Source organism: Battus philenor, unplaced genomic scaffold (genome assembly GCF_028537555.1).
Source record: "Battus philenor isolate CCGP_79_NKW_IND1 unplaced genomic scaffold, ilBatPhil1.0.hap1 SCAF_13, whole genome shotgun sequence".
NCBI classification, from domain to species: Eukaryota; Metazoa; Arthropoda; class Insecta; order Lepidoptera; family Papilionidae; genus Battus; species Battus philenor.
The window spans coordinates 6214187-6330642 of record NW_027181675.1 but is presented as its reverse complement, the minus strand read 5'-3'; the positions used below and the strand labels follow the sequence as shown (position 1 = coordinate 6330642).

At 32.2% G+C, this 116456-nt stretch overlaps 11 protein-coding genes across 14 annotated transcripts; 5 read left to right on the top strand and 6 right to left on the bottom strand.

The window, feature by feature from the left end:
• Window positions 1-27385: 27385 nt before the first annotated feature.
• LOC137933457 (circadian locomoter output cycles protein kaput-like) lies at window positions 27386-36540 on the bottom strand. Its single transcript, XM_068777413.1, has one exon. The coding sequence runs from the start codon at window positions 36297-36299 to the stop codon at window positions 34752-34754; it is 1548 nt and encodes a 515-aa protein (XP_068633514.1). The 5' UTR covers window positions 36300-36540; the 3' UTR covers window positions 27386-34751.
• A 1017-nt stretch (window positions 36541-37557) lies between these two features.
• Window positions 37558-51385, top strand: LOC137933458 (serine protease persephone-like). Of its 2 annotated transcripts, XM_068777415.1 has the most exons (11): window positions 37558-37624; window positions 37842-37948; window positions 38022-38100; window positions 38219-38316; window positions 41931-41969; window positions 44908-44999; window positions 45603-45712; window positions 46245-46388; window positions 47877-47992; window positions 48808-48965; window positions 50038-51385. In XM_068777415.1, exons 2-11 carry the CDS (start codon window positions 37882-37884, stop codon window positions 50215-50217), a joined length of 1083 nt encoding a protein of 360 aa, XP_068633516.1. In that variant the 5' UTR covers window positions 37558-37624; window positions 37842-37881; the 3' UTR covers window positions 50218-51385. The 2 variants fall into 2 exon arrangements, with proteins under 2 accessions (XP_068633516.1, XP_068633515.1); XM_068777414.1 differs by lacking the exon at window positions 37558-37624 and having other exon boundaries at window positions 37632-37948.
• Window positions 51386-52641: 1256 nt separating this feature from the next.
• On the top strand, window positions 52642-64054 carry LOC137933287 (serine protease persephone-like). Of its 2 annotated transcripts, XM_068777173.1 has the most exons (10): window positions 52642-53056; window positions 54184-54256; window positions 56322-56422; window positions 56899-56931; window positions 58193-58284; window positions 59101-59210; window positions 60163-60306; window positions 62491-62606; window positions 63541-63698; window positions 63837-64054. In XM_068777173.1, the coding sequence occupies exons 1-10, from the start codon at window positions 52999-53001 to the stop codon at window positions 64002-64004; spliced, it is 1053 nt and encodes a 350-aa protein (XP_068633274.1). In that variant the 5' UTR covers window positions 52642-52998; the 3' UTR covers window positions 64005-64054. The 2 variants fall into 2 exon arrangements, with proteins under 2 accessions (XP_068633274.1, XP_068633276.1); XM_068777175.1 differs by lacking the exons at window positions 52642-53056; window positions 54184-54256 and adding an exon at window positions 55675-55973 and having other exon boundaries at window positions 56341-56422.
• A 2109-nt stretch (window positions 64055-66163) lies between these two features.
• dbe (KRR1 small subunit processome component homolog dbe) lies at window positions 66164-67327 on the top strand. The gene has a single exon (XM_068777176.1). The coding sequence runs from the start codon at window positions 66279-66281 to the stop codon at window positions 67296-67298; it is 1020 nt and encodes a 339-aa protein (XP_068633277.1). The 5' UTR covers window positions 66164-66278; the 3' UTR covers window positions 67299-67327.
• On the bottom strand, window positions 67308-69709 carry SerRS-m (Seryl-tRNA synthetase, mitochondrial). The gene is made up of 4 exons (XM_068777172.1): window positions 69046-69709; window positions 68325-68512; window positions 67775-67942; window positions 67308-67643 (listed from the first exon to the last, which is right to left on the bottom strand). The coding sequence occupies exons 1-4, from the start codon at window positions 69646-69648 to the stop codon at window positions 67337-67339; spliced, it is 1266 nt and encodes a 421-aa protein (XP_068633273.1). The 5' UTR covers window positions 69649-69709; the 3' UTR covers window positions 67308-67336.
• A 2500-nt stretch (window positions 69710-72209) lies between these two features.
• LOC137933617 (DNA (cytosine-5)-methyltransferase 1-like) lies at window positions 72210-82055 on the top strand. 2 transcript variants are annotated; one of them, XM_068777642.1, is made up of 8 exons: window positions 72210-72390; window positions 73916-74030; window positions 75118-75460; window positions 75621-75834; window positions 75908-78911; window positions 79857-80037; window positions 80522-80703; window positions 81878-82055. In XM_068777642.1, exons 1-8 carry the CDS (start codon window positions 72284-72286, stop codon window positions 81959-81961), a joined length of 4230 nt encoding a protein of 1409 aa, XP_068633743.1. In that variant the 5' UTR covers window positions 72210-72283; the 3' UTR covers window positions 81962-82055. The 2 variants fall into 2 exon arrangements, with proteins under 2 accessions (XP_068633743.1, XP_068633744.1); XM_068777643.1 differs by lacking the exon at window positions 72210-72390 and adding an exon at window positions 73674-73735.
• Window positions 82056-82641: 586 nt separating this feature from the next.
• LOC137933618 (ESF1 homolog) lies at window positions 82642-87312 on the bottom strand. Its single transcript, XM_068777644.1, has 8 exons — window positions 86797-87312; window positions 86167-86293; window positions 85941-86043; window positions 84963-85077; window positions 84146-84336; window positions 83861-84062; window positions 83424-83624; window positions 82642-83338 (listed from the first exon to the last, which is right to left on the bottom strand). Exons 1-8 carry the CDS (start codon window positions 87215-87217, stop codon window positions 82662-82664), a joined length of 2037 nt encoding a protein of 678 aa, XP_068633745.1. The 5' UTR covers window positions 87218-87312; the 3' UTR covers window positions 82642-82661.
• Window positions 87313-87757: 445 nt separating this feature from the next.
• Window positions 87758-90316, top strand: LOC137933312 (TP53-regulated inhibitor of apoptosis 1-like). The gene is made up of 2 exons (XM_068777219.1): window positions 87758-87971; window positions 88083-90316. The coding sequence occupies exons 1-2, from the start codon at window positions 87825-87827 to the stop codon at window positions 88179-88181; spliced, it is 246 nt and encodes an 81-aa protein (XP_068633320.1). The 5' UTR covers window positions 87758-87824; the 3' UTR covers window positions 88182-90316.
• Window positions 90317-91213: 897 nt separating this feature from the next.
• On the bottom strand, window positions 91214-92655 carry spt4 (Transcription elongation factor subunit spt4). Its single transcript, XM_068777477.1, has 4 exons — window positions 92513-92655; window positions 92336-92442; window positions 91899-91954; window positions 91214-91368 (listed from the first exon to the last, which is right to left on the bottom strand). The coding sequence occupies exons 1-4, from the start codon at window positions 92579-92581 to the stop codon at window positions 91250-91252; spliced, it is 351 nt and encodes a 116-aa protein (XP_068633578.1). The 5' UTR covers window positions 92582-92655; the 3' UTR covers window positions 91214-91249.
• A 2352-nt stretch (window positions 92656-95007) lies between these two features.
• Window positions 95008-99764, bottom strand: LOC137933398 (uncharacterized). The gene is made up of 7 exons (XM_068777346.1): window positions 99651-99764; window positions 99252-99342; window positions 99065-99169; window positions 98413-98529; window positions 97023-97171; window positions 96580-96757; window positions 95008-95886 (listed from the first exon to the last, which is right to left on the bottom strand). Exons 1-7 carry the CDS (start codon window positions 99732-99734, stop codon window positions 95714-95716), a joined length of 897 nt encoding a protein of 298 aa, XP_068633447.1. The 5' UTR covers window positions 99735-99764; the 3' UTR covers window positions 95008-95713.
• A 2204-nt stretch (window positions 99765-101968) lies between these two features.
• LOC137933345 (uncharacterized) lies at window positions 101969-107979 on the bottom strand. Its single transcript, XM_068777267.1, has 3 exons — window positions 107723-107979; window positions 104792-104934; window positions 101969-102985 (listed from the first exon to the last, which is right to left on the bottom strand). The coding sequence occupies exons 1-3, from the start codon at window positions 107789-107791 to the stop codon at window positions 102871-102873; spliced, it is 327 nt and encodes a 108-aa protein (XP_068633368.1). The 5' UTR covers window positions 107792-107979; the 3' UTR covers window positions 101969-102870.
• Between the last annotated feature and the right edge of the window lie 8477 nt (window positions 107980-116456).

Below are 116456 nucleotides of genomic sequence, written 5' to 3'. Positions count from 1 at the left end.
TACACAGAGAAAATAAAAGATTACTTGACTATTATTTTTCCATTTGAATTAATTACTACTAAATAAAAACATAATTATCACTTTAAAACAATTCATCAAATATCCTCGTCATCATAAATTGGAACTTGCGTCATTTGACCCAAAATCCATCCTGCTACAAAATAGATACGGTCTTATAGTTACATGGTTTTTTTAATTTTTAAGCAATATTTTTTAATAATTAAACAGTATTTGTCTTTATATACTTTAAAGCCAAAAAAATAATTTATTTGAATAGTTTCCTTACAGAAATAAACACCCACTCATTGCGATATCTAGAACAATAAGGCTTAATAAAATTGGTAGGATATTACTTTAGCCAAGTAGAAGTCAGCTAAAAACGGATTTTACGAAATTCCTCACACGAGGGAGGTAAAAAGGAGATTCATTAACTTCACGAAGAGAATGTGGGACAACTAGTATGTTAAATAGAGATATAGCTTAAAAAGCAAGCTGCATGCCATCAAACGCTAAACATAGGCGTTTCATTGAGTTTTCCAACAGGACCGCTTGAAAGCGTCCCGCATTGAACATGTTCCGGCGACTTTACCAAGGCAGTTCGTTCATCTTATTGGTGGACGTATTACGCTGCGCTTTCAGGAAAATTGTCTTCACACCAAAGCTTAAGGCACCGGCAGCCATCTGTTCTGCGCTATGTGGCCTATCCACTTCCACTTCCATTCAGCTACTCGTAAGTTACGATTAATATAAAAATATTATTAAAGTCACCGTTTCTTGTTGTTGTTGATATCGTTAAAATTATTATTTTTGTGACAAAAAAAAAGTTAGAATGATAAAATTTTATTTATAATGTCTTATTATTGCGACCTATGACCTAATTTTCCTTTAGTTCCAATATGCTCAATAATCCAGCGAGACACATTTTATGAGTAAACTTATATAGTAAACTGTAATTCTTTTTGTTTCGTATTAAATGAAAATAGATAATATCGTTATATATTAACGTTAACCTTATTAAATAGCTTTTGTATAACATACATAGATATTGTGAATATTAAATAAATATGCGATATAAGACATAAATGTAATAATTTTAACACAAGTGCTTCTGGTATACTTTATCTAAATAGATAAATGACAACTAGAAGATGACATATTCTGAAAGTTAATTTTTCCTGTTAAGATTACTACTTCTTAGTGAAATTTTTTTACCGATTTCTATTCAAGCTGTGATCGACGCTAGTGGATTTTTTTATGGACAGTAACATGGAATTCATGTGTGAAAATTGCATTATAGTGAATTTTTTTGGATTTTTTAATTTCTTCTTGTGTAGCTTTAAAAAAATATTCATACGTAAACGTATCGTTAGATTTATTCAAAATTGTCGTCGCCCATTACAGGGTCATTGGTTATAGTTGTAAAAAAGCTTTAAAGGGGTGAATGTATAGCTCAATTGTTGGCAATTAATGTGTGTTCCACACAAATAAATGTTATTAGAAATAATAAACTACGTAATGATGATATAATAAAAAAGATCGTTTTAAAAATTCTGATTACTACAAATTAAAATTAATTATTGTTTTTACTATCTATCCCTGCAGACCATGTATTGCCAGAATTTATGATTCTGTGGCATCCCAAGACAAAAAATAAATTAACGTAAAATATTTCAGAATCATCACTTTTACATGTTGATTGAAAATAGGTGTAAGCTAAAAGCTTTAAAGTATTTGTTATATACAATCTTTTACAACTACATAAAACCAATCTCCATGTATAACCATCTGTTACTTGTGCTTAAAAGAGTATGGATCGATATTTATAAAAGTTGTTCGTTGGCATCACTAAGTATGGTGTGTAAGTGAACACGTGCGTAAGCGCAACAATCGCTAACCGCAACGTTCGATTTTATAACTTTGACGTGGAACGTAAACGTATACATATATTTTTTTTGTAACTCATTAGTCCCTGCTCTTGAGATGTCCTTATAAAAAATCACAAAGCTTCAAATTCTGACTCCCTGGTAGACACTCAATGTCACCACTTCCCCTTTTTGATATGACTTTTCTAGGAAACTTTTACTGCAACCAACCAGCATCTGAAAGTATGACTGAGAAGTACTGTCACCAATTATCAATTAAGAACTATAAAGTATAAAGTATATAAGTATGCTAATAACTAATGTCTATAATTTCTTTATGTATACTTCACTACTACTATCAAAGAGCTCGACGACCCCTGTCATATAATATTCTCTTTTACAAGGGTTTAAAAATATTCATCGTCATTATCATTTTAACCGTAAGAAGTCCACTACTGGATAATAGCTTTCCCCGTAGGTTTTCATTAAAGGCTGTGTTGATCATAAGAAGGTCGTGTTGTATTCACATTGTGGATCGACGGAAAATAAACACTTCTTATTTTAAACTAATAAGGAAACAGACGCGCCCACCTAAATTGCAAACCTATTACCCGTAGTAGCTAGTACCCCAACAATATATTAAATAACTAACACTTTGATGACATTTAATTAATAATGATTTACTTTTCTGATATTAATGCAGCTCATGAATTACTTGAGTAAATAAGGGTTAATAAAAATAGAATACGAATCGGCAAGCGCAGCGTATGATGTCAACCCGCAAAGTGAACAGATGACCTTGTCAAGGTCGTTCTTTGGCTGAAATTATGATAACGATGAATGATGTCTATCAATACTATCTACATATATAATAATAATATAATATAGCTAAGACTAAAGATTACATCTTTTCAAGCAAAGATTTGAATTAAGATTGAATTTTTATATGCAAATAATTATTTAAATGACTTCATTGAATAACGACTACAAAAAAAATGTTTATATTATCAAAAGAGATCCGTGGTCATTTTTAATTTCATGCCTCAAATAGAAAATAAAATTTAAAACAATTAAAGTTTTATTTAACATTCAAAAATCATATCTAAATCTGGACTAACAACTTGGTTATATTCTAGTCAAACCAGTTTATATTTACATTCAGTTCCATAAATTTTACAAAGATAACACTGAAATGTATAATTATCGCAAATATTTTAATAGAAGAGAATATAAAAAAACTAATAATGTGAAGTCTTATACACGGGGCCTTATAAATGTTACACTTATTAAATTAATTTAGTGACCAAACTGAAGCACAGATATACAAATGTTTACCAATGAAAGTATTCTATCATCATCATCATCTCAGCCGATAGACTACCACTACAAGGCACAAGTTTTGCACTGCCTGATACAACGACGCCTCTTGTCCTTAACGATTTCGTCTGTTCCACCAGTGGCGGCCCTACCCACGCCTCATCAGTCGCCTCGAAGTCATCACTCAAGAACCTTTTAACCCATCGGCAGTCAGCTGCACGAGCGAAGTACCCAGCCCGCTGCCATTTCAGATAAGCAATTCTTCATGTAACATCAGTTACCTTGGTTCTTCTGCCAATCTTATTATTTCTGATTCGAACAGTATACTATCTTATATTGTATAATATAATCCTATCCTATACTGTAATTCATTGAATAATTTGAGGAAGATGCCAGTCGAGCTCGCAGAGTGCATTTTGGCCAACCTCTCGACTTTTCTTGGCTAGCCACAACCACAGTGAGCATATTTTGAGGGTGTCCAATACACACTCGACTTGACTATTAACTAGGGAACTCTCTGTGGCGATCAGCAAATTATATAATGTAGTTAACAAAAATCTTCAAAATCTGTGCTGGTCAGCCCTCAAAAATCAGAGATTTGTTGCTTATTGTGTCAATATGTGCACTATACTACAGTAAAGGTTTTATAGGAGTAAAATGTATTTCTTCTTAAATTTATTCATACAAAGAATTAAATATTATACATGTTCCACAACTAAGATGTAACCTGTAAACAAACTTATGTATATAGTGAAACAGTTTGATGACAACTAATATTCTTTTCAGTCTTCTTTTGTAAGCGTCCAAACATGATATTTGGACGTATATAACTGGTAAGTCATATGCCCGGATAAATTAATCCAACACTCAGTTATTAAATAACTAATTTACCGCAATCTTTGAAGAAACATATTTAGTACATTGTAGCGTCCAATACGGCATACAAACTCATCACCTGTCACGATATATAATTAAACATTTAAATGCCCTGCACCGTAAACATCGGCATGAGCTGGCAATAATCCATCCGGTTATATACATAGTTCTAGTTCTAATTTGACGTTGGCATTGTAACATTAGAATTAATATTCTTTGCATTAATTATTCGATTTAAGACGTTCGTATTTTCATGTTACTATCGGAAGATAAACTTTAATTACTAACAAAATTAGGTGGTTATGCCACAGATTTTGATGGAATTTTTAAACAAGATTAATTAATACAATATATGTAGGTGTAGGGAAATATTATAAAAATATGATAGTACTATAAAATAGTACATACACCAGATCAATTCATTTATAAAAGTTTTAACCTCAAAATGTCGACTGAGTACGTTCTTGATTATGTTGAAACCATTGCATTTACAAAATGCTCTTCATTAAATGAAAACTTTTAAAGAATGCCACATTTTTCATTCTTAAATGAAGAATAATGAGAAAAATGGAGAAAAACGAATGATAAATTAAATATTTTTTTTTTGAATACCAGTACGTTTTGACAATAAGTTTTTTTTTATAAAAAAATTTAATTTTAAATGTTTTTTTTTTAAATTGAATGCAGAGAAATAGATCAAATTATTGTTGTTTTATATGTTTGCAGTCATTTTTAATTTCTCTTTAAGTCGTAATATACAAGTTTTCCTATAGGTGTATATCATCCGTGAATTTTAATTTTATTTTATATGCCATTTATTGCAAAAAATGTCAATATGAAATAATTCCTTAAGATACAAACCCACAACGAGAGCGGTTTCTATTATTACTGTTTGTGCGGATGATTGCAGTGTATTGGATAGAAGCAGATCAATAATACTACGTTCCACGTTTATTGCCTACACCAACTGAATTTTAAATAAAAAAATTAAGAATTGATTACCGAAGCACGTGCGCAACGTTAAAAATATAGGATGGATATTGGATCTGGTAAAGTATAAATGAAAATGTATAATTTCGTATTCCAAATAATCGAAGTAAGATTGTTACTGCCAAACGTTCTACAAGGACGAATTAAAATGAATTTATAAAGTCAATCACTACCAATGTGTGAGAGTAACGCATGCAGCTGCGGTTGCATAATCTAATCTACACGTTTGTAACATCCATGACGTTTTCGTTGCGGTGTAATTGTTATTTCATACGCGCCTTCTTACGATAACGACTGGTCTGGCCAACCTTATCGTAAAACTTATAGTTTCGTCTAGATTACACACGCCCACTTTTCTTAACCAGATCCAGTTTCCTGAACTTAATAAATTTAGTATTATTATCAGCCATTATCATCATCATCTTGTAGGACACCCAGAGGCAGATCGTATATACGTCTTCCGCATATATTTTCAATAAGACCGGGCGTAATCGGCCTGCATCCATTATTTTCCACCGGTCTAAACAAGGTCAGCAGTCCATGTCATGGGTCAACGCTGCGCTTGCCAGTCCCTATCATCTCTAAATTCTTAAGGCCCCAAAAGCCTAAATCTGTTCAGCGCACTATGTGACCTGTCCAGTAAAATGGGGAATAAGTGGTTCTTGTCAGTTCGCTGAGCTATGTCTATTACTTGTGTTCGTTTACAGAATTTAAAAAAAAATATAAGTGCTTATTCGACTGATCAAGGAAATAGTCTATATTCGTAAATAATAAAGGATATCTGGAACTTTAACAACTTAAATCAATATTTACACATCACACTATAGTATAGTGTGACTTAAGTGATGAACACATGGTATATCTTGTGTTTTATCACTTACTATCAAGTGAACATGTGCTGGGTCCATCATTACGGGGTGAATAAAAATATTTTAGGCTTTATTAAGATTTTTGAATCAAAAGTTCACAGCTCCCATTTAGTTCGTCAGTTATAAAGATTATTGATTTATTCATTGTTTGAACTGAATTTCGAATGAAAAATCACTGATGAAATTACTGATCTCATTACACAGATGTCAATGAGAAGCTTTTTTCGACAAAATGTACCTTAAATCGATGTTGATTTCTGAACTATATTGCCAACGGCAAAATGGAGTCACTAAAAGAACCCAGGAAAACATATTATGATAGATCCGTTAGATTATACCGGAGATATTGAAAATTCAATAACTATTTTAGTATTTCTAATTTGTTATTTAGTAAAAAATGACCTACAAAATCACCCCTTTAAAACTTGTACACCTATTACTAATCACCTGTATTTAACACGTATTCTATAAAAAGAACGCTTTACCACGTTTAATATTTTATAAATATTTAATATTCGAATGAAATAACAAAAGGAAAACATCCGTTGCAAATATAGGTAATTGTTTAATAACTAACACTGTTTATAACAAACATAATGTATCCTTTTGCATTCTGATAAATTTAAGGCTCCATTACTTATAAACATCAGACAAATATTAAATAATATATCTGATAAACAATTATTGATGAAATATTACAATTGTTATTGTAAGCATACAGAGACGTCGTTTTGTGTTAAATGTATTATTATCTCATGCACACAAGCAAAACAATAAAGTAGTTTTGATTACCGTGCAACGTACGCATAATCGCAACTGCACGAGTTGGCGTCATCGATAACAGCAAAACATGGCTTATTATCCACAAGGCCTGTAGTACACACAAGCGGAAAAAAATGCAAGTTATTTGTTGCACTGTCCTCTGTTATTGCATTGCCTTTAGTAATATTATGTATAAGCTTTAATTAACCTAGAATTCCTTGGAAGTCGTAAAATAACTTACATAAAAAAAAACAATTTTATTTGTCTAATTACTAACAAGTCTCTGAGTGCAAGCGCTTCCAACCTATTCTATTTTAAATCTGGGGGATTTCTATGTCCACTATTGGACGTCTTGCAGCTGAAATTATGATGATTCATTATCATGAGTGTACAATTACAGGTACTTTTCCATTAGTCGGGTGCAAATGTCAAGAGTCTCCAAGCGATTTCGCTTACGTTTATAAGCATTCCTATGTAGAGAAACTGTTTTGTGTTAGAATTATTATTTAATTAAAACTAACCCAACCTTATGATTCTGATCGCCGGTTGTATGGTTTGCCATCATAAGGTATGTTTAAAAAAAAAGAGAATTCATTTCGGAACACTCAAAAAAAGAATCGTTCTCTAAATATATGAAATTTTGTGGAATTTCATACTATCGGCAATTCTTGGTTTTATAACAGATTATTATCATAAGCAATATTATTCAAAAATTTCGAGCTCATAATATAAATTAATACCAGAAACTATTTATAAAAGAAATTGAGTTGAAGTTAGTAAATTGCGTTATTTTTAAATATATATCTGTACTTATTCAAGCTCACCATAACGTCAATAAGAGAAAAGTATTCTATTTGTATACTGTACTATTTATTCAAGTAACCAAAAAACAGTATTTTATTAAATAATAACACATCTAAATCAATAATTAACATATTCAATCTGAAATATCAAGTTCATCAAAATTAAAAATCTCTCAAATTATATTATTCATTTGAAAAAAAAACATTTTAGATAACAGTTACTAGTCGCGATTAAAACACGGAAACAGAATGTCACGGTACTTGTCAGCTGAATCAAAATGATTGCCAACATCCAATAGATAAAATTGTAATAAACATAGATATCCATAAATCAAGTTCAATAAATAATTATTAGAGCAAGAAATAATTTTGATCATAGGACATGTGAAAAGCCTACGTTCTAAAGCTAAAATAATGATGATCATGATGTATGTATAGTGTGAATGGACAAAATAAGCAAATGAAGAAGATAAAAGGGTGCGGCCTTTGGTGGAAGGTCATTGTGATAACGGTAGAGGTAGCCTGACAATGATAACGAAAGATGAAAATGACACACCAGGCCGCAAGAACAGACGGCTTCTTATAAACATCTAAAACTTTTTCTAAGATATAAAACATTTGAAATTAATTAAATAAAAATACACAAATGATTACCAATAGATACATATCACTGCTCCCAGGAGCTATTACAGCTTTAATAAAACGATATAATCGTGCTGCGAAAATTAAATGTTTAATATAATTTTCGCTATTTTCGACAGCTTAATCCGATGTCTCCTCAAAATAGGTCATGAGCCTAGTCAATCTATTGAGCGTCCGCTCAAGCCAGCTATGAGCTCGGCGGTTTCCTAATTCTAACTCGGTTAAACTATAGTGTATAGTGGCCTGACCTGAGGATCCAAAAGGAACCCCTGTGCTTCGGTACCTTTAAAAAAAGTTTTTAAGCTAAGCGCTCTTTGCGCTCTGCTTCCTTGAAACCTTGAAAACTACAAGTTCCAGCTAAGCTGCTGCTTATAAGCGTATAAGCCTATACAAAAAAAAACACAACAAAAAAAAAACATTAATATTCTCGAAGTTTTATGAATTGTGCACCTAAGCTTGTCATTCCCTAATCTATATTCATGCCAAAAGAATAATACAGGAAGTCGTATTATTCTTTGACTACTTTAATTGTTATTTCAGTACTACGTTGCCTTCTTACTCTGTTTACTTAAATAGTTAGTTATATGTATATATTCCGCAGATGACAAGGACACCATGCTTGACTTAGTGTGAAAAGTGTATAAAAAATTATAATGATATCTTTAAAGATATTTAATTTTTTTTCAAGTCGTAATATTTTTAAATCAACTAACATTGTTGTAGAGATAGATATTTAAACTACTCTGGGAGATACCACGATAGTTCTTCGTGACTCGTTATTATACGGCTGTTTATTGGAAGGTTGATAGGAAATAAGTTTAAAAGCTTTAAAGGGATGAATGTATGGTTCATTTGTTATTAATGTACGGTACAACCTATCTAAAAATCAATGGATTTAGAAGAAATAAATAAAGTAATAATATTATAGTAAGAAAAAGCATTTTCACAATTCGGTGCGCAACATATTAATAATAATTATTTTATACCGTTTCCAATAACCTAACTATTTTCATTTTATTCCAAGTACTTCTTAAATATGTCAAATTAAACAACAAAAGAATCTAATTCCAAAGACGATGTTCCGTATATAAATCTTCATAAGAAAATTGTTTACTCTTTGAAACGGTAATCTCGTATCTACGGGCACGTGTATTTGATTGGAAGATGTCCCATAAGTATTCAATTTATTCAATAAATCCGACATCTTTTATTACAATCAACGGGGTCGCCTCGAGGAAAATTTATATAGATTAATTTTGATATTAAGATAGACGAAATATTCCAACTCACATAAATGATTTCAGTATTCTGCTACCGCATTAACACGTTACATGCGCCTAACATTAATATAGTTTAGCCTCAGACGACAGAAATAAAAAATTTGAAGCTAAATTTATTATCTTCTAATTTCTACCTTTTAATAGCGGTGCACAGTAGCTGTGATTACCAATGATGCAATTAAAATTCCAAATATCTTTATTCAAGTAGGCGTGTACGCACAGTTTTGAACTGTCAAATGTTTTAACACTAAAATTAGTAAGCCACAACAGGCTCGGAAATTTGATCAGCTGAGAAAAGCTGGCCAGAAACTCAACACCTATTGTTTAAAAATAAAATTTAACAACGTTTTATGTTTTCATTAAAATATCAACCATGTAATAGAGCCCATAAAGTAAATTCCACGCTTCGCGAACAACTAAAAAATCTTAAATGCTATAATAAGAAAAAATACCATTAAATTAAATATTTAAAACTAAGATGTAATGAAGGTCTAAGCTGGAACTTTATTATATCTGCATAGACTATAACCCAAAAAAATTGTAAACTCAGACCCAATCATAAGGATTCTGCATAACAGTGTGTGAGTGTGTGAGTCTGTGAACAGAATTCGAAGGTGAGCAGATGATCTTCGGCGCAGAAGTAAATAATTATGTCTCCGATTTCAAAATGAAGGCTAGGTCACTGAAAAAAACGAGTTGTCGATATTGTGATGCCCCACACTCCCCTCCACAAATAAAGGAGACCTCCCTCTCGCACTCTGGATACTACAGAGGAGAAGTTGGGACGTAACCATATTACCTAGATGATAGGTATCTTTTGTATAAAATCTTCAAGACACTAAAAATGTGGCGATTTGTGGTTATTGTCTGAAGATATTTATAAACTTTTTTTTCTATTCTAATTTAGTCGATTTAGTTAGATATATTTCTAGTTGTAAACCAATTATAAATGATCACATATAATCTAGACAGTGTATGAGGAAAAAACATTTTTTATGAACATATTACTAGCCTTTATTTAATAAACCTATTTTTATTATAAATTTATAAACTGTAGTCGTCCTTCACTGTCGCTTGGAAAGTATTCCAGAAGACCTGAAACCTAGATGATACAATTGAAAAAAAACAAATTACATTCATTTTTTGTTTGGTAAAACACACATTTGTCAAAGCACAATGGGTATTTGGCGTTTTTTTACCTAATTTTTAAGATTGAGCTGTGTTAATAGTATTATTATTTATTAACACAAAGTTTTAAATCAACCTACACATTATTTATTCACATAACCACAAAAAGAAAAAATGTCTTTGTGTAAGTCACAAACAGAAAATGTTGTCTTTGCAATTTTGTCTATAAACTAAAGAATCTATATGACAAGGCTTACATAACGGTTAATGAGCTTTAAAACTGTAAAACAGTAACTAAACACTTCTTGTGTAAATTTTCGGATTAAAGATAAACAAATAACTTGATTAATACACATATGGTGTTGTAAAAGATATTTTATATTTTACCAACAATTACAATGATAAAAAATAACATGTAAAAGAAATCACGTATGTATACTTAAAAAATGTTAGCTTAATTAAATACATATTGTACCGTGTTAAACTGCAGTGTAAAAAAATATTTGAGAAATAATAATACATTCTTTAAATCAATAAAAAAATACTTAGTGTAGTGTATTAAATATTAGGTTTTCTTCATAAATTCACTAATACAATTCCACGCAATAGATAATCTATAAACATCTTGCACATGAGTTATACAACGATCATTTATACAATAAATGTTTATGTATTACATAACAATATTTATTTAAAACTGATAAGAACAATTCTATATTATTAGCAATTTTACGTTCTAGATATATTCACATGGGGCTACCGAAAGGTGGCTTGAACTTTAAAAGGACGCAGTTTTTAATACAAGTGGTATTGGACGGTGGTCAGTTCCTACTTCCCACTATATTTCTGCATGCTAATGCGTTCACGGGCGCCCGTCGCCATTGATTATGCATTCAGTTGCAATCTACAGACGGTTTTATTGTAATGTAACAGGTATCGACGTTTTAGCTCCACTCTAATAACGAATAACGTAAAGCAAACAACGTGAGACGGGTCATTGACAAAAATATGCAAAATATATTCTGGCCGTACAAACTTCACTCGACAAAATTAAACATTTATTTCACATTTCGTGCAAATATTTTCTCTAAGTTTCCCTATTTTCACAAATATTATAAAATAAACGATTCAGTGTCCAATTTACAAAAAAAACTGTTGCACATTTTTTTCATTAATGACTATCGTGCTCTATAACATTGTCGCAGGTGCGCGTCAAATATCTTGTCACGTGTTTAAAATTTTCACAGAATTGTTCAATACTAAGGAAATAAGTAGTAAACAGTATAAGGAATAAACTTGGAAAAAAAACTTAACATGCTTTGCCTTTGAAAACAGTTTTTCTAGTACGATTTCAGCATTTTATGTTTCATTTGAATCTACGCGTTTGTTTTATACATATTTCAAATAATATAACGTGAACATTGGCGAATAAACAAAGCTTTTACTTCATTGAGCTATTGGGACTTTAGAGGACTGAAATTTGCAATTGTAGGTCGCAGGTGATATTCCTTATATAATTCACACTTGTAATTTAAATGTATGGGATAGCACTGTTCATAAAACAAGTTTCCAGAGTATGGACAACAGCGTCCTCTGCGTACATTAATACCACATTGCGATCGCCAACCCGCCTGCCAAGTGTGGCGATTATCATGTATCTCCCTATGCATATCAATGGACTGAAATAATGATTGGGACATAGTTGTGAGAATATTTTAATAATCTTGTGGCAGTGGGCAGACTAAATAGCGCGCAGCACAAATCGCCGCTGGAGCCTTGAGGTTCTAGAGTGGACACCATGAACCGGCAGGCGCAGCGTAGTACGTCCGACCACAAGGTGGACAAAGGACCCTTTTTTGAAGACGCTGGACGGTTTAATCGTAAAAACAATTTAAATAAACGATCTAATTCTATACTGCTCACTGTTTCTATAAGTTTAAAGTTAGGTATTCTAATCTCATGTACCTAAAATACTTCCTCTAATAAAGCACAGCTCCACTACAGACTCACCTCCTCCAAGGGAGGAATAAATAAAAGATTTTGTATATCCCTTGTCATAACGTTAGTACTTTTTGTCGTTTATTCATTTGATGTGGCAAAACACTGATGGCACCTAATCTCTTTTAAATAAGATCGAACTCTCCCTCGGTAATCTCTTCTCGGACCGTTGAATACTATACTTCACCACACTGGTTATTGAGCCTAAATAAATATACTATATATAAAAGATAATAATGGTTTATAAATTAACTTTTGTGTACATCCACCGAAGTCCTTCATCTTTTCAGCTTTACAGCGGTAAGACGTACACTGCTGGACATAGGCCTCGCCTAAAGGTTTCCAATAAGACCGGTAGGAAGTGACGAGTATTCAGTGTTTTCTGCCTTGTGGATGGACGACCTACGGGCGGCCTGAATCAGAATTAATACTCCTTGAAGAATTCAAAAAAAATAAAAACTCTCTCTGAGAAAGAAAAATAAAAATTACAACTTTTCAGCGAGCAAGAGGATCATGCTCAGAATAAAAAAGTTATAAAATACAAAGCTGAAATATTAGATACAAAACTTCTTATGGTTTTAACAAAGGCTTAAATTGCAATAGGCAGGCATATGGCCTGGCCATTAGTCGACTGATAGACAAAATTGATATCAACCCCAACAAACTGGACCACAAATGCTGGCACAAACAAAGGATAGCGCTCCGCAAAGACAGATAAATCTGGTGGTATCTGGAGAAGACCTTTACCCGAGTCAGATCCACGATTAATTAAAATAAAATATGTCTAACGATACTTACCTAAAAATTATTAAATAACTGGCACTCATAATAATGAAAAGGATATCATTAAAATATTATTACAAATTCTTGTTTTATTATAGATGTCATATATAGTCCAAATACGTTAGAGGTAAAACGTGATCATATGCATTTTATTATTTCAAAACATCTTGCCTAAATATTGCTATAAAATGTCACCACTAATAACTGCAATTATACATTTTATAATTTTATTGTTATCTGTAATGAATTGTGTCAATAAAATTAGCCAAGACTCGTTTTCGAACATGTCCTTCTTAGTTTTCTTAGCAAATAATTGAATGCCACTTAAGAATAATGAAATTCAATGTAACGAAGATAGAAGTTATTAATAAAAAGATATTAATAAATAATCTATTATTTTTTCTGCTATTTATCAGAGCTTGCGTTATTGGGTTAATATTAATTACTTTTACCGCTAAACGTGGATTGAAATGACCATTAAAATATATTTTCCTCTTTTCTACGTTGCAAACACAATATTGCTAGAAATAAAGTTCTAAGACTTTGTAATAAAACCGTAACCTCATTTGATATGAAGTTTGTAAGCGTGTAACTATGTTGAGGTGGAGGATCGTGCAGGTCAGCGATGCAATACGAGCACCTCCCTCGTCCCCCTCGTCCGCCTCGAACCCCCACAAGCCCCCACGACGCTCGTAAAACAAATATCACACTGTGTTGCTATCATTTTAAATTTTCCTGACAATTATTTTTACGTGTATTTAATCCACACTCTTCAAAAAGTATACTTATTATTCTAAGCAGTGCGTGTATATTATAAATAGGTTTACATAACAAAAAACATGGCAAACCTCATCCTGGAAATGGGAGAAAAAACAATGCAAAACACCTGTTATTTAAAAAAATTCCATAAATAATTTTAACATGTACTTGTTAAAACCTTCTTACAATTCTAAAGAGTACCTGAATATAACAAATAGAAATAGTATATAAATATATATATAGAATATAGAATATTAAGTTATATAATTAATTTATATAATGTAATTGATAAAATTTCATACCAGTATAGAAAGCATGCAAGTATTCTGAACCCATGTAATGCCACAAACTTGGCCAATTACTCACATGTGGAAAAAATTACCCCAATATACAGTTAATTAAGACATGGTCTCTGCCATTTAAAGTAGAGAAATGAAAGCTTAATAATAATAGGGTTTCATTTATTTCCTTATTAACAAGATACTTCGGAATTATTTTTATAAACCGGATAAGTTTTTGAAATGTATTTTACACCATCAAGTCTGTTTTGTTATCGACACTAAACATTCTTTTCCTAGAAAAGAGACCATAATTAAATATAAAACCATAGTAACCATTATTATAATTATTAAATACTGGCACTTTTTCAGGTTAAACTAGAAATAAAAAAGACATTGTTCGTCAAACCAACAAGAGGCAAAGTACACAATAAGCGACGACTATCGATCCCGTGGCAACCCTCTGTTAAATATCTACACCTGTATAGACGGTATGTACAGTGAGATGGAAACAGCGGTGCATACGGCTCACGAAACATTCCGACTTACAATGTGTGGTATATATTTACTTCAGTGTAATATCCAATACTTTGTTAGTTATCATAACTAAACTGAACCTTACTACAAACATTCTAATTTTCCTTCCTGTAACGTTATTTGAATAATTCCTTATTCTAAGTAAATCATTATTTATTTGTTTTATATAAACAGAACAGAAAGGTGTTCAGTTAAATGTTAGTACACCAATAAAACAATGTTGTTATACGTAACTTACCCTTTGATATTAAGACTAAAATGAAATCAGCACATATGAATTAAAACTTTTTATTTAATTATCTTAGACTAATGTGGAGATCCGTAGATGAACATAAAAACCTCAGCGGATTGGAAAGTTGATGTGGCGATGAGTAGACGTCGTAGCATGTAGAACAGATGGCCGCTAAAGCCTTAAGGTTATGGAGTGAAGACCACGAATCTACAAAAGCTGCGTAATCGTCCTACGCCGCACTTGCCGGGTCTCCTACAAGATAGACAGATGACAATGATGTTGATTTTTATTTATATCTCTATATAACGTACTAGCTGTCCCACACTCTCTTTGCGAAGTATTGGAAATCTATGCGAGAAGGCTATGTGAGATGAATTGTCATAATCGTTTTAAATATAACATTAGTTTTTACAAGATTATTGTTGAACGTATATCTCTAAATGGCAGCTTTAGATATATTCGTAAGTTTTGTATCTCAAAAAATAAGAAGGCTGTATTTCTTTTCTTAAATACAGAAGTCTCGTTATAAGTGCTTACTTTAAGATAAAAAAAAACTGATTATTTTAGCATTGATCCAAATATTATCTGCGGCCAAAAAATCAGTAGATAAATATAAACTATAAATTTACACAGTAACATAGCGCAGTCCCAGTGAAGTAGATCAAATCAAAAACAAAAAAAATTCTGATTATTCATTGACTTTCGCTGCATTAGATAATCACGATCCAACATAACAAGCAATCTAGGTACAAATACTCTCTTGAACTTAAGGTCAAATCGATTTCCTAGGCAACCGGCACGTGCCATGAAAAGGGTGCAAAAGTCCCTACAACGGTAACTCATAAATTTTTCGCTCGACTAACAAGTTTCAGTAAACTATACAAAATCGTTTTTAAAAATTATATTCACCATTTCAGTCGTAAAAAGTCCACCGTTGGACATACGCCTTCCTCATAGATTTTATAAAAGGACGATAAGAAGCGATCTGCATGTATTTAAAAAACGTTAACAAGCTCATCTGTCCATGTTGTTCGTGCATGTCCTACCGCCTGTGGTCCCCACTTAAACTTCATTGTCAAATATGTGTAAAATTTTTAAGTACTATGGGCATTTTTGGTTTATACTCATAACAAATCGTCCATAGAAAGAACATGAGTTCTGACAAAGTTACACCGAAAGAAGTTTACATTATAATACTAAGCTATTGTTAGGTCCAAATTAAGTGGACCGATGACGTAGTCAAGGTTGCATGAAGTACCTGGATGCGATGGATGCAATGGATATAGAGGCAGATAATGATGATTGTTAAGTACTGTCATATTAATGACTCAAAGTAATGTAAGCATAATGAATTATTATTTGTAACCACTAGACAATACCAGAAATTACATATTATTATATTTATCAGATCAAGTAACTAACAAAATAAAATACAAACAAGTGAGTAACGCGTGAGTTTCCCTAGTAGCTCCCGCCCACCCCTTGACCGTTGCTAGGTAACCGTCTGAGGCAACACCTGCTGCTCTCATCGCCATGCTCAACTCATACCAATATTGTACTCCCCTCCTACGCGATGCAATTTACCTTATTTGTTTTATGAAATGATAAACTGCAGACAATATCCTGTGTAATATGAACTTGGGTTTTTTCTAAAAATAAATTAATTGTTATTAATGATTAAGGAAATTTTCCCATCTATATAACAAATCTTCATGGATTATATCTCCATAATGTGTGACGCTGCAAGCAGGTCGCTTCCAGTCGGTCCTGTTAAAAATCTATTGGGAGGCCTATGTCCAGCGGTGGGACCTCCTATGGCCGAAATAATGATAATGATTAATGTAATATATCACAATTATAGTTCATCAAAGACTTATGTAACATATATAAAAACATGTCAAGGGGTCCAGGCTTCAGGACTGCATGACATCAAAAAATTCTCGGGAGATTTTTGTCGGAATCTATAATAAAAATAATTTGCATGGATGGAGTACATAATTTTTGGCACATTTATCAGGCAATACTTTGATACTTTTTCTTTAAAAAGTCAATAAAACTCGCCATCTTCGTTAGCAATTTTGGCAGTAAACACTTATTTCCATAGTAACTTGCACGATAATTAAAAAAATATAATACTATATAAATATAAAACTGGCGTTGATATTATTGTTTTAATATATTTTTGTACAATTCTTTCGTATAATAGTTTTCAATATTTATTATTATATTACATAATTTTTTGTGTCAAAAGCCATTTTAATTTAAAAATAGAGTGCATGCATTCATTTTACAATAGGTCGTCTCTTCGGCCACACCTATTTTTACAGTAAAGAGGAGGAACGAGTACAACGCTGTGCTGAGATTAAAAGAAATAATTATAGATTGATTATAAATAAAAAAGTTTTAAAGGTGTGGATGGGCTTGTTTGTCGGGAAATGTCTGAATCAATGTCGCTCTGAATATATGTTTTCTACTTGTTTCATAAACATTTTGCAACATTGTTCTTATCCGGTGATAACCAGTACACATTTAATTTCTCTAACAAAATAGTGCAGTTAACAACTATCAAGTGTGTCTATTTTTATGCACGCATTAAATAAAGATTACCGTAATCTTTATTAGGAAAGTAGTCTATAAATTAGTATAGAGGCCAAAATAGTTATGTTCACTTCCACCACAAATCAATATGTGCTATTGATGGTGACCTTCTCGTCTGATTTTTAAAGGTATGGCTTATTTGTCAGGAAATGAACAATACATTTACCTCTTCAAGTCTTTTAAAAGTACCTACTTCCAGTCACTCTAGATAGAACATAAAACATACGTTTTAAAATTAAACTTATAACACACCATTACTTCACGGTATAAATAACCAAACCGGTGACTCAAACCATCACGATCTCCTAATAAAACTCACCCTTTTAATTCGAGGCGCTCAGCTCACGTTTGAGAAAAAATCCGCAGTTTTTTTTAATTTTAACAAAACAAGTCAAACATTATTTTTAGTTTTTTTAATCTGTAATCTGACTCTGCTTATAAAGACGGTACACGATAGTCGCTCTTACGTTTTAATTAAAAAATAATTAATTTTAATCTGCAATTCCTTATCTTTGACACAAATGTCTATTATTTTCCGTTAGCACGTAGTTATAAACAATTTGTTGGAGATAAACACATACAGCTGTCATATAATTACGTCATTGAAGTGCATAATCGCACCTCTTACGAGTTAAATACTTATACAAATAGTACAAGTTAAATATTGGCTGCGCTATCTATTGAAAGTTTTGAAACCCACTAATCATATTGGTGTTACACTAGTATAATCTTCAAAATATTTATTTTTTAAACGTTTTTCTGGCCTATCGCATTAGTTTCAACTCTTAAAGTAATAATGAATGCTATTATAACGTAAATATACTAAATCATTAATAAAAAGTAATTAACATAATATTTATGCGTAAAAATCCAAACCAGTTCTGAGTATCCATAATCATCCATTGCTATTTTAATACTAAATATATCTACATAAATAAAAATAAACCTTCAAATTTGTAACTATGCACAAAACTAGAAAAAAACTACCAATTCAGACATTTTGTACATATTTTCGAATAGGGAGAGTTCTTATAAAGAAAAATGAACAGTAAAACAAGTACAGCATTCTTTTTCAAACCTTTGACTCCGATAGAAACCAAAAAAGGTAATTTATATTTACCAAACAAAAAAATTGTATAATAGATTGGTTAAAAAGTTCCTTTTTCACGTTTCATATGAAAATTCATGACACATTTTTTGCCATCATCTAAGTAGCGACATGATGTCGGTGCTGCAAAAATTTTTGAGACTTCCGAAAAAAAAAACGCGATAAGTAATTTAGGCAGTTCTATCTTTTGATGCTAACTTAATACTTACTAAAGAATTCTGAAGAGACCAAAACAGATTTAAATCTGAAGGTGGATTGTCGTGGCAACATAGTAGATGTATTGTCATCTAGCCAAACTATATTAATTGTTGCTGGGTGGCTAAAGATATGTGTTGTTTAGCGATATCATAATGAAAGACCACACCCCCTTTATTTAATAACTCTAGCATCCTAATAAGTTATCAACCTATCAAAACCGATTCGATTTTATTACACCTCATTAAAGAATCACATATGAATACGGTTCATTAGGTTTTTTTTTTTAGCTAGCTCGTGTGGTAACCAAACCGATTGGTTACCCAGAGTAACTACAGGCATATAGATCCTGATCCATGTTTTTAAAAATGGCAGCCATTTTATCCGTAACAGGTGACTGGAGTGAACTACATCTTTAACATGAAAGTTCCCGGATTGAAAACGCTTAAACGAACTTGTTCTCCTATTACTGATACTTCATTAGATCTATAAATTTATTTTTTTCGCGGTATGCGTTCCAGTTTTTTCGTGTTTGAAGTAAAGTTTAATAATTATTGAATTTCTTAATTACATTTACTTATTATGACCAAAAGAAAAGAAATGTTATTAAGTCACAAAATAAAATTTTACTAATTTAAATATAAACTTAAAATGTAAACTTTTTAATGTCAACAAAATAAGCCAGACTCAAGTAGCACATCCAAAGAAAAAAAAATATTACAAATTTATACATACTATTTGTGAAAAGACTTTTCTTCTGACCTAATCTAAAGTATTATAATGAAAATATAAAATATCACACTATCACATTACTACAAATGACTTTCAGTGTCAGAAATCATTATTTATTCTAAAGACACTACAATTATAATAATAAAATCCGTAAAACATTTTTTCTGTTAGACTACATCAACCGCGTCATTTTTGAAAGTACATCGTGTCAAGTCTTTCGTGACAGCAAATATATTTATAAATAAAGTATTAAATGCAACTCGCAATACCGATAGCGTGGAATTAGAGGTGGGTCGTAAGCGCGGCGCAAGGCGGGGAGTAGCGCAGCGGACAGCCCATTAACCGACACAGTACAAGGCCGTTCACGAGTTCGATGACCGCCCAATGTCACCTCTGGCAGTGCAATTACAAGGACTCCGCGCCGACTTCCCTCACACTAACGCTCTCTTATCTCTTTAAGCTATAACGTAACGGAATAGGAGGCTTGCAACTTGTGTATCTCGAAATGCACGCAAGACACTGATAATGAAACAGGGCAACATAATATAACATACTACTTGACTGATAAACGCTTATTTAATCTATAAATATTCACCAGTTTTAGTATTCTTACTTCCACTTGTACAACAAGTGAAATTATTTAATTTATACTTAACAATTCCATTCGTATCGTAATAATGACTTTAGTGCCATTGATATGTTTATTTATTATAGACGGATCTTTTACAATCTTCTACCAAAAATAATATAAGTACACGAGGTCACGTGAAATGTCCGATTTAGCGTTGAGGGTTTGATTATTTTTTTTGCGCTTATTGTTCAATATTTTACAGTTGTGCCTTTATAGACATGATTTTTAATATAAGTACTTCCCTTTTTTCGTTAAATTTTATATATGTTTTTTTGGTCCTTTGTTATAACACAGATATACGTTATTTTAAAATTTTGACTTTGTGATCATATATTTATTCTTCATTGTACACAAACCGGACATAAAAAAATCACATGCAATAGGCAAAAAATGGAGTACAAAGGGTGGTCTTATCGCAAAACGAGATTGCTTCTACGCAAATATTAAAAAAGATGTTGCTTAATAAAGAAAAATAGTGGAGGCGGTCGTCAAGCGATAGAAGTTGAAACGGATGTCCACATATTACAGATTACTTATAACACAAAATACTTGTATAGGGTCTTTCCTTAAGCGCTTCTTATCTTTACTTTTAAATAAAACAAACTGTGTGTGAGATATCATTGAACTTTTTTATTTGTTTGAAAGACCTTTTGATGCCATTTTAAATCTAAAACCGCGTTCAAATATCCGCAACACAGTTTCTCTGAGCGTATCCAATATGTCTTTTTTCATGACTCTGGCGCATAAATAACGTTGAACTTAACCGATTGAATGCGTTAAGTTGGCTTTGAGAACCGCTGTGGCTTGTGGCTTAAAAAAACCTACAAGAAAAGTCTAACAGGGTGAAACCGCACAGTTTCGATGGTGGATTCATATCCCTTTCACGTCTGATAACCATGCTCTCCAATCTCTCGTAAACTATATTCAATATATCATGAGCTGTGTGGTACGTAGCGCCGTCCTATTGAAACCACTGTGGTTAGTGTTCAGATCGTCCGGTTCAAACCAAAAGAAGCAATCATCGACCTATAGAGCTGGTCAAAAGACCGAGATCTTGTGAGCGGCGCTAAATCGACTGCCTCGGATTGTCCTGCAGATCATCACGTATAGCGACGATGTTTTCGATAGATCTCGAGTTTCGGCAACGTATAGAAATTAATCCATCACATTGCAAGAGACTAAGACCAAGACTCTTGGTAGAACGATTTTGTCCGTGAAATAGACGGGCTATTTTGCCCGAACTGAACACAGATATTGAAAAAACAATTTGTACTTTGTGTTGAATGCTATATTCATTTATGGTAATTTGGCGTAACAAACTGAGAAAATAACGACTAATTTGTCCCTTATCAATTTTCTATATATATATATATATATATATGAGCACAACATGTACTGACTCATCGCGACATCTTTGGAACGACAAGGGTTAGAAACTTAAAACTTTGGTAAAAATATTTCTTTCTGTGTATAGAGTTCAGCTAAGAATGTATTTGACAAAATTTATCTGCAAAGGATAAGGGCGTTGATAAAAATGCACATTTTCAAATTATAACTCATAGGTTTTCACTCATTTTTTGCTAGAAGTTTTTGTAATGTCAAAAATTACCATAAAATACTTACAAAATTATATCCGCAATAGGCCCTAGGGCCATCTGAGCAGAACGGTGGGCAGCTAGACAAAATACGGTAATCAAAAAGGTGAATATGTAATAAAAATGCTAATTCTTCATTTATTTTTAAAAATTAATTTTGTTCGCTTCAAATGACAATTTCACCTTACTTTTGATTACAGTAGTAAATCATAAAAATAACGACGTACTATTATACTAAATTAGCAACACAGTCAAAATACTGTGTATATATATGTATACATACGTCCAAATAGTAATAAGCATGTCTTGTATGATTATATGATTATTATTATACACCTTTTTCGGTATTTATTACTTAAAGGTTTTTAATAAAAATCATAGAATCCCTTCCTTACAGTTTTTTTCTAGTTTTACTAATGGCCAACGTAACATTTTCATAGAGTTTCAAATAGCAATGTACTGAAAGCGCGTACCTATTTTTTTAAATAACTAAACTTGAGGATGACTGGAAAATCGCCAAGCCCTAGACTTCAGGCCAGCTAGGTTTCAAAGGACGCGCCATAGTATAGAAACACGGTGAAAGGACCCTCGACATGGAAACTCGGCTTAGTCTGTCACTCATATCATCTATTATCGAGAGGATTTCAGCTAACATTACTAACACTTCACAAAGCGTTAACGTTGTGAGAAGTGAAAGAAGGAACTCTAGCACAGTCTTTGTCATTACCATAATGTTATTAAAACGGTTTTTTTTAAACCTAACGTGATAATAGTATTAACAATGGCTCATAGATATGAACTATTGTGAAATCAAAGAAATGACATGTTACATTGTGTATACTATTTAACTTCAATAGCGCAAGAACCCATTAGTTCAAGACAATAAGATTAATAAAACAGTGCACCTACTACTGCCTAAATGGTGATGAAGGGTAGTCTCGACAGAGTGTACTACGAGATGGATGATGAATGATGATTGATGACGATGAATGATGATTTCTTTCTATTGGAATACGATAGGCCGTATTGGCCTATCGTATTCCAATAGAAAGAAAAACAATATAGACAGACATTAAGGAATAATCAATTTATTTATTAAATAAATGTTAAATGAGTATATTAATTTTGTTGTTGATAAATACTGAAAAATGCGACTAAAAAGGGTAATACAAATTTGCAGCGCCCTAACTTACATACGCCCACAGTCTAAAGGGAACCATGAAATGCGCGAAGTTCACAGAAAACTGTGAAATATTCCTTTGCTATTTTTTTAAAATTTTTCCATAAGAACTCCACAAAATATCTAAAGACTTAAAAAAAGGGTTAATGAAATCGATAAAGCGTTCTCAAGTTATAGCGTGACCAAAGGAAATACGTATTGATTTTTATGTAGACATAATTATTTTAAAAATCAGTTCTGTAGTCTTTCACCGGTTGATTTGCTATCGCTGATTTCGTGTCCATTAATTGCGCCTCATTTTATATTACGACTTATGTACTTACTACTGCATAAATGATACGCAATATGCATGGCGCGGATAGTTTTTGGACTGATTGTTCGTTTTGTTTTTTTTTTTTTAATTCTACGCCACCTGGTAGTTTTTTGACAAATACTAACTGCCATTTACAGTTCCACCCTTTAAAATTAAGCGCTTTGTGATCTGCCAACTGACAATCAAAGCTATCCTAAATTCTAATAAACCTTAAAACCTGCATAAATTACACATTTATATTTTAGTTTGCATTAATATCTATGTATCTAATAGTTGTGTAGCATAAACGTAAATACATAAAAATACATAGATATATACATAGTACATAGATTTATTTATTCACGTTGACATAGCTCAGCGCATTGGTAAGTTGGAGTGGTAATGGACAGACCTCATAACGCACAGAACAGATAGCTGTTGGGACCTTAACGTTTTTTTTCGGACCGACAAGCGCGGCGCAGGGCGTCCACTCACGAGGTGTATGGATTTTGTCATTGTCGTCGAAAGACGCTGGATGCAAGCCCATTCAAACCGGGGGACATGTCCAGCTATGGACGTCCCACAACTGAAATAATGATGATTAATATTATTAATCACACAGGATCAATTATAAGAACCACTCCTGTAAGTCATGATAACAATGCTAATAGATTTGACAAATTACTAGAATCAAATTGATCTTTCCTATCTCGGCATCCTTCTAATATACGTCATTACATACATAATACACGTCGCTAAGCTGTCTTAGCAGGCGCTTTGGAGATTTACTGGGAGCAAGGGCGTCCGAAAGAGGACCTCGGCTGTACCTTAAAACGCGTTAAGCATTCCAATTCAAGGGTTCCTAAGAGGGTATTATCGTCTGTGGATCACTACATTTTTTCCTTATTTCTTTATTAAACTCCATGTTTGTAACATAAATCTTGGCTGTACTTGAGATATTGTCAGAAAATATCTTTCCAAATACACAAATTACTTTATTATTGTCATAAGAAAGTATTTTTTCCTCAAATTAAAAAATTGCATACGATTTCAGATTTGCATGAGAATGAAAGATTTTAATACATTTTTTTTTTCATTTTCTTAACGTAGTTCTACCATATCTGAGTAAAACAAATGCTGAGGACACGTTGATTATTATGATAATGCAGATTTAATAAATGAAGTCCTTCTATTCTAAAACTTAAAAATACAGCCTTAAGGTTCATAATTTAAAAATCAATAATTTTATTTACATCATGTATATTTAAAAGCTACATATATATATATATAAATATATATATTCGAATTACGATTTTTAAATTTTAGCTGTTATCCATTAACATTTTTCAAATCAACTATTTTTTGGAATATGCTTAAATATAGATTCATTGTTCGAGTACATTATATTTTCTGATGTCGTCGATTTATTTAATAATTTACCATTTAGTAAATATTAATAAACATAGGTACTTCTAATTGGTTTTTGTATATTTAACAATAAATTACCATGCGTATTGACGGATAATAAATTATATAGGTTATAAATAATACATGGTTTTTATTCATTTAACAATAGATAAAAATGTTTTCTATAAATGCTTTTAAAACTCTTTAGTTTGGATATATTCTTACAGCTAAGGTGAGTTAAAATATATAAATTTCTCTTCCGAAATTAGCAACGTCGAACGGAACGAATTCTTTTAGCGGGCACCTTCAAACGACGCCATTGACCGTGGTCATGGCCGCGTCGTCCCTGACCCACGTGTCGCCGCACCGTTTCTGCGCGTCTCTGATGTAACACTCACCATGTTCTACAACACAGAACAATACCAATTCATTCTCATATACACCCAACTCTTTTTACATGGTAGATACGTTCCTTAGAAAAGCGTGAAAAAAATGCGTAAAATACGTTCGTCAACATTAAAGTATCGTGTAAGATGAAACAACTTTAAATAATTTCCCAAAAAAATATACAAAAGAAGTAATACTGAAATCCCTCTTACATAAGTATAAACGTAATTATTTTTTTTACAAAATTGTAAATAATCAATCCATTAAAACAAAACAAATAAAAATAGAAATCCAAATTAGAAATATAAATCAATTTTGTAACTATTCATCCCTACCTTATAAAAAGCGTACACATTTAATACGAATTGGACCTAAAATTCTCATCAGTTGACTGGTCAGATGTACAGATGTCTTCGTATTCCCCCAACTTTATTTGAAATTAAAAAAATTGGGATTCGTGCTAGGACAGAAAATTCGTGTAAAACGTGTATAATTATTATTGGGAATAGTTTTTTTTATATCGTGTTAAAAAAAAGGTTAAAAAGAGTTGGGTGACATGTAAGAACTATCTTACTGTATATAATTTATGTATATTATGTTCTGGTCACGATGTCAGTCGTCAGCGACATCTACGCAATAATACCAATACACAAATATACTGCGCGTGCATATGGATATAAATAATGACATATTCTGCATTTTAAAATATTCTTATTAATGTTTGCATTGACATCTAACAAAATGCTATAACATGCGTGGTATATATACGAAAATGAGTAATTATAGTAAATACTGTAGTTCTAGTACAAACGATACATTATCAGCCACTGGATTATAGTTAACACAATAAGACAATAGAGCCCTTGTTTTGTACACGCAACGTTGTTAGTTATAAAAAGAGAATACAATGTAAGCTAATTAACGATAATTGCTAAAAGAAATGTTTATTGTAACATAACTAACTAAAAATATTTTTAGTTATATATAGGATAAGCTGTATTATCATGTTTATCTATTTTTTAACGAAGTTTTTCTGGCTGATTAAATTTAGTATCAATAAATAGCAATAGCTTTATGAGTAAATCAATGTAACGAAAAATGTAAGGACCATATAAAATCTATTATTCTAACTGTTTACAGAAAGTCGACATAGTTTTATACTCTGAGACTTTGTTGCAAACCTGTTTAGATTGTTTAACTACGTATGGATATCAGATATTTACAAAATGGTATGTGTGAACAACGACATGCGCATTTCAGTTAACGCTATTTTAATGATATTTAGCTTCTAAAAAGTGACGTAACGAAAATGTACGATGAGAAATATCCTAAATTTTAGTTTTAGACAATTTTGACTTAACCCAGGACGGATTATGTCGAATTCGTCCACGTAAGGCCGAGTATGCAAAGGCATTTTCCGTCATAAAAAATTGAAATCATATCAAGACCGTTATTACGCACTTAATTACTCTTTCCTGTTGGTTAGAAATTGATAAATTTAATTTTGACCGTTGTTCATGTTTACTATTAGATTCAACATCTAAATTGACACAATATTTAATTGTTCTGCATACAATCCCGCTTCTTTATTAATTCAATAACATACTGGCTACACTACAATAGCTTTGTAATGAAAAAAAATTGTGAATTATTATTTTAGGGTAATGTTAATTTCTTTGATGATTATTCAAAATTTGTAATCCAATAGTAAACCAGTTAATTGCGATATTGGTAGGATTCCCAGATTATTTATCTATGAAGAATACATATTTATATAAATTTACGTTAAACATATTTCAAACATCGCTCTTGCAACTGACGACCGTTAGGGCCTTCATGAGTCGCGACCACGATTAGACGTGGAGTGTGTAGGCCCATATATATATATATATATATGGGCTAGGTGGACCGACAACATATTGTAGTAGAAGTCTCTGAATGCGTACACCGCAAGACCGGTCATCGCGGAAATCTTCGAGTAACACTCATGCCTTGCAGTGGACGTTTATCGGCTGATTAGATGATTATTTTGATGAACTTTAAACTTTCTGATACCATTACTATATTGACGTTATTCTCCAACATATTAAAACTTGAATGACGAAGTTCTCTTTTAATAAAACACAATTTATTTTTATCCGTTTATTACATACATCAAATAATATTATTACAATATATAATTGTATTACCACAAAACCACAAATGTAGCTATATCAATAGCATATTTGATTTAACTTTATAACCGTCAAACAAACTATCGATGTTCAAATATTGGACCATAACTTATGACGTTACGGTCAATTCTTACACTAAATATTCATTCCACACCGTAACACTTAACAGCAGTCCTCAACATTAAAAATTTCATTGACATTGAGATATATTTCCTCGTCACAACCTTACTTTACATTCAGACAATACATATGTTAACTCTTTTATTAAGAGCTGAATAACTGAGAGGATATATAACTGTAACATAGGTTATTACATATAAAATCATTTAAAGCAGACAATTTTATTCCCGCTAACTTGAAATTCGTCACGCAGTTGTTTAAACCAATGCATCAAAATGAATATTTTGCATAACTTAAATATTCTGAATTGTTTTTAAATTCATAGAATATATACCCAGACAAATTTATCTTTGAAGTTAACATAGTTTTTATTGGTCGTTAAAATATCAATCCTGATGTCAATTATTTTATTAGCCGCGTTCTGAAGTTTAAAATATTTAGTTTTCAAATTTACAATATTTTGATACGCTAATTAAAATCCACATTTATTAACAGTCTTCACCAATTAAACATAAATGTTAAACTTATATCTACTGATAGTCTATATCAGTTGGAAATTCCGCACTTACTTTTACATTTTTGCTACTATTCTTTATAACCAATAACAAAAAAAATATTCGTTGTCCTTACAAAATAACCTAACGTTCTACTACTAAAAGCAAAAATTAATAATATTTTTAACGTTAAAACTAAGTTTCTTTTTGAGAAATAATTATCAAAACAATAATTTTTTCCCGTCACGTATTATATCCAAAGTCCGTCTTTTTATAAATTTCAATTCTTTTGTAAATGCAGACAACGAACGCAAAACCACTAAAATAATTATAATTATAGAGTATATATAATACAACCGATCATTGTATGTTTTCACATATGTACTGATTTAAAATAAAAAATATATAATCATCATAAATGATTTACCAAAGAACTGCTTACCATCTTGATAATTTTATTTATTTTAACTCTTTACCGTAATTTTTTTTCTCTAAAATAGTTCTCATACTTTATCATTATAACCCTCATTTTACACTAATACCCTGCTAGCAGTTCATGTTTCTAATAACATTGATATAAAATATCAGCAGAGAGATCGGATATCAGAACACATATTCACACTAAGTTGATTGTGGACCACTTTTGCATAAATTTACCCGGGAGGCAAATTGGCGAGTCAGGCGACAAATTATACCAGCTATTGCTAATGCTTCATCATTATTTATTATCTACGAAATACTTTCAGGTTATCTCCAATTATGAGCATTTATATACTTTCCTCTTTAATTTTAATTTAATATTATTCCGGTAATTACAACGATAATAGTGTTATGTTATGATGTGTTAGGATTGAGAAACGACGGAAAAATTTGTTTGTCATAGTGCTTTCGAAAATTATAGAAATAAAACGTTTTAAAAACACAGTAAGTGCAGTACTGTCTATATGTACATTTGTTTTTTCATTATTATTATTTTTTCAATTAAAAGCATAGAATTATTTCATGTGAAGAAATGAAGAATTGACTTATAAATGAATCAATGTCACTTACAAAAAAAATGTCATATACCATATTAGTAATACATATTCACGCAAAACGTCAATAAATTATCAAAAAAAACAATCATTTGAAAAATATTTGTTTAGCATTAGAAATGAAAACTGTAGTTTTATGTTTAAATAACATGTAACCAAAAAATCATTAACTTTAAGATTTTGATACATTTAAGGCAGTAAGTTGCAAGTTATGTGACTGTTATACTTTTAGGTTGTGCCCACAACAGATTTTATTTGACTTTTCGTTACACGTACAAGAATTACTTTCTTTAGGGTGTTCAGCACAAAAACTTTCGATTTTTAGTATTTTAGTTTACACTAGTCAGACGATAAGAAGAAATTCTTTCAGTCATAAAATCCAAACCGTTCAACTAATTGTTTCCTATTTATAGTGTACTCGCAGTGGGGGCAGTGTTAATGAATGCGGAACTTAACTCATTAGTCAGTCATAAAGAGCTAAAGACGCGTTTACATGCATCTGTTATTAGCAACGTCCCAAGTGAAAACCAAATCTTTTTCTTGCATTGATTCATTATTATCTGCAGCTTGGATGTTTCTTTGACAACAATCACATTTTATCGAAAAACAGTCAGAATTATTGGGATGGTAGTTTTGGCAACCGGGGAGACCTCATTTATAAAAGTATTTATAATTTATCGACTACTTTTAAAAATCCGGTTGATCGAAATATACGAAATTAGGGTACGAAAATGATACGTATCTGTTTTCCAGTTTAAATTATGTTTACGTAAAAATTAAAACAATTCTCTAGATAAAATTAAAATCGTTTCTTTTATTATTTGTACCTGTGAATAAGTAATGAACCTATCGCAAACAGTTTAAGCAATCGTATGTGAATTAGGTAAGCATTAGGTTCCTGTAAATTTATTTTTTAACATTCAATAATTCTCTGCACGAAATCATACGACTTTGTAGACACATTTTGAATATTTAATCTATTTGTTTTTAATTTTCTGATCTACACTCTAATTTATAGATTTACAGGAAGAATTGAACAATAACATTTGCTTTAAGTAGTTTTATCCGTAAAAATGAGCATGGTGAAATTTATAAACGATTAAAAAGAAATCGATTTTTTTTATAATCAAAGTAGCGATATAAATGAATCGAATAACTAGTTAGGCATCAGACCAGCGCGCTGGAATTCCCAAAACATTCTGTGATTCACGTACAGTAACTGACCTACCTAAACAGCCTACAATGGCGGTCATTATCGAAGTTTACAACCCGCAAGTGGTGCGGCGCTCTGTGACGGAACATTAAGAGAAAACCAGACACTATTCTACCTCTTACATGAAATACACAACGTAACATATATTTAATAAAAATTACACATTAAAAAATTTCGTCACATACATGCTTGATATAATCTAATGAATATTTTGACAAAATTTAATATGTTTTACATTACAATAATAATGTCCTAGTTATAACATAGAAAGCTTTTAATGAGTTATTCGTTTAAAAACGATAACTTCGCAATCTTTAACTTTATAATTAACCGTAACTTTATAATTTGATATAATTGTATATGTTAATATTTACATGGACATGTAAAAAACACCGTAGTATTCAACCCTACTAACAAGTAATATAAGCGATGTATAATCATTTGGCACGTCGTCAATTTTACAACGTTCGATATATAAAACGTTGATCAAATTTTTTTGAATGTAACCACTACTGGTCTCTATGGCACGAGGTGGATTTGAACATAGACAATTAGACCCAAAACAACGACAACTTTTTAATATTCGATGACATTACCTTTAGACATTTACTACGAAAGCATAAAAAAATATTTATTTTACTTTAAATTAAAAATTGCAAATACAACCAATTGTAACTAAAAATAAAACCCTTAAATAAACATTTACTATATTCAGTACCTACATATAAATACAAATTATTATAATTTAGATACATATTGTTTTAAAAACGAAGTTTCGACATTCGATCAGATTTTTTTAATATCTCGTAATATAAGGTGTATTAAAAAATAAGTTTGATTGCTCAAAAACTTCATAATGGCCATTGACTGCGTAATACGATAATAAACCCACAAACCGTTTATTTGGGACTTTTCGAATGTAGGTAATCATGACAATAAACCACTATTTTTACTTACTCATTACTTTATAGTGCAAGTCTTTTGTAATGTCATTGAAATCTTTTATGAATTTTTATTAAGATATATCTATCGGATATAAATAAAACCGCTTATTGTATAAAGTTAATATTTGGTTTTCATCTACTTAGTACAAAACATTTAAGATTTAAAATATCCCAATAATCATCCAAATAGCTTACTTTTCACACTTATCAACATGAGACGTATTTTAAAATAAGTTCAATATCATCATTCCAGCTATGACATCCACTTTTGGACATAAGCCTCTACCATTATTACCAATAGGACCGATTCCAAGCGGCTTGCATCCAGCGTCTTCCAACGACTATAATATTCACCTAATAGGCAGACATCATACGCTGAATTTAATTTTTACGATGATGTGGCTGACTACTATTGAAAATTAGAGTAAACAACAAATATGCTTTGTTGTCACGAAAATAAAATCATGACACATTCTTACATTAATTGTACACTGTATATTTAAATATTTCCCATTTACCGAGTGCAATTAAAATGAAGACGACTTTGTAACACATAATTTGCAATTAAGTTATAAATACGACTAACACGGTGTCACATAACCATTCACTTACAGTTTGAAATATTCGTGGAGTAAACAGTTTAACCCTCGACAACAGCATGTAGAAAAATATTAAAAGTAAATTCACGTTTTATTACAGTTTAAAATAGATGTGTAACTAACTGGTTGGCGTAAATTAAGAAAATATTCAAAGATACATCGACAAGTCGCATTCATAATGTGAAAATTTTAATATGTATTATGAATTGTGCTGATTAATCCTAGTTTAATTTTTGAATTGACATCGTATAATTTTACGGAGGCCCAAATGATAGCGATTTGTTAAGTTTTCTGATCCAAAACTAAATCACATCTAAAAAAATACTTAACAAGTTATAAACTTGCAAGGAAAAAAACGTGTAACTTTAACCGGAATATTCTGAAATTACATTAAATAAAATACCATTACTCGTAGTTTATCTAAAATGTATATAAAAAAGTCGCCTCTGCTTGGTTTTCATTTACTATTTATTTCTTCGTCTATTTTACGATATACTTCTGCCTAAAATAAACATTTTCTTGTTTTATCAAATAACACGGCCATGCAGAGTTCTCTGTGTGCAGAATATCCATCCATTTTCTTCACCATCGAAAATGGCCTAAGACGACGACCTAACTTTATAGCGGATGTAAAGTTATGTACTAGTCATTTAGCTGATTTTACAGTGGTGCCAAATGACAGAGAGTCATGTTGTATCGGTTTGTGGCGATAGACTAGACTTAGACCCATTACTTTGACCCTGAAAAGAAATAATAATCGGATTTGGAGACTACTTTTCTTGCCTAAACCAAAAGCAGCATCGCAGAATAAAAGAAACTTAGGGCTTAATTTGGTATTGCGTGGAAATGTGTATTGTGAATTACTTAAAAAAATCATTTAATAGCTTATCTTTTAGTTGCGTGCATTTTTATAATTCGTACTTTATAAAAAAGATGTAGCAAGTTGTATTGATTAATTAGATTAAATTGAAACATATATTCCAACTTATGTATATTCATTCACTTCGAGTATCAATACTTTTGGATCCCATACTAAATAAAATAATGAAGAAAAATGAGACACTATGAACTTATACAATCAGCAATACTAAACATGTGAATCTAAGTTTACAATAATAATATAAATTAATAATTGCAACAATTATAACTTGAAACTATGTAATGTATTATGAAGATTTGTACAAAACTTATCATTTGTAGATTACTTATGCCCATCATAGTAAAAGAAAAAAGTATATTTATAAAAGTCAGAGTGAAAAGAAAAGACAAATAGACATGTTTCAATATTTAGTTATTTTAGTGATTGTGGAAAATCAATACCTACAGTGAATGGCAACATTTATTAACAACTAAATTATGTATAAACCCTAATTATACATTATTGTCCAAAAGTTTGGAAGCAACAAGGTATTTAAAAAGGAACAAGACAATCTAAAATTATTTCTACAAATAAAAAATAATAATTTGTAGAATCTAAAAGTTTAACCTATAACATAAAATAAATTTTGCTTCAATGAAGTGAAGATGGACACTTTTTATAATGTACTCACATAGTGTAAGTCTTAAAGTAATCTTTTCTTTACTCATTCCCTCCTTTATCACAGCAGTATTTATCTGCCTCTGAACAATTACTATTTGGTGCCCAGTTTCAGTTTCTAAGCAGTGTAGTGTGTAAAATTGATGACTATATGAAGTCACTTTTATGGATGAGCATTGTATCATTAATTCTCAACTCATCTTTTCACTTACTAGTATATGATAATATGGGCAGTAAGATGTTAGACGGTCTAATTTTTTGTCATTTTATGCTAGCCTTGAAAAACACATGATTTCTCAGCTTACAGGAGAAAGTATTGTAAGGATAAGGAATTTTTCACAGGATTTGTTGCTTTATTGCACAAACACTATTAATAAAATCATTAATATTATTTTTGAACTCCTTGACTAACTCAGAATTCTAGGTGAATAGATACTTTGCTTAAGTAATGATGATTTGTATAAAAACAGTTCCTAAGATAACTTTAATGATAAATTATAGATTTCTTTTCAATTTCAAATTAAATGTGCTTCCAAAATTTTCGACAATAACATATATGAGAGTAAAGTTTACTTAAAAAAATATCTTAACTAAAACAAGAAATTAGATGATGAAATTTGTAAGGAAAATATATTTGGTATAATAAAGTATTTATATTATTTAGGTAGCTATGTCGAAATAAAACTTATACAGCATTATAAACAAAACATAAAAACAATAAAATTTTGAAAACAAAAAATTTTGAAAGGAAAGAAAAAAAATTAAAAGGAAAAATACAAACATTCTGAATGCTAAGATGAATACACATTATAAAACAAGGTCTTTTTACTACATACCTGACCCGATTGATATATTAAAACATCCACTAATTAACATACAACTGGCCATTGATGTGACTTTGTTATACACATTCTACAGTAGAAAAATACTCTTTTAAGCCAGTTTAATTTAAATTACTATTTTAAAAAAAATACCACAGTTTTCAGACTTACAATGGATTTTCTGGCAAACACACACAATGTGCTCATATAAGATACAGATATAGTAATTGGGATGAATATGGTGGCCAATGGATCAGTGTCTTTCAACTACTTTATAGAACCTGTATATAAGAATAAATGGACCCTTGTGCTGGGGTATAAACACCACACATAAATGAGTGCTGACAAGTACTCATAAATATATTAAATTTTTTTTCAACAATATTACATTTATAAAATGTCCATCCATTGGATCATAGCATTTATCAAGTATAGAACATATATTTTAGTTACCCATGTACACAGTTTTAAGTAACAAATATCAGAACACAAAACAAGGACCTAAAATTATTTGCAGTTTCTTTAGATAAACATAGGTAAACCACAGGGTTGTAATGTTTAATAAGTATAAGAGTCAATTGTGTCGTTTGAGCTGTTCCAAGGTGTCTTCAGATTCTGATTTTTTTCGCTTGCGTGTGTCAAACCGAACTCCTGTTTCTTGGACAACTTTTTCACTATTTTTAATTGCTGTTATTATGTTTTCTTTTGATGGAGCTACTAATTTAAATTCATCAATGTTTTCACTAGCTGGTGGCTCCACCAGATGCATCACAATACGCTCCAGGCGTTTTGGATGTTCAACTGGTGCTTCATCAAGGCTAGATACTTTTTCTTTATGTTTTTCCATGTGTACTATTACAGAATATTTTCTTTTCATTTCATCCATCATTTTTTTACCATATTCTTCTCCAATTACACTATTAACACAGACAAAACTTTGGACTTTCTTTTCTTTGTCTATTTCAAGAAAACCTCGTGATCTCATGTAAATAAAGTGACCTGATCTTGACATCAGCCTGTAATATGACTCCCCAAATTCTCTACTTTGGTCATACATTTGTCGCAATACGCAAATAACCCAACGAACATCTTCTTTATGCATAAATACAAAAGCAGATGTTCCTGTTACTTCATCAGTCATATAGCCAATTGCTAGAGAAATGCTTTGGTCACATTGCACTATGCGACCATCAAGCAGATGTCTTGTCCAGTACTCAGAATATGCAGTAGGAGACATTAAGCGTGCTGGCAAAGCATTGGAAAGAACATTGACCATTCCAATGAAAACAAAATCATTTCCACTTGATGAAAATGTGCGATTATGCCTAACTCTTTGCCTACGTATTATTTGTTCATCTTGAACACCATTAGCTGTAGCCCTGTCCGCACGTCTATGCATTCCACTTATTCGGCAACGTTCATATCTTGGTGGATCAGATTTGGATCCTGCTCGCAAAAAGCGAATATGAAAATTGTGGTGCTGTTTAAATAATGACTCATCACATCCTGATTGAAGTTCAGGAGGATAAATATGAAATCTTAATATATCTTTGTCTTCATTGTGTACATACTTGTATATGTCCTGCCCAAGTAAATCTATGTGGCAATAACCCAGTTTTTCTTGTACATTAGGTGATACTATGAAAATTCGACCACGACAAGTTACTGCAAACATGAAGCCTCCTAGTAAATCAAAATACTTCATGAAAGCTGAAGACCAAGTTTCCAAATGACGACATTTTATAGAATCCCCAAAAACATGTTCATTCCGTAACTTATCTGCTGCCAGTCTTAAAACGCTCGTTTTATCGACCTTTCGCTGTGTAGGTATGATATCGGAAAGAAGAGACATTATAAGATCAATTTCTGCTTTATACTGACTTCTTCGATGTTTTTCAGCTATAATGCGTGATTCCCGGTCACTTGCCTTGGCTGATGGCATTTCTGGAGAACGTGAATCGGATGATGAATCTCCGCAGCTTGTTCCACCGTGCGTGTGCACAGCGAAATCTGGAGGAGGCACTACTGCTGCCATACCGATTTCGGGATTCATAAGACCTACCTGACCGGTTATCGCAGAGTGGCCATGCAGTCGATCATTCAATGAACCAGGAGAGGTCATTTTAAATTATATTACAATTTTATACAACACTTATGTCCTTGTTTATATCTTGTTTAATACAATCAGCACTACAAGTTATCAAATCGTTCAATGTAAGCACTTCTACATAGCTTGAAATGTTAATTTATGTACAAGAGAATATCGTATGCTCTTGTCTTAAAATATAGTATGTATTTTTATACTTCATAGTACAATGATAGTTATTGACGAGCGCAACTCCTACCCGCGACAACAACACGCACAACACAGACAGTTGTAGAAGGACTAACCACAGATAAAAATATACAGTTTATTATCTATGAATATAACCAATTCTAAAAAGATAAAATATTGCACCCAGATTAAAATAAACGGTTATTTCATAATCTTAAAATAAAAAAAACCGGAAACACTACTTTCTCTCTTCATGTACTACGAATTCGTACAATCTTTATTGTACAATGTTCACAGTCCAATTTCTCTTTCCATATGTACGAAAAGACCAAAATAAATAGTTAATATAGCGTATACATTTTGAGGTTTTGCTTGTTTTAGCTATTATTTTCTTTCTGTTATATTCTTTTACATAAATATTTTATTTACAGGTATTATTATTAATTTAGGACGTCTTTTACGTATTTTAGCGTTTATATATGTTATAATTATTTTTTGGAACTGATACTTATTTTATAATTATGACCCGCCTATTACTTTACTGTAAAAATAAAAACTAAATATAACAAATTACAAAATTAAAATATTTTAGTGATATTAAATATTAATTATTTATCTATTCATTTATATGATTATTTTTTTATGAAAACCAACAACTAATATATATCAATTGAATAACAAATAAAATAGGAACAATTGGTTTTGACAATTAATTCGCAAAATAATTAATATGCCGACACAAACTTAAATCAAGGTAATTTGTAAAGAAAAAGAGACTGTACAACGGTCAAAATATTGACAGTCAATGATTCCACGTTCAGTAAGTAGAAAAATATGAAACTTTTCACATAATTCAGAGTGACTACTAGAGCTGTAGGGTGTTTTAGATTAAAATATTTAAAGAACCGTTGTTTTATGCAAGTTCCAAATCTGCAACTGTACAATAAGATTTTTTATGTTCGATTTTAAGAGAAGAAATTAGAAAGTCGCATTATGAAAAATGATGATAAAACATGATGATGACAGCAAATTAAATCTTTGGGATATTAATAACTGTCTCAGATGTTTATGTTTCTTTATTACTGGTAACTGTATATTTGTAACTGTCAAGTGTCAATGTCAATTATGGGATATCGAGAGAAAAATACCTCATCAAATTTAACGGTACAATGGTATATAAAACTGTCCATTGAATCTATTTCATATTTATTCAAGAAAATTACCGCCCTGACGTTGTTGAATGAGATGTTGTAAATTCCTATTTTTGTAACTTATAAATATTTTTTATTACGTCCTAATGTTCCAAAAGTAATATCTAGTTTTTGAAGAAACATCTACATAATAAAAAACCGGTTTTACCTCTTTATACAAAAATCCTTGTCTGATTAGTTAAAGAAAAAATCATCGTGTAAACGTTAATGGAGAAAAAATGATGGAGCTGAAGCTATTCGTGTTATTTGGAACAATTGTTTATACTTGTTTGGGTGCTGGCGAAAGTAAGTTTTATTATTTTTCTGTAATCTGAGGGTAAAATTTTTGATTTAATAAAAAAAATATTACCAATTTCAGTTGGAGACAAATGTTTGTTAACTGACAATGAATCTGAAGGGATGTGCATCTTGATAACAGACTGCCAAGTGGCATTAAAGTGAGTCCAAGTTAAAATACGAATAAATTTATGACAATTTAATTACGTCTTCATTACTTATTTTAAATATAATATAACAAAAATAATGACTTAAAATAACTTTGTTCTTATTTTTCAGTGAAATTCGGACTAAAAATTATCATAAGTATAAAAGATGTGGTTTTAAGGATCTTACAGAAATTGTGTGTTGTCCACAGAAGCCAATAGATAAATTTGGTATGTGTAATTTTAATATTATTCCATAGCTATAAACAATATTACCATATACAGTGTGATTGGTTATGAGTATAAAAAGCTTAAAAATTTTACATCTATTTCTACCCTGTATGAAGGGATCAGTTTGTGATATGTAACATTATTTTATTTTTTTGTATTGGAATGTAACAGGACAATAACTTCTACCTAGTCTGCAGGGACTGTTGTGATTTAGTAAACAATAATTAATTTTAATTTGTGGTAATTCAAATTTTGATTTTGATTTTGAAAACACTCTTATAAAATTATCATTACATTATTTATTATTTCTGAAACCACTGAGTTTTAGATAGAGTTTACCATACAATAATTCACAAAAAATTGCCTATATGTCCACCCTCTGAAGCTTTTTACCTACTAACAATTGTCCTGTGTAAACAAACATTTAAGCTTTATAATAACTTAAGTTGATCTTTTTTAAGTACTTATAAAATGCATTTATAGATCTTAGCTTTGATAATGATTATATGTGCACAGATCACTTGAATGTTTTCTTAGAATTTTATGTTTTTTTTTAAATCTTTTAATGACATGCATAAAGTTGATAATGATGGTTTCTCCATGATGTATCATCTGTCAAAACAATCTAAGAGCTTGGAGGCTATCAGTCTGGTGAGCTAATAGTATGTAGCTGCCCCAAACAAGGATTCTTGGGACTGTTGAAAAGGTCTTAGGCTAGATGACCTCTGTGTTCTGTCTCTTCAAATGAGTGCCTCTGTAAATGCAACTTGGGCAATAGTCAAAAGTCCGGTACTGTATTCATTATGAAATAAATAAGGCACCCTATAACTTAGTGTTTACTTTATGACATGCTAATCATGGTTATTACATTAATATGTAGGTCAAATGATTCATTAGACATTTCTGCTTAACATGACAAGTTAAATAACTGATATTTAGTCATAGAATGCATCAATGTACCTAGACGTTTCTTTCCCAGACAATAATAATTATGAATAATTCTACTTTGTTTTAATGCAATGGTTGTGTTTTATCCATAATTTATGTAAAGTAGGATAATACTAAAATAAATCCTCAGTATTTAAGACCAAACTTGTTTATCTGGTATTTCGAAGTTCAAATACATTATTGATGCAATAAAAAATTTAGTTTAATGTAAACAAATCAAAATATTACATTGAAATAGATAAACCCTTAAATTTAAGTTATTTTATTTACTATTACTGCATTTTTTTTAGAATTATTTTTACATTTATATTAATCACTGCATTCTTAAAATTTGTCGTATTCACATTTTGATGTATGTATTCAATGTAATTTCAACCTTTTTTATTTTTGTAAATTAAATAAGTTAATATTCTTATCAGATTATTTACATACATAACAATATCTCTGTTATTAAAAATAACTCGTATACTTTACATCCAAAAGTAATAATTTTTAAGACTGCATCATAGTTTAGTTACTGAATCAACACACGGCTCTATCACGAAACCAAATAGACAATTGGAATTAGGTAGGATTTATTAACGGGCGAAGCAAACTCACACATCTATGTATATATATTATATATATTTTTCTCAACCTTTTATTGTGCCACTCTTAAAGTGGGAACCTTGAAAGTTAAAATCGCGTTCGCGAAAATTCGCGAATCCATTTTCGAATTGCTCACGTTAATAATCTAACTGACCCCGTGTGGGGAAATACTGGTGTACACAATAAACAATATATTTTTAACATAAACGGGTTATTGGCCATATGAAGTGGATATTTCCCTTGTGAGTATTTCGCCTTTACCAATGCGGGTATTTGTGATCGACGCAAGAGAGACATTTTCCGGTTTCGCATGAGTGTATATTTATATAAGTTATGATTTCATAGAGTGATGTAACACGTAAGTCGCTAATGCAGCGGCTACATCTCGCTTATTCGTGTCCAATAATTATTTTCTTATCATTATTTAATATGAGGCATGACCCTACGAGGATATAGTTTGATTATATTGCGCACTTTATTTACGTATAGTCTGTTTTTATTAATTATTATATTTATTAGTTATTTAACAAGTTGTATGTTTTTCGAACTACCGTTGAGCCTAGCGTACGACTCCATTCGGGCCAAGCGAAAATCAGGAAATCAATTATTTTTATTAATTGAGATTTACATTCAAAAGTATATAAAATGCGGTATATTATATATAAAATAAAAATTCGTGACTAACTATTCCGGTTTTGCGACATAGAAAAAGGCTCACTGATGAACCATGGCTTAAATAGTTTAGTGTCAGCTATTATTTATAAAAATAACAGAAATTGAAAATTATCCAATATTTAGCTACAACGTTATATGAAAACTTATGGAAATTGTGAAGGTGATCACAACAAAAGCCGTCTGACTTTGTTGTGGACTTCTGACAGAGCAGATCGCTTAAGGAACTCTTTCGCGGTTACGAAAATAATAGTAAATGGATAGTAACGTGAAAAAAAAATCAGTGTTATGTAATAAAATCAAATTTCATTTTAGCGCTTAGAATCTGTAAAGGGGGACCGAAAAGTAATGTTGTTTCTGTCGACATATTTTACGGAAAAACCGATTGATTTTTACCGCTCCGGCATTGAAAATTTATATTCTAGATGGCAAAAAGATAACGAAGGTGAACATATTGTTGATTAGAAATTAAAACGTAGTCGTGTGAATTTAACCCTCCCTGTCCCTTTGATGTAATATTGTGCACATCATTTATTTTACATTTTTCAACTGTTAATAGTGCAGTAATTTCATTAAGTACACGAAATGTAATAATAATTTAATTTTAACTAACGCTCAAGCTGTGGTGTGGCACGACGATATAAGAGATTTATGATAATAAAGTATTAATATCAGCTTGTACTCCTTGTATCATTGGTCTCTGCCCACGTCAAGCTACTACAATGTCTTAAGAGATCCAAGCGTTAGGGCGGTGTAAGCGACAACTGTCTCTGCCGTCGGCGCTTCGTTATTTATATCACCAACAAGATTACAAATATTCGTACATCGTCAATAATTACTTTCACAATTAGGTATTTACAAAATATGTATCGACGCAATCATTCAACACGGTCACTCCGACAATTTTTTTATCAACGTCTTCTCGTTTGTCGAAAAATGCCGCAATGTGTTTGTATTTGATTTTCCTAGCAATAACAACTTGTTAAACAGATATACGCCCAAAAACACGCCTTGTCCTTGCGTCAATTGAAACAATCAAAATAAAAACTACATTTTCAATCGATATTAACGATTCTGTAAAATCGTTATTGAATCTGAATTGAAACAAGTTTTAAAAATGCAAGAATCTAAATCTATTATTCAAAACGCGAACGCCTTTGAGAGAAAACCCATATCGATAGCCCCTTAGGCTCTTTGCCCTAGTCACAGTGTAGACGAAATTACAAGGCTATATGAACTTCGGCCAACATGCCGTCAACAAGTCAAAGCCTTTTTTTACCGTAATTATATATTAATAGTTATTTAAATTTTTCGAAACTAATGCAACTTATGAACTTCAATATTTGATAAAACAATAGTTAACTGTCTTAGTAAAACCAATCTAAAATGACTTTTTACAATTGCAGGTGACACCGAGAGGAGGCTCGGAAGGGTAGCTGACAAAGGTAAAAAACAAATACTATATGTAATTGAATATATAAAAACATTAATAGCTCTTGCTCCCGAGCAAATTTTTATTAACGCGATATAACAAAGCTTAGTTCGGAATCATTATTAACCCTTTCCTTACCGCAGTCCGTTCCGCCGAAGTCCGAAGTGACGCTACTGTACCCGGCATGTGCGCCACGAAGTGTGCACATTGCATGGCGGTAAGCTGATGTTCGAATTTTCTCATTTGTGTTACATATTTAAAGATTTCACAGAAATATTAATTAAAATACAAGGATTAGGATAATACTTAGTAATTTATTTGTATGCTTTGTATTATATATTACAATGCTGTAATGCTGTGATAAATCTTAAAACAGGGATCTACACATAAGCCCTTATTACAAAGTGGACGCCGGCTAACTCCGGCGCTGGTAACGAAAGGGTTAAATACATCACTGTTACAAATCCTTTTAACCACACTATATCCTCCGAGAATAAAAATATAGCGCGAAAAATGAATACAATACAAACTACTTGTTATACATGTTGATTAGTTATAGGTTTAAAAGTTTCTAGATGAAAGTATATAGCCCAATTTGTCAGCCAAAATTTTCAAACCTTTGGCGTGTATTTTTAATCTCTATGTATAAAGTAATCAGTTTGAAATACGTTACATACTTTTTTTCTTATGCAATTCGACAGACTGTTAACTTATGGCAATAAAATTAATTTTCAAAACGCTTTTTCTTACTATATTATAATTACATTGTTTATGGTTTCTAAAATCATTGACTGTTGAGTAAAGTATACCACATATTATTTGACAGCTTACGTACTATATTTTCACCCACATAAAACTTTTACACCTAGTCATTTACCCTATACACAGCTTTTTTTATGGGCCTCCCTTATAGTTTGTGGATTGATAAGGGACTTATATACACGAAGTATATACATGAAATACAAATCTCTTTTCTCATATATTCTGAAAATATTCCACCCGACTATGCTGTTTCATCTAATTTGATTTTCCGGTTTTTTAACCTTGTGTAATGATTGCTCCATCTGCATATAAATAGACAAATCGTGAGATGACCACTTATTAATTTCAAAGTTAAAATATACGTAGAATTAACATTTCATGTGCAGTTTGAATAAAGAATGCCGTCAATTGTCAACTGTCTATAGCAATAGTGGCGCATACTGTATTTAATGTTAATAAATCACGATGTACTTTTTTTGGCTCCCGCTATTGAGGACCTCTGGTACAACCCGTCTTGGGTTTACAATTTTTACTTAATCACTTATTTATATTCGTTCTTTATTATCTCACTCTTCTTATATCCTTCTTAGTAACTCTAACTCTTTTTTAACCATCAGAATATCCTCCATTCTTATCCATTCCTTTATCTTACATTTCTTCCCTCTTGTCTTACACCATTCTCCCTGGATTGCTACTTTACAATTTTCAATTTACGTACATTATAATTTTTTTTTATTGTTTTAACTTTTATCTATATCACAGAATTATCATTTTCTTTATAACATTTTGTTACGGAATTACGATGTTCGCACCTTTATTGGTTACAGATTTAAATTTTTAAAGGCGTTGCGTTTTAATTTTAAAAGGTATTGCATATTTGTCAGCAAAAAGCTTTATAGCTTTTATATCTGTTTTCAATGAATTTGCATAAAGTTATCAGTCTGAAATATGTTACATTAATTTATTTTTTCTTTTGGAATGCGACAGGATAATAATTTCTGCCAATGCAGTCTGCAGTGACATTTTAAATAATAATTAATTTTGGCGTATAATCCGAATTTTTAAAACTCCTTTTAATTGCTATATCGTCGTTACCTTTTTTTAACCCATTGACTTTTGGATAGAATATGCAATATATTGACAGCAATTGAGATATACATTCACCTCCGTTAAAACTTTTACACTAATCATCCTGTTTAGTCACTTATAATACATAAATTGTCTTTAAAATTTATGAAATCACCACTTTGCTTACTTGGGGGATTTACAGTAGAAATATCCATGAATCATGCGCTTCCGTTAATATTCAAATGAATCTTTAATTTGATGACGTCAGTGACAAGCCCACACGTAATCTTTATACAAACGTTAAAAGCTGTTTTGATATAATCTGAACATTTACATACTTTTTGCTTCATACTTTATTAAGACTTGTTTACGTTCGACATTTGAGAAACAGGTTTATTATTAGGATCCACGTTAAACCGAATTCGTTGCCACGTACTGATAACAAAAAAAAATTATTACTTTTATTTCCGGAATGTTCAAATTGATTGTACTCGTAGTGACTTCACAAATAGATTGTCATTTCATTTTGTGTAATTGAGGTTTGTCGTTGCAACATAGTCTGAAGGGTGAGAGAGAGGGTGAAAAAAGGAAGGTATATGTCCCTGTTCCAAATTAAGATGGAGGAAAGGGTATTAAGAAAACATCATTGTGGGTCTTTTTATCTCAAATTTTATTTACGCTACCTGAAACGTTATCTTATAAAGGAGAGAAGAGCCTTAACTTAAAAATAAAAACTCGGGTGTTTTTTAAACACCCCGTAAATCTTTGCGGCAATAATTTTAAAATTACATCATCATTTATATGATGATTCAATTGGTGGAACCAGAATATAGTCACTCTTGCGGGAAGATGCTGCATGCGGGTAGAGTAAGACCGATCACTGTCGCGATCTTTGCGGGAGGCCTGTCTTGCAGTAGGCGTGGCCTGCGTATCACAGTGGGCGTGGCCTGTGAATTTTGAGCATCCGTCGATTAACATGATGATGACACTGAAAGCGATGGCCATTTTCATGTGCGAAATTGAATTGCCTTTTGCATCGAATAACATTAGATGAAATTATTATTTATAATAAAAGTATATTCACTACAAAAATTTAAAAGTAAATTTATTTCTAATTACAGAATGCAAGAAAATAGTTGAAAACAGCATACCACCTCTAGTTTTGCATATAATTGGCGGTGAGACAGCGGGTATGGGAGAATTCCCTCATATGGTAAAATTTATAATCATAACAAATAATAAAAAATATCTATTAGTTTTTGCAAAGATTACTTTTACGCCACCTGAACAAGGTGCATATTTGACATAAAAATTCTCGGATTCTAAATGACACTGCATTAATTAAGTCCATAAACGTCATAATTTTTTTCACAGCTTGCGTGGTATTTTTTACTTTTTTGGAAGTAACATTTGGAAAAGTACCAAATTTCTTCAGAAGACTCTGAACAAAAATAAAAAAATTGCTGAAAAACAGTCACAAACAAAATTATGCTAACCTGTTTTCGTTTTTAAAATGTAACCTTTTTAATGACATTAAAACCAGTCAGATTCAAATAATATATATATGCAGCCAAAGAGATTTTAAATCTTTACATAGTATTTGCAAAAAGTATTTTTTACCTCCCATTAAGTATTTTCACTCTAATGACTTTGTCTATTTAGCCTTTAAGTTATACATAAGGTTGTACCTTTTTGTAGCGATTAAATTAAATATATATGTATATATTTTAATTGTATAACATTAAAATGGATGTTTAAATCATTATAAAAAAATTGGAAATGTGTCAAGAACATAATTGTAAAATATGATTAACAGGTCGCTTTAGGATATGAGGCACCCGAAGGTTACATCTTCCAATGTGGAGGGACTCTGTTATCTAATTTATTTGTTATATCAGCAGCGCATTGTGTGGATACACTTGATCAGTAAGTTCTTACCATGCTTTATTATAAAAAAAAAATTAAACATACATAGTTATTATGTGTCAATCGTAGTTTCAGCCCATAGACATGCCCAACAATGTGCCTCTTAAAAATAAGACTTCGTTCCATAGACAGATCAATGTTCATGAAGCAATCACTAAGTTCTTTTGTCGGTCTTAAACCTTCACTAGAATTTCCAAATTATATTTCACGTTTCCAGCGCTTGTTGAAGACTCTTCTTCAATTGGCTGTGAAGTTAACATTTCTTCCAAGTCGGTTTTAGTCCTTCCTGTACCTTCCAATTCCTGAATGTCACTAGATTCTATCTGTTGGAATCCATCTAGTCCATTCGCGATTTATGTTAGCGGTCAATTTAGGACATAAATTACGGGAGTGACATATCTACAGACGAATAAAAACATTTTTGTAGTCTCCTTTACATCGTAACTTGTGGCTGTCTGTGTGTAATCGGTTATCCATCGAATGAATCTACTAAATAATGTTACCGTCATGTAATTGAAAAATAATATTACAGAATCAAACCCACAATAGTACGTATGGGTGTCGTGGACTTGGGTCAGTCAACCAGAAATAATGAGACAGATGTGGATATAAAAGAGATCATCACACATCCACAGTACACCAGGCGGCATAAATACCATGATCTGGCTCTTCTCAGGTAAATAATTTAGCCATTTATTAACTGATGGTTGTTGGGGCCGATACATTCTCGATTGGTGATCATGAGCTGGCAGACGCGGTGTGGGTAGAGAAGTTGTGTACTCTAATGTCCATCCCCTGTGTATAGTTTAGGCTAGATCCCGTGGTGGGAATCAAGAAGTGAGTGTACCTACAAGTACGGTACCATATCCGGATAATATGAGAGCAGCTTATCTGGCTCCCCGAGTAAGGATTAAATCGTTAGTGCGATCTTAGGGACGCACGGAACATGAGAACCTAACTATTCTACCACCTGCTTAGAGAGTAAGGTAGTGCGTAATTTTTTTAATTATTAGACGATTATACCAGTGTTAAAATTAAAGATTAATTATGATAATTATGACAGTTATTGTATCTGATAGAAAAAAAAATAACTTTTGAATAAGGAAACCCTAAATTTTGTCACCTGCTTTTTTCTAAATTTTAATTTTTAGTGTTTGTGATCGTTGTATCAAGGACTTGTCTGTTATAGAATACGAAGTGTTAGCTTTTATATTTTCGTCGAGCTTATTTCTATTATGTTGTTTATATTAGTGTAAAGTTTTGTAGTTTTGTCACATTTTTGTTTTCATGATAAGCAAGTAGCGTTATGTTGCTAAAAATAATACGTACGGAAGTATACAGTATAGCCCAATGTTTTGAAGTTGATGTGGCTATGGGTAGGCTATTTAACGCGCAGAACAGCAGGCCGGGGTTTAAGATTCTGGAATGGTGACCACTGTCTAACAAGCACAGATTTGGACGTTCAACAAGGTTAGCGGAAGAACTAGTTAAGGTTATCGGAAGACGCTGGATGCAGGTCTCTTCTAACAGATCCTGTTGAAAATCTACCAGGAATTGTAACCGACTTTGAGAAAAGGTTGTCAGTCTATCTTGTAAGCGGGCGTTCGCAGCCCTGGCTTTTTCATTCACCATCAAGTTTTTCATTCGAGTTCTCTTTTAACTGATTCGATGTCGTAGAGAAACATCGAACATCAACATCTAAACGACTGTCAACTTGCCAATGAGGTCTGAAGTGTCAATTATACTATGATCTTATTATGTTGTCGTTAAACTTAACACTATTTTATTTATTTATCAATAACATATAATTGTAAGTGTTTAACAATAGATGTATGTTAAACTAAAATTAAGCTTTTGTGTTACTCAATTTATTAAGAGGACCGGAAAGTAACGTCGTTTGTGTCAACATATTTTACAGAAATACCGATTGATTTTTACCGCTCCGGCATTGAAAATTTTTACACTACATGGCAAATGATTTGATAACAATAAATAAAAAAGCGACATTACTTTCTGGTGCCCCTAATACATCGTCCTTCGTACCATCTGGTTTTCTCACATAACTTAATCTTAATAATGTGTTCATTGACAATTCAGTCTTAAAAATTATTAATATGAATAAAAACCCACCCAGAAATAACTTAAAAGTAAAACTTGTTTCAAGGTTAGACAAAGCGGTGCAATTTTCGAGCATTGTAAGTCCTGCCTGCCTGTTTACAAGTTTGAAGGATCCCGATATGCCGCTAACCATTACGGGATGGGGTAGAACCAGTAATATAAGTAAGTATAGTACATTGTAAAGATAATCTTTTATCAACCTCATTGTCACATTAGCTGATAGACGCTAACTGCAGGGCATAGCCCTCCTCCATAGAATGCCAAGATAACTTTGACAAGGTCCTCAGTTCATTAAACCTATCCTAACCACGCCACATTTACTGGCTCGTATTCGCCACTTTAGAACCGCCTTTACCTCGATATAAAAGCTAAATCTTAATCAACACAAAATTTTTAAGAGCTTTTTTCTAATAACATGCGAATTTTTTATTTGAGGTCAGATTTAAACTGTTCTAAACTTATTTATCGAATGGTTTATAGTAATGATAATTATTAATATAGTTTACATATATAAATGTGACCTTAGATTTTATAAACAATACTGGGTGATACAAAGCATAGCTCATTTGTCAGCAAAATGCCTTATAGCATTTATACCTATTTTCAAAGAACCTGTGTAAAAAAATACTCTGAAAAATTACATTTTTCATATTGTAATGCGGCAGGCCAATTACTTCTAGCAGTACAAAAACTGCAAGGACAAATACATTAATTGGCAGTTTATAAGCTATACATTGACCCCTTTTAAGGACAATACTTAGTCGCAATCTCACGCAAAATGATGGCTTCATCATACAACCATTATTTTGCAACCGAGCGCGCTTTTTAGTATAATCAAATAGCACGCACTATAACGATATCCTGTAAAAATCCCGTCCTCATAAAATAACCATCAAAAATATCCAGCAACCGTAAAGAAAAATGTCGCGTATTAAAGCTGAACTATCTATAAATCAACAAAATTCGTTTAATTACAGAGAACATTCGAAATAATATGCTACAGAAGGCAAAAGTGACAGTAGTAAGTCGTGAAAAATGCGGCGAATCTTACTCTTCGTGGCGCAAGCTGCCATTTGGGATATCTGAGGAACAATTGTGTGCCGGCGACCCCAACGGCTTGACGGACACGTGTCAGGTAACATCCATCCATTTCTCCCTTTGACTTATCTAGACGAGCGCAAAGCATAGACTTTACCCCAAAAATCACCAATATGACAAGTCTTACACTGCCCGCATCCAATTACTTCCCACGATCTTGACTATGACGCCAAGCAAGTTCACTTACAGTTAAACTGCTTTTTTTAAATATACAGGATGATTGGTTATCAATGTAAAAGCTTTAAAGGCGAGTATGTATAGCTTATTTGCTGTCAAATAATGTATGGTGCACCCTATGCAAAAATGAGTGGTTTAAGCAATAATAAATATATATAGCAATGGTCAGTCGCATTCCAATAGAAAAAATATTTTAATGTAACACATTTCAAATTGATCACTTTATACATGGTAATCGGAAATAGGTGTAAAAGCTTTAAAGCCTACATATAATCAATTATCCTTTTAGAACTCAATCATCAAAATATTAAGCCTTTCGCCGGATATAGTTAATATAGAAATGAATATACACAACCTATCTCATTGTTTAGTGATAACGAGACAAGCATGCGTTTACATGCAGCTGTCCTGATTTTGTGTTTGATTTTCGAGCTAAGAAAAATTATTAAAAAAATTTATACACTTTTACAATGTTATTCCCATCTTTTTTTATAATTGTGACAGCTACTACTATCATCCGTTCCTTTCACTCGCTTACAAAGTGCGGTTAAAAGAGCTCTTAAGTAACATATATTATTGAGATGTCCATGTGTCCTGGGGTAAACTAGGCAGTTCAGCCAAGGTAGTTTAAATGGGCCAATAAACTCCCAATTAATATAAATTACTCCATATAAGAACTCAAGCGACATAAGTTTGATTTAGATTAAATATACGCTAAATTTCATGATTTAATTTCTTCCATGTGATCAATAAAGAACTGACAATAAGGAAACTCGTGACTGAGTTAATTCTGAAAATTAAAAAAAAATACAGATGATGGTAGAAGGTATCGAGGAATGAAAAGAAAGGTTTATATTTTTTTGCGTCTTTCGGCTACGATGCCGATGATAAATGTCTACGTGTTTTAAATAATTTTATTGTTATTTGATCAGGGTGATTCGGGAGGTCCGCTGCAAGGGCTGACGGGAATGGACGGGCACTACCGGCTCGTGGGCATAACGTCTTTCGGCCGAGGGTGTGGTTCACCCATTCCAGGCGTCTACACCCGCATTGCCAGTTACCTCGATTGGATTGAAGGCGTCGTGTGGCCCGACAGCACATCTGAACGCTAGAATTTATGTTACCTATAGTGTACACTCATTTTCTGAAAAGTCAATTAAATCAATCACGTGATATTATGTTAAAAATGTGTTGAATTGTATTCATGGCAGCGCAGATTCTCACTCGGGATATCCGTGAGTTGTTTCAGATAAAAACCTTCAATTTCTAAATTTGACTCTTATCATGTCAGCCGATAGGCGCCCACTGCATGACATAGGACTTCCTCATATATCGCCACGATGAACAGCCTTTTAAAGCCCGTATTCAGCGACCTTGACTAAATCGTCATTTTTGACCCCAGCGGCCATCTGCTGTACTAGCAATGTACCCCTCCTATTGCCACCTGAACAATGATGATTAACATGATTTTAAATTAATTGGCTTTTTGGAAACTGAGCGTTATTATAGTGTATAATACATATATATATATATATTGACAAGTAATGTACTTAATGTAATTGTTTGTTACAACTTTATATGCAAGCTTGTGTAGCTTAGCGTTCAAAAGAAACACTGGGACCTAATATGTAAAAATTGTTTTTTGAATAAAATATACGTATATTTTATGACAATTTATTTGTACAGACTTAAAAGATAAAAGTTTTTATATAATTCTAGCCAAAAACTGGCAAGGCTAACACCAAAACAGTTTTGTGAAAAAAATTCGGTGAAATAGAATTAGCTAAATGAAGTCGATAAAGATTTAATTTGAACTTTGAAGTCGTTAATATTTTTGGAGGAAAATTTTCCAGAGATGAATCCATTTTTATATGAGTCATGATAATTTCATAGTGCTGATTAAAAAAAATCTAAATTGAAATATGGAATGAGCGTATCATAATTTTAATTAGTTGAATTATCAATATAAATGAATACTCCGCTAACGTTCCACATATAAAAACTTTTTGGGTGACATAGTACAAAGTAGTACATTGACAAATCAAGAATGTCATCTCAGATATAATTGCTGAATGTAATGTTACAACAATGTATCTGTTTTGTTTTTATACAACTTTTAAAACACAAAGCATAATTAGAACAACTAATTTGAACAAGTTTTAAAGGTAATTTGTTTTATATATTTGTTTGTATTTTTATATACATATGTATATATATAATTATGTGTATATATATAAGTCTCAAGAATACTCTTAATGTGATACATTACTTTTAAATTAAATAAATCATGATGTATGTAATTTTATAGGTTTAATAAAAATAAGTACAAAGTTATTTTTAACTTTTATTTTGTTGGATTTCACCATAATTTCAGCTGTAGGACGTTTGCTACTGAACATTGGCCATTTCTTTAGATTTCCAATAAGACCGACCGGAAGCAGCCTGAATCCAGCGTTTTCTGAAGAGTTTAACAAGGTCATCTGTCCTTGTAGGACCCCCACGATGTTCCTCCATGCATCATCGATATATGGCAGGGAACCAGGATTGTTTTCATACATCAGTCATCCACACGAAAGTAACGGTTGTTCAAGCAGCTCCGTACAGAAAAAAAAATATATAAATATCACCTACTACTAACTAAAGGCGCACCGGAATCTGATGCACACTACTTCTTGTTCTTTTCATCTAAGACCGCCCACTCCCCGGAATCCGTCAACAAGTACAAGACATTTTCGGCTCTCTGTGGCAGATCTGTTCTTTAGCTTTGCCTTTGATTGTAAGCCGTCTCCGCAATACTAAACCGCACATCGTAATACCGACACACATAGGAGTGTTTTCCGCGACTACACCTCCTTCTTTTGCTATTGTCACAGACATGATAAATACAAGATAAAAAATTAAACAGGTAACTAATAAATTTCGTCTTTCATAAGTGATCTCTTACACAGAGTGATTGAAAATAGGTGTAAAAGCTTTAAAGTATTTACACCTGTAATCGACCAATCTATATAGATATACATATACCATATCATATAATACAAACTTTTTGTTTACTATTTAAAAAAAATGTTTTATAACATAAAAGCGTTGTTTAAAATGTCATTGTGAGCAACGATAACAAGTAAAAAGAGCATTAAAATGAAATATCAATATAGTACAATGAACCGTATGACCACGACGTTAATTTCGCGTTGTATTTGTTATTTGGGTATTTTACGTAGTGACGTAATGATATGAATGAATATTTAATCAATGTTTTTAGATTCGTTGTAAATTTATTACGTACATTAAACAGTACAAAGCGCGACAATCCAATGTCATAAAACTAGCAAGATATTCATTTAAAGGTTCTAATTAATGGTGCATTTTTAAAGTTTGGTCATATGTCAGAGGTCACAATGATAACAGTGACCTAAAGCCAATCGTAACTACGTCGACGATTCAGTTACCGAAAACTGTCTACATATAGTTAGTGATATGTTTAATTATATACCCTTTATACAACTTGTGTGATGGCGGACAATTTACTGTCAATTATTGTAACATATGTATGGTAAATAATTTATCATCTTGCAAGACATGCATGTGACATGTCACATAAGGAAAAACATATGTAGAAATGTTGTAAACATATTAAACGCATTCGATCTGACGTTTTTCCCTGGACTTACAAGTGTGAGAGAGAGAGGGGATGAGAGTAGTGGTAGCCATTTCTGGCTTAACGATACTGTTCATTTACAGCCGAGACAGCAAATAATTATTTTGTATTCGTTTTGAAATATAAACATATGTTATTAATTTAAAAATTAATGTAGTGTTACAATCGTGTGAATGTGTTAATAAAATTAGTAATAATATATCTTAGTTATGTTAAATGACTTGATCGCAGCAATATGCGTTTAGAAAAGTTGATATTTTGCTTTCTTCTTATAAAATTTACTCGTGCTGAAGGTGAGTTTGGAAGTTTGTTTTTAAGAATTTCATTTTTCTGATAAAGACTGTGATATGACTACTTTAAAATGATTCTCAAAATATCCCATTGCACTCACACGTAACGTGTAACAAAAAAATATTTGGCAATTAATAAACGTCTTACTATGTCACGGTATGACACATAAATAATGTTTACCTATTATTTACTTAAAGCATTCTTAATGATAACTTTAACACTGACATATTATTACAAACAATCAATAATATTAACATAACTGCACCTAATCCGGGAAGTAACATGAACATTAAAACATTAAAAAATAAAACGTTGAAAATTAACTGCAATTTAACAATCATTAATTTAAATTAAAAAAAAATAAGCCCTACGGAAGGTCGTAAAACCTAATACGTATAAAGATATCTCAAAATAATCTGTCGTTTATTTATCTTTGTAATTAATATGTTAAACTTATTCAATCATACATATGTTGTAATTAAGTTATTAAAATATTCTTGTTTAAGTCATCTTCCCAATTTAAATAAGTAAATTATTTATAGCTTTCTTTTTAAAAATGCGCTCTAAAAACAGTTATTGGCCCGCTCATTATGCCACACTTTCGCTCAAGCATTAACCGCGTCGGGAAAGATGGCTCTTGGTTGGTGTCCAAAAATTTGTTAGTTGAGTATCTGCTCCATAATGCAGTGTAATATAATGTAGTGGAAAAGATGTCTTTGAATATTGATGCATTATAAATTAGTACGAATGTCTAGATTATAATTCTAGAAAGTGGAATTTCCCCACTGTTGTTTCGTTCCATTGGGCCCTCTGGCTCAATTTATGCGGTCGTCATCGAAGGAACGATGTCTCGATGGGAAATGTTGGCTAACCCTTGGTCCGGACCTCCTCCATATCAAGGGTATTCTTAAGGCAATATTATTATGGACTTAAAGCACCAGTAATTAAGTTAAAGAAGTTATTGAACTAATGATACGCACTTTATATCTCTATACAATGGGTGAAGTTGTTCGGAATTTTATTATTAGTTAAACATGCTCGTTATTTTGGTGCTATAAAAATATCAGAATCAATACGTGGAAAATGCACAAAGGAATTAATATACATATTTACGTTATTATTATTACAGTTGGCGACGTATGTACGTATAATAATAAAAATGGAACCTGCGTCTTAATCCTCAATTGTCCCTTTGCAATAAGGTCAGTAAATATTATGTTAATAAACGTAAACTATTTCGTATGTATTTATAAATAATTTGTATAAATATGGTGAGGAAAAACCATATATTCAAAATAATTACGGGCTAAGAAGGAAGAAAGAAAAACAATATTATCTAACATTTATGTATTTTCTATGCATATTATTTAACATTTATGTATTGTTCTATGCATTTAATAATATTATTATTACAGCGAGGTTATAGAATAAGCTAAATGTAACCTTCATAATAATGTAAGGGCCTCTCCAAAACCGGTGGCTGGATTTTGCTGGAACTTAAAGAGTCGGTTTGGTTAAACTAAAGTTTACACTAGCGCAAAATGAACGCAGTGGCGCTTGGTTGGGAAAACCAGCTTGTTGTTACAAAACAATGTATGATACGCAAGGATATGGAGAAAGAACCGTTTTTACGCTGTTATTAATCGATTCGGTGGGATAATGCTAGGCTAAGTACGTTGAGCAGTTTACGGAACTTGGAGAAGCAACCGGTAAACAGTATTTATCCATCACAAAAAACCTTCACTTTGAGACAAGGCCGTAAGTCTCAATACCTTGAAAATTTCCCCCGATACAGCTTATCAAGTATAACCTACTACTAGCATAACTTCCTCAATAATCTTTGGCAACAAAAACCATTCGCAACTTTAACGATGACGGCATTTAAACGCAGTAAACATGATAATTTTTTCGTAATACATTTTTATCGGGCACGGGAGAAATCAATAGCGATCGTTTTTGCAAAAGAAGTTACCAGTGAATATCTATTAAAATTAATTTAGAGAATTCGAGAGGTAAGCGAAACGGAGTGTTTTTTTTTCTTATTCTGCCTGATTTAATACAATAAAAAAAATTTAAACTTTTTTTCCTGTTGCTAATTTAAAAAAATCTTTTTTATTTCATTTAATGGCGCCAAAATACAACAAAATGTCGGCTGTTAGTATCTTTCAGACATTTTAATTTTTTTATGTAATTGCCTTCACATTGTTATTGTTGTTCAGCGGTCTCGAAAATGGAAAATACTGTGATAAAAGCTTGCAAAATTATTGCATTCCTCGCGCATGTACCGTTCAATAGTTCTAACGCTATCAAAAGAAGACCCAGTACGGGAAGATTGCGATGTTTGAGCCACGTAGTAATCGGTTTCTCAACTGTCAAGCGTGGAGAAACGGCAGCTCTTAGCCTGTAAACTTTAATAACAACGTAAAAGAAGAAACAAAAATGCAAATCGGCCTAAGTACAAGCTTCTTGCTGCCAATAAACGTAACTAACGTCGGAACGGTAGCGCTAAATAACTCCGTGTACATCGAGTTTCCAGACTTGTCAGACATAGCTTTGCGGGAAATTTTGTATCAGAGACAATGTACTTCGATAAAGCTAGGATGTCTCTGTTTGTTTCATTGTACTCCGATGAAGCTAGGATGTCTCTGTTTGGTGAAAAGCGACGTCGGTGAGCGCTGTGAGGACCAGAAGAACGCTTTGCAGAGGCAAGTTTTGTAGAAATCACATCTTAGGGCGGTGTCACTGAAGCACACTAGAAAGTGTACTACTAAAACGACAAGTCTGATCATTAAAGCCACCATACCACTATAAAAATAAGTATTTGGTTCACGCGAAATAGAAGCTTGTTCCACAGGTAGCCGGATATTTTTGCATAGCATGCTCAGATATGCAAGCTGCAAGCTGCGATTTACACTAGTTGTACGTAATTATGTAAAAGCATAATAAAATAATTTTATTTAATGAATACACTTACTACCGGTATAACATTATTCCTAGGCACTTATATCAAAATGTTATGATAAAATATACAAAAACCTTGTTTACCTTACAAAAGTCTGAGATTGTGGTTGCCTGATATCATCAAACAAGATAATAGTAAAAACAAAATTGGCTCTTCGTTGATGTGCCCGTTTTTTTTATGGAATTTATCATTGCCTTTTAATTTTGTGAGATAGTTGTTAATTTATATTTCTGCATATGTAATTGTTTTCCAGCGCAATTCTATTTCTTACCTGATAGTTCTGACAATGACTCGTATCATTTTAGATCAATTCTTAATTCAAAGTTTCATGTACTACCAAGATGTGGATTTGAAGGTGAATCAGAAATTGTTTGCTGCCCGGCCGAAGAGACGACGAAGATCTCTGGTATTACAAAAGTTTTTAATCCCTTTATATCCTTACCTATTATCATATGTGTATATGTTTATTGTTCATATGTTGAATAAGTTCAAAAGATAATTGAACGTCCACCGACTCGTATGGACAGTCAATTGATTCCCGACGCAGCGTAGAGTACCGATAGTCAAATGACATTCAGTGCACCGACTTATCACAATGTGATTAATTAATCAGTCTATTATTAATTAACCACATTGTATTTTTTATTAATTAATTAATATTAATTAATATTAATTAATTTAAATAGGTTATAGGGTAAGCGCTCTAAGAGCCCAGCTCTCTCACAACCGCGAAATCTGCAAATGCCACTTGGGCAGCGGTACAAATCGGGTAAAAAAACTATCATACGTATGCTACTAGATCATTATTATAAGGATGTTTATAAAATATAAGTATACTTATCAATACAAATCTATTTGATATTTTAATTTTCACATTTTCAGACCGAGGTAAACCTTTAAGACCCGCCGATCTAGGTATGTATTTTGTTTTAATTAGACAAAACTATAAAAAATACTGACAAGAATAATATATTATTCTCTAGATGTCCAAACATAAAGCGGTCATTATGGCTCTTTTACTTGAATGTCTTTGAGAAGCTACTATGCAATTATGCTAACAAAAAGCAATGAGGAGATCTATGTACAGAGCTTTGCTGCAAAACTGAATCATAAATGAGGAGATACGCGGAAGTATCAAAGTCATCGACAAATCTCGAAAAATGCCACGTCTAAAGTAGCAGTGGGCAGAACACAGTTCGTGCAACCTATGGCTGTTGGATACTATACGTTCTCGAGTGATATCCACAAACCGGTAGATGAGGGTCTGGTACGCCCCCCACTAGGTTGACCGTCGACATAGTTAAGGTCGCGTGAATTTGAGGGATGCGAACAGCGCAATACCGGATCTTTGGAGAAGGCCAATGCCTTGCACTAGGCGTCTATCGGCTGATATAATAGTGTTGTTGAACGTACCGGTTCTTGCCACAAATTGACAATAAGGCACATACATGCATTTTACATTCAAGTATATTGGCTGTAGAAATTAAGAGTCATGATTTTTTTGGACATTCTTTGCATTTTATCACACTTTGTGAAATTTCTTTATTTTGAAAAAAAAATACAGCTTATGTAGTAACATTCATTTAAAAATTACGAAAACCATTCGGTTTCGGTACCATCACTTTCAACCTCTTCTGTATGCCATATTCCGGTAAAGGTATTACCAACTGTTTCCATGTTTGTCTAACCCCTGCTGATCTAGTCCAGGTTCCGACCACCTTCTTTTCATCGTCAACCCACTTTTAGAAAGGCTTGCCACGCTTTCTCTTCATGTCCGTCGGGTACCTATACATGAAAATCTGACTCCACTTCTCTCTGCCATTCTTTTACCTCTTCCTTGCAGCAATAGAAAGCCCACTATAAAGCATAAGGCTTCCCTAAAGCTATCTGTGGAGGGATTTAGCATAATCGCCACGCTAGGCAGGCGGGTTAGCGATCGCAGTGTGATACTATGGTATACAGAGGCCGCTGCTGCCCATCCTCTGAATACTTGTTTGTGGGCAGTCCTGTTCAATTAATGCAGTGTGAATTATATAAGATTGCATCGCGTGAATCGAACCTACAACCTACGATCGCAAGTCTCGGTCCTCCACACCTGGGCTACTCACTGCTCAGAATACGCTCCCCTTGTATAAGTTAACAATTCATTAATATGGTTTATTTTTATTGATTGCAGCATGTAAAAACTTAGTTGAAAGTGTCAGGGCACCAGAGGTAGATTACATTTTGGGAGGAGTAGTTGCTGAAGAAGGTGAATTTCCTCATATGGTTAGTATGATCCATTTTTGATCGTGAAATGTAAATGATTACAGTTACGGTTTCCTCTCCTTTTTAAGAAGTCATTAACCTTTATGTGATTATATGTATGTGTACTCTTAACCACAACTTAGGTTGCAGTTTTCTAACGAATATTTTGAATGTTGACAACAACACAACAAGGTAAAGTTACACTCATTACACTACACACACATGTTTGGTCCACCTTCGTGCGAACTTTTTCGTTCAACTATCGAAATTGGGCTAGTATCATTTTTTTAAGTTCGCGGACCGTTCAGTTCCGCAATCTGTTCTGATGAAGCTACAAAAGACTCCGTGTCGACAGCATTATCTTCAAAGGATACAAAACGTTTTAATTTTTAGTATAATACTTTATTTTAAGTAAACTTTTACTTTTTCACGTATAAAGAATTTTTAAAAGTGTTATTGTAAAAAAGTACTCTTCACTATTTACCCAAAAACATTTCAATTAGTCAAGTTCTGGGACAAGATATATGCACAAACAGTAAATTTATTGCCTGTGCATATTGTACTACAACAGTAACGAACTGACTAAACGAACTGTTTGTTACTGTTGGCGATAGATGTAAAGTGTTGTATCGGTGACACTTGCCCACTTAAGTTGCCGCATAGTCACCTAACTATTAATAGCAGTGTTTGAATTTATATATACAATGATAATGTATACGAAAATAATATGAAATATAAACGATGAAAAGTGATTTTTAAAGTGTAATTCGAAAATTAATTTTCTTATTTCTATATATTGTATCTTTTATATTTATATTCTAAATTATATCATTTCAGGTTGCTCTCGGGTACCAAAGATCAAGTGCTTATGTATTTCTCTGCGGGGGCTCACTTATATCGCAGAAATTTGTTTTAACTGCTGTCCACTGTATTGAAACACTCGAACGGTAAGAAATTGTTTTATCATTTCATTTGACAATACATTTTACCGTAGAATTTCTTTTCTGTTATAAAATTGACAACATTTTACGCAAATAAAATTATACACGTATAATAATACTGGTATAATACCTATAAAGCATTCGTTTCTTCGTTGCACGATGTACATAAAATATTGTAAATAAACGAATAAGAACTATAGAAAGAAGCGTACAATTACAATAAATAAAAATAAATAGCCCTTTTTTCTGTTTATATTTGTTTATTGTTCTTTTGATATTTAGTGATATATGTGATAAGTACTACTTCGAGAAAGAGTATGCCAAATCCAACTAGATAGGCAGCGTTCGGGAAGCTCCGAAACATTCAAAATACCGCAATGCCTGAAGACAAAGTTCTTTACCAGTGTATTGCATGAACTTGTTTGTGTTTTGAAACTTGTTTTGTGAACAGTAACAATCATGTATAATTAAGGCATAAATTGTTAATTATTTAAGATTACTAGCTGATCCCGCAAACGTTGTTTTGCCATGTATTTTATTTCTAGGAAACATTAAAAAACAAATAAGAAATAAGGGTTGGTCGTAGAGAGGTGAAAACTAAGGGTTGTATGTATTTTTGTATGCTGTATCATAAAAAAATAAAAAAACATAAATTTTGTCTAAAAAAATAAAAAAATTAGGGGTGGACCGCCCTTAACATTTAGATGTATGAAAAAAAGAATAAAAATATAATGAAAAATAGATAAAATGCACGCTAAGATTGACGAAAATCGGTCAATCCGTTTCGGGTGAGTTCAATTAACGCACACCGTGACTCGAGAATTTTATATATTAAGATATTCCGAGAACTGAACCCTCAACTTACGATAGCAAGTCTCAATCCTCTACCGCTGTGCTATAACTAGTCAGAAAAAAATATTAATATAATGTAATAATATTTTCATATGTTTTCTTACAGTATAAAACCAAAGATGATACGTGTGGGTGTTCTAAATATAACAGGTTCCAAATGGAACGACGAAACAGATTATGAAATAGAAGGATTTCATTTATATCCAAACTATACGAGGGCAAGGAAGTATCACGATTTAGCAATAATCAGGTATAACTCGATTCGCTTCATCTTTTTTTCACCCCATAAACGCCCACTGCAAGGCATAGGCCTCTCCACCAAAGATATCTATGGAGTATCTTAATCGCCACGCTTGGCTAGCCGGTTGGCGATTGTAGTGTGGTATTATGGTATGCAGAGGTCGCTGCTGCCCATCCTCTGGAAACTTGTATGTACGTAGTGGCAATCTTTTATAAACAATACACAACGTTTGAATTATATAAGATTACGTCCGAGGAATCGAACACGCGACCTACGATCGCAACTCTTTCATCTACCGCTGGACTACCTCTACTCAGTGGCGTACCTAGAACTTTTGCCGCCCGGGGCGATCTTCAGTTTGCCGCCCTTTTTCTATTATAAGTCAATCAAATAGTGGTTTTTATAAATTAGTAAATAAATAAATAATTAACACATAAATAAATTATTAAGTAATTTAATCAATATTAATTAATACACAGAGTAAATTTTAATTTTAGACATATTTGTACGCACTCGTAAATATATTTATATAATATCTAATCTTCTAGCTTTCATACTAGAAAAATCGTGTATAATGCTCTCAAAATTTGTATTATTTGTAATTTCTTGTTCTATTGACAAAATTTTGCAAGATTTTGTAGTCTTAATTGACTCATTGTAGAACGAAGATAATTTTTTATCAACTTCAATTTTTGAGAAGCTTCTTTCGCAACTGGCGACACTGATTAAAATTGTTAAAAAAATTCTTAACAAAATTACAATGTTGGGAACAGAATTTTTCAACCCATACTGCTGAATAAATTTTAGCAGATCAAGAGGGCCCTTCGCCCCGTTTTTCTAATGTTTTGCCTCTTTTTTTAGTGTAGGTACAGCCATAAAAACCTGGATCCTTTTTCTTTCAATATGGAACTGTTTTTTATCAATGTCAATCAAGTCATTTATTTGACATTCAAATTCTTCATTTAGTAGGTTACACGGTATTATACACGAATATTTTCTTACAAGGCCATGCAACTGATCGAAGCGTTCTTTTATATCCTTTATAATTCTGTCCATAGATGAAAACATTTCTCTTCGTACTTCTTCTTGTAAGGATAGCCCCACGTCGAATTTTCCCCACTGATATTTTTTCTCCTTCTAACTCGACGCTCAGTCGATACCTCCAACTCTTCACAAATTATTTTGGCTGCTATAACAGCGTTTTGTACTAGCGTATCTCTTTGTTCCATGAAATGTGTTTGCAAAGAATTTAGTTTTATATGGCATTGGTGGACATTTAACCCTTTTACTTGCAGGTATTTTTGAGCGTCCTTAATTTTCAAAAGGACGGGTTCCCATAAATGAAGGTAACATAGAAAAGAAAAAGATTGCATAGAATTGAGTAATATTCCAGCATCTGATCTCGTTTTACTATTTTCTTCTTCTAATAATCATAATAATCATTTATTATTCAAGAAAGAAAATAAATTTGAAATTTGCTTTTTACAACTATAAGTAAATACAAAAAATGCCGCCCCAAGGTGAGTGCCGCCCGGTGCGGACCGCACCCTCCGCCCCCTCTAGGTACGCCACTGCCTCTACTCCACATAAAGGAGTCACTAAAACTATTGCAAAACGTTTGTCGCGTCATTAAGTAAATTGTGGGGGCAACATTACGTCATTATCAGCGGCGCATCGAATAGGAGAATAGCACAAAAATAATATTGGTCATTTACGTCGGCATAAATACGGGCGAAGCTTGAATGACCTCAAAACCTGCCGGTCCTAGGAAGAATTCCACAAAATAAATACAATTATATATCATTCATAAAGGTTAAGATAACATATACAATGTGCAGTTAGATTGGTTCAGAATAAGTGTGACTAAGTTATTTTATATTCATTTTCTATAATTTAATTATTAAAAAAACAAATCGAGATTATAGTTTACCATTTTGATAAGTTAATTTTTAAATTACCTATTAAAGCTTATAAACTCACATGTATTTTTATGGCTAACTGCATTAATGGTTTACGCATGTCATATGCATCACAGTAGCGTTATTGCTCTTCACAGGAACAATTGAGAATTCAACATTGTGTAGGCTTCATAGCTTCCTTCCAAAGAACGTCACAATGACAGGTCCTGTGCAGCTTGTCTTGTATTGTCTTTTTAATTTATTACTTACATTAATCTATTTAAATTTCTTTTAGATTAACTAAACCTGTACCCTACTCAAATAAGATATTCCCGGCGTGTCTGTACACCAAAGAGCGTGAACCAACTACACCGCTTTATGTAACCGGATGGGGAGTGACCGATATAACAAGTAAGTAGCATTTGTGTTCTGCTATAGCTCTGTCAAAATATAAAGCTCGTTTGTGAGCAAAAAGCTTTGAAATGTTTTTTTAATCAATGAACAAAAACATATTTTATTTATTAAGATGCCACAGGCAGTAACTCGAATTTTAAAAACACTTTGTTTTGCTTTATTGCAAATAACTTATTATTAATGGTACCATTGATTTTTGGATAAGGTTTACTGTACATTAATTGTCAGCAAATGGGCCACATGTTCACTCCTTCAAAGTTTCTAAATTTATTTCCAATCACCCCGTACGTCAGGAAAGCCAAAAGAAACAATTAAACTTGCTTGTTAAGAAAATTCTAATCGTTTGTTTAAAATTTAAAATAGGTGTATAAAAATTTTCAAACCGGAAGGAATAGGAATATATCGAGAATTTTTTTATAAAAATTTAGCTATAACTTAAAATTCAACGCTCGGCAACAAAATACTTCCAAGAGTTATGTTCCAAGAACTTTTTACACTACCTTTGCTTACCAACTGTCTTCGTTTAGTAAAAGCGAAAAAAAAATATTGTGAAAAAAAACACTAGCGATACAAATTAGAATTAATAAAAAAAATCTTATGTAATTCATACTTTGTGCATTAATTATATAGGATCGTCTCTGTTCACAAACTAGTTTCTAGAGGATGGGCAACAGTGTTGAACAGTGAATTAATTAAAGTACAAAATAAATTGGGATTAACTTAACTAACACTGCGATCGCCAACCCGTCTGCTAATGGTGGCGATTATAGTATATCCTCATAAATATCTTTAGGCCTATAACTTACAGTAGGTGTCTGTCGACTGAAAAGAAGCAAACCCATCTCACGAACCAAATACATTTTAATAATCCTTCGCATTATAGCTTTTCATCTATAACAAATCAACTTGTATATCACATGTGTCATTTCAGGAGCCAGTACAAGCAAAGTATTACTTAAGGCTTTATTAGATATAGTACAACGTGACCGCTGCAATATGCTGTACACTAAAACGCGGAGATTACCCGACGGTATCACTGATGGTCAAATTTGTGCAGGACACGCGACGGGCTTAAAAGACACTTGTCAGGTATACAAAAGATTTTATTGAAACATAATAATCTATATCATCATAATTAAAGTTCTCCAAGATATGTTATACTTTATTTTTCTTAGTTTTAAATCTAAAATTAAAAGTATTTTTTTAAATAAATTAATGTTTCAACAGGGTGACTCGGGCGGTCCACTGCAGGGCCAGACAGCCTTGGACGGCCACTATCGCATCGTTGGCATCACATCGTTTGGTAACGGATGCGGTTCATTGGTACCCGGAGTTTACACCCGCGTTTTCAAGTACCTCGATTGGATAGAAAGCATCGTGTGGCCATCTGAATGATACTCTTAACGTGTACAAAAACTAATTAAAATATTTTATTTATAATTGAATATTATTCTCTACGTAAATTAATACTTTATTGATCACATATAAACACAAGAGAAAAGAGCGTTACCTACATACACTTCTGACCTCTATTTTATTATTTCCCTTTATATAAGTGTATGATTCAAATTTAAAACTATTAAATAATAGAAATGTCAGGGTGCAATTTTTTGGACACACCAGTGACACAAAATACATAAAGGTTATTTAAATTTTTAATGTAAAGCTGCTTATGTCAAACCACTATTTGAAATTACTACACGTAACATACATCTGCAAAATTTGTCTGGGTCGAGATTACATAGATCCCTCTTCCACATTTGGGTCACTTTATGGAACAATAGCGTCTCTACCATTTTTATGCAGTATCTAAGAAGCCGATTATAGTAAAGTCAAAAAATGAGTAATTTTCACTTATACTTTCGACTGTGGAGTTCGAAATGTGAAAAAGAGATCCTGCGACTGGTGCTACCAGTTCTTAGCTACGAAAATGGTCAAATATAATTTCTACGATCGCCACATGTCGCCCAGTACATTATTTCATTAAAAATTTGTTTCCTTCAACTTTTTGTTTTTAAACAAAAAGTTTTTTTCTCGTGTGGCAATACATTTTATTTTCTTCATTATGTAGTACATCAAAGAGCCGAATTTTTCCTTTTACATTATTTATTCTTCAAATAACGGCAACAACGAAGTTATTGTTACAAAAAGTAAGTTTTTTGTATGGCAAAACCTGCCTTACGTATTTTTCTTGTATTTCTGTATCACTGTTCTAAATAAAGCAACTTTGTATGTACACAATTATTTCTCCGCTACCTTTATTTTCGGCTATAGGCATTCAAATGTGAAAAGTCAAAAATAACTCTTGCGCCCTGTTGCCAGCAGTAACCGACATACATGGTCAGATGTTATTGCTACAACTACATTACTCAGTAAATGTTGCTCCTTCTACTTTTCACATTTTTGAATAAGAAGTCCAAAATTTTGATTAAAGGGGGAAAATAAACTATTTACAGCGACTCAATGAACTTGAACTTTATAACCGCTCCGAAAATCCGAGCATAATTCTACATGATCCGGGTCCGCAGTCTCCTTCGAAATCGATAAATTTCGGGCGGCTATCCTGTTCTTCTATTTTAATTTTAATTGATCTTGCTGAAGATTCACTAATTAGCCGAAAATGACGCCGATATTGAGGAAAAAAGTCGACTTACACAGCGAAACCTACACCTTGAATTTGCCTAATGTCATATTTTAGTGGAATACACTGGAGTATGAGAAACATGAGACGCACACAGGGTAGCTCGCGATTTTAAAAAATCCCGTGGGAAGTGTTGTCTGCGATGAAAACGATCAAATAACAATACTACAATTGCGACACATCTCCTAGTATGATTTATAGACTGCACGTTACGAGCTTGATATTTACATATCTATGACACACTTTCAAACGATGCAAAATATTTTTTTTTTCTGTAGGACAAAACTAGTAAACAAAAAGACTTCTAAAGTTTTAAATACTCATGATATGTTTGTAATGTGCTTCAAACTTACGCGAAATAATCTTGAATGCTTTTAAAGAAAACAAAATGTTAATAACTAATTATTTACCGAGTATAAGGCTTAAAAAATTCTCATCTGTGAATAAAGTTCAATAAAAATATTAAAAAACTTCTTTTACCTGGTTAACAAGCTGCTTTTATTTGTTTGCAACTAATTAATACACACATCGAAGTCGACCCAGTTGAAGGAAAAAAAAATTCAAGAACAAGAAAAATCATATGCCACGATCACATACACCAAAAACCAGGGCGAGAAAACTATTAAAGTATTACAAATCTAAAAGAATAAGTACCATATACCATGCACAAGAATGTTTGTAAATTTAATTTCGATAACAATATTATGAACAATTACAAAAATATATATTTGAAAACTACATAGCGATCGGTATAAAAAAATCTGCTTCAAAATATACCTTGCGGAACACTACAAATAAAAAAACTTTATAAATTACTATTTTTTAAATTTAATATGCGTAAGTTTCATCAAATCGTATTCAGTGTAGCCACCTTACATATTGTTGTTATAATATCTTTTTCAATAGCTGTCAACTACATATTGTTTGAAGAGAGTGTAGGTTATGTTTTAATTTCACCACGAAAGAACCACATCAATATTACTCATACTTTTTAAGCAGTAATTAAATGAAAAACATTCGATTAAATAATGGAAGTTGAGGCACCATCAGACCCAGGACCGGTTGAAAATGCTTGGGCCATTAAAATTCCGAAATTTACGCAAGAAGATAATCCTCATGGCCTTCTCGAAGAAAGTAAATTTGCAACTTTATTTCCAAAATATCGTGAACAGTATTTAAAAGAATGCTGGCCTCTGGTACAGAAAATTTTAAAAGAACATCACATAATAGCAGAGCTAGATTTAATTGAAGGAAGTTTAACTGTTAAAACAACCAGAAAAACTTGGGACCCTTATATTATTATAAAAGCTAGAGATTTCATGAAGTTGCTGTCTAGAAGTGTTCCTTTTGAACAAGCTGCTAGAGTATTGGAAGATGAAATTGGATGTGATATTATAAAGATAAATTCTTTTGTTCGTAAAAAGGAAACATTTTTAAAAAGGCGTCAACGTCTCATTGGGCCAAATGGAGTGACACTTAAATCTATAGAATTATTAACTGAATGTTATGTACTAGTGCAAGGAAACACAGTCTCTGCAGTGGGCCCATACAAAGGTCTAGTGCAGGTGCGACGAATTGTTGAGGATACTATGAAAAACCTTCACCCAATGTACAACATTAAAAGTTTGATGATTAAGAGAGAATTAATGAAGGATCCTAGATTGAAAAATGAAAGTTGGGACAGATTCTTACCAAAATTCAAAAGTAAAAATGTACCCAGAAAACAACCAAAACAAAAAATTAAAAAGAAACCTTATACACCATTCCCACCTCCACAACCTGAAAGTAAGATTGATCAACAATTGGCTAATGGTGAATACTTCCTTAAAGATGAACAAAAGAAAGCTAAACGACGACATGAAAAAGAAGAAAAACAGTTGCAAGCCAAAAAAGCTAGGCAAGAGGAACGGAGCAAAGATTTCATTCCACCTAAAGAGAAAGTGAGTGAAACAACACCAGCTTCCACAGAATCTTCGATTGATATAAATAAATTTAAGCCTAAAATGAAGAAAATGTCTAAAGAGCAAAAACAATACAAAACTATGTAATTTAATTGATTTCCAAAAATAAACAAACATTATATGTATTATTTTTTTAATTTTAATTTTGGAACCTTATTATTCTTCACAATTTCAGTGCTACAATTCAAAAATGGTTGCAATACTTGTGGTATGTGCACCTTTCCTTTTGGATTTTGATGTGTTTCTAACAATGCAATTAACATCCTGGGTACAGCACATGCCGTGCCATTTAATGTGTGAACATAGAATTCTGCATTACTGTCTTTATATTTAATGTGAAGTCTTCTAGACTGGTAGTCCGTGCAGTTACTGCAGCTTGATATTTCTCCAAAAGATTTCCGACCGGGCATCCAAGCTTCTATGTCATATTTCCTAAATAATATCTCATCTTTATTATAATAAATAGACAAATATAACACATATTTTGAACTAATTATTCAGTAATACAAAGAACCCAGTAAAATGAACAAAACAACATGATTATTTAAGAGAAAATTTAATACCTGTAGGCAGGTGCTCCTAATTCATGTGGGGGCATGTCTAATATTCTCATGTGAAAGCCCAGCGGTGTGAACAATGATTCTTGAATATTTCTTAAGTATTCCAACATATCATCAGACTGATCTGGTGCACTAACTACAAACATCTCTACCTTAGTGAACTGATGAACCCTATTAACAGAAAAAAACATCCTAAAATATTTTTAACTGGTTTATATGTAATATTTGTCAATCAGCCCACAATGTTTTATTGCTCTACAGACTTTAATGAACTTATAGGTCCATGAAGCTAACCTTTTAAAAAATAATCTTAAAAATATGCATAGAACAAGACTTTATCAAACTACTTGTAATAATTTATTGAATTGTATTACAATTTTCATTGAAATTTATCAGTTATATAACATATTTTGATGAGTTGTATAATAACTAATTTATAACCCCCAGAGTTACTCAACTAAACTGAATAAAAAAATCCTCGCTTGCTTGCTTGCTTGCAATGTTATTACCACTCCCACTTTACGGTGCTCTCATTTTTTTTAATTTAAATTACCTATATATTCCTCTTTCTTCTATAACATTAGAGGTTTCAGCTCTAAAACATCTGCTCACAGCAGCTAACTTGAGAGGAAGTTCTTCAACAGGATGTGTAGTGTTTGACAACAATCCAGCCAAAGACATTTCAGCTGTTCCTGATAAATATTTATCATCCCCATGAAGAGTGGGATCCAAAGAGTAAATCTGTAAATAATTATTGTTATACAACAAAGAGCATGGTTACTTTTCAAATATATTGGACAATTTATTTATTTATACACTTAAATAAATTAAACTTAATGTTGAAGGCATTATCTACCAGTTACCCATTTGGCCAGTGCAGAGATCATAGTAAGTGATGTATCATAAAAGGGGAAAAAATGAAATGTATAAATAAGACATTAAAAAAGAGGACTGTTGGTATATGAACATAATATATATATTTAAATGAATATATTTATATAAGTATAAAATATGTCTATGTCTACATAATTTTTTATAAATATAATTAAATCCAACTACTGTAATGATACCATCAGCTTTTCAAGAAATAGCTTTTAAACATTTGCTTTAAATGCACCACAATTCCTAATTTTCTTAATAATGGTGAGGGCATTCCAAAGAAGAATTGACTGCATTGTGACATAGGAGTGTGTAAACTGTGAGGTGCAAATTTAAGTAAAAATTTGCAAGAGAATTTTTTTTGTTATGAGCTACAAACTGGTATTGAAATTTACCTGTGTCCGGTTAGAATTAACAGTCATGCCACAACTCTCTAATGTTTTACTTGGTAAGATGTCAGGTACAGACACTAATAAAAAATTTTGTGACAACAGGGAGGACACTGTATACTTTATTAATGCTTCTTCTAGCTCCGCTAAGGCTCCTAAATAGTAATAACTTTTATTACCACAGGTATTACCCAACTTGTCTGTTCTCATTATATTCAATCGCTCTGTGATATCACTGAATTCTAAAGCAGTGTGGTTGCCAAAATCCCTTTTTTTGTTTATTTCGTGTATTATTCGTGGCTCCCCTTTATATTTTAAAACAGTAGGATGTGTTTTATTAGGCAAAATGCTTAACTGTTTTAAAAGATCTAATTTTAGGTTTTCATGACATTGAGAACTTGAATTTAACGAGTTATACAAGTGTAGAACTTTGTCAATATCTCCAACACCTTTTCTAATTTCAATGTTATTTTTGATTTCATTTAAATTTTTTATATTACAGTAATAGTCCACATCGATATCGGGGACTGTACACGAGAACAGTCTGAGATACCTAAGAGATTCTATCTTACAACGATATAAATGTCTATAAATAGAAAAGGAAAACATTGCAAGGAAATTAATATCTATTTCAAATAAAAATATTATTGTCTTCCCTTAAGGAATAAATAATAACCCATCAGTTTCAAAATGTCATTTCACAAATTTTGTAGAAAATAAATCAACGTAAATGTCATCGGTCATTAAACGAGAATCGAGAGAAACATGAATTGATATTAGAATAAATAAATTTTTATTTCGATGAAATCAGTGAATAACGCCCAATTTGTGCTTAAAAACTATATGATTTTTATGACTGGTCAAATATTGTTATTTGTTGATTTTCTTCGATTTATTTAAAAAATAAAGTGAGCTTTTAATTTTTTCTAATCAAATTATTATTTTATTTATTTGTTGATATAATAATAAAATATTATCGATATTATTTTGATATCCTGTTTACAGCTCACCTAATAACAACCTGTGTGCAAATAGAACCACATTCAAGCCGAGACGCGCGATCGATCGTGATTTCTATGCATTAGTCAGACTTGCTCGAAACCGATCTCAATTAGGTAAGATAGTAATACGTATCGATCGGCCCGAGCAGAGGCTCTCCTGGAACCCTCGAGCTTTGCTATTTTAAAAGAGGTCTTAGGCTAGGCGTTCTCTGTGCCTCGCCACATCATACCTGCTGAATCTGCAAATGCCATTTGGGCAGCAGTCCGAGTCCTATCAAAAAAATATCAAAACCGCTACTCACATTTAGGTATCTGCCACAATTGAACCTACATATGTTATCGTCTAATTACTGACTCGCAAGTCCGAACTAACGACAAAATTTAAGCAAACAGAGAATAATCGCAGATGTATAAAAAGGTATATAACTTTGATGATAAAAGCATTCCACAATAAATAATTAGGGAACTAATGTCTATCCTGAAGGTTCTATATTCCTAAAATTTATATTAGGGTAAAGAACCTCACTCTCCTTCTAAGGTACCTTAAAAGGGTTATAGTTTAATATTGCGGAGAGAAAGTCTTTATCGTAAAGTGTAGCAGCAATATACAGAATGATTTATTATAGATGTAAAAGCTTTAAAGAGGTGAATTAATAGCTTATTTTCTTACAATTTATGTATGCTATAACCTTCCAAAACATTGGTTTCTGAAATAATAAATAACGAAATAATAATTAAATTTGATTTAAATTAAATATTGTTTACTATCTGTCCTTACAGAATTTATACTGCCAAAAGTAAGGCCTTAATGTAAATTATTTCAGTGTGATCACTGTACCCATAGTGATTAAAAATAGGTATAACAGCTATAGAGCTTTTTGCTGAGAAATGAGTTAAAGATCCACTCCTTTAAGACTTCTATAATTATAACCAATCACCATGTATATATGGTAAGATCATTTGTAGACTAAAAAATCATTCCAATAATATATTTATTGTTACTAATTTGCCTTTTATTTATTTTTGCTATTGTCTTAAAAAAACTGGTAGTTTTTGTTTTGTTTTTAAAAATTCAAAATAATTTAGGAGTACAATGTGTACCTGATTGAAATGATACTGGTGTGAAAAGTAATTCGGATGACTGCTCCAGACGGAATACTTATATTTTGTTATTTCCAAAAATGTTAACGGTGTTAGCCCGGGGATTCTCACAGCGACAGCGGAAATAAGCTTATGGAACTGAGGTCCACAAGCTACATTAAATCCAATAATGAACTAGATACACAGTGGTGTAGGCGAGTACCCACCAATTGTAACCTTTCGGTATGCTAGCAGTGTACAGTTAAGCATGTTTACGTGAATAGTGAGATCTACTCGGTAACCTAAAAAAGTATGGATCGGACAGAATATGGAGCTTGCCTCAAACAGTCGATTTATGTGCATGAGCGGCGCGGTGAATCCTTGAAAAAAAATAGGATGACCTCGCTTTTGTCAGGCTTCTCGTCAATTCTTCATTACTTATTGGGTATCTTCCTGATAATTTCTAAATAGGTTTTTATAGAAAACGAATATGTTATTGAATTTTAGCTAGGGCTGGCTAATTTAAATAATTCATCTATTCTATTCTCAATAGCAAAAATTAAAGTTGTATCATTGGGTGAAAGACTCATTTTAATGTCTTGTTTATAAATGGGCGCGTCATTTCTAAAGTACCTACATCCCTAGATTTTTCAAAATTATATTGCCTTATTTTAAGAGTACATGTTTAATCTACCTTCAAACATTAAAAGTTTATTGTTAGTCTCTAAAATTTTCGAAATTTGTAAAATAAATTAAAAAAATCAAATGTTTTCCCATAATTTAGTCTCCAGATAACTTTACACTACGATTATAGTATTTTCATTTGGGCTAATTAATGACTTACGAAAATACATTTTGTAATAAAAAAAATCTTTACAGAAAGCGTTTATGAGCCTCTACTAAATATATTATCACATTCGCGCCAAATTTGACATTGACAGTTCTTAATTTCAAAACAAATTGGGATTGGAGACTAAAGTTTATACAACTATCAATTCTATTAGAACTTATGGGTATAAGTACATACTTGGTAATCCCCTCTAAAATGTCTTATGTATACGATACCTTAATAATGTTCTACTTTATATTTTGACAAAGCGTTGTATTTGCTTTAACGTATAAGTGTATATTCAAAAAAGATCAGTTTATGAAGCACATTCAAAATGCCTGGATTTATTAACAGTAAGCCTAAAAATACTACAAATGAAAATAAGATTCAAATGAAACCTGAAGTTAACGTAGATAAAGGAAAATGTTCGCCGCCTAGTGTGTAAGTACAATTATTTGACAATAAAAATAATTATTTTATTAACCTAAGCCTATTGGTTAAGGGCTGTGATTACCGATTACAGATCGAGGGGAAGTTTGTGTCTCAATAGTACAAACATTAATGTTAAGTTATTGTGTTCTTAATGCTATTACCAATTCTTTGTATGATCTTGCCAGTCCTTTAATAGAAATTATCTTCTATACATCGCTCTACTGAAACTATGACTTGTTACAAAAAGTCTTTAATTCTTTATCTCCACTGTGGGAACTAGGCTTATAGTCATTGTCATAGTTTCAGCCCATAGACTCCCACTCTTAAGCACAGGCCTCCCTCAAAGGTTAATATGGCAGAGTGTGAAATAATAGTATGCAGAGAAAGCCGTAGCCTACCTTCTAGAAACTTTTTTGTGAGCAAATACAATTTTATATAATTAATGCACAAAGTATGAAAATATTATATTGTATAATAATAATATTATACAATATAATATTATATTGAATAATTTAAGATTGTATTCCAAATCTGAACTCATGACCTACAATTGCAAGTCGGAAAAAAGTTACATTTTCAAAGAGAAACTAGTTGGTAATTTTTTTAAGCTATTTTCCATTTCTATAGCATTATATATTATATATATATATATATATATATATATATATATTATGTTTATATGTTATATATATATATAATATAATATTTATATATAATATATTTTCCATTTCTATAGCATTATATATTATATATATATATATATATATATTATAAATATCATTATAGCATGAAGTTAGTTTAGGTGTTTTCAATTGATGTCAAAGATGCACCTTGATTAATTTACCGAGTAATGCAAAAAATGGATGCAAACTGTCTTCAAGAGATTGGTAACTGGTGATGATATGTGGATCATGTCAAGCTTGACAAGGTTGTGGCTAAGCCTAGGTTAACTTACAACAAAATGATACTATGTGTATGAAAGAATTGGAAAGACATTGTTCATTATGAGCTTTAATGCTGAGCAGAGTCATAAATTTAGGTCTGTTCTGGACACTACTGATGCGATTAAAGCAAGAAATTTGAGAAAAGGGGCCCAAATTTATTAATAGAAGTATGGTCTTTTCTCACAGGAATAATGCATCCTCTACTCTGATCTCACATCTTTAGATATCCACTGTTTTATTGTCGTCAGAATCCTTCAGATGGTTAACATTGAGATATGACTGTCAAAACTAATTGTTGAGTTTTACAGATCACAAGTCTCAAGTAAATTTCTTTAGCAATGGCACCTTATTGCTACTCATAAAATGGCAAAAGTCATTGATAAAATAGCACCTGTATACTACAGTAAAAAGTAAATAAACTTTGAAAAATTATGTCTTGAATTTTAATTTTAAATGCTAAGTTATTTTTTCCCGAAACTTTTATTTAGTTTCATGATTTCGATTTAATAGTAGAATTACAAGAACTTATTTAATTTTTAAGATAGTCTAATTGCCCATTTATAAAAATTATTTAATGCTGTTTTTGGCAGATTTCATGATCAAAATAATTCAAAATTGATTAAAAACGGGACTCAATTAAAAATCACAAGTATGTTTGGTGTTAAAAGGGCCAGAACTTCTTCAGATGAAGATGAAAACAATTTGGTAAGAGTAGAATGATGTTTGTATTTTTATTGTACTATTTATTAATGATCAATGATAATTTCATGATGAGAATATATTTTTGTGAAGGTAGTTCAGATGGGTTTCTCATAAGAAATCAATGCATAGACTAAATAAATAGTGACTTATTTTGTTTATGTAGTAAGCTTTATAAAGGATTTTATAAGATGTCTTATTTCAGAATAACTAGTTAACAACTTAATAAATATCAAATGAGGATTTAATTAGTACTTACTTAGGCTCTAGTGGAGTCACTGCTCAATAGACTTCTAAGTTAGACTCACAAATTGGGTTCCAAAGTCTATTCTTAGGGAATCACTTTCCAAAGTAAAAGAACACTCAAAGCAGCCCTTGGTGTATCAAATCTCTATTTATTTAATAAAGTTTTTTTTTTAAGTTTACCAATAGGGAAGTTTGACTTGGTTATTATTGTGTTAATGCTGTTATTATTATATATTAAATGCATAATATTGTCTATACAGTACAACAATCTCAGTGAGTTTTTCCATGCATCATAGCATTATCAGGAATTGTTCTTGTGTTAGACATACTCGTATATATAAATTTTCTAAGGTAGATTACAATTGGTATTAATTGATATTAAACATTTCTTGCTTACTTTCACATCTAATATATTCTATCTCGCACCAACACAAGGCGGAAGCTTAAATAATTAAAAAGTTAAGTTTAAATAATAAATCACAATTACTTAGGCATGAAACCTAGATTGCCATTGTGTTATACACAATACAAATTATTTGTAAAAATTAAAAAGAATTACCTAAAAAAAGTGTTAACTCAGCATTGACTATGCTAATTTGTATGAAAATGTAATATTTTATTTTGAGCAACAGGCTAAAAAATATCATAGATGAAAATTTATTAATACATTAATATAATTTATTTTCCATTGTTAAATTATAAAGTTGATATAACATGTATATAAATAGCCACAAGGAAAAGTCTAAGAAAGCTCTTAGTATCAAATTTAATGTAAGAAGGTAATGTCAGGCCAGCCTAAGGTGTCTGAATCTAATTAATGCTTTTCGTAAAACATTTCAATTTCCAGAAAAAAATTAAATGCACGACAAAAAACAATCCTGAACAAAATATTAGTTTGAATGATGAAAGCATAGAAAGTAAAGTTTCCATAGAAACTAGTGCAGAAATTGCAACTGAAAAGGAGATAATATCTGATAAAGACAGAGATCCATCTGAAACTGATCAAACATTGAAAATGGTTAATGAGGAGAAGCATAAAATTCTTGCAATACCAACTCCAGAGACAGAAAAATGTGACATCTGCGGACAATTTTTGAACAATTCTGATATTATTTACTTTCAAGGACATCCACAGGATTCCGTTGAAGAATTTATTGCACTTACTAATGAAAAATTATTATTAGCATCAGGTAATTTAAGCTATCTAATAATTAAATATTGATTATAACTTATATTTAATGAAATGAGGCATTACTTTGCGGCAGTCTATCCTAAGAAAGAAATGGACCAATATTTAGCCACTTACTTATAACTTATAAAACTGTCTGAAACAAGTTTCTGCTTTTACAGGAGAAGATGGAGATGTAATGGAAAGACCCCAAACAAATATCACTGGTTTTTCTATATTTGACCAAAATGGACATCTTTGTCCAATCGATGGTGGTTTAGTTGAAAGTGATGTCAGGATTTATATGTCAGGGTACTTAAAGTCGATTTGCTGCGATTCTCATGAAATTGATGAGGATTCTATTCCAGTCAAAGATGTTGGACCCATTATCGAATGGTAATGTTATATATGTTTGCTATGTATGTGTAATCTGTTACAATCTATTATTTTAAAGGTACTTTTCTTCTAGGTTTATTCACGGTTTTGATGGTGGTACTAGAAATTGTGTGACACTGTCTACAGAATTTGGCGAATACAATTTACTTAAACCTAGTGAAGCATATAAACCTCTCATGGACAATTTATATGAAAAAATTTGGCTTAGTAAAGTTGTAGTTGAATATTTAGAGGAATATCATTACCTACAACCTACATATGAAGATTTGCTTGGCATTGTCTCTCAATCCATTATTCCAGAACTTAATGACAAAAGAATGTCAGAAGAAATGTTGCACAAACATGCGCAATTCGTCTGTGATCAAGTAGTTAGTTTGGAAACTAATGATGACGATGAACCACTAATCACCTTGCCCTGCATGCGAGAGTTAATTAAGCTAATGGGCATCAAATTTGGTAAAAGGAAAATTCGAGCGAAAATTGACTACAAAAAGGTCGATAAAAAAGCCTGGACTAAAGCGACAACAACCCCGCTTGTGCAGAAAACTTTTGAAAGTTTCTTTACTAACCAGTTGGACAAAACAAACCATGAATTAGTCTTAAGAAGAAAAAGGTGTGGCGTTTGTGAAGCTTGTCAATTGCCAGATTGTGGCGAGTGCAATGCTTGTCGCGCTATGGCAAAGTTTGGCGGGCATGGACGAACTAAAAAAGCTTGCGTCCGTAGACTATGTCCTAACATGGCCGTAGAACAGGCCGAGGACTCGGAGCCCGAGGACGAAGAAGAATACCGTCAAATGGCTGAACGAAAGCAACGCGACAAAATTGACGAAGCGGTGCCCGTTAAACTTACGGGCTTAAATAATAAAAACATTAAATGGATTGGTGATCCAATTAAAGCCGACGCCACTAAAATTTACTACGAGAGGGTTGAAATAGATGGCTCTGAACTGCGAAAAGGTGATTTCGTTATGGTCGAGACGTCGCAGGCGAACGTCCCCGCTTTGGTTACTAGGGTTACATACATGTGGAAAGAGACTCTTAATCCGAAATCGGGTTATTTCCACGGTGAAGTATTTATCAGGGCTTCTGACACAGTTTTAGGTGAAGTCGGTGATCCGAGAGAAGTATTTCTAGGAGATCGTTGCTGCCACGGTGCACCCCTGTCTTCCCTTTTGAGAAAAGCCAATGTAGAGAAAAAAGAAACGCCTAACGATTGGTTTAAACTTGGCGGTAAGAGTGTTGATGAAGAATTTTTTGAGGATGATGGGAAAACATATTTTTACAACAAATACTACGATAGATTTACAGCACGCTTCGAAAACTTGCCAGAGGATCCAGACTGCCCCAACGAGTTAAGAAAACATAGATTTTGTCCATCTTGCGAAAGAAAAACCAAAAAGGATGCAAAGGACATCCCTAAAGTTTTTGGCAAACTTGCAGAAAAGTCAAGTGCCGTAACGGAAGCTAACAGAACAGAATGGACTTTAGTCAGATGGCAAGATTATGACTATAAAAAAGGCATGGGTGTATTTCTGAAGCCCGGCATCCTTAAATTTAAAAATAACATTGTTAATGTTAATGAGAATAAAATCAGATTGGACAAAGTGGACGAGGAAGTCTATCCCGAGTACTACCGCAAGAGCGACAATAACCTGCGCGGCTCTAACGCTGACACCGGGGAACCGTTTTGTGTTGCGCATATCGCTGCAGTAACAGCATCCAGCGAAGGGCCTCTCGTTGCCCCACAAGACATTTACATCAAGGTTAATGTCTTGTACCGACCTGAGAATACTTCTAATCGATTTCCTCAACAAGAAGATTTGAATGTTGTCTATTGGAGTGATGAAATTAAAGAATTGCCTTTCTCTTCCGTAGTCGGACCATGCGATTTGATATACGAAGGGAATATGTCAAACAGAGAAAAATTAAACGATTGGCTTCAGAGTGATCCAAACAGGTTTTACTTTAGAATGGCTTATAACAAAGTAACCAAAGAAGTCGAAGATGTACCAAAACACGCTACGGCTGTCGGTAGAACCGAGAAAAGTAAAGATAAAGGTAAAGGAAAAGGAAAGTCTACTAAACCCGCAAACGCAACGATCTCAGACGCCGGAATAGTTAAAATAAGACCACTAAGAACACTAGATATTTTCGCCGGATGCGGGGGCCTTTCGGAAGGGCTGCATCGCTCAGGGGTTGCCGAATGTAAGTGGGCAATCGAAAATTTGGAGGCGGCCGCGCACGCTTACTCATTGAACAATAGAAATTGCACCGTCTACAATGAAGACTGCAACGCACTACTGAAAGACGTCATGTCCGGTGCCACGCACAGCAAAGGTGGCTTAAGGCTACCGATGCAGGGGGAGGTCGAGTTGCTATGTGGCGGGCCACCGTGCCAGGGTTTCTCTGGGATGAACCGCTTCAATTCGCGGGAGTATTCCAATTTCAAAAACTCGCTAGTGGCTTCATATCTCTCCTATTGTGATTTCTATAGGCCCAAGTACTTTATATTAGAAAACGTAAGAAATTTTGTAGCTTTCAAAAAGGGAATGGTTTTAAAACTAACACTCAGAGCGTTATTGGATATGGGCTACCAGTGTACCTTTGGCATATTACAAGCGGGGAACTATGGCGTGCCTCAAACGAGAAGAAGGCTTATCATCCTGGCAGCCGCTCCGGGGTACAAGCTGCCTTTGTATCCGGAGCCCACGCACGTGTTCAGCAGACGAGCTTGTTCCTTGACGACGACCATTGACGGAAAAAGATTCGCCACTAATATTAAATGGGATGAATCCGCTCCCAGACGAACCTGTACAATACGGGACGCCATGAGTGACCTGCCTAGCATACCTAACGGCGCGAACCAAATAGAAATCGGCTACGGCTCAATGCCCGAGAGTCACTTTCAACGTATGGTGAGGAGTAAAGACGAGGGTGCGAAGCTACGGGACCACGTCTGCAAGAATATGGCACCGCTCATCCAGGCGCGCATTAGTAGGATACCGACGACCCCTGGTTCCGACTGGAGAGACTTACCCAACCTGTCGGTCATGTTGTCCGATGGCACCAAATGCAAGGTAAGGATTATCTCTGCCTTTTAAAAAATTCATTAACGTTGTGTTAATGAATTAATAGAGAAATATTGAGTTTTAATAAAGAAGTGTCTAGTGTCTCCGGGTAATACAAGTCCGGTCTAGCTGATCTCTATAGGCCTTCATAAATATACGTTCAAGAGAAACAAGTCTGTTTATATATTAAGTTCATCAAGGATTAGAATAATAGAGAGATAATAATACAAGACTAAATAGAATTTTGGATTTATAGAATATTTGAAGATGTCATATGTATCTGTTATTTCTTTAGGAAAAGCACACCAGAAACAAATGCATTAAAATGACACCATTAAATGTTATAATAATTAAAAAATCTGATGTGTATACAACATACACAATAATTATGATGTACAATAGCAAATAAGTAAGAAAAGTAGCTTAAGATTAAAAATATTATTATTTATATATGTTTATGTTTATTATGTATGTTATATACATATATATTTTTAAATACATATTATATATATATATATATACACATACACCATATGTTACAAAACAAACATAAAATCATTATTCAACTGTATTTAGCAAATGTGTCAATGCTTTTTGGAACTTGCATAGCGATATATCAAAGATGTCAAGACCAGGCGGACTTAACTTTGGCATGATTGTACTTAGTGCACATTCTGTGGGAGAAATTATACCTGTCATATTTTATTTAAATTATACATTGTAGCCGCAGCGTGTGTAAGCACCTAACTAGGTGGGCCAATGACATAGATTGTTTTTGTTTGCCTTTTTTCTATCTATATTTAATTCTTCTAAATTAGTTTTATTCTACGGCATAGAGGACTAGACAACGGGCATCTCCGCATTGTACGTTTGCAAATATTCTGCTAAATATTTATTCTTATTCTTTTTAAGAAAATAATTTTACTTATAATTAATATTTGTCGTTATTGACAGGTTCTGCAATACAGGTACGAAGATAAGAAGAACGGCCGGTCGTCGACTGGGGCGCTGCGCGGAGTGTGCGCGTGTGCGACCGGGGCCGCCTGCTCGCCGAACGATAAGCAAGAGAATACACTCATCCCCTGGTGCCTGCCGCATACCGCCAACCGGCACAACAACTGGGCCGGCCTATACGGTTAGATACACTATCCTTACCTACACTTCTCTATTTCTTATTAACGATGCGATACCGATCCTTGCTACATTTTATTCATATTATCTGTTCAAGAAAGCTTATAAAAACATCAAGGTCATTTAGAGAGCTATGCTCGAGGCATCCCTGCGATCATGTCAGATATGAGGGGATCTGCAGCATCAAAATAATTTAGCTCGAAGAACTGCTTGTTTGAAGTGCAAGTGGGTGGAGCACAACCGACGGCTGTAGGGGCCGAAAGGTTCTCAGGTTGCGACCCCAAGCCGGTAGACGCGGCATGGATAGGCCTCCTAATGACTTGTGAGAAAGGTTTCCGATGAACCTTATACATGGTTCACGGATGACCCCCATGACTTTTAAGGTTCAGTGGGAGAAGGCTGTGGCCTATATAGAAGTACTCAACCTTCATATAGCATTCAACATGTTAATAGATATATAAGTAACGAATTATCGCATTGTGTGTCAGGGCGTATATGCTGGGACGGGTACTTCAGTACTACGGTGACAGATCCGGAGCCCATGGGCAAGCAAGGCCGGGTGCTGCACCCTGAACAGAACCGAGTGGTTTCGGTACGAGAGTGTGCGCGTTCGCAGGGCTTCCCCGACGCCTATCTCTTCGCAGGCTCAATTCAAGACAAGCATCGACAGGTATACACAACAAATCCACTTGATATAGCTCAACATGTTGTTGCGTATAATCTATACGTAGATAGGCTGATGGAAAGCGATGCGATATCCTATATAGATAGAATACGATTTCAAAGCGCTCAAATTACTTATTTACTTCCTATTGTTTCGCAGGTATTCATAGAAGTCGCTTCCTCTTATTGCTTCTTCAAACTGTCATAAGTGCATATAATCCCTTTTAAATTTATGACATACCTCGCGTTTGTCGTAGCGCTTTTACACTGAAATAATCAAGATCCAAATTGTTCGTTTCCTTTTATGAATCAACGAATCAACAAACGACATACATCTAAACTTAGCAAAAAAAAAATTTAAACGAAGCAAATATTTATTCTTTTGAATAAGCTTCGCTAAACATTTTAAGAAAGCCCAAACATTGATACAACGTAAATTTCAATATATGTTTATGTATACAATACTGCCATGTTCGGAAAGTTGATTCTATGGAGATTTTAACGCTAATTTTACAATTTTTTCTGTTCCAAATTGTTTATTTGCCTGAACATCAGTACAATACTAATCCCAGACATATCTTCAATACAACGGTAGGCTTTATAAATCAATCTTGCCTTAATAAATTTATGCTTGCCAATGAGAGTTTAGCAAACCAAATATGGTTCGGACACTTTTAACTACGGACGCTAAGTAGATATGCCAGTGGTGGCCAAACTGCGGTTCACGAGCCACATGCGGATTATTGAACGATTATTTTGGCTCCGATTGCTTGTCGAATTATTTCAATTTATATTACCAATATCAGATCTTGGCAAATCGAAACAAATTACTAATGTGAATAATAATAATTATTATTCCACCATAAAATTAGCGAAATCCAAATGCCAATCACAATTAATTAATTGTCATCTTAATTATTATTAGGAGTGCTATCATATACGTGTGCAATTATACCTAATTTCAATACACATATTTTGTACTTTTGTTTAAATAATTTCGATAAGTATGATTTTTGTTAAAAAAAAAAAACATTCTTTTGCGTTTTTTAAATGCGTATTCAATTGTGGCACGCAAAAAATTTCAAATTTCAAAAAATCGCTCGCAATATCAAAGAGCTTGTATACCCCTGCTATATGCAAAACATAATCTACTATTATTTATACATATATGCTATTTTTAGGTTGGTAATGCAGTGCCACCACCATTAGGTGCTGCCCTGGGTCGAGAAATCAAGAAAGCTCTTAGTATGTCGCAAACAGGGTAAAAATATAAATATTATGTTGATTTTTTTCCTTACTTTTTAACATTGTTCACCATATATGTACTTTTTGTAATTATTAAATATAGATGTAATCATGGCACTTTGTTTTAATTCATGCAAGTAAAAAATACATTTGCGTTTATGGGATATCGTCTTCTGCTTTGGTGTTATTAAACTAGGATGGATATGTTGACTTGTAACATCTATGTGACGTTTTGTCAGTCGTGAGACAGATAACGCTCTACGAAGCCGAAATTAGCCCATTGTCTCTTTCCAAAGGTCGATGTGCAATATTTATCGCCGGGTACTGTATAAAATTAAGAAACGTTAATAGGTTTGTGTAGCGCATATGGTGTATGTGAACTTGTCGATGATAATATGGTATCTACCAGCACTGTATTTTTTGTTACCAAAATGAAGTCTCAATGAAAATAGTTACTGTCGTGTCACTAGGTGAAAACCTGCAACGTTTTGAGGAAAGACAGAGCATTTCATCATCGTATCAGCCGAGAGGCCCGTCGTAAGCGACGTGCTTTATTTATTTCATAGAGCAGGCCAGTTTAAATGTGATTTAAAAAAAATGATGTAAAAATAATAGCAAAGATTTTAAATTTAACTTCGTACCGGCATCTATTTTAATTCTACTATAAAGTGGTCGTTTTTAATAGGCTCAAACATCAAGATAAAATGGTAACAGATACAATCACGATTTATTTTTGAGTACATGTTTCGTTTTACGTTTAAGATTCTTAACTAAAACACTTAGTTCAGTATCTTCTCTGGATTTCTTAGCTTCGTTTTGAATTTCGACAGGAGTGTCAACAGGACGTCGCTTTAATTTCTCCTGTATAAGTTTTTCCATGTTCTTTGTCTTCTTAAAATTGGGGTCGCTCGGATCAATGTTGAATAAGTGTGAACTATATAAAGCATTAAAACGTTCGTCTTTCAAATTAATTTCGAAATCAGGCATACATTTTCTTTGTTCCTTAATCTTGGCTTTTAATTTCTTTTTCTTATTTGCCTTTTTATTGTCCTTTTCGGTTTCTTGTATTTTCTTTAAACTAAAATGTTGTTTACCATCATCGTCATCCAACAACAATTCTAACTCTGCTTTTCTCTTCTCATCTTCCTCGTCTACGTCAGATTCACTAGCATTGTTTTTAGCTTTTTTGTCTTTCTTCTTTTTGAATTCAGCTTTATTAAACTCTTCCGCAAAATAAGGATCGTTCATGTCGATGTCGGATGGTATATCATCAGATTCGTTTTCATCGGAATTTGTTACGATATTGTCCTCTTTATGTTTACTTTGTAGTTTACGTTGTTTCTTTTTTTCTTTTCTTTTTTGTAAAAATTGCTCGAAGGGAGTTAATGTTTTAGTGTCTGGAAGATTTTAACATTATTAAGCCAAAATAATATGGAAAAAATTCAATTAAAAGAAACATTACAAAAATTAAAATTAAATTACCTTCACCAAGTTTTTTCTGCACTAATTCTTCAGCTTTGTTTTTAATACCAAGACCCCAGGTAATTTCCATCTCCAAATCTTTATTTTGTTTTTTCTCCTCTTTCTTTTCAATGTCTTGCAACAACATTTTATACTTTTGGATTGGATCTTCATTATCAGATGCTTCTTGGGAATCATGTTCTTCATCAGATGCATTTTCATCTTTAACAAAGACATATTTGTATCAGAAATTAAAGCTATTAATATATAGACTTTTCATAAAATTACTTGTTGATATTAAATCATTGGCGGTTGAGCATTGTCAACCGCCATTGCAAGCACAAAATAATTATTGTTTTTCATGAAAAATCTGTCAGAAAATCCTTTAGCCTTGACAGGATTCCTAAACAGATTTTTAATGTGTTGTTTTAAAAAAGATTAAGATTAAGTTTCCTTACCTTCACTACTTGAAGCTAAATATTCCTTAAGATCTAAATCATCAACTTTTCCATCTAAAGCACTTTTGATTACTTCTGTGCGGTTTGGGTTAGTGGCATCCCACGTGAGTTGGACCTTGGCCTGCTGCAACGCGGTCGTTGTAAACAGGCGCGGTTTATACTTGCTAAGATCTGGTAAATTGGTACACTCTTCGCGAGCTTCCTGTAATTATGTTCTATCAAAATTGAGAAGTCAAAAAAAAACACTCAAGAATTGTTTTTTTTAATTTTTAAGTTGCAGCTTACCTGATCAAAAGTTACGTCATCTGGAATAAAACGCATATCGAGCCTTGTTGCACTACTCTCATACTCCATTCCATCACATTCACTGTACAACTTGTCGGCCGTCGCAACTGAATCACATTCAACAACAGCATAATAATATTTCAGCCTGTTCAATTGATATCTACGAAGTTTTTCCATGTGATAAGATGATCCTAAAATATATTTTGCGATATTATAAAATATATTATAGCTATCCTTAAATATTAAGATATATATATATATATATATATTGAAACAATTACTTACAATGATTGAAACATTTAAGACCTAATGATAATAATGGACATTAAAAGATTTTTTTAGTATAAAGTGATATGGTAAGTAGTCCATTCACAATGCAAGTATGTAAATACATTACCACAAGGCTTTCAGAGTATTGAATAGTTATAACAAGCTCTCCATTTCATTGCAAAGTTACTAACTATGCAAATACTTGCATCATCAAGGTGCCCTCTTAGAGAATTTCTTGCTAAAGTGATGTGTTGCTTGAAGCTATTATATATTTCATGGAAAATGAGAATCAAGTTTGAAGTTAAACAAATGGCAAAAATGACAGCTGACTTTCATAAAATTGTGTACCCCAGATAAACTGACGGGTATAATTTTTTTTGTTCCTCTTTTGTATTGTCTTGCAGTACTAGATTACAGCATCCAGCCCAGCTGTTATATCTACTACTCAAGAATCAATTCATGGGAATATTTTAATTTATAAATGCAACATATTCATATCATCTATATCTTTAACATAATATTACTATTTATGTAAAAAATAAAGTACCCTCTTCATTTTCTTCATTATTTGAGTGTTCATCAAATTTTTCCTCAGTCAACTCAATTGGACCACGGACCTCTTCTTCTTTAAGCCTTTTGAGACCATATTCTGATGGATATATCTGTAAAAGAAATATGTTATGTAAAAAAAAACAGTTCTCACAAATCTCATGTATATTGGATATTGTCTTGTAAGTTTATTCAATGATGACCATATATAGGGCTATCTCATTAAAAACTAAGTGGCTCATGGTGTAATAAAATTTAATTTTCATTCCCACATACATAATATTTTTAATGTTTATTCATAAATAATAATAACTAATCACTAGTTAAGTTTTCTTGGGCATCTTGGAATAAGAATATTAAACATGTTTCAAGTGTTAGCACATTCCAATACTCAATGTTAGTTCCTTGCGCCTTGACACTGCTCGGGGCTTCTCCTTAAGCAACCTAATCTTATCTACCCCATCTTTTAAAATCCAAAAATGTGGAGCTCAAGGTTAACTGCATTGGTTTAGTCCAAGCAATGTCTTTCATGCAAAGTCAATTATCTTTCATCATATACAGCTAGAAGAGCTTATTTGTCAACAAGGAACTTAAAGGCTTTTACACCTATTTCCAATCACTATAACTATGTATAAAGTGATCACTGGAACATGTATTAATTTATTTTTTCTATCCGAATGTAACAGGCCAATAACTTTTGGCAGTACAAAGTCTGCAGACAGTTAATAATTTATTATATATCCAAATTTTTAAAACATTTTATTAACATATAATCATGATGTTAATAATTATTTCTAGACAAGCTAGATTCCCTGACACAAGATGAATGCAGTGCAGCTTGATTGCGGATATGAGCCCACAAAGACAAAACAAGCTGTACATTTGTATCTTCTGATAATCCATAACTAATAAATATAAACAAAAATAAATTAATACATGGAAGCACCTATAGTTAATAAAAATATAACAAACTTACAGTTATTTTATGTATTACACCTCCTGGAGGAAGAAAAGAGCTAAGTAGAACCATAATATCCATTGCTTTTATGTTGTCCCAATCCATATTGCAAATTGCAATCCTGGGACAAAAATAATAAGTTTTTGAACTATTATATACATAAGGAAAACAAACTTAATTTTATGGCTTATAATGTACCTAAATATTTTGAAATGAATATTGAATAAAGATATTTTTATACAACCTCCTTGTAGAATCTTCAGTAGTCTCTGCATCAGCATCTAGTTCACCCCATTCATGCTCTAATTCACTATCCAAATCATCTTCACTATCACTTTCTTCATCACTTGAGCTCTCTGTTAGAAGAACACCTGGAAATAAAAGCATAAAAAAGTAAGTTACAAATAAAAACAGTTACACATTTTATTAAAAGCGTACCACAATCATGGCACAACATTAAAGAAGTAGAGATGTGGTTCTCTGCCCTAAATGTAATTAATGACTCTGTGAAGTAAGACTACATTGTTAGAACTGTCTATGGGATGCTGTTGCGGTATACAAAATAATTTATACACCTGCAAGAATAGTCGTAAGTCTCATGAGTTGTAGGCCTGTTACACTTTAGCCATCTGTCATCTGTGAAAAAGACAACTAATTTCTTTTTGCTTGAAGTGTGACGACGGTTGGGAGTCGCGGCTTAGAAATTTTTAAAAAAAAATATGAAAGTTAAATGTGGCAGCTACAATATATTGTGTTGATATACTGTATTGTACTTGAGTCATCGGTCATGATTGTCATGGAATAAACAATCAATATATTAGATGACGGCATTAGAGATATATAAAATCATTGTTTAAATAAAGAAGCTGTATACCTTCACCACGCGCGTAGTCGATTTCCAAGTCGAGCAATCGATTTTTTGTTTTCTTATCTAATTTTCCTCTAACTAATTTATCATTCACCGAATTAAGGTCTTTTACTGTATCTTCCTTGTCTTCACTTAGAGCTCTTTTGACAAAACGTCCATGGCTTTTAACATCTTCATTTTCAGACTCCTCGTTTTGCGAACTGTCCGAGTTTTCGACATCGTAATATTTTCTTAAATTCTCTGTTGACGTTTCGTTAATTGGTCGTCCGCGTTTATCAACTGTATATTTAACTTTGAACTTGTCGTCTTGGAACATCGACTGAAATCTTTTGTCAATCTTAACCTTTTTTTCATGTTTTGGTATTTGCTTATATCTCGGATCGTTCAAATACTTTGTAAAACGACTGTCTTTCAGTATATCACTCATTATTGATTATTTTATTTCTAAACGCGTGAAACTTTCTTAGTACACTAAGTTAAAATATATTGTACATTCACTAACCCTAATTTTCAAAAATAAATACAACACATGTTACATTGACAGTTGCATAAATATAACAATTTTTTTTATAGAATAGACAAAGAATAAGCAAACATGCAACCATTTCCGAAGTGTTCTATGTATAATTAAAATATAAATATAATACAACATACATATTATTGTTAACAATTGTAAAACAGAACTTATATTAAGTTGTTAGTGATAATAAAAAAATAAGTAAGGAAAGCTATAAGCTACTACGAGGGATTATAGCCGATGGATCACGAACCTATAATAAAATGGTGGTACAAACATCGAATATGAAACAACTAATTTATAACATGCACCGATGGAATATATCAACCCGATATGTTTTAAAACTTCGTTATTACACTGTATTAAAAAAAAATTATGCATTCGAACTGAACACACTGTTTTATCCATGACAATTAAGTTCATAAAACATTGTCAATGTTGACATTTAAAACGGACATGAGAGGTTATGAACTTAACTGATAACAATAATTGACTAATCTATTTGGAAAAAGTAATCATGAATAGCATAGGCGAAGAGTGTACTGATCTTAAAAAGAAATATGATGATTGCTTTAACAGTTGGTTCTCAGACAAGTTCCTAAAAGGCGAACATGATGATTCTGTGTGCTCTGGGATTTTCAAAGTTTATCAAGAATGCGTGAAGGTAACTAACATTTACGTAATATTAAATAATTTTATTGCAAATTATGACAATGAATACGTTGTTGTAATGTTGTTCTTAATTTTACATTTAACTTTTCTCGTATGCTTATAGAATGCAATGAAGCTGCAAAATATCGACTTTAAGGAAATTGATAAAGATGTTCTTGGCACCGATAACGAATTCAAAGCACCACCGACAGGGCATAGTTGACAAAAGTATAACCTTATGTGCACTTTCAACCCACTTCTTAATTGTATGTTCAAAACTGGGGATGTGTTTAAGTCTTAAGAATAAAGAGAGACATAAAGATATTATACAGCAAAGATATAACAGAGATGTGAAAGTAAATATTTATCCATATGGTGTAGTAAAATGATAATATATGTGACCCTATGCTAATAGTATTTAGTTCTACTCTGTTGGAAAAAAAATTAAATTGTCACTGCTATATTATTAATCAATGTAATCTGTCTTAGGGCTAATGCTAGTCAATTTAATAAAAAAAAACTAATAATTGTACTTAGCTTAAATTATTCATGTTCAACCAGTTACAATACTTTGTGGATATGTAATGTAGAACTAACATGGATTTTTGTGTAAGAAATAGATGTTTCTGTTAACCACTTTGGTATGGTTATTGTTAACCACAAAACCTTACCCACAGCTGAGCCTTGAGTGTAGTTGATGGCCATAATCAGAATGCGCACAGCCTAGGGTCAACTTTAATTGTCAACAAAGAAATTCTAACTTATCTCTGCAATTACAGTACATTACATAAGGTGAATGTAATGCAATATTTATTCAGCAGTAGTGCAATTCTTTCTTTGCGGACGGCACTCTCTTTATCAAAATAAAAACCTTTATTGATCAGATTTCAAGGAACACTCCATGGTTATTGTCCAACAGTTTTTATAATTACCAAAACATGCCTAATTACTTGAAGCTACACATAGGTGTGCCAGGCAGGTAAAATTACAAAAACAAATTTCTAGAAAGCTGGGACTGGCCAAGAGCTTGAAAGAGCTTATTGCCACTGGATCTTATCTACATCAGGCGAGTGAAAAAATACTGCCGCCGTCCAATCCCTTCTTTATAAATAAAACTCTACATATTAAACACTAAATAATAACAAATGCTATCTTAATTAAATTACAAGTACAAGAGAGGCTGACACTGAACCCCTCTTGCTCTTGCACCTATGCCCGGCCAGAAGAGCTTGCTGTGTGCATTCACCTGTGGCAGCCAACTATAGTCAATGCTCATACCAAATTGGTTAAATGTTTATAGCTATTTCAGGCCAATAGGGCATTAGTTTATAATAAACCATAATTATTACATGAGAATTAAATAATTTCCAGCTGTTCTTGTATATTTACTCAAGTTTCTTTTTTAATTTTTAACATAAAAATGTTTTCCTGATAGAAAGATCTTTGAAGCACTTATTTGATGTACAACTGAAAAATTAGGTGACAACAAGTCTTATGTAATGCATTAAACATAGTCCTATGAGTTTTTTTTTTAATATTTAGCAGTGTTAAGAAGACCTTTAATTATAAGTTTCTATGTATATAAATTAATATTTCTTTTCAATTTCATATTGTTAAGCATAATTGTAACATACATCATGTATTTTAAAAACACCTCAGGTAAATGTAATTGCTCTGTGTGCATTTTATATTTTCAGTTCATTGTGTATTATTTATGAGCTTGAAATGAATTCTTGCAGTAAATATTTGTGGTTTCATTTAATAATAAAATGTTATCAATCCTGACAAAGATGGGTTAATAAAAATAAAACAGTTTGATAACACCTATTCTACTGTGTTTTCAATTCGATAAATTCAGAGTATTTATTTGTCTGAGCCAAGCCTCCGCTGGAAACCATCAAGCTTCTACATCATAAAAAAGGGTAGATCCTCTGCTAGTAGAATCTGCGAACTAGGGTAGCAAATCGGTTCTATGATGGGCAAGGCTGCAAGACCATGTAGGAGGGTGTCTATCAAGTACCATACCTCGTACGGAAGTGAGGTGAGAGGATATCTCTGAAGTGAGGTAAAGTGCTGGATGCAGCAAGATCTGCCAGGTGGAGGCATTCGTACCTGAGGTCAATACAGACCAAGGAAAAAGAGTAAGATCAAAACCAATGAAGTCACCACAAGGGGCCATGATGAAACATGTGACCCCCCGTTTACGATGGAGGAGCTCCAATGGTCCGTGTCGACTTTTTATGCTAAGAAGGACGACTACGCGCACCCGAAGTCCTACAGGCTCAGCAGACTCTTGTCCATTCTGAGCAGTCCTCAGAAACATGATGATTCATAGGATCCGGTACATATGTAAATAATTTAGTTGATCTAAAAACCTGAAGTATGTTATATTTGAATATAGTACAAATAAGGATAATCATAGATTCCAAAGTCAATGTGATTAAGTATTGTATATCTTACGTAATATTTAGCAATGGCTACAAACGCGAGTGATAATTAAAAATAAAAAGAGAAGACGTAAGATACACCACGCCAGTATTTTTCCAACTTTTTGTGCCATGTTCAACTTTAGCCTTTTTATGTAACATACATATTTTTTTATTAAAATGAAAGAGTTAAACCAGTGTCGAAGCCACCTGCGTTGTCGCATTGCCTCCCTGTGGGGGCGTGGATCCCATGTTGAAACTGCTCTGGACTCATGGTAGCACACTATCTTGTATAAATTACTTTAAAATATCCTTACTTGAAATCATGATAGATGAGATTTATGAAGATAAGATTGCATTCTAGTAGAAAAATCTATGTCAACATTAGTTTATTCAGCATTTATTTTAAGTGTTTCCATTCTTTGGATGCTATATTTATTTACAGACATATTACACAAATATCTCAATGTATCAAAATTATTTATCTTCAAAAATAAAACCTTATTACTTCAAAGTTACACAGTATAAATTATTGTGAAATTTTTAGTTTTAATTCTATAACACAACTATATGAGAAAAGGCATAAAAGATGAATTGGACTGGTCTTTTTCTAAAAATTATGACACAGTTTGAGAAAACAAAACAAAAAATCTTTGTTGTATATTAAGACAAATGTAATTTTTTCTAGTCAAAACTTTTTCATGTTGTACTAGTTAACCGTTGGTCCAAGCTCAATTATCATTACTATGATGTAAAATGCTGAAATGTCATTGATTTTATTGTAAAATAAAGGTTAACATTTTTAATGTTTTTATTAAATGAAATATGGTAATAGAAATACATTTTAATTGTGTGCATATTAATACTATCTCTGACTGGTGTCTCTTGGCCGATAAACAATCCCTCTGCTTTTCATTTCTCTTATCACTCCAGCGGGAAGACGTCCAGATACTGAAATAGCGTAAACACCAGGGCAAAATCTACCTGCAGAATAATAAGTTTTTTTAGCAGTTTTTCTCCAAAATAGTAATAAAAAAGATTTCTTATATAAGCTATTAAATATACGAACAAATTATCTAATACAAAGCTAATGCAAGTAGAATGAATACCCCATAATCATAGTCCATTTATGAGAACACTAGTTTTTTCACTACATACATGTGTCAAATAAATCAACATAGAGTTGAGATGAGAATAAATATATGCCGTTAGATAACTGCAGAAAATTTACAAATAGTGATTTTCTTTCAAAAATCAAGTGACTGCAGAATTTGATATGGATTTTTGTCTGATTTTACAGAATTAGTGTTTATGTCAACATGAAAATAGAAAGTGTTTGTAATAGAAAAAAACATAGCAGAGTTCATTAGTGAATAGCATTAATGATTAGATTAAAGTAGTGGTTAGACTAAAGTAGTGTCAAAAGCTTGCTTGGTTAACACTAGCACTTTAAGACATCCTATACAAGTATTCTGTATGAGTTAAATATCTCTCCACATTAATCATTTACTTACTTATTCGTTGCCATTTGCAGACCCAACTGTCTTCAGGGCTCATTACAGCAATCATTCTGGAAATATTCCAAAATTTTATTGAGTTGTTATGAGTTTAATAATTAAAACTGTTATCAGGTATATAAAATAACTCTCTTGTCATCAATTTTAATATTAAATTTTCACAATATTTTGCCCACATTGCCAGGTCCATTTTATGGTTTATTGTCTAGTAATGCTATTTAAGTTTCAAAGGTGCACAATGCATAGCTAAATTGAGATCATTGAACATTTAGATTGTAAATTTGGATTATTAATACACCCAAATTGTAAGTTAAATGAATAAACGTCTATTTGATATTGAAAATAATACTTTTATTATATAGTAATTTAGCGATTTTTTTTGCACAATTTCGGCATTGGCTAACAATTTCATATAAAATTTAACACGTACCCACCCGTCAAAATTGTTACTAGTGCAGTCATACACATTGTCTTTATTATTTTTCATTCTAAGGAATTCATCACAATTATCACATCCATCATATTCAAATTGATCAAACGTCTGAAAACAAAAATGAATATAATATATTTATGCATTAAGCAATTAAATACATAACCTATGCATTTATTACCTTTATTAAAGAACACACTAAACAAGCTCTTAATCCCCTTATATCTTTAGGTACCACATCGAGCGACATAGTTACTGTAATTATTGTATAAATAAAAATTAGGGCTCTTAATAAAAGTTGTTTAGTTGTTCCGTCAGACTAAATTAAAATAGCTACTAGGGAAGAGCAAAAGTAATATATAAAATTATCGATGTTTTTAACCTCCAACTATCGATATACGATATTTATTAAAAGAAATCTTTTAACACATTATATTTTTTATTCCACTTCAAGTGAGCACTAGTGAACAAGATGTTTATGTAAGTTGGATTGATTTGTTAAACTGTCAGTATCTGTATAAAATATACATGGGACAAATTATTTTTCTTAGTCCGTTTAAGGAAGCGATTGATGACATATGTGGGAGAAATTATGTGATGTAAAGCTTAGCAAATCCTGTTTCATATTTGTTCGACTAGGTAAGGAATAAAACGATCACTTGAAAACTAAACTTTAGAAGATGCTGTTAAAGAGATTTTTCGATAAAAAGTCAATTTCTTCTCCTCTAATTTCTTCTCAACAAATACAATGTAAGATCCGCAGTTTAAATGTCTTAATTTTACACCTCTCATTAACGTGTCATATACTATAAAAATGTAGTGATTTTCGCGCAGAGCACAGACGTAAAGGACAGCATTCGCTAAATTTAAAGCCTGAGCCAGAATTCTTGGCTTAGTAAATAATCAATTTGGGCTAAACATACTCAATTCTCACTAATAGATCAGAAGTTTCTACTTCTGGTTGTGTTCTAAAGGAACCTAACCAATATCTACATCAACCACAAGTAGAAAGACAATCCAACTCAATTAATTTTTGGCTGAATTACGGCATTTACGTAGGTTCGTTTTGAACTGATTTTTAGAATATTTTGACAATTTTTATTTGGTAATCGCACTCCTGGGAATAAAGTGTCAATAAATCGAAATATCGATACTTTATGAACATCGAATTATTTTTTTCTATTCGCTTATCCCTAAAAGCCACAGACATTGTATGAAATCTATGATACAGATAATAATACAGTTTCATTCTAATTAATATACTCGCAGAGCCCAATTAATGTAATCATCTGTTAAATATACTTTTCTTAGCAAGTGTATGATTCTAGTTGGTATCATTAATTGTACATAACAATTTGGTTAAAAGGGTACCTCTTTAAAAGATACCTAATTTTTTTAATATGTTTAAAGAAAAATATCATTATCCATTTTTATTGACTATGGGTTTGTCATATAGATAATAAGATGTTCAGTCATTATTCTCTGATACTCTTCTGATAAGTGTAGACCACCAGTTTTCAATCTTCTATGGTATATCGCTCCTTTTATAAGGAAAAATTAAATCCTTTTGATAAAATATTTAATATACCGAGTATAACTATAATAAACATGTTAATACACAATTTTTGAAATAAAGAAATTGTATTTGAAAATAGACATATTTCATCATAATGCCCTTCATTCTTTGCTCCGTACCCTCCCTACGAAAAATTTCAGCTCCTCCCATATACACGGCAGTAATATTCCCGTTGGGTAATTTATAATATAGACAGACATTTTGCACTTGTTAAAACGTCTAACACGTAATATATTAATAACTAAGAAGATATGGGTTTTTTTGGTATATCTGTCCATTGAACATAGTATCGTATAAAACATATGTTGATTTGTATGAGTTTTCCTGTTAAATGAATAAAGTTTCGGTAGTTGGAAAAATATAAATCTAATTTTTTTGCTTAAAAGAGATCAATTAAATTACTATTTCTAACCACAATTCTCGCATTGAACAAATACATTACCGAGTCATTATTAAAGATTTAAAAAAATTTCAAACAACACCAAAATCATTTGTAATTATATTTTTATTTTATGGAGAACAGAATTTGCAAACACAAAATTTTCTAATTTGTAATCAAGGTAATGAAATGGTATATAATTTTTTTACAGACTTTAGCGTGTTATTCGAATTCTGTAACATCAGTTATAAATAAGAAATGTAGAAGTTAATTTTTTTAGCTGTTCTTTAGAATTTTTTTAAATTGCATACTGCTTTTTACAACTAACATATTCCCCGTTGTTTAATTTAATGGATACTAAGGAACCCATAGCCACGCAAAAAATTTACAGTATTGAGTATTAAGTGTGTATTAGCAGTAAAATTTTTACAATCTCACAATTTAATTATTCCCCTTTTACACTAATAAAGATACCCACCAATATAAATATCCAACAATATAGATTAAATCTTATAAAAACAGTATTTTTTGTTATTTAACAATGATTAAGATATCATGTATAATCATGTTTAAAATCGTTATAGCTTTATGCTTACAGATGCAATTTATTTATTTGTGTCGATAGAAGACCACGCCAGTGGCCTATTAACTTGTAGAAAATTACATGTTTGAGGAGACAAGAAAAAAAATAAAAAATTTTTACAAAATTTTATTTAGGAACCAAAAAATTACTAATTTTTTTTTATAATAAAAGGAAAAAAAGAAAGAATGTTTTTTCATTGGACATGTATCAAATCGAGTTTAAAATGGAATTGAATCTATTACATAGGCCACAACAATACATTTTGTACGGAGTGCTGCTATATCCGTCGTGATATTTACCCATGCTGAACATGCTGATTATCAAAAATATCTTGTAAATATAACTAATTTTTGAAACCATCAATTAAAACGATTCAACAGTTTTGATAAATAATTCAACTATTTCATTAATTAAAAATTACATTTATAATAATGTGCTGAAATGGTATAATTGAAAGAGTTAATTAAAAATTTATTATGAATATAAAACATAAGTAGGTCCAATGAAAAATTATGTTTATAAGTAAATGTAAAATATATAAAATATATAAAATAACGGAATGTTGTCTATAGTAAGTCAGAGTGAAAACTATCAACCTAAGTATGACCTGCATACCAACGATTGAATTACTGCGACTTGGTCGACACTGGAGACGACCGACTATACATTGCCATCAATATTCACATATACTATAAGTAATAGTACAGCGAATAGCGTAGCGTTACAAGACAACATCACATTACTTTTAGTCTTAAAGTAATCGAGAATCCAAGTTACAGTGCCGTATATATTTGTTGAAAGCAAGCCCGGTAATAACATGTTGTAGTCTTACTGTAAGCTACAACTAGTTCATGTTGAATGACGACCATATCGAAGAGCTCAAGTTTACGGATGAAGCAGACATAGACGATGGTAGAGTTGTGTTCGAGCCAGTGAAACACCCTCCATTATTCGAAAATAGAGACGGTGATGAAGGTGCCCGGCGGCGAGACAGAAATCCTCCAGAGCGCTCCGCTCCTATGAATAATCAAAATATTTTAACAATATGTACCATGTACATGATCTTACATATTCTTATTAATATACATGGTATATATAACAGTATATGTATTATCATATACAGATTAGAAACAGGTGTAAAAGCTTTAAAGGAGTGAATGTATAGCCAACTTGTGTAGTAAGAGACGACTTTGAAACTGTTAGAATGCGACAAACCAATAACATCTGACGTTCTTTTTATTTTTCCTTTGTTGTCTATTTGTATGTTAATATGCAGAATTCGAATTTTTAATCGCCTTATTACTACACGACTATTACGTAATTTATTAGTTCATAAAACATTAATTTTTAAATCAAGGGTCGGAATCGGAATAATAAATAGTATTGAGCGACAACCCAAGCAGAATGTGTCTAGTATCTGGTCACTCCATAGAGCCCGTTCAAGCGAGATTGGCGACGTTTTACTCTGGTGAAGAATCTATGAAAACGAAGAATCTAAGAGTCTACCGTCCCGCGTGAAGAATCAGGGTGAAGCTCTGAATTTAATAAAACTAGATTTAGGCTAGGCTCTGAATTCAATAAAACTAGATTTAGGCTAGATTCTCAGCAATACGCCAACTTCAATGTGAAGCTATAGATGGTACAAAGAAAGCAAGTAGCCAGAAGGCAGAAACCTTTTGTCAAAAAAAAAAAACAAAAATGTCAGCTCACCAGTGTGAGACGGCTCAGGGCAGTATTTGATGGTGTGTGCTCGGTCGCCGGTGGCGCCGCAACGCGGGCAGCGGAAGGCCCGCAAGACGGGGCACAGCACACGCCCACGCCAATCTTTCAGTGCGTGTGATGAGTAACACTCTTCGTTCTCGCCATTATTTTTACAGAACGCACATTCCTGTCAGAATGTATAATTTTTTTAAATCGAAAAACCGACCAGAAGTTACAAAGTTGCTCTTTTTAGCTCAGTTTCTGAGTATAAAAATAGCTATATCAATCAATCGAGCAAAGGCTCGGTCTTTTTGTGCAAGTTTGCAAAAGTGTCTTAAAGACTTGCCACAATTCACAAATAGGCCCTTGGGCTCTGGTAAAGAAATTTAATTTGAGCACCTTCGGGACAAACATTTGAAAATAACAAAAAATAAAGTAAATCGAATACGAACACTGGGCAAGGCGCGTCTCGTGCGCTTGTTACTGCAGACTTTTGCCACCTCCTGGAGAAGCTCATACAGCAAACTGGGGCGGATGGCTCGCAGCACTGTTAGTTGTTCACGGTTCAGCATCGACACGTAGTTACTGGCAGATGTCAAACCTTATGTGATGCAAATATAATATTAGTTGTAACATCCGGCCAAATTATTGTAGTATAAAGCGATCACCTGGACCGAGGCTTTCCGGTGAGCCCGTGAGCTTCACTACAAATAGAAAGGGTTTTAGGCCAAGCGCCCTCTGCGGCCTGCCCCGTAGCACCCGCGGAATCAGAATCCGCAAATAACAATTGGGCAGCAGTGCAAGTCAGGTCAACATAAAAGTCGAACTAATACATTCTCATATACTACATATAGATAAATAGAGTTTTGGTAAATATTTTCTTCTTCTTAGTCGTTTATCTTCATTGTTGCAGGTCGCGCCTTTATGGGAAGCCTTAGTCAAGGATTCGACGAGTTGTCTTCGACGAGGTCTCTGCGACCTGCTTTTCCGAGTGATTCGGTTAATGCGAGGCCCATGACCACCCGTAGAGACCGCAAATCATATTGATAATTCATTTATGAGTTTAGAAATGTACATATGCTGAAGTCAGTTTCAGTAATACACTCGAGAATTATAAAGTAAAATATAAGAAAAGTATTGCCGGAAGAAAGTTCAACAGCTCCAACTACTATGTATTCAAAAAAAGTTCTGAAGTAGACACCATTAACGTCCGCCTATAAGGTGGACAGACGATCATCTAAAGATCGTTGGAAACCGCTGGAAGCAGGCCGCTTCTTAACGGTTCTATTAGAAATCTATGGTGGAGGCTTATGTCCAGGTGTGGACGACCTATGCCAAAAATGATGGTGACGACCATGATTGATCAATAAAAATTGGATGTGCAATTGAACAGACAACTCCATGACAGCGAGCCCAAATTTCGATATATCCTTATATTACTATTTATTGATTCCTATTTGTTAATAGTTAGAAGAAGTTCTTAAATCGAAGAACTAACGATTAACATCGAAATTCGAATCTAACATGTGTTATAAATGTGCCATTTAATATTTTATGAAACTTTAGAGCCTGTAAGAAAGCTTGAATTACTACAGTCTATTTTAACAATTGACAAGTTACATCAATGATTCATTGGAATATTTTCTTTATAAAATCTTTCAATGCCCTATTTAAACTTGACATAATTAATATGTTTCTCCGTTCAAGTCATTGAAAGTTTCTCAATAAAAAACAATTGCTTATTTAATAAATAATATTAAATATTGTAGTCCCATACCGCCGGCCTATACCGAAGTCACAAGAATCAATTCTTTACACGATTAAAAGTTCAAAAGTACCTACTTTTTATCAAGAAGTCATATGTGTCCATCATTTCGCTGTGTCTGGCGTTAACGTTGTTTAAGTCCTCGGCCCATACGTTGTTATTTTGCAACGGTTCAGCTGTATCAGTCAAGTTACCTTAAAATTGAACTCAAGTTTCAAACACTCGTTTGAGTAGAAATATTTTTTTTTTATTAAATTTTAGCCTCTAATAATAACCCCTTTAAAAATCTATATAAAATGAAAAGCAGAGTTTTCATTTCATTATTAAAGCTTCCCAGAGGCTTGATTTCAAGAGAAGTTTATAAAGCATTGTTGACAGTAGATATTTGGAATAGGCAATGATAATTTTAAAATACAATTATTTTAAAAATGATATATGTTTATAATAATAAGTAATCTCACAATAAAGCGATATCATTGTCTAAAATGAGCTTTTTCTTATTTGAAAGTAAAGATTTAAACCACTGCACGGACTGAATATGAATGCTTGTGTCTCGGTTACATCTCATAACCTAAGTAAGAAATTCAAAGGAGTTGGTAATTTGTAATTGTTGTCAAAGTTATATTTTCGTGGGAAGACTAGTTGAAGTTTATTTATTACATTAAAAAGGCGATTGTAAAGCGAAACAAGAATAAAAAACAAGGCGAGCTATTTGTTGTACATATTTACCGTTTAAATAATTTTGAGCGTTGTGCTCTGTGTCATCGAAAAGCATATCGGAACGAGTCAGGCGAATATTCAAAAAGGCTTCATCAAGATCGTTACTCGGAGAACCTAGTGGTTTAAAAAAGACACATTAAATTCATAAACATATTTCATCAAAAACTGTAGTAATTGTAGAAATTCTATATTAAACCTGTATCCGATGAGCGAAGTTCATGTGGACGCAGATACTCTTTGTCAAGGCGACTTTGAAAAGGAGCTGCCAAAGGCGAGAACACGCTTTCCTGTGATGTAGAGAAATAAAAGGAAAAGTATTCTAAACGTAAAGGTTTACAGTCGAGTAATAATCGAGGCTCATTTTAATCATATTGTATTGAACAGCCATACCATTTACCTTAGACATTGTTTTATTAAAATGAAACTGGTTGATAGATTGAAAAACAAGTTAATGTATAACTATAGTATTATTACAAAATAAAGCTTAGATAAAAAGCTTAGGTAAAAGCGGAATATTTCAATGTGTGGCCGACGGCCATCTTGTTTCACACTTTTGAAGCCATTTTAAAATAATGAACCGAAATAGAGAACTTACTGTGGTTGGTGTTACTGGAGTTTCGTTTGTAGTTGTGAAAATATTAGTCTCCTCTGCTACACTAAAACTATATCTTGAGTCCATTATAAAACTTTTACAAACAAGTATTCTTGTTAATAGTCGCAAGAAAATGAACTCGACTGCGTCAAGTAGGAGAATATATACTCGTAAACACACCACACACACATACTGATGCATACAGATAGTCATTTACAGGTGTGTATTAGCATTTAAATCAATCTACCCGCAATTTTTTTAAGACTCGAACGATACGAGGTATTATTTTTTATTTACACCTTAAAACTAATACATATGAAATGTTATTTTAGCCTTTTTTTAAAATTTCCATCATATAGTTCCAAGTTGTAACTAAATATTAGTTATATAAGATAGGTTTAGTAATACAAACCGATCAATGTGATTTCAGACCCATAAAAAGTGAAAGAAATCAAAGATACAATCAACAATGAGACATTATTGGTAAAGAATTGTATTTCCATCTTTCGATTAAATTTGAACGTACTTAAAAATTATATTTTTTTATTATGTGATTTTTATTGCTAACGGTATATTTAATAGAACGATATTTATGTTTGTTAGCTCAATTAAGGTGAAATTAAGTGAAGATATAAACAATATAGTATTATACTAGATCAGTATTCTGATAGTAAACAAAAACACAATAATATTTTATCCATGTAACTAGGGTAGGACATGAAAAGTTTTAGTAAACCGGAATGCCTGAGGTTAAAAACAAAATGGTTATTAGGGATCAATCTTTGTTTTCGAGTATTGTACATGTACGGAACAACTGTCACTATTTTATGTAGACGTATTCGCAGGAAATACAATAAATAATGAAATTCTGATATAGTTTTTGTTCTATTAGATGTATAGTTTCAATTCATGTTCAAGTCACTGACGTTTTATTTGATTTATTTGCCGTTTTATTTGCCTTAGTTTTAAGAATAACTCTTTTATGTTCGTTGTTATATTATTAACATCAATTTTTTTTGTGAATGTATATGTATATAACGTTTTGTACTTTGATCTAGAAAAGTTCTCAAAAAGTTTTCTATCATATGCCCATCACCTCTAGTTTTAGGTAATTAATATGTGTTTGCATTTTAGTTCTGAAGTATTGGAACTACTAATAGATTCAGTTCTACTTTTTAGTGTAATCGTGAACTTATAAATGACTTTTTTTCCAAAACAGTCCTCCCGATAATCTAGGCATCGTGGCATTTTGTAAGAATCCATGCAGTGGACATTCTTGGTGGTATTTTATACCACTGTGATACTTTGAAACCATGTTCAACGAAGTTTTTCTCTCATTTTTGGGAATAAATGAAGATTGCGTCATGCAGTTCTTTCCTCGCCAGTGGCAGTAAAATTGCTGTTATCCAAGTGCGCTGACACGTTGTCCTAATGAAGGAGGGACTCTTTCCCTACGCTTCTACTTGCTTCATTTTTATATCTTATCAATTTTTCTGAAGAATCATACCAACAAATCGAATTATATTAAAGAACCCAAGCTAATAAGTTAATTCAGTGGAACATCCTTTATCGGACGGATCATCACTGAGATTATATGGTAGCATGTATAATATTCTTAAGCCAGTTGTCAAAAATGAGACAAAACGTATTTTGACTGAGACCACAATGAAAGTCCTAACAAATTAGACAAAAAAAATTTCACGAGTTAAATCTATAATGACGATGAAACTTCAATTTGAGACTACCGCCAATTTAAGTCATATGATGTAGTTAAAAAGGTTAAAAGTTATCTATTTTCAATTACAGGTATCTATTTTGAAATTTAAAAACAAATTTGAATACTTTTCTTTGGCAATGTTAAAATAACTAGCGGGGTATATTTAAATTTTATTTTATTTTAGTTTATATGATTAATTTAAGATTTTTTTGGAGATTGCTTTGAGGTTTGTTAAAAAAGTTACGGATATTACTACTTCTGTAGTAGTATCCGTAACATTTCCGATAGAGAATGGTTACACTTTATTTGCTATATTTTTCGTATTCTGTTAAAAAAAATCTTCAATTGTTTTACAGGCAAGGATAACATTGAAACCAAGCATTCAATAGCCTAACATTTAAAAATGACTGTGTGTTTAAAATGTATATAATGTCCAGAGACAAATGTAGAAACTTTTGTTTTTTTTTACGGCAATATTAAAGCAACTTGCATTATTACCTTTAGCATATGCCTAAGTGCTAAAAGGCATGAGCATATTCTGGAAGATAAACCTAAAAACATTTAGTGGTGAAATAAAACACACTAATTTTTTTTCACCTATTTATTAACACAAATACTAACATTTATGTAATTTATATCTATAAATTTATTATGACACAAAGATGTATTTAATATCTAGCTGCTTATACATAAAATACTTTATAAATAATAGAAAATAATGATTCGATGGACAGGCAAGTCATCGCGTCAATTATTTTTTGTTATAGATAAATATGCATTTATCTATTATAGAAAACGTCTACAATATATGCATAAAGGAACATTGACTAAAATCTAATAAGTACTTTTAAGTGAGGCACTTCTTATTTAAATGTATTAACTTTTTAAATTTACATTTATATACTAACTTGTGTGGATATATGTACAATATTTGATGAATTATAAGAAAAATAAAAGGCGGAAATTGTACGGCGGTGAAATTAATGTTACTTATAACACGGAAAGGGGGCGAGTTGTTTTTATTATTAGAGAAGGCAAATGGGATTAAGTAAAGGTAAAAAGAAATATTCTTAATTTAAATTATTCTTTTTTATAATTCAGCCTATGATTGTTATTAAAAATACGCAAGTATTTTTTCAAAATATTAGTTTGAAAACCTTATCATATAATTTCTTCGGTTCGTCTTACTAGAATCAAGACAGTTCAAAAAAATTAATATTTCGAAATTTAATTAAAGTAAGAAATCAAAATCCGTCTGCATTGAAATGCAGTTATCATTGTCCGCAGGTCTAGCCATCGTCATATGTCGGCGCACAGTGATGATTCAATGCATTTTTAATGCGAATGGACAATAACGTCTATTACAATAAAAATTAACGATTTTTAGCCTGTAAATATAGTTGCCAGTTGTCGTGGAAATTGTATAGAGGTTAAGCTTGATGGATAAAGAGAGAGGTGTATGCAGGATGTTGACTTAAGGCGTCGCTAGCCCTTTGGTCGCACGCGCTAGCTCTCAGCGTTTTCTTCATTGGGGTTGAGGGGCCGGCAGCGATGGATGAAAGCGTTCACGTTTTCATCGTCTTCGTTGATTTGACACTTCGTGCCGGCAGCGCAGTTGCAACTGTAAATAAAAAACAAATAGATTTTGGCAATTTCATTTAAGTCTAAATTCTCAAACTAATTTCCATAAAAGAAATAAAGTCTGAAAGCATTCGGATATAATTTTACTTGATGAAAACCTGTAGTCATGTCTTGCTTTTACGGTTCGTAACGAAAAATCGAACAAAACAATCTTATTTCAGATTAGGGTAGGTTAGATGCAAAACATAAAACATTTTCAATGACGCCCATCTGAGATTTTGTTTTTTTTTAAGTATATAATGTACGCAAAAAGTTACTTTATTTACTGTAATTAGTGAATATTTATTGAATGAAATAAACCATTTATGCTATTGTAAACTTAATTGATGAAGAGTATTTCTTATCTTTGTTCTTAAAAGGCGAGTTAGTAATGCGCAATACTATAAAACAAATTTAATTATAATTAACATGTGGCTTTACGAACGGGATGAAGTTGTTAATGAAATACCATTAATGTAGTAGTTTTAAGTTTATGTAGGTCACAGTGTCATGAGCTCGTTATCGAGAAACTTGATAATGTGATTGGTTAAGAGAAATATTTACGCATTACTATCGAGTGCTCTGCGTCATCTCATATTTACTATCTTGTTTTTTTGAACCTTTCTTTGTATCAATATCAATCAATGCAACAAAAGTTACCTCTAAACGAACTTTTAAGGTACATTCCTACTTAATGTTTTTTTTTTAAATTATAGATTAAGTCGCTTATTATCACTATTGATTTATTATATTTGAAGAAAGGATATTTACCTTACTAGTGTGTTGACAAGGTTAGGATGACATAAGAAAGTCGAGAACGAATGAGATTAATTAAATTAAAAAATTATCTAATTAAAAAATTATCTATTATCAGGATGATAGGCTACAAGTTTATAACTTTTAAAGTTGTGAATCTAGAGTTCATTTGCTCTCAATTAAAGTACGGTGCGGACTACCTAAAATTCAATGGTTTTACAAATAATAAATAACGTAATTATAATATATAAAAAACGCGTATCCAAAGTTCGGATAACTACATATTTTTTATGTTTACTATCTGACCATAAAGACTTTGTACTGCCAGAAGTTATTGGTCTGTCACATTGCAGTAAAAAAATATTTTTTTTAGAATAATCACTTTATGCAGGAAGATTTTCTATAGGTGTTAAAGCTGTAGCTTTTCGCTGCTAAATATACTACGCAACTGCTACTCCTTTGAAGATTTTACACCAGTAATCAATCATATATTTAAGAAAATTGTTACGGCAGCCTAATGTTAGTAAACTTGATGAAGTGACTACGCAAGTTTACTTTTTACAAAGAAGTTTATTACAATAACCATGCTGTAGTTGCAAATATCTATTATATTTTAACACTTCGATTTAATTCTATATTAATTCGATTATATTATCTCGCAATTCGCCATTACAGTGTAATAAATGTTATTACATCTTATCAGTAATAATAAGTGTGATTCATTTTAAGACTATCGTGGTGTTCATAATGATATCAGTGAGATGTTAAACTTTGAATGACTTCATTACTTAAGATAGTATGATTGTAATGCGTTGAATGGACTTTCAAGACCGGTATAAATATTTTCATCTATAGGTCGTAATCTTTAGAGATTCATCATTATCATATCAGCTGATAGAAGCTCTCTGCAAGGCATAGCTCTCACTCAAACATCACCACGATGACTAGTCTTTCGCTGCCCGCAATCAGCGACGTTCCGCGACCTTCAGCTAGCTTATTATAATCGAATGTTTGGACGCATTTTCTAAATGTAAAGTCCATGAGTACTTACTATGCATTTTCCACCTTCGTGTCGATAATTTTCTGACGCGTTATATACACGGACCAAGCGCAGGGTGTTTGTGGCATACAAATTTTCTCCCTTGTCCCAGCTGCGGCTGTTTTCATAAATTCTTCTTCCAAGTTCACTGCCCGCTGTGAAACGAATACAAGTTTATCAAATTAAGGCCATGTTATAAGTTTTTTGAACAATGACCTGTGGCAGAGGTATGCAATAATTTTTTTTAATATGCATGTGCTTTAAAAAAATTGTTGTTTAATTATGCATTATGTATTGCTTTTAATAATAAAAACAGTGATTTTATGGAATTATTATTAATTATTTTATACGGTATGTTTCGTGGTAGTACAATTAAAAATATACGCTAGTGTACGGTCAAGACTTTATACATAGTACGTACAAAGCGTTCAAAGATAAGAACGTTTTAAAGGGCAACTGGAGAATTCACTATCTTGATACAAAGTTCATACGAGACGTCAATGCTTAGGTTATTGTTTTACTATATTTCTTTAACAATGAAACAAGATTAAAAAATATTCGCTTCGCATGCTAATATGGCGTAATCGAACGTTTACGATTACACGATAGTATGAAATTTAAGCTTTAATGCGATTTATTTTCTGTTTATAAAGATTAGTTATTTTTAAATTATTTTATTTGGGAATAATCCTTTTACGAATAAACAACAAACAAAACGTTTTTGTACAAACGCTTATTTCAAGTTAAAGTATTTTTATTTAAGGTATAAGAGGCATTTTGAAGCACTTTTGAATCGCCGATATTTTTACATTATAAGTAATAAGCTATAGAAGAGCCGGTCAGAAACTCAACAGTTGCTCTTTTTAAATTAAATCTAATAATGTTTAATGTATACATTATATTATCAACCTTGGCATCATGTCAGCCAAAGTTTCACACATTTTGATCGACTAAAACTTCTCGAATGCTATAAAATTTTTCAATAATGTACTTTTAATTTTAAATTTTAGAAGGTATAAACTTATGTTGTGGAAATTTACATTTCCGTACATTTAAACCCTGAAGAATTTGTTAAGACGAAATTTACGCTATACTCGTTAATTTTTATATATTTATACAAGTTTTACACGTTTAGATCAACAAAAAACTTAAAAAAAAGAACACCCCCTCTACCCCACCTCTTGCCTGTGGCCCATCGGAATTCGGTAGTAATAGACGACACGGGCAGCGTACGCAGCGCCCTTGATAGTATCCGGCGTCCAGTCACGCCACACGCGGCTTACGATACCACACACTACGAATTATACAATGAATGGCAAAATCGCGCACATTATAAAACTCGGCACCGTACTCCACGGTAAACAGGAAGCGAAGCTCACCCGCGTAAACAACATCGGGGTCGTTGACCATTACGTTTTTCTCCAACTAAAATACATTGTTCCATTGGAGAAAAACATCTAGCCGAGTCACGGCCACGGGTGGCGACTGACTCATGGAATGTACGGGGAATTAACGGGAGCATTATAAACGCACGTTAAATCGCAATCGGAAATAGAAATGTCGGGGTTTATACCTCCATTGTTATTTGGAGAGCAAAATACGAATATTTTATTAATTTTATTTTGGCACCACGATATTTAATTGTTTACTAATCAATTATACCCGAATCGTAACTGGGAATATAAAACGTAATTTGATAACTTGCTTTATCTGGCAACAGTTACTTTTGTAATCTATATGCGTTATTTAAATTTTACTATACACATTTTTATTTCTTTTATACTTTACTATTATTAAAGTATGTTGTTTAAATATAATATTATTATAAACATTACACAACAAATGTTGCCTGTTATGTATTTTATTAAATAACCAAATCAATAATTTAATGTGATAAAATAAGTATTTTGTTCTATATTTAATATTGCATTAATTGCATATGATTGTAATAAGTTGTAAATAAGGACCAAAGGAGTCTTAAAATATTTAGTTGGTTGATTCTATATGTCAGCGTTACGAGATACTTCAATTTACCCTTAATCTCCCTACCTGCTTTTAAGATCCGCAGCCAACTAATAGCCGGGACTAGTTAACACTTCTATCTCTGTCAAGGTAAACGAATAGAGATGGATTGAACTGCAGTGTGCACGTCTATACACTTTTTTCTCAAAAAAATAAGACTTCGTGAATTTTCTAGCAAATTATTACTTTCACTGTATTTTGTTTTTTGGATTTATATGCCTTGATGTCTTCCGAATCTGTAGATTCACTAAAATTTATTTATCACGTTACTAATCAACTTTTATACTTTCAATAATATTTTATTTTTAAATGTTCCAAGTTAATAAAAGTAATAAATTTTATAAAATGATAAAATAATTATTAATGTATTGTTGTAATTAATGTCACATTGGTAAATAAATATTTAATAAATCACCAGTTAATATTTTGGTTATTATTTTGGATATCAAAATAATCTACTCCATAGCGACTTAAAGATAAGTAAACAATGAAAACTATACGTAATTTCGTCTTTATCAAACATCAAAAATTCTTTAAAAAAGCCATGGCATTATCAAGACATAAGAAATCGTTTGCTTTAACTGTCGCATTGACGTCACAAAAATAATGGTTACCCTATTTTTAAAAGTACCTACGTGACATTTTGCACCTGTACACTATGGGTACAATTCGTCGTTAACTGATGTTATTTTTTAAATATTACCCTTTACATTTGTTTACTCAGCTCATTACAAATTAAGAAATGATGTAATACTAATAACATAAGTAATAATTGCCTAGTAGGATTTTTTAAATGTATGTAATACAGATAATGCTAAGAAAATATAAAGAAAAACAATTAAGTGTTAAATAGTTTTTTGATTTAAAAAAATAATAAAGGAATATAGAAAGACTTGTTCAAGCGTTAAATAAATTACTTACCCTGAGTCTGGGCACCATGGCAGCGGTGAGCGCGAGCACGGCTATGAAAATGAAGAGTTCTCGTCTCATGGTTAAATTCGGTGTGTGTGAAGACGCAAGTGCTGAGTTGTAAGTTGAAAAACAATTGTAATGCGCGCGTTTGCTTTGACGGCGGCGACGGAGCGAGATTGAGTGGCGCCGCCGGCACGAAGCGCAGTTATATGTAGCACTGGCTGCTACACTTCCCCACCGCCGCCTCTCGCAACACCGTAAATCTATACGAAATCCGCGCCCGGACTACAGCGTACGTACATATAAATTAAAATTATTTAAACGTCATATACATGAATGGAAGCCCGACGCGACGCGGACAGCCAATGGTCGCGCATTACTTTAATAAACAACAATCGTGTTTGTTATTAGCACCGCGCGAATACTACGCGCACTTCATTACTACCTTCGATATATCCCAAGTTGTCGATAACGTACGCTGCCCCCGCAATCCGTGCAACAACAACACAGCAATTATTATCACTATTAACCATTAATATGTGTAAACAGCAAATCATTCTGCACTATTGAAGAACGTAAATAATTAGTCTAAAATTTATAATAAATGCCTAAAAAGCATTAATAAATCCTGCGTCCTACGGAATACAAAAATTAAATGATGAATTTATTTGTTTCTTTGCATGGACGACTGACAATTATACATAAATATATTCGCACAAAATAATAGTAAAGTTAAACAACATTATATTGTGTTACAAATATGACGTAAATTAATTTATAGACTACGAAAAAAATATTTAGGGTTAAACACCTGCTCATCGAATGTCATGGAGCCTACATACAATTTAAAACGTTTTGCTCGCTATAAATTTCAAATATGTAGGTTATAAGTAATAGCAGAACGTTGTATATGTGTTTCCTGTTTTAAAAACAGTGCTTTTAATTGTTACCTTTACAAGAAAAAGTATGTTTATCCTTAATAAGATTAGTTGTAACAGAACTAAGTTTGTCCCAACCCCACTTAAGAATAAAAAAAACACCAAATGTTTATATATATATATATATATATATATATATATATATATATATATATATATATATATATATATATATATATATATATATTTATATATATGTAATTGATAAATTAAGTGTATTATAATAAAATGTGCATGTTTTTTTTTTTAAATCTTAATTAATCTTTAAGAAGATATGTAAATAAATCTTCAAAACATGTAAAAATATAATCTGTATTTAAAAACTTTCGATGAGTAGTATTTGAGAAATTAAACTCGAATGCATCGTGAGAACGTTTTATAAATCGTAGGCCAAACACGCCCACCCTGATGCCTAGCGAGCGTATGTTACATCATCCTTTTCCACAAAGCTGAGGGAGAAATAATTGTCCATTTTACGTCATCCCTTTTACAGTTTCATTTTCCTATTTTGCAATTAAAAAAAAATTCTTTGAATGCCAGCTCAGTGTTCCAAATTTTTTTAATTACTACAACATATGCGTTCTACTTTTGCACACAAGCTGATATATACTAAAAGTAAATGACAAGATCGGCTTGTAATATAATATCTGATACAAAGATTTTTCTTCATGTAATATCATACTAAAAGCGGCCTCTCAAAGGTCGCTGGGTCAACTCGTCTGAAGAAATTTAATTATTTTAACATCGCAAAAATTTTTAACATAAAATCACTAAAGAGAAAATTACAAACACAAATGTAAACACCAAAAAGAAAAGTCATTTAATTATAAATCAAATGAACATTGTAAATGATTATGCAAATAGTCTATCATAGGATTCTTCCATAATATTTAGTTTTTCATTATTAAGGTTTATCACACTCGTTAACATTTAGCTGTTATTGTAAATTCGTTATAAAAAATTATCATATCCCATACTACGCAGTCAGTCACGGGTCTATGATCCATACCTCGATAGGAATTTTTATATTTCCACAGCTAGTATTACGCTACAATGTTATCGAACGATGAATCACAAGGTTTCGACACCATTTCTGTGAACTTTATGATAACCATTCAGCTGCGTCCCTTTTAAAATCTTAATTCACAGTAAAACTCCCTCATTAAGATAAATGTATTCATAGAAATAAATACATTGAACACTCCTTCCATTGAGAGACAAAACTTTTTCCTTATTCATTACGTCTTATTTAGTTTATTACTTAGATAAAAACGCTTGCCTTAATATAATGTTACATTAATGCTTTTAACTAAACAACCATTACGTGACGACCTTTTGGTCGACTTTATTCATTATCTAACATTTAGGTTTTTTCCTCAGAGTTTGCCGACTACGAACAAAAGATTTCTTTACGCAATGCTTTCAAGCTTTCAGACTAAACGTCGTATAAAAAGAGTGCAAAAAGAGTCATCTGCAGATGGAGTATCTACTTGCAACCGAATCCTTTTTCGATACGCAGTAAGGCTTAAAAAAATTAACAAAAACGCTATAATCTAAACAAAGCGCTATGCATCATTTTTAATTTAAAAAGGTGACACTGATAATAACACATAATGCCCAAATAAATATCAGGTTATATTTTGTGTTATAAAATAATTTCCTTTTCGCTACGTATACTAAGTTGATTGGTTATAGATATAAAAGCTTTAAAGCAGTGATTCTTTAAGCCATTTGTCAACAAAAAGCTTTAAAGATTTTACACCTATTTCCACTCATACTTGTATAAAGGGAACAATCTGTAAAAATATAACATAATTTCATAATTTTAATATTAAATTTTAATATTCCATTAGAATGCGACACAAATAATTTTTAGTACTTTTCTTTTAACTGTTTGCTCCGCAACCCAGGGGACGTTTGCAAACTCCGACAGTGTATTGAAGGCGTTTGAAGCCTAAAACCTCATTTATGGTAACGAAGGTCGAGGGCACACTGGAGACGCTCGGCACGGGTCGCTACTTACTACAATTTCATCAAATTGGAAGTGCACAAAGTTCTTAGATCGCTTTGACGGACGCTCCGTGGGGTGGCTAGACTTTACGACACCACGAGGGCTTGTGCTGTCACTTGTCGATAATCCTATCTATTTAGATATCCTCCCAGTTTAGCATTCACACTTGGTCGATTACCTGACTAACGTTACTACCACTTCTCTAAAGCGTTAGCGCTGGGAGAAACACTGGCGGAATAAACTCCAGAAACGCTTCTATCTAGAATTAGTGGGTTGGCGATGCTTGTGATACACGAGCTGACATTGATTCTGAAGAGACCGGTTAGTTTTCGAACGGTTGTGAAATGTTTTTGTGTTTCTTATCTTGAGATCGACGCATCGTCGGGAGACTCAAGCGCATATTTCGGTCTCAGGACGCCGCGGCGTCTGAATGGGCCGGGTGTGATTATTTTTGCCAGACTTTGTCAATCGCTTTAACCACGTCAAGAAAGATGGCTCCTGCAATGGATTCCTTAATTCGCTTGTGCTCCGTGATGCACATGATGGGTACAGGAGTGTTTGTCACGAAAATCAATTTGCACGGGAATTAAAATTACTTTCGCCTCCGTCAATCTCCTAATTCGGGTAAGGATTAATCTTTCATAGATTTTCCCAAAAGTTTTAAGCGGTCACAGAGGGCTTTAAGAACCCTGTGACCGTCGCACTTTTCTACTTTTTGGAAAAGAATCCATTAGTCATATATAAGGACGTTGAAAATACGGACTTAGAAATGGATGATATCAGTCGGAAGAATATTGGCTACCTTATGGGTACCTATCCTCTCAGTCCGGTGATTTGCGCGGCGGTAGATTGCAGATAAAATTTAGAACTTTGTCACACGTAACCGGATCTACTGAATCTAAGAGAGGCTCCTGGAAGTGCCTTTCAAACACGAGATTCACCTTTCGGATGTGATCTGGATTGCAAGGGGAAAGGTTGGGGAGTATTGGTCCCCTAGACTTGGCTAGGCATTTGACCTTTTCCTCGTCCAGTGAAACCGAAATTGGATTATTCAGGAATGTGAGGGTGGCATGGTCGTGCGTGCATGTCTTCCCTATTAAGGATTTAGGATTCTTCCGATAGTACAAAGACTTAAGAAGCAAACAGTAAATAATTATTGATTTTTTAAATATGGATCATTAAAAATTCGAATTTCGTAAACCCTTATTCTTATTTTAGTATTACCTTATTAATTATTTCTTAAACTATTGATTTTTGGATTTAGTGTAACATACGTTGTTGGCAGCTAATGACCTATGCATTCATCCTTTTAAAACTTTTAGTCCTAAAATCAATGAATCTGTTTATTTACACAGAGCAAGTAATGATTATTTAATATATTATTTAACATAATGTAATATATTTTAAGAGAATATTAAAATTAATTTATTTATAACAGACTAATAAATGCGTTAACGTTCATCTTCTTGCAAAGCGGTCAGAAGTGCATGAGACTGAAACAGGGCGACGCTAGTATAAAAAATATCACAATGATCGGATGATGTGAGTAACAATCCGAGAAAGAGATACAAACTAGTAGACAATCTTGTAAACGATTAACCGTTGTGACTTTCAATCAAATGCCTTCCATAGTAAAAAAAAGTCTATGCAGATTTGACAATGAATATAAGATATGGCCGGTTAACTAGCTTCGTAATATAATTTTTGTTTAAGTATTTAACCTATTTGAACAAAATATAGGAGTAAATATTTATAAAGTTGCTGATAAATCTAACACCGAAAAGAAATCAATACGTTCGATTTCGTCGTAATATTACTCGATGTTCAATGAAGTATTATTTATTATCACAAATTGTGACAAGAGTCACGCATGTAAACATTTACGTTCTAACGGATATTACAAGCAATTAGAGAAATAAAACATTTTTTGTTTTGTGATAATAACAATATATGTTACTTTGATGTTTTCGGATTCATTTACCTTGGAAAGCTTATTTCAATTATTATGTTCTGCTTTAGATAAATATTATATTTATATCTTTTCCACTTTTCAAAAATAACGCTTGTTGAAATTAAATTGTTATCGGTAATTGTTTCATACGATTAACAATATATTAATAAAACGTATTATATTAAAAAAAAAACAAATAATCATAACACTAATATTACTACGTCGATTCTTATAACTAAAAGACATAACAGTGCCATTACGTCCTAACTCCGCTTTACTAAAATATGTTCGAGATAAGCCTGTTACTAAAGTTATGTTATGATACACAGATAAATATTTGATAAAGGAAATGCTGATAGTATATAGTCGATTAAATGTGTTAAGTTTTAAGTCTGAACTTAAAGAAGGGTAGATGTGTTATTATTATAACTTTATGTTCGAAGATATTTTCAAGTAAATGGCGGCAAAAGACGTACGAGTGGAGACCTTGATAAACTGCTATGGAAAATGCTTTATTCCGAGAGAATTCTATTCTGAGAATAGCTCATGCACACGGGTGCCAGTAAGTTTAATGGAGTGCAATGTAGTGCATAACGCAGTCGAACACATTATTTTAAGACGCTAAAAATATCAGTCATTTAAAAACTGTTAACATATGACAGACAGGCGACAGCGTAGGCTTATTGACGCAGAGTATACGTACTTAAAACATATTATTCTAGGAAAAAGACGACGCAATATTACAAAACAGTCAAATCAGCATACAGATTACATTTCTGAAACTAGAGTGCTGCACGGGATATGTATATTACTTGTTTGTACCTGTCCATCAAAGAATAAGTAATGTCTACGATTTTTTGTTTGACACTTCGTCTTTAAAAGAATGTCTTATTTAAGAAAATTGCATCTAATGCCATTTAATTACATAAATGCGTAAATAAAATTGTGAATGTAGAATTATAAACAATGTATTGTTTTTTTGATTTTCTTACGTAAATGTTTAATTCTCATTTCATATATACTTAAATGTAATTCAACAGTAACGATTTAAAAAATAATTACGATGGTTAATTGGGATACAAAAATTCATTAACATTTTTATTGCCTATCTATAATAAGTTGTAAAAAAATATCAGATTCGAATGACATTTGAAACAATTTTATTATATAAGAATTTACATCGAGATATGCCGACAAACATAATTTTTGTAAACTACAAGGTAATAACTGTTGAATTTTCTGAGATAACAATTTGTTAAAAAGTAAAATAAGCAAACTGGAGGACTTCGTCTGAACACATTTATTCGTAACAAAAATTTTTACGACTTTTGGCGAATACGAACTTAAGTAGTTAAAATAAATGTATTCGTAATGAAATAAAATATTTTAGTTCGTAGTTGGTGCTGTTGTTTATTCGAATCGGAGCCAGTCTGTCGCGACATGCTTGAAAATAATTGCATAAATTCATTTTATATTGGTTACAAATAAGGAATCAAGTTATATTTTATATGTAATATAATTAGAAGAATAATATTAATTTAGGAAATAATGTTTGTGGATATTTCACAAATAAATTATGATTTAATCTTGAATTTACGGGACGATCCGTAGGGTCTGGACTTCTGCCAAAGATGTCTGCGTCAATCTCCAAGCTCGTCCTAACGAAATGTTAATGAGTCGCGGTACAATCCTGCACGGCAATAATAAGACGGCGAAACATGTAATTTATTCCACTGTCTGTGTTCTCGTCTACAGTTTGGCGTGAGTCAGTACGCAGTTTCACCGATACGGCCACATGTCTTCTGGACGCTTTTTTCGTATACACGTAAATGTACGTTTGACATAGCTGTATAGGGCGCGGCACGCCACAAATATCCGTTTGTCCCTTCTCCCTACTTTAAATCGGGCGAACTTCAAATTGAGACTTATAATCATGAGTTTATAAGGAAGTCTTATACGGTTTCAATTGCTCTTAATGTACAGGTAAATTGCTTTGAGTTTAAATTAAATTACTTTTTCACAACGTCAACAAAAGTCTTATAAAAGATGCGCAGTATAACTAATTACCATAAAATAAATAATGACCTTATCGGCACATAATATCTAAAAAATACATTAGGACTTCAGATTTATGGTCGAAATATACATCACTGAGTGACATTTTGGTGACAAACAAGAGATTCGATTACCCTTTTTAACGAAAATGTTTATAATGGTAAGATAGATTAGAATTGTATTTACTTTAACAAATAAACCTCATTTCATCAAATATTCATCAGTGGTATTAGAAAAAGTAAGTTATTTATAGATTTCGTTAAATTATGTTGTCAGATATGTCTTCGTCGGTCAAAAATCCGTCGGTTTAATGTAAAAGTAGCAAAATGAGATCCTAATGTTTATATCAAAATTATTAATAGTGAGCGTCTTCTCAGAAGAAAAGGTGTAAATAAAGGAACCGAAATGTTTTCAATAGAAAAATGATACAGGGCAAATACACTGCATCTGATTAAATCCCTACAAAGACGAACATAAAACTTAAAAATGTTAAGCAAAATAATGCCGATTAAAATGTTAACAATTACCGCACAATTATTATAACTCGAATTGAAAATATTAGAAAATTTAATATACCTTTATATTAAATTTATTTGATTTACTAGTTGAACAACGGTATATCGATTTCAAATGTAAGTAAACTCTGTCTAATTGAAAAAGGCTTATCAATATACATAAAATGGAAGTTCATTTTGTTAGGTTATTTTAATTAAAAAAATTTAAGTCACACGGTGTAACAGAAGAAACATTATTAACACAACAACGGACAAAGTTCGAAATATAGTTATATTATATTTCTGAATTAGATATGCCACGAGTAGTCTTTTTGACCGAAGATATAGATATAAAAGCGAGGCAATACATGTTAAATCTTGTTTAGACAGCAATTTGTCAGCTACGTATCACGTGGAAGATAAGTCGAGCAACTTTACAGGCAGTAGGCCTCCCAAAGAGGCCCTCTAAGTAAATACAATTGCTTATATCTGACGACAAACAGTATTGCGTAAGTATTCTGATTTAATTGTTGCGCAGTTAGTGAAATTACTGGAATAACGGTGACCACTGGACGATGTTGTATTATAGAATTTTGGATTATAAACCTTTGTTTGTAACTAACTTGTGCGCAATTACGAATTTTAAAAATGAAATTTGGTATTCTCTCATTTTACAATTACATTAATACATTGACCCCGAAAAGATTAATATCTTTTTCTGCATTTAAGTAAGTAATATATTATTACTTAATTTTAAATATATATTTAATGATAATATTATATATATATATATATATAATTTAGTAAATCAACGTTGAGTGGACATAAATAAAAAGGTAATAATAGTTCAGCGCGGAGGGATTGATTATGCAATGTTTGAGATAGTGTAATAAACTTTGATTAGAGATTTCAATACATACTGCAATTATTAATATATGTACATTTGACTGTTTCCTTTGTTTATTTTATTAATTTGGAGGATTTTCGCTCTAAACTTTTTATTTAAGTTTATGTTATATATAAAAGATATTCTTATAATTTAAACATATAAATGAATAAATAATAGTGCTGATTAACAGTTTTATATATTATTATTAATAAACCAATGATACAATTTTATTACGAACATATAGCGATTTGTTACAGGTGTAAAAGCTTTAAAGAGGTAAATGTAGCTCATTTGAGAGCAAAAAGCTTTAACGTCTTAATTTTATTACAGGTTATATATTTTAGAACTTATTTCCAATCATTCTGTATAAAATGATCACTGTGAAACCCTATTGGAATAGGGCAG

Coding starts and splice junctions, on each gene's coding strand:
- LOC137933618 (XM_068777644.1), bottom strand. CDS start 87,217: ATGAGTGATATACTGAAAGACAGTCGTTTTACAAAGTATTTGAACGAT. Junction 86,044..86,166: donor ACTGAAGATTCTACAAGGAG/GTTGTATAAAAA, acceptor TTTTTGTCCCAG/GATTGCAATTTGCAATATGG. Junction 84,337..84,962: donor TAATGAAGAAAATGAAGAGG/GTACTTTATTTT, acceptor AATATATTTTAG/GATCATCTTATCACATGGAA.
- LOC137933617 (XM_068777642.1), top strand. CDS start 72,284: ATGCCTGGATTTATTAACAGTAAGCCTAAAAATACTACAAATGAAAAT. Junction 75,461..75,620: donor AAAATTATTATTAGCATCAG/GTAATTTAAGCT, acceptor CTGCTTTTACAG/GAGAAGATGGAGATGTAATG. Junction 75,835..75,907: donor GTTGGACCCATTATCGAATG/GTAATGTTATAT, acceptor CTTTTCTTCTAG/GTTTATTCACGGTTTTGATG.
- LOC137933458 (XM_068777415.1), top strand. CDS start 37,882: ATGATGGAGCTGAAGCTATTCGTGTTATTTGGAACAATTGTTTATACT. Junction 37,949..38,021: donor TTGTTTGGGTGCTGGCGAAA/GTAAGTTTTATT, acceptor TACCAATTTCAG/TTGGAGACAAATGTTTGTTA. Junction 45,713..46,244: donor TGTGTGGATACACTTGATCA/GTAAGTTCTTAC, acceptor ATAATATTACAG/AATCAAACCCACAATAGTAC.
- SerRS-m (XM_068777172.1), bottom strand. CDS start 69,648: ATGTTTTCCTTTTCTATTTATAGACATTTATATCGTTGTAAGATAGAA. Junction 68,513..69,045: donor TTAATTCTAACCGGACACAG/GTAAATTTCAAT, acceptor AATTATTTACAG/ATTTACTCTTTGGATCCCAC. Junction 67,644..67,774: donor TTAGGAGCACCTGCCTACAG/GTATTAAATTTT, acceptor GATATTATTTAG/GAAATATGACATAGAAGCTT.
- dbe (XM_068777176.1), top strand. CDS start 66,279: ATGGAAGTTGAGGCACCATCAGACCCAGGACCGGTTGAAAATGCTTGG.
- LOC137933457 (XM_068777413.1), bottom strand. CDS start 36,299: ATGACCTCTCCTGGTTCATTGAATGATCGACTGCATGGCCACTCTGCG.
- LOC137933398 (XM_068777346.1), bottom strand. CDS start 99,734: ATGGACTCAAGATATAGTTTTAGTGTAGCAGAGGAGACTAATATTTTC. Junction 99,170..99,251: donor ACTTCGCTCATCGGATACAG/GTTTAATATAGA, acceptor TTAAACCACTAG/GTTCTCCGAGTAACGATCTT. Junction 97,172..98,412: donor ATATGACTTCTTGATAAAAA/GTAGGTACTTTT, acceptor GCATCACATAAG/GTTTGACATCTGCCAGTAAC.
- spt4 (XM_068777477.1), bottom strand. CDS start 92,581: ATGTCGCTCGATGTGGTACCTAAAGATATAAGGGGATTAAGAGCTTGT. Junction 92,443..92,512: donor TAGTGTGTTCTTTAATAAAG/GTAATAAATGCA, acceptor TTTTGTTTTCAG/ACGTTTGATCAATTTGAATA. Junction 91,369..91,898: donor CTGCAAATGGCAACGAATAA/GTAAGTAAATGA, acceptor ATTATTCTGCAG/GTAGATTTTGCCCTGGTGTT.
- LOC137933345 (XM_068777267.1), bottom strand. CDS start 107,791: ATGAGACGAGAACTCTTCATTTTCATAGCCGTGCTCGCGCTCACCGCT. Junction 104,935..107,722: donor CCATGGTGCCCAGACTCAGG/GTAAGTAATTTA, acceptor TTCGTTTCACAG/CGGGCAGTGAACTTGGAAGA. Junction 102,986..104,791: donor ACGAAGGTGGAAAATGCATA/GTAAGTACTCAT, acceptor TTTTATTTACAG/TTGCAACTGCGCTGCCGGCA.
- LOC137933312 (XM_068777219.1), top strand. CDS start 87,825: ATGAATAGCATAGGCGAAGAGTGTACTGATCTTAAAAAGAAATATGAT. Junction 87,972..88,082: donor TTTATCAAGAATGCGTGAAG/GTAACTAACATT, acceptor GTATGCTTATAG/AATGCAATGAAGCTGCAAAA.
- LOC137933287 (XM_068777173.1), top strand. CDS start 52,999: ATGCGTTTAGAAAAGTTGATATTTTGCTTTCTTCTTATAAAATTTACT. Junction 54,257..56,321: donor AATTGTCCCTTTGCAATAAG/GTCAGTAAATAT, acceptor GTATCATTTTAG/ATCAATTCTTAATTCAAAGT. Junction 60,307..62,490: donor CACGATTTAGCAATAATCAG/GTATAACTCGAT, acceptor AATTTCTTTTAG/ATTAACTAAACCTGTACCCT.